The sequence below is a fragment of the Dipteris shenzhenensis genome, chromosome 25 (genome assembly GCF_047967505.1).
Source record: "Dipteris shenzhenensis isolate YYH24624 ecotype China chromosome 25, Dip_SZ_1.0, whole genome shotgun sequence".
NCBI lineage: Eukaryota > Viridiplantae > Streptophyta > Polypodiopsida > Gleicheniales > Dipteridaceae > Dipteris > Dipteris shenzhenensis.
This window is the reverse complement of record NC_141620.1, coordinates 36,134,676-36,278,854: the sequence shown is the minus strand read 5'-3', so window position 1 is coordinate 36,278,854 and position 144,179 is coordinate 36,134,676. Positions and strand designations below refer to the sequence as shown.

Here is a 144,179-nt window from a genome sequence, read left to right as displayed (position 1 = left end):
GAGGATCATTGCACAAGCAAATCCACCGCCAAGGTTGTGGTGCCATATTTGTGTAGTCAGCCGCAATGATGAAAATAGTTACATTTTCAACATGCACAACAACCCACCGTGACCTCAATAATACCAACCGGCACCCATGCCAGTGTACAGGCAACTGGCACTTGCACAAGCGTCCCTAGCTCTGAGGCTAAATCCTATTCTTGTTCAAACATAAGTCCCACAATTACTCAAGAATCTGAATCCATGACCATATCCAAGAGCGCCAAATCCAGCTCCTCAGGCAATTCCAATACAACAACTGCAAGCTGAGGAAGTAGACTCGCCATTCGAGTATGAAGCAGAGTACCCAGTATACTATGTAGAAGGTGCAAAGGGTCTAATACCAATCTACACAAATCAAGTTCTACCCAGTACATATCAAGCACCAATCAAGTGCTACGATTGTGGAGAAAATCAACGGATCACAGAGTGCCTTCATCGTGGTAGCACCGCCACTTTCCAACCACTCTGCAGAGATTGTGGCATAGGACATGTCTATATGGATTGTCCCATGAAAAATAAGGTGCCACAACAAACAAATATTAAGCATGGCGTCCCAATTGGCATCATTGAGGTGGACCATCAAAGTCTGGGGCCGGCAAGTGTAATATCACAACCTGTGCATGTAATTACATGCCAGCAAAAAGAGGCCACCAAGGACCCTAACATTCCAATCCAACCAAGACGGCTTCTTAAGAAGACTGCACAAGTGCCTCTACCTCCGCCAAGCATGCGCAACCAAGCTCATCCACATCAGCTCCCGAACCTCAAATAAAAGAAGCTCCATACCCAAATGCAGAGGTGGAGAAGGCTCGTTTTCAAGCACTTCAACAATGGGTACAAAAGGAACAAGCTCAATTTGAGGCTAAGAAACAAGCTCAATTTGAGGCTGATAAGCAAGCTCAAGATCCAATCCATGACTTGGCCCCACAAAGTATTGATACTATACTTGAGCCTCTATTCCAACAACAAACTCTGCAACATAATGTACCGCCACGTCAACTTGAAGGAGCCGCAATCTCTAGCATCCTAAGTTGCCCTGTGTCAATTCCCATTGGAATCCTACTACAGAATTGTCCCAATCTCTAGGAGAGTTTCAAAGGCTGGATTGAACTGGAAAATCCCCCTCCACCTATGGAAGACATCGAAGATATCCCTGTGCGGATGGGTGAGAGAGATGACATACGCAACATTACGGTGCCTTTGATCCACAAGGCATATAATGAAGTCCAAGCCATAGTGGATGGTTGAGTAGGTGTAAATGTCCTATCAAAGGAGCTCTACAATGAATGGGGTCTCCCACCAATGCAAAAGGCTAATTTTAACATATGCCTTGCCGATGATTCACAGGCTAAACCCTTGGGAAACCCTTGGGAATAGTGAATGGCATGTCAACAAAGGTCACAGGAGTCTGCTTTTCCCTTCAATTCACAATCTTGGTTCTCCCCAAATGTTAAACTAGCTTGACATGTGCTATGGGTACTGGGTGGCATAGTATCATTAACCAATTTGTTAGGCTCTTAGTGACTTTTTTTTTTGAAATCTCTTGATCGAGCTTCATCTGCACATGTGGCTTATACTTCCGAAACTTCTTACGTTGAATTGTGGGGTAACTTTTTCACTCGTTTTCCCAAGTAAGGGTTCATTTGCTGCGCATACTCCTTCTAGTCCCTCAGGGGACCATTTAAGAGGAGGTGGCTCAGATTTTGAGGGAGATGGCTTTGCAAGATACAATTCGATGATCCTTGTTTGGACTTGTTCGAATTCATTGAAGTGTTCGGCCTTGTCTTTTCAGCGATTTTCTCCTTCAGCTTTCTTGTAGAATCTTTTGCTATTATTCAACTTTGGAGGTTCAACTTTTGGAAGCTCGACTGCCATAAGGGCATGCAGAATGGCTAAGTCATTGTCAAAGATTTGATCTTCAATTTTAGCATTCTCAGCCTCGGTTTCAAGGTTCCAAGGAAAATCTGAGTCATCATTGGTATGGGTACCTTCTTCAGGTTCATTATCCCACTCGAGGTCAGCCATAAAAAATGGAACCTCTAGATTGATTGGTTCTTCATGTGTGAGTTGGGGATCTACCTATAGCACCTTAGCATCTATCTACAAGAAGATGGGGTGTAATGAATGGCAGTTGTCGATGGTTGCCAGTGTTTGTATCCAGTTATTGACATTTCTTTGTGTATCGCCCACTATGGCATGCTATTGCAGGGGAGCTGATTTGCATGAGATCATCGTTGAAGAGGTTTCATCCAACGCTTTAGGCACAATTGGTTTTATAGCTCCTGTCCCCACATTCTCCCTGACTGCAGTGTTGTGGTTTTGGATGGTCATTCCCAAAACAACTCTGTGGGTGACCATGAACTGGCATTTTTTTGGATTTAGGGAGATGTCATACTCCCTACATTTGATTAGTACCGCTTCAAGACATTTGAAGGGGTCTTTTTTCTCCGAGTGGATGCACAAATCATCCAAGAACACTTGTAAAAACTTATTCAGAAATGACTTGAAGGTTGTGAACATGAGAGGCATTACAAAGGCCGAATGGCATGACTCTATATGCAAAAATACCCCATTCTATAGCAAATGTTGTTTTTTATTGGTCTTTAAGAGCAATTTTCACTTGGTTATAGCCACTGAAGCCATCCAAGAAGCTATATATTTTGGAGCCTGCCACCTTTTCCAACATTGTTTCTATTAAGGGTAGGGGATAGTGATCTCTAATTGTGGCAGCATTCACATTCTTTAAGTTTACGCATATTCTGAGCTTCTTGTTGCATTTAGGCATGATGATGATGGGTGAAACCCAATCAATGTGCTCAATCTCATAGATGAATCTCACATCTAAGAGTTTTTTCAGCTCATCATAAACCATGGTGCCATACTTAGGATTTGTGCGAGAAGGTCCACGTACCTTAGGATGAGCACCTTTCCTTATAGGTATCGTGTGTATTGCCACATCTCGTGAAATTCCTTTCATCTCTTTGTATGACCATGCTAGGCAGTCACGGTATTCCATTAGGAGTGCTTTGAGTTTGGTTTCATCTTCCTGTCAAAGTTGTTTCCCAATGAAAGCCAGTTTTTCTTCCTCCCCTTTAACGGCGAGGTTTATTGTGTGAGTTTTTGCTGGTCCCTCATAGATTGGACTTTCTCCAATGCTATCGGTTTCTTGAACTTCAGATTCTCTTAGTCGTCTTGGCATTACGATGAGGACACTACCACTTGTGTAATTCTTGAAGTATTCCAATAGTTCTCGAGGATCGTTTCTCAACATGGGATTGCAACTGACATGGACAAAATCAAAATCATAATGGAATTGCCTCCTCCTACAAATTCCAAAGGTGTATAGGTCTTTATGGGACATGCCGGCTATTATAGAAGATTTATCTTGTGGTATGCCACGATAGCCAGACCACTTTACAAATTATTAGTGAAATTCTTATGGACAAAAGAATGCGACCAAGCTTTTGAGCTTTTAAAGTGGTGCCTAATCACAGCACTCATCCTTATATCTCCCAATTGGGATATTGATTTTCAGGTTCATACTAATGGATCCAAGTATGCGATTGGGACCGTGCTTTGTCAACCTGGTGAACATAAGAAAGAATACCCATTATACTTCTCCAGTTGACAACTCAATGATGGGGAGATCAACTATACCACCACAGAAAGAGAAACCCTAGCAATTGTGTATAGTGTTAAGAAATTTCGGCACTATCTACTGGCAAATGATTTTGTCTTCTACACCGACCATCAAGCATTGCTTTATCTTGTGAAGTGTTCGTGTACAACGAGAAGAATAACTAGATGGCTCCTCTTGCTTCAAGACTTCAACTTCAAAATAGTGGTCCACAAAGGTGCCCAACACTACATTGCCGATCACATGTTTTGTGTCAATTCGGGAGAAGAAGCCACTAGAGTAGAAGATGACTTGCTAGATGCCACACTATTTTAGATCAATGTTGTTCCATATTGGTGTGGAGATATCATTGGGTACTTAATCTCACAAGATGAGCACCCCCTAAAATGAAAGCAGTGGATGCCAGAAAACTAATTTTAAAAGCTGCACCTCATTGCATGACAACTATACAAGATGGGCAAGGACAACATTTTAAGAAGATTTGTAATGCCTTATGAGATCATGCCAATCCTGAGTGAAGATTATGAAGGCATTGCAGGAGGACACTTCCAAGGGGAAACCACAGCTAGAAAAGTCCTCCTCGCAGGCTACTTGTGGCCAACACTTTAGATAGATGCCTATGAATATGTCAAAGGTTGTGATGTATGCCAACGGACTACTAAACCACAACACAAGGACTTCAATCCCCTAACAACATTTGTTGCACAAAAACCATTTGAAAAATGGGGGATTGACTATGTGGGTCCCATCCATCCAGTAGCAGCAAAGGGAACACAGGAACGCTACATCATTGTGGCCACCAATTACTTTACCAAATGGGCTGAAGCTAAAGTAGTCAGGAAGGCAGATGCCAAAAGCACAACAAGATTCTTATACGAGAATGTGATCACCTGATTCGGATGCTCCATTGAAATTGTGTCGGATAGAGGCACACATTTTGTCAATGAGGTAATCCAATAACTTTTGTCTGGCTTTATGGTAATCATAGAAAAAGCACACCCTACTACCCCCAAGGGAATGGATAGGCCGAACCTACCAACAAAATATTATGCATTATCCTCACCAAGGTAGTAGAACCATAGCATTCTGATTGGGCAGAGAAATTAAATGTAGCCTTATTGGCATACTATGTATATGTTTGGATGATGAGCTTCATTGACAACAATCATGTAGCCTATTTGATGCTTGAATGTGACTCAGTGGATGATTGAAGTTTCTATCATGATAGTTGAAGTGTATTTACATTTGGATGATTGCATTATGCCATACATTCATGAGCTTCTATGTACAAGAGTAGACACTGCCCTTGTTTTACTAACAAGTGGTAAGACCCTCTTCATATTTGATTTATGTGAAGGCATATGGGATGCAAGAAAGGTCAAAGGGCAAAGGAGTTACAAGAAGGGCTACACCAAGAACCTCTCCAATGACAATGTACCTCACACTATGGTAGGTTGGAAGAGAAGGAGAAAAAGGACAAGATATGCCATCAAAGGGGGGAATTTCCTCACAGCTCCAATTTAGAATTTTTGTGTGTGTGGTCAATAAGGGTTCTCTTCCTTGGGATGTCCCCCTCAAATGATTGTTAGTCTTATGTTTTACCTTGTTAGACCTATGGGGAGTTCCCATGCATAGTCATTGTCCAGTCTTCCAATTTGTAAACCAGTAGACCAAAGTCAGAGTGAGATCATGTTGGGGTGAGGATGCCCAAATGAGTCTACTCCTGATGCAACTAGAGTGAGTACCAGATTGTGGATCATGTGTGTTGCCACTAGAGGTGGGCAAGCCATGAAGTTTCCACTGCTAGGGTTGAGGTCATCAATTTGTGGGGGGGTATGAAGGACAAATTGATGTAATGGATCATACCAAGGTCTATGGTTGTGAGTAATCATGTGAGTGAGTGTGTGAACACATGTGTGTGTGTAGGTGTGCCTGAGTTAGGTGTGACTGATGATGTGTTAGTCACTAGGTGTGATTGAGTGAATATAGGAGTGTGGTGTGTGATTGAGAGATTCTAGGAGACATTGGTGGTCTTCCTGATTGAGATGATTGTGGATCTAGATTTCACCTACTCACGCCTAGTTGCCTATATGTACTCCATTCTATGAACAAATCAATTGCTCATTGCCTTCATACTTGTGCCATTGTCTCTATCTCTTGTCTACCTCCATCATGCTTCCATGCTTGCACCAACATTCTTCACCACCATGAAGGTTTTTGAAGCTTTTCTTCCCCTTCTTCCCATGAAATTTCCAAGTTCTTGTTCTCCTTCATCTCTCAATAATTGCTCCTACCCTTTCATCTGTAGTTTCCCCTAGCTAGGGCACACTTCCACCTAGGAGGAATTGAAGAAATAAAGCTTCTACAGCCCGTTCTACTTCATGCTTCATCCCATGCCATTTCTTCAAATTGAGCCTGCTGGAGCCACCATTGCTCAAATCCTTTGAGCTGCTACTGGGCAACCTTCTTAGGAAGCTGTTGATGAATTTTGAAGGCTAACGGTCCACTATTTGAGGCGTATCGATAGAAAAACTAGTCAGGATTGAAGCTATTGGCTATGGCAACCTGACGCATTTCTTTACCCAAGTTTCTCACCAAATTCCCTCAAAGAGCTGCTCTCTATCACCTCCTTTTTGGCCTCCGAGATCTCTGTATGAAGCTTGACTATTTTTGGCAAATTTGACTAAGTTTGACTATATGTGTTGACCGAATCTCAGTCAAACTATCTTTGACTGTCAACATTGGAAGGTTGAATGCATTTTTCATCTTTTATATTGAGGATTGAGGTTACGGTACTTTGAAGTGGATTTCAAGATACTTCTATTCAAAACTTGATAAGTTTGAGAGGGACACTTGTAGATTGGCAAACTAGAATCAAGTTTGTCCTCATGGTCAACTGTTTGACTATCTTTGATGAATGTTTGTTTTGATCATCTTCCATTGTTCCTTGAAATAAATGTCATATATTTGGATGACATAATCATGGCTTTGTGCCACTTGTAAAGGGAGTAGACACTACCTACAGAGGTAAGACCTTCCCTATGACTGCTGGAGGTAATCCATTACTAGTGTCAGATTGTCCATCTCAGTGTGTCTATCACAAAGAAAGCATTAGTATGGTTGTTGGTATGGGCGTCAATTGTAATACATTGATGATACTCAATTGACACTCCATCACCTTTTGCTAATCGATTCTATATCCTCATTCCTCCATCTCCTTAAACCAAGTCTTGGCTCCAATGTTGGACGCCCTTCTCTACTTTGCATTATCCGGAGGCCTACCAATCATAGATTCCTATGGATCCAAATTCAAGGAGTTCGATGTAAATGGAAAAGAAGATAATATACATTTACCACCCATGCCTTGTTGGCTAGTCTGCCACCACTCCCAAGGTGCAAAGCACCTATGGTCTCTAGGCATCTCCTTGTCACCTCCGCTAAGTCATGAACGCATCTAGATTCTCCTTGAAGTCCATCACTTTCTTCCAACCTTTAGGGTTCACCCACCCTTGTTCTTACCTTTCTTAATAGCTTCCCTCAACTTGTATCTATGAGACCTTAGGAGCTCTCCCATGTGTGTAAGCATGGCACCTCGCTCAAGCTCATACTTGGGAGGGTTGGAAAATTGTCACTATATGGCATATATGATGGCATCCTTGGCTGTTTCATCCTATTGATTCCAAGGTTTCAAGATATCCTTGGGGAATTACATGCTCATCAACCTACTCATGTACTTTATGACCCACCTCCCATCATTATCCTCTACAACTTCCCCAATGTTGTTCACGAGGTAGAAGAGGTCCTCGAGGAAACATAGTCTGAAGGATGCGCGGTGGAGGGAGTAGCGGAGCTAGACTGCAGAGTGGGAGTAGTGGAGCTAGAGCAAGGGGTGGAGCGAGGGGTAGTGGAGTGAGGGGTGCAAGGGCTGCAAGGGCCTATGAGAGCGATGGGCAAGGGACCAAACTGGAACTATGTCTCATGAATAGGGGGAGATCTAGAGTACTGGGAGTGTGCAGACTTGTCTATATCTTCGTGCCACTACAGTAGCCTTGATCCTTACTACTCTTTCTAGACCTATGGCAGGTGACACCCTAATGATGATCCCTCAAAAGGAGCAAGAGGGGACGGATGTCTCATAGGAAAAGCCATTGATGTCCCCGCTCTACCCCTAGGGGTTGTAGGAGAGGGGACAATGGAGGTCCTCCGAGAGGAGAGAAGAGAAAAGAATCTATATGCCTCTATGTCACTCATGGCTATGACAAATGCATCAAGACTCTCGATGAAGCCATGGACTCCTAACAAAAGAGTCCCCCAAGGGGTAGGCCCTTAAGGATTTGGCCCCTAAGGAGTCGGCCTCTTCTTAGGAGGATCGAAGTCCTATGGACCGTAGAGTTCATGATCTCTCCTCGTACAATGAGTCCCCTAATCACTAGGATTCTACCCTCCGGATGTGAGACTGACAACATGGCTAATTTGATGGGATTGGACAAATAGAAACACACAAACACAAAATCAAATAAGAAGTGGAAAAAATAATAAATACTTACATTTTATTCTTCTACATTTTGAGAAGAGACTACCATCATATCTAAGGATGGAAAAATGCAAAGACAATTTACTACTTAAAACTCAAGTTTAATTTATAGTCAAAAGCCAAGTTCTGAGCTAGAAAATTTGCTACAACTCTCTCATCATGTATTACAAAATATATTGCTTACAACTATCCTATATTATACATGCCATCCGGCTCAACAATAGAAAATAGTGATAAAAGTAGAAACTATCGGTGTTAAACAAAAATCGTACTGATAAACAAAATTGGTCTCCATAAAAGATATTATCATGGATCTAGATTTGTAAACAAAATTGTTCTCCAAAAGAGAAATTGTCATGTATATGTTAAAGAAAAAATTTTACTATTGCTCTGTGTTACTATCACTCGTATTGTCACTCTCCTTCTCATGGCTAGAAGGGTCACTTGGGATCTTGAGCATCTTAGACATCTTGTTTTATATACTAGTACTCTACCTGGATGATGTACCCATAGTCCAACAAGATCTCAACACAATACATTATCTCCTTCATGGTATCCAATCTATCAATTTTGCGCTCAAATCGATTCCTCCAAAGCTTGCAGAGGGTCCTCATGCTGGATCTTGTAATCCACAAGAAATGTTTCTCCCTTGAAGATCCATCTCTATCCCACCCACGCACATGCACTTCCACATTAAGCTTCACCCATTGTTCATCGTGTTTAATCTTCTCTACGACCTGGGATAGCAGAGAATCCAAATGCCATATGGTGGTAACATGAGGGAGATGGTTTGGGTTTAGGGAAGGCTGCCCAAGATTTGGGCAGTCCATTAATCTGGTGGAAAACAACAAGCAAGTAGGGGCATATAAACACATTACAAACCAAGAATGTAAAAAATAAATCATTCATCGCATATAATGTAAAAAGAGAGCAAAAGAGAAAGAAAGAGAGAAAAAGATAGGGAAAGAGAGGAAAAGGTAGGCAAAGAGAAAGAAAGAGAGGAAAGAGAGAACAAGGGGACGAGAGGAAAAGAGAAAGAGAAAAAGAGAGAAAAGAGAAAGAAAAGGAACATATAAAAAGAGTAAGGAAAGATTCATAACTTTATTAACGTTATAATATTTTGTGTAATCTTCATTTCACCATTGTCTCGTGCCATCGACTACCGAAGAAAGTGTGCTAGGAAAGATTTTATAACTTTATTAATGGTAAAAGTCCTTGGCAGAAAGATGGAAACATGGAAATATGAAAATGTGGAAATGTGGAAAAGTGGAAAGACGGAAACGCAGAAGAGAGTGGAAAAAGAAGAGGTTGGAGAGAAAGAGAGAAAAAGGTAAAGAGAGGAAGAGAGGAAAGAAGATAGGAGGGAAAGAAAGAAAAGAAAGAGGGAAAGAATGAAATAAGAGAGCCAAAAGAAGAGAGAAAGAGAGAAAGAGAGGAAGAAGAGTGGAGAGAAAGAAAGGAGAGAAAGAGAGGAAACAAGAGAGGAGGGAAAGAAAGAAGGAGAGAAAGAGAGAAAGCATGAAAGAAGAGAGCCGAAAGAAGAGAGGAGGGAAAGAAAGGAGAAGAGAGTGGAAGAAGAAGAGGGAAAGATATATATATATATCCCTTTGTAAGACTAGAATATGTCCAATCATACAAAGAAAGGAAAAAAGTGGACAGAAAGGTCCCCGAGGTGCTTGTGGGTGGATGTGCAAGGATTTAGGGCCGAAAGAGAGGAAAGAAGAGAGGAGGGAAAGAAAGAAGGAGAGAAAGAGTATACATATACATATATATATATATATCCCTTTGTAAGACTAGAATATGTCCAATCATACAAAGAAAAGAAAAAAGTGGACAAAAAGGTCCCCGGGGGTACTTGTGGGGGGGATGTGCAACGATTTAGGGCCGAAAGAGAGGAAAGAACAGCGAAGGGAAAGAAAGAAGGAGAGAAAGAGAGAAAGAATGAGAGAGAGATAATTAATGAAAGAAGAGAGCCAAAAGAAGAGGAAGCAAAGAAAGAAGGAGAAGAGAGTGGAAGAAGAAGAGGGAAAGAGTGTAAAAGAGTGTAAAAGACTGGAGAGAAAGAATGAGAGAAAGAGAGAAAATGAGAGGAAATGAGAGGAAAAGAGTAGATAGAAAGAGAGAAAGAATGAAAAAAGAGAGCCGAAAGAAGAGAGGAGGGAAAGAAAGGAGAAGAGAGGGGAAGAAGAAGAGGGAAAGAGAGTAAAAGAGTGGAAAGAAAGACGGAGAGAAAGAGAGGAGGGAAAGAAAGACAGAGAGAAAGAGAGAAAGAATGAGAGAAAGAGAGAAAGAATGAGAAGAAAAGAGTGGAGAGAAAGAGAGCAAGAGAGGAGGGAAAGAAAGAAACAGAGGAAAGAAGAGAGGAGGGAAAGAAAGAAAGAGAGAAAGAATGAAAGAAGAGAGCCAAAAGAAGAGACTAGGGGAAAGAAAGAAGGAGAAGAGAGTGGAAGAAGAAGAGGTAAAGAGAGTAAAAGAGTGGAGAGAAAGAGAGAAAAGAAGAGAGATGCAAAAGAAAGAAGGAGAGAAAGAGAGAAAGAATGAGAGAAAGAGAGAGAAAATGAAAGAAGAGAGCTGAAACAAGAGGTGGGAAAGAAAGAAGGAGAAGAGCCAAAAAAAAGGGGTAATCCTATGTCTATCACTGTAGCTAGCACTTAAAGCACTAGCTGCAGGCCAATGTATGCATGAAAAATACAAAATCGCTCAAACAAGCCAAGAGACAAAAGCATATACATGCCGAAGATATACAACCTTGTTTGTTACAAAATTTCCCTTTCGAAAAGAGTAATACAAAATCGCTCAAACGAGCCGACATACACAAGCATATATATGCCAAAGTATATACAAACTACTACTACTACTACTACTGCTCATCCGAATCATCATCATCATGGTTGCACTGGCCTGATCCCTAGCCATCGTGAGCTATGCCTAATCCTTGGACCTCGTCGAAGCCATGTAAGCCAAATCCCTCGAGACTTGCCTCCGTCGCTCACCTCCACTGATGGGATGTTCGAGCTTGCACCCTAAGAGCGAAACCATATTAATTGGAAATTAGATTGGAACTTAAAGAATAAAACAATTTAAAAAGTGAGATTACAAGTAGTAGTAGACTTATACCATGCGAGCAGCCACCTCAGCCCAATTGACTGTCGCTCCCATGGCCTCCTGCTCAATAAACCACGGCTTCGTTCCTATGCGGAATGTGCATCTTGCCTATTTGTCTGTGGAAATGCGACCGATCACAGCTTCCTGTGGGCCCAATTTACAAAAGTTAGATAAAGTGCATGAAATATGTAATAAAACAAATAGAACAATTAAATAAATGAGAAGAAGTAGACTTACCACCCATGCCTTGAATGCCAACCGTCCGCCTGCACCAAAATGCGAAGTACCTATGGAGTCCAGCCGCCTCCTTGCAGCCCTCCTACGACTCTCAAACTTTTTGGGATGGTTCCTATACTCCTTCAAATACTTCCAGTCAGCTTTGTCTACCCAGCTGGGTTTAGCCTTCCCCTTTGTGATGGAAGTTTGCAAGGTTGACCTATGATGCTTCAAGACAGAACACATGCGCTCTTGCATGTAATTGTCACTGAACTCCCAATTTGGGGGGTTAGGGTATTGTCTTTTCAATTCATCAATGACTACCTTCTTCTTTTTTCCATCCTGGTACCTCCAGTCAGTAGCTATGCCGCTCTTGAAGTAGTGGCTCATCAACCGCCTCATGGTGGCCAGCACTTCTGAGCCCTTTTTATTTTCTATTATCTCTTCACCCGTAGTGATTTCATAGTACAAGTCCTCGGGTGAGAAAGGAGGAGTCATGGGAGTGGTAGAGCTAGAGCGAGGGGTGTTACTGTAAGCGCTTATGGAGAAAGAAGTAGTAGAGGGAGCGAGAGAGGGCAAGGGACTTGACTAGTATTGGGTCTCATGACCAAGTGAAGACCTATAGGGATGTGAGTGTGCTGACTTGTCTACATCTCCCAAGTCAGCATAGCAGCCTCGACCCTTCCTACTCTTCCTTCCCTTATGATGGGTATGCCCACATGATGACCCCTCGGTCGAAGGGGCTAGAGGGGATGGCTCTCGAGTAGGTCCAGTCGTTGGTGTAGGAGAGGGAAGAGCTGAGGTCCTCTGGGATAGTAGAGAGAAGAATCTCGATGCCTCCACATCGCTCCTCTATGCGACAAACTCGTTGGGACTCCTGGCAAATCCATAGGCTGCTAGGAAAGGAGCTCCCCAAGGGGTAGTCGTAGTGCTAGGCTTGAGAGGAGTTGGGACAGGGGTAGTTGCAAGGGTAGGCCCCTGAGGAGTTGGTTGAGTGGAATCAAAGTCATCTGGAGAGTAGAGATCATGATGTCTCCTCCTACGAGGGTTTTCATACTCATCAGACATGCGACATGATCCCATGTCTATTTTGGGGGGATTCGACAAACTCAGACACAAACACAAAAACAAAAACGAGCACAAGAGCAAGTAAGAATGGAAAGACAATTAATTACCAATTATGAAATTCAAACTCAAGAAATTATGAAAAGATAATTAATCACTTAAGAAAATTATGAAATGACATCAACGCACAAAGGACAATTATTTACTTAAGACAATTATGAAAAGCCACTTTTGAAAGGATAAATATTTATGAAAGACAAGTAGAATCCAAGAAGGTTTTCACATATAAAAAATATCATGAAAAATACTATTGTTAAACAAGAGTTCTCATGTACAAAAAGAGAGCACAAAATCTATCTCCAAAAGTATGCTTAAGCAAAATCTATCTCCAAAAGAGACATTCTCCAAAAATGCCAAAATAGTGGAGGAGGTCTACTACTCTGCATTACTGTCTGAGGTACTTTCCTCCTCTGAGCCGCTAGGCGGGTCACTCAGGACCTCATCCTTCACTTCTTCTAATATGAGGTCATGCTCTTCAGGGATTATGTACTGGCTCTCCATGAAGGCCTTCACACAAACCATTATGTCCTTTATACATTGATCTTTAGTGCTCCAACGGTCATGGCAGTCTGTCCAAAACCTATGGAGATCTCATAGGTTGTGTCGTGCATTCCTCAGTCACCCTTGCTCCACTACCCTTCGGCTTGGACCCCACCCAAGCGCACCCACTTGGATGTTGTACTTCACCCAGTCACTATCGTGCGTAATCTTCTCTTTTACGTGAGCTAGCAGAGAAGAGATGTTTCGAATCACCCCAACGTGAGGAACCGGGTTGGGATTTTGGGAGGACAGCCATGGGTGAGGGCATGGTTGTTGCATTTAGAATCTGTTTAAAAAAAAAGAACCAAATATGGCTAAGGAGCAAAAGAAAAAAGAACCAAATGTAGCTAAGGAGAAAAGAGAGAAACGAGAGGGGGAAATAAGAAAAGAGTGGAAAAAAGAGAGGGGAAAATAAGAAAAGAGAGGAAAAAAGAGAGGGGAAAAAGAGAGAAAGCACATGCTTATGCTTATGCATGAGCACATGAGCATATGCTCATGTATAAACATAAGCATCTACTTTAGCATATGCTTATGAAAAGAGGGAAAAGAGGATGAAAGAGAGAAGAAAAGAGAGGAAAAAAGAAGAGAAGGAAGAAGGGAAAAGAGAGGGCCAAAAGAGAGGGGACAAAGAAGAAAAGAGAGGAAAAAAGAGAGGGGAAATATGCTCATGCATGAGCGTAAACATATGAGCATATGCTCATGCATCTACTTTAGCATATGAGCATAAGCATACACAAATGCATATATGCTTATGAAAATTGAGAAAAGAGAATTAAAGAGAGGGAAAAAGAGAGGGAAAGAAAGGGGAGGAAGAAGAGGAAATAATAGAGGAAGGAAAAGAGGGGGGAAAGAGGGAGGAAAAGAGGGAAAGAGGGGAAGAAGAGGGAAGAAAAGAAGAGAGGGGAAGAGAGGGTTCCTACACCCATCATTACAACTAGCACTTAATGTGCTAGCTGCAGGCCAATGCAAATCACGAAAATAAAAATAGGAAAAGAGAGAAAGCACTTTCGTACCATTTTTCAGATAACTAGATAGAGAAAGGAGGACTTTAGAGAAGCAAATTTCCAAAGGGATTGGATTGAGGGGACAAGCATAAGTCTACAAACAAGCAGAAAGCACGAAAGGAAGGGAAAGAGGAGGAAGAGAAATACCAAAAAGAGAAGAGGTGAGTCTTCTTTCTTTCACCAAATCTCGTTTTTTGTCCTTAACCTCTGAAAATCAAGCATGAAAATTAGCACATAGGCTTAGCAATGTAAGAAGAAACATGCTTCAACAGTCACAAAACGAAATCTCACAAAAAATAAAGCTACATTACTTAAAGAGATAACACCTTCTTGAAAAACTTCCTTTCACACGAGCATAGAGGGAGAAGGGTGGAGAGGGAGCACAAGTGTTGGGAGAGGGGCTGGGTAGGAGTGAGGAGTGTGGGAAAGAGGTTGGAGGAAAGCAAGGTCACCGAATATAAGGTTGGAGGAGAGATTTTTGCTTTTTTCGCAATAGATTTGTGAAAGACAACGTCACACAAGGTTTCAGGTTTTAGCCCCTAGCGTCACTATATAGTGACACTTATAACCTAAAAGCATTTCTATATAGTGATGGAATAGGGCATAACATCGCTATATAGCGACAGCTCAGGGCACTTAATTTAAGGAGAGAGGAAGGAGCTCATGGGTATTTTTTGGATCTTAATGGATTTCCTTGCATTTTGTGTTGTAATTTTGGAGGTGTGCAGATGGAAGGGATGAGTGGAAGCTCGTCAGATGATGCACCAACGTCCAGGAGTGCAGAGTGGCTTACGAAGATATTGTATTGTCATTGCACTCATTGCAAGCGAGAAGTATGACATCAATGCCGTATTGTCATGTGCCACTTGTGGATGTATGGGGAGGAGCCTACACCAAGTCCCACCATTGGTGCTACACATGGTGATGGATTCAATGCTATTTGAGTTTGTGGTGATTAATATTGCATGCATACACGACACGAAACCTTAAGATAAGATCTTCTCAAGATCTTATATTTACACAGAGGGTGGCAAGGGTGTGCGTATACCTTCACACTTTGAGCAAGAGGATAGTCTCCTAGATGTGCCAGATGATGATGAGGCCAGTATGGTGGACAAGTGACTGGATTCAGGCTTGGAGGGCGAATGGAGAGGGACCTCCTCGTGGTATGAAGAGTCTATCAATCTTTCACGAGCTTCCTTATTGGGGTCAGTTACAAATCAATCATCTCTTGGATCCCATGCATATCTTCAAGAATGTGGGGGCTACTATTTGGGCACACTTGGTTGGTTCCAAAGACTCGAGAGGAGTGCGGGAAGACTTGTGTGCTATGAATAGGATGTCTCGTTTGTGGCCCCAAGTGCATGCTTTTGGAAACGTTATCCTCTCGAAAGCAACATGGATCCTCCACGAGAGAGGAGGCAGCAGTCAAGGCGGACATTGGCTCTTTTCAAACACCCACAGGGTACATGCATTGCTTGAAAAAAGCATTTTCAAAGGACAATAAGCTTAGTGGGCTCAAGTCCCATGATTGGAACAAGGTCTTACTGGTATTCTGAGCTGTAGAATTAGTGTATCGACAATCGTGATGCGTTAGAGTAATTATGATTATGTTATATTATTGACATGACTTCTTTGTTGCTTTGATAGTTCATCCTCCCAATTACAATAAAAGGGTGCTTACAAGAATATGTTAGAAATGCTATATTTAAGATCAGTGGTATTATGAGGTATGCTTACTCAAATCGCATTGATTGCATTTTCTTCAATTTAATCTAAATAATCTGTAGACTGATTATCAATATATCTTACATGGGCATGTGAAATAGGTGGATATCTCAAAAAGAGATCTCCATATCGAGCATCGAGAAGGCTAAGGTGGAATCCATCGAAGCCATATGCTTGCTTGAGAAGCACTTTCCCTTGAACATTATGACTCAAGTGCACTTGCTTGTGCACATAATTGATGAGGTGGCCATTGCAGGTACCGGTGGATGTTTTTTCTCGAGCGGTTTATGAAAACTTTGAAGGGATTTGTAAGACAAAGAGTAAGACCAAAAGCAAGCATGGTAGAGGGATGGCTTGTGCAAGAGTCATTAGTAGACATCACAGAGTTTCTTGCATCCGCAGATCACGATATGCCGCAAGCTTGACATAACAAGGATGATGATCGCATCATTGGTGATGTTCCCCAAAGAAAAGGGATTGAAAGAAAGATAAGCGAAGAGCAAATGAAGAAATTCAATAAGTTTTGTATCCTCAATAGCAAGGAGATGCAAAAGTGGATTGAGAGATATGAAGCGGCCAAAGCAGAAAGAATAAATGCAAGGATGAGATTCAAAGTAATGTATAGGCGATCGCAACCATATCCATGGGATCTCGCCCCTCTCCCTACTCACATGTCACTTGATTAGCTACAACTGGCTCTACGTAAAGCCGAACTCGATGGAGAGAAAATAAATGAACGCGAGCGAGAGTTATCATATGGATGTATGATGCATGTAAGTTTCTTACCTCTTGATGTAATTAAGTGACTATTTGTGGCAATATACGCTATAAAATAGATGCATCTTCATTATTTCAATGATGCTCTTTTGCAGTACAAAAAGTTCAGTGCATCATGGTCATATGGACGACATTTTCACGTGGAATGCATTGATTCAAGGAGTCATGGCTGACTTCACACAAGATAGCCGAGCAAGTGCTTCGGATACCAGTTGGATTATTAAGGGACATACACGAAATCTATGAAATTGATTTTAGACGAAGTAGTATTTTCATTTTTGATGTAAAATGGTTTAGAACTATTTACAATGGTCCCCATGCGACAGTGAGAAAAGACAGTAGCGGTTTCTTTGCAATAGACTCCACCAAAATTTGGACCGATGAAAGTGATACTTTTGTTCTTCCCAAGCATTGTGAGTAGGTGCATACTAATTATTTAATTAATCGAAGCTTTCATTTTTAAAGATCCATTGATATATGTACTTAAGCATAATTTCATATATATAATTGATGGCATTTGGCACCCATCTTCAATATAGGTGGTTTTTCATCCGAATCGTTATGATCCAAGATGGTGGTATGTGATCCAAGTTGCACCACGAAGTAAGCAAATTTTTGAAGATAGAGATGTGGATATGGAGATGCCACTACCAATGCCAGATCCAATTGATCCAAATGGATCTAGCGAAGAAGATGAAGATCACAATATGAGCCAAGAGGAAGATGCACATAATGACATTGTACGGGAGGAAGATGGAGATCACGATATTGAGAAAGAAGATGACGCTGATCAAGAATCACCACACTTTATTGAAGAAGATGATCAAGTACTCTTAGGTGAACATACGATGCTAGAGTACGATGATGATATAGGAGATCAACTCTGTATAGAGTTAGACATAGACCTGTTTGGTGCATTGAACTTGGCTTAGGATGAAGGCGCCATTGATGTAAATGCTCTTCATTGATTTTTTTCATCTCAAACTTGGACATGAATATATGAGCTTCAAAGAGTTGATGTACATGCTCTTGTACTTTTATTCTCTCAAAGGCTCAAGCATGTATGAAAAGGAAAAAAAATTTATCATTAGGAAAAACTATCTTTTAAGGTCGGTATGGGAAAAAACACTCTGTAAAACGTCGCTATAGAAAACTGTCTCAGTGTCGCTATATAGCGACCATTCACAAGTCTAATAAGTGTCGCTATATAGTGACCATTTACAAGTCTAATAAGTGTCGCTATATAGCAATGCTCTTTAAACGTCACTATATAGCGACGTTTGCCTAAAGTCGCTAAATAGTGACACTTAACGTTGGTTACCGACGATGATTAGTGCCCCGCGCTCACTAAACGTCGATGCTTAAGTGTTGAAATAGGGCTCATGTAGTAGTGATAATGGATTCTATTTTTAGGGGCACTACATCACATGTATGCATGATGCTCGAGTCTGAGGCCAATATGCAAGAGTTGCAATCAACACAATTGTACGAGGGTGCTGGGATGTCAAAACTATGAGCTTGCCTCTCAATCTTGAATCTGCAAGCAAAGTATGGGTGGTCGAATACAAGTGTCTTGAACTTAATGAGGTTAGCTCCTGCATTAATTTGTCTCATTATTTGGATATTGTTTGTTTTAAGAATCATCATAGTTTCTCATTATTCGAAGCCTATGTATAAACGTTTGAATTGGGATAGGTTGCTCTAGAAGATGTTGCCTGTACCAAATACCATGCCCGCATCAAGAAATGAAGCGAAGAAGATGCTAACAATGGTGGGAACGGATTATGATAACATCCATGCTTGCAATTTGTCCTGGGCCCTAGTGTTTGTCCAGAGAGAGAGAGAGCTTTGGAGAAGGGAGAGCTGTGAACAGTTTTTAATTCAGTTTCGGTTGTATCGGAGCATGGAGATTTGGCTAGTTGTCTGGAGTGTGGGGAACAACGATATAGAGATGACTTACAGGGTGAGCAAATCCCGGTAAAGGTCTTGAGACACTTTTCCATCATTGCTAGAATGCAACACATGTTTCGATGCAAATCCGTAGCGGAGTTGATGACTTGGCATGCTACACATCGGTCCACTGATGACACATTGAGGATTTGTGCAGCTTGAAAGCACATACACAATCAGTGGCCAGACTTTTTTTTATGCTCGACATCTTCCAATTGATCTAAATGGATCTAGCGAAGAAGATGAAGATCACAATGTGAGCCAAGAGGAAGATGTGCATAATGACATCGTATGGGAGGAAGATGGAGATGACGATATTGAGGAAGAAGATGACGATCATCAAGAATCACCCGACTTTATAAAAGAAGATGATCAAGTCTTAGGTGAACGTACGATGCCAGAGTATGAGGATGATATACGAGATCACCTCGGTATAGAGTTGGAGATAGACTTGTTTGGCATGCTAGACTTGGCTCAAGATGAAGCCATTGATGTAAATGCTCTTCATTGATTTTTTTCATCTCAAACTTGGACATGAATATATGAGCTTCAAACTTGATGTATATGCTCTTGTACTTTTATTCTTTCAAAGAATCAAACATGTATGAAAAGAAAAATTTTTTGTCATTGGAAAAAACTATCTTTAAAGGTCAGTATGGGAGAAAACACTCTCTGTAAAATGTCACTATAGGAAAGTGTCTTAGAGTCGCTATTTAACGACCGTTTACAAGTCTGGCAAATGTCGCTGTATAGCGACGTTTTATAAACGTCGCTACATAGCGACACTTTTTTAAGCTTACCGACGATTAGCACCCCACGCACACTAAAAATTGGCACTTAATCATCAAAATAAGACCCGTGTGTAGTAGTGAATGGAAAAAGTGGAAGTTTTCATACATAAGGGATCCTATTATCATCTCAAAATCGATAAAAGGGATTTATACAGGTTATTAAAATCCATAGGTAGGGGGTTTTTTTTAATACCCCTTGATCGCATGTGCTATATGGCCCAGTTTAACATAATGACCCCCCAAGAAATTCTTGACAATAGTATATACACCAGGCATACACCATAGCATGTAGTTTTTTTTTAATCATAGTTGCCAAATCTTAAGAAGTCATCTTCATCATCTTATAATGCCTATTTCATTGCGTAGCTGATGTTCAAGTTAAATTGATTTAAAATGGATGTCCTTAATTTAAAACATTTTTAAAAATTCTCAAAGCCAATCTTAATCTCTTGGAAGTCTTTTCATCATCTTGGGCTAATATTTAATGTAAATTGTTGTAAATGTGGCTAATATTTGATGTAAATTGTTGTAAATGTACTTTTTTTTTAAAAACGTTGTGAAAGAATTTGAGAGCCAAACTTAATCTTCTTCGAAGTGTTCTTACATCCTTGCTCATTGTGGCTTATTGTGGAGTTGATGTTCGATTTAAATTGGTTTAGTCTTTTAATGTTTTTTAAAAATTCGAGAGCCAATTTTAATCTCCTTCCATGTCTTCTTAATCACTTTGTAATGCCTCACTCATTGTGTAGCTCATGTTTAATCTTCTGCTTCATCTTCCTCTCTTTTTTTGGCCTGCCCTCGGGGTAGCCTTAGCAACATTTTAAGCAGAAATTAGGCATCTCTAGAATTTGTAGACAATATGTTAATACTTGGCTTCTCTTCATTAGCTCCAATATGTACTTGAATGCAGACTTTAATGTGGTTGACTCTCTCTTTCTCTCTCTCTCTCTCTCTCTCTCTCTCTCTCTCTTCCTACACACCAACTCCACCTTTTCTCTCTCCCTCCCTCACCCCACCCCCCCCCTAGTCTCTCTCTCTCTCTCTCTCTCTCTCTCCCCTTTATCTCATGCGGTCTTTCTCCACACCATCTCAAGTGGATTCTTTTTTGTTTGCTTTTCTAATCTTGGAGAGGCCTTCTGAATGATTAAATATCATTCACCTTGTTTCCCCTTTTGTTCCCACCTAGGGTCCCATCAAGGAGCACACCTACCCAAGACCTACCCTCTCTGAGCAAGATTCAAACAAGGGTAGTTGCTTAGATAGGCCGACTATAGGCTCACTCCCTTCCAGCTAAGCCACCGCTACTCCTCAGCTGCTTCTTCCCAATGTAATGCATGCTTGTGGAGCTAATGCGAAGCGATCACGATGATGGCGGAGTACCATATGGGAGACCTTCCTCCAACAGGACTATTTCTCGTGCCTCTCCTGTAGCTCCTGCTGATGATGAACTTGTTCCGGCAGTGATGATCAATGGGAGCTCACCATCCTTATTTTGTTGCTGCTCAGGCTCGGTGTTGGTAGGAAACACTCTTCCCGCATGCCCTACTGCACCACCATCAAGAGGAGCAACAAGGGGAGCAACCATGTCGAGATTCTTATAAGTGTACCACCGTGAGCAAGGCACAAAATAGAGTAGATTAAGAACGATCAATGCAGCCACAAGATACTAATATCGATCGAGATGGCCCTTGTTGAGATTATCATCCACCCAGCTTACTCTCCCTCCCCTCGCCGTTACAGTTTGGACTATAGTTAGCACCACCGCACTCAGATAATATCCGACTCCCTCCATGCATGAGTTCAGTGACAATCCTGTGCTTCTCATCCCCTCAGGTACCTGATCGTAGAAGAATTCTCTCATCCCCACTACGTTGAATGCTTGCCCCAAGCCCATCAAGCTCGTTGCTGGAATTAGCCAAAACACCGACATCGGTACCACCTCTTGAGGCTTGTCCGTCAACCCGTTCTCTCGAGCTATGCTTCTTCGCTTGCCCTCCACCATCCCCGCCAATAGCATCCCTAAAACTCCTATCACGTACCCCACGCCTGTCCTTTGTAGGAATGTGATGCCCCTCTCGTTTCCTGTTAGCCGCCTTGCAATCGGCAGCACCACCTTGTCGTATATCGGCAGGGCTATCATAGTTGAGGCCATGCCAAAAATTACAATGGAACCAGCGGGGATCTGGAAGGAGCCGAACATGTGCCTGTTCATTGTGTTTGCCTGCAATACAGTGAAGCTGGTTCGCTGCGCTATCGCCAGCATGTTCAGCATGCAAGAGATCATCATCGGTGCCGTTCTGAATACGAGTTTCAGCTTCTCCACCTGGTGCACTGTGCAGAGTCTCCAGGGTCTTAGTACCTTGGCATCGTGCTGATCAAGGTCCCCATCGGTGACTATGGAAGCTTTGTCAAGAAATCTGCAGCAACAACACAAGCCAGTCAATAATCACTCGGTAATAAACAGGAAGATCTCGAGGTGACACGAGGAAGAAGAAGGAAGAACTCACCGAAATTGATTAGTATGATCAATCTTCTCCCCCTTGATGAGCTCATCCCTTGGAGGATCAAACAAGCTCTTGGAATCCCGCGGCAGTGTCAGCTTCCTCTTGCAAAATGCAGCAGTGCACACTCTGGCCATCTCCTTGAGCGGGCTGCCTGCTGGAATCTCGAATTTGTAGAAAGGTGTACCAAGAATGTAAAGAATGATCGAAATTGCCATTATCACGGTGGGTATGCCAAAACCCAAGGCCCAGCTCACGCTCTGTCGGACATACACAACGAGGGTGCCTGCGAGAACAATCGAGAGATAGCTACCGAAGTAGTACCAGTTGTCCCGGTCGAATTGGTCCGCACCAAAAGGATAAGCGCAGGGATTTATGCCGCCGCTAGAGATTGTTATGAATATAAAGGCTGAGTAAAGGAAAAGCAGCTGGACTGCCTTTGGCTGGGCGCAATCCGTGAAAGTTTGGTTTGAGGTTGCACACGGGGTCGGCCTGAGGGAAGAGATCCCCGCAGAAAGAACTAAGAACAGCATTCCCTTCGTGCCGAAAGAATTCCTCAGTGAAGATGAAGCAAAATCGAGCATAATTTGCGAATTGGAGAAAAAGAGCGCTGTTATTCACAGAACTCACCACCAAGTTGAAGCAGGAGGCGATGATGAGCGTCCGGAAACGCCCGAGGTATGCGTCCGCCAAGTAGCCTCCGATCACAGGAGCAATGTAGCCTGTTCCGCCCTGAATGCTCAAGATGTTGTAGGCCGTCACCAGTTGAAGATGGTATTGCTCGGTGAGGAAGAGGATCATGCTAAAGAACAGGCCGATAGTCGCCAACTGATCACAAATCTCATTGCCTGCATCGAGAGAAAATCAATCAATCACCATTAGGATGAATTGAACTTCACGTAATCTCACAGGCAATCGACTTGATCATTCTTGTCACTTCGATACATCATCGCTATAAATTCTGTAACTAATCATCGTGGAACACGCAAGACCAGTCCAATCCATCACTCCCAAATCTGAACAGAATTAGCCGCTGGAATAAAAAAGAAGAGCCTAAATGCAATCTTTTCTGCTCGGAGTTATCAGCAGGCAATCAAAAAGATTCAAAATCATCAAAAGGTGTTGCAATAAAAGGATTACTCAGATCTAGTCTCCTGTGACTGTGAGCTCCAGGAAGATAAATTAGGCTATACATCTAGGCTCTAGCTGCATCAAAATTTCACGTCACCTATAACGAACGGCAGAGTCTTCCAGCCTCCGCGTTCCACAGCTTGCCCACGATCTCTGAAAGTACAAATTCCTCCACGCAGTCTCCATTTCCAACATTTTGCGACTCTTCCATCTGAGTCGGGGACCGGGATACTAACATCCATACTTCTGTGGTCAGCTGGATCCGGCATTTCCTCCAGGAAAACAAACAAGGCGTGCTGACCGTCGATGATTCTTATAATCCTCGCTGATTTATCTTCACGCTTTTATAATCCTCGCTGATTTATCTTCACGCAAGCTAGCCAGTGGAAGCTCGCGATAGATCACATAGCTCGACGAGGATCTAGGTGCAGATTTAAGATGGCTATTGGATCACGAAAGCAATACAAGGCTTCTGCGAATCCAATGAAGAGCCACTTAATATGATTCCCTTGTATGCTTGTATCGCACCTCTATTTGAATCAATGGAAGACATAATTGTCCTATCACATCCATGTCCATGTATATCATAATCAAAAGACAAGCTATAAACTTGTATTTCTATATGTTGCATGCATTGAAATAGACTCGATTGTCATATCAATGCTAGATTCCATGACCAAAAACAAAACAACAGGAAAGCCGCCTCATCCAGATTCCAATATACTATAATAGTTTTTTGTTTCCTCCAAAGCCTTTGAGAATCTAATAAAGAGCCATTTAATATAATTCCCTTGTGTGTTTCTATAGCATCTCTATTTGAATCAATGGAAGATATAATTGTAGCATGACATCCATGTACACGGTAATGAAAAGACAATTGAGACACAATCTATAGAAATGTATTTCTACATATTACATACAATTCCTATTCGGAAGAGACTTGATCAACATATCAATACTAGATTCCATGACCCAAAAACAGCAAGGAAGAAGGTTGATCTTATACACTATGATCCATAACTTCCTTCATAACACATAGCTCAACCAAGAATAAAGGATTATACTTGCTCTCTCACAAAAGACATGTCTAGTGGTTTCCCATACAAAGATTAAACAGAATGAAACATAGCAATATAATCAAGACATGTTTGACACTATGGCCAGAATGACATGAATTATGTATGTCTAGTGAAAAATACCAATATCAGCAACATACCAACATCAACAGTCATGAAGGAAAAAGAATCTCAACTATCTATCTATTCGTAAGCACTGTGGAAGTTAAGTTGTAAAAGGGAAGGATATAATTAGCTTCTTGGACTATTTGAACTTGACTTTGAGAACTTTCTTTACAATGTATTTGAAGGATATTCATTATCCTTGAAAATTTTTATGCTTTGCATACTTTATAAATGCTAGCTATCTCATGTCGTAGTAGATTCTGAAATAGAAAAAGAGGTAGATTTTGGTATTATTAGTTTCAAATGTTGGCTATTTCATGTCTTTTTTTATTCTGAAATAGAAAAGAGAGGGAGCTTTTTATATTATTAGTTTCTAACATATGTGGGACCAATGAAAGTTTTTAAAATGCTCTATAATATTTTGCCAAAATTTTAAAGAAAAATAATAATAAGAGTTGAAATTCGCCAATGGTTTGAAACTTTTAAAAATAATATATGAAAAATTTTGCCAATATATTATAATACTATATTACTACAACAACTGCAAAGTTATCCCCCTCTTCCAGACAATCATAGAAGTCATCAAAACTCTCCCCAAACTGTGGCAAGTCATTTGTCTCTCCATTGTTTGTCACTTCATCTGAACATAGAGGGAAAACTTGAACTCGCTCCAATGTCTTCACAGTTGCAATGTTCTCACAATCATCATGATCCCCTATGATGCACACACTGTAGAAAACAAGAAAGTTTTCTCGTTTTATTCAGTTGGTTGTTTGAAAAGCCCCATATGTTGTGCAGACCACGAACTCCTTTAACTTTCTTGCAATCGTGTCGGCTTCTCCTTTGCACTTCATCCACTTTCACTTCATGGAACACTCTGCATACTACAATATTCTTAAGGCTTTTTTTACTGTATGTTGAATGCGCGCCTGTGGAGAGGTTGGCTATAAGCCATGTCATAGCATCATGGGTATCATTGAGTTTTTCTTGAGGACATGCTAATTGGTCTTTAAACAGAGCTTGCTTAATAACAGGATCGCATCCATCCTGTTCACCCTTGCCATGGCTAGACCCAAAGAAATTCCACATCATGTCTAGACCGGTCAAGGATTTGAACCTTGAGAGGAAGTAGAATCCACACGCTACTTTAAATTGAGAGGCAGCACCATCTGACCACACCCAATATTGTCTTGTATTTTCTACATGGGGATTTTCCTTTTTCAGCCATTCCCAATGCAGTAGAAAAGCATGCTGCACAAATAGGGTGTCATGTTCCCTATCATCTAAAATGTAGAAATGGTAAGGTCGTTGCACTGACCTGGACTCCTGTGAGTCAGCAACAGAGTGAGCACTTTGTATCTCATCTTGTTCTTGAAAAGAATAATTTCATATAAAATTTATGATAGATGCAATAATGTCATGGGAAAAATTGGCAAGGCACATCCTGAACTGCTCATCCTGCCAGCAGCTAGTCGTGAAATTGTGAAGCACATATTTTAGGATGGATTAAACCACGTGACCTACAAGCTCCCTTGGCTGGGTGCTCTTACATGACCGTAGCCATCTCTTTTGATCGGATCCTTTAACGTCGACATTTTCAAATCTCCTCCATTTTAGAGCAACGTGGTTGTCTTCCCTCATTTCATTTGGACAGACATTGAATATCTTCTTCTTCAGCTTCAAACTGCAATGCTTGCATGTGTCGCGAATGCATTCAATCGTGTGCCACTCACGGTCTCCCTTTGGACAAACCACTGAGTCCCACAGAGATCTCAAGCTACAAAACCTGCCCTCCCTTGCAACACATGATGAGGATCCAGGTGACCTACAGAATGCGCATTCATTAGGGAGGCATGGGCATCGATCCCCATGGAGCAATGGTCCAACACGACCAGATCTCAAGTCATTCATAGCTTGCCAGGTCAGGTCGAAGTCTATGTGTGTTTTGCAACAATAAACATTCCTGTCTTTGAGTTTCCTGACGTACCAGGGCTTACAATGCTCAAAGCTCCTCTGCCCAATTGAAATGTCTGGATTCTGATCCACAAACTTGAGATAAAACTCCGTCTGCTGACCCAACATGTGGGAACAACAAAACAATGAGCCCCCTTTTTGCTACTACTAAAAGAATACAAAACACAGTCTAATTAAAGTATATAATGAAGCAAAACAATTTTCAACCACCGCGCAAGTTTAGGATAGTCACAATTTCAATCACCGGGCTGGTTTAGGACACGTTTAGGACAGTCACAATTTCAACCACCGAGAGTTTAGGACACTATCATTTTCAACCACCAGGATGGTTTAGCCTGACGGTCTCAACTACACATATTAGACAATAACAAGTATATTGCTTTTCATTTCTGAATTTTACCATTAGAAAATAACAATATATTGCTTTTCATTTCTGAATTCCACAATTTAACAGTGGTATATGACCCAAATAGCAAGAAATTAAATTTGAAGAATTTAAGTACTAAGAAACATAATAATTTCAACCGCCGGGCTGGTCAATAACTAATGTCTGTTCAACCATGCTGGTTCAGGACGATCGCATAGTTGGTGATTGAGCTGAAGTAGCCACGGTTGCATGATGTTCCAACCATCGGGCTAGTTTAGTAAAATAACAATATATTGCGAAATATATTGCTATTAATTTTTGCTCAACCATGCTACCGCTGGACAACAACTAATGTTTGTTCAACCACGCTGGTTCAAGACAATCACATAACTATCGATTGAGCTGAACCAACCTACGGTTGCATGATGTTCCAGCCACTGTGCTGGTTTAAGACAATCACATTTAGTCCTTGAGCCTGGTTTAAGAAATGAAACAAGTAAACTATCCCAAAGCTCAATCACAAACAACCACCGGGCTAGTTTAGGCACCACTGACTTGCATTGTATCTAGCATGTGTATGATGTGCTCCTCAAACACCTTGCGTCCTGTCCACTTCTTATAGATGTTCTTTCTATTTGGAGAAACTCTCATATTTTTGTGCCAAAACATCATCACTATAGCAATGACTTCCAGACTTAGGCTATCTCTCCTTTTCTTGTGTTCTATTGAAGCCCACAGACTTCTCGGATCGAGATGATCGTGCATTGCTTCTGCTCTACGTCCAACCGCTAGAGCCACGTTGGTCCTTTTGATTGACAACATCTTCAACATTGTGCGCCCAAGCCGTTTCTCCTTTGTTTCAGGGGACACCAACATAGCTAATGTCACCCTCTTTGCAACTAGTTGATCTAAACTGTGCACCCCTTTCACTTTCTGTAGGCCATTTCTTAGGTTGGAGAGCATCGCCTCTTGGGCGTGCATCTCCTGAGGTGTTGGTAGGGTTGTTACTCTACGAACTTTAGGGTGCAGGCTAAAGCTTGTGAAGACTTGAGAGTGGTAATCACCTGAATGGCCTGATGTTGCTGCCTCAAATGCTCCCACCAATCATTACACCACAGTGTGTTCTTTGCTCCGATGGCACTGATCGAATGCATGCATCTGGAATCACATCTTGCTACTGCTCTGCAAGGAGTCTTCTTCCTTCTCGTTGTTTCTCCCTTCACAGATGTTGCAAAAGTGTATTCCGTTGCTGAGTCGATACCGTGCCGATGGTTTCCTAGACCCGCACTCTGTTCCTTGTGCCTTGACCTGACTTTTCAACTTTCCTATATCGTAGCCTTTGTCTGCTTCTCTTGCAAGCCATGGCGAGCTACATGTTGCCATTGATGCCATGGCCACGATCAGTCCAGAATAGACCCAAAGAAGCTAGCTGGTGAGGCAAGCAAAGAATAGAAGACAACTTACCCGAAAGAAAACAATGGCAAACCAAAGTCTGTGCAAGGTCACATCGAGGTGCATGTGGGTTGTAGGGCAGGCGAGGTTCTAGGTACTTAATCTTCCAAGATTTGATGGGCGAGAGGTGTGAAAATTCAAAATTTACGGGAGTAAGCCGCTAAATTTTTCCCCCTCCGATGATACACGTCAGCACTTGGATATCCCAAACAAGTGTAATGTGGCCTAAAATGCTTCAAAACACAAATAGGCCAAAGGGCACGCTGTTGTGTATTATTAAATGCAATGACCTTTGGCATGCTTATGAGCCATATGGCAAGCAAGGGCATCGAAAAAGAAACAATTCAAAATTGTAAATAGTGTTGGATTTATTAAAATATCTTTGCACATGCCCAAATTGCACTTTTCCAACTTCTTCCATTTTAGGGTGAATCTAGTCTAAGATACCAATACCAACAACTATCAATGTTTTAAGACCAACATGCACTATTCCCAATAGTTTGCATTCCAAATTTTCAATCCGTTTTGGTTTTCAACAAATCAAAAGAAAGTTATGAAGCGTGCCCTCAAATGGGTATGCATCACTTTAGCACAACATTGGAGTCCCATTAACCCATGCATAATGATCTCATTTAGGTGTGTCCTTGGGTTGAGGAGAAGTCACGTAGTGTACTTTGGAATGATTAATTGGTTGCATGTATGTATAGAGCAAAATTTTGATGTTTTTGAATAAATTGATGTATCCTATAGTCTTTAGGATGCATGCTCATGCAATATAGCACTTGTAATGCTTTAATGGTCTCGTTCCTAATCCTTATTCCATAATTTTTTACTCTCATGTTCAATTTGGAATGTGTACTACAACTTGAAGATAAAGTTTGCCGAATTCCGTTGAGCAATGCATAAGTTATGGGTCATGAAAGATACCCATATACCAAAAAGTCCCTGAACCTCACCAAAAATAGCTACACCCAAGCAAACAATGACCCATGCAAATGATATCTCTTCGGCATGGACTAGCTCACTGCCACCATCCACTCAATGGGGTGCGAAGCTATGAAAAGAGGGGCTTGGTCGAGGCTAATCAGAGAGTAATCAGAGCTAGAGGAACAAGCCATGAGAAATAAGATAAGCAAGATGGAGGCTTAAGATGTAGTATAAGGACTCAAGGGACGTATACCAGCTCCAAGAAAATGAAAATCAAGGATGCAAAGGCAATTGGACAAGAAGAACTTGTTGCATGAGAGAACCCCTTCTATGGACTAGAGCACTGTCACTACGGATAGTGCATGGGGTGTCTCAAATTGAATTAGCTGCATTGTGTGGATGATGACACCTAGTAATTGCCTGAATTAGAGAAATTGGCTTGTGTGAAGGCATCTGATGTTGAGTGGGTCTTGAAGCTGAGACAAGACAAGTAACCACATGGTAGGGTTTCCCTCGACTACCATTAGAGAGCACCTTGAAGCTGAGACAAGACAAGTAACCACATGGTAGGATGATATGGCACTATCCCAAGGGGGCCACAACTTCTAGCCTATAAGCCATCTCAAAAGGGGTTGGGTTTGTTGTGACCTTGTAAGCTATCTTGTATTCCCACAATGCTAGGAGTAGCTTGGTGTCCCAAGATCGACAATGTATACTGATCATCTTAGTTAGAATGGACTTGACAACACTATTGGTGGACTTGTCTTGGCCATTTCATGTAGCTAGTAGGTGGTCATCAATTGGTGGATGATTATGAACTCAATCGTGAGTGAAATGAATACCTCGTTCATAAAATTCAAGCCTTGGTACTCACAAACTCGATCGGACAACCATACATGGAAATTATATGCTCGCAAACAGATCTAGTCAAGTTGTCTCACAATGTGCTCACTTGGTGGCATAACCCATTTCAACAATAGGTGCTAGAGCATATCCTCATAGCCTGCCAAGTGAGCATAGCCCCAGCCATGATACGAGGATATGAAACCTGTGGTAGATCCTCATACTCGATTTTAGAAATGTCCACTACAATAGCTGAGCATCTAAGAGCTTGGTGTCGACTCCTTGTGCTTGCTCTAGTATGGCTAGGTGCGAGACAGAGTCTGTACCCATATGGGACTTTATAGATTTATGGACGATACCAACAACATGGATTTACATGAGTTGGATGTTGTTGTTACATTGGACTTAACCCATGGAACTTTAAAGTCCCATGTAACAACAACATCCAACTCATCACGCACCCATATGGGACTTTCTCGATTTATGGATTCACATGGGTACTCATGTAACAATAACATCCAATGCACCCATACCCTTAGAAGATTTTTTTCTTAATCAAATACAATAATGCTCGGTGGTCAACATAGAAAAAAATGATTGCCAAGCAAACAGTGTCAAATTTTATTATTATTGTAAACCATTACATGGGTCTCACGCTTGATGGTACAGTAGTTGCACTTGAGGGTGATCATGCGACAACTGGCAACGTATACTGTGTAGTCTAATCTACCAGTCATATGTGCCAAAATGATTCCAATTGCATAGGTTGAAGCATCAACATGAACATGAAAGAATATACCGCACCTTTGCTATGTAGAAGAATGCCTAGAATGCTATTGATAGTCCTCATTCTAGTGAACTTGGTGTCCTTCTTGGTAAGCTCATAAAGTGGTGCAACAATTTTGGCAAAGTTTTTCATGACCATTGGACCCGTGAATGATCATAGCTATGTCAAGTTCTTAGGTTTTGACATTTGCTCGATTCCTTGGATCTTGGATGGCTCGGCTTGGATGCTATCTTTGGGAATGATTTGTCCAAGTAGAATACCTACTGTAATGCAAAAGACACACCTGGACCATATTTAGAGAGATTCCAACCTCTACCTACATTTAATAAACATTTATTTGAGGCAAGCAAGATGATTGATTGCTACCAAGTAAACAAAAAAATCATCCAAGTATATAGCAATTCGAATTAGGTTTGATACAACCTGAAGGATTTCACCATAAACTATTGAAGGTGGACCATACATTTTTCAAACCCGAAGGAATGACTTTGCACACATACGCACCCTACTCATCAGTAATGAACGTGGTCTTATGATGGTCCTCAGATACCAAAGAGATCTAGTCGTAGCCACTATACCCATTCATGAATGAGTACATCTCGTGGCCCACCACTTGGTCTACTATAGTGGAGGGATTGGAAATGGATCTAGTATCCTTTGAGCATTGAGCTTTCTATAGTTGCCACACAGCCGAAGCTTCTTATTCTTCTTGGACACCACCATGATCAGGAATAGCCAATTTCTTTGATCAATTGCCTCTCAATTGCATATATGAATCTTGCTCTTGATTAGTTGGCTAAGCTTGGATTTGTCCTACTTGGCATAATTGGGGTTCTTGTGTTAGTGGACGAGCTTGGTATTGGGTATCAAGGGAATCCAATTTTGACAATTCTCAAGTGGAACACCTACAAATCGGTGTAGCTCCAAGAAAATGCATCCTTCAATTGTACACACAAAATTTGATTTCTTACAATTGAGAAGTAGACATATTCTTGCTTACTTGCATGTGTGTGGCTCCTTGTTTGTACCCAATTCAAGTGGCTAGGTTGGTTTAAAAAAAACCTTTTGAGCACCAAACCAAGTGATAGCCATCTTGGGATCTCCTAGCTCGCGTTCTCCTATGATATCACAAAAATGCTTCGGGTAAAGATGTCTATTCTTCAAGCTTGTCTTCCTACATCTTGTGCTTGAGTTCTATTGCCACCTATAAAATATCCATCTCATCCATAGGCAAGATGTGTATCTCCATAATCCGAGATCCAACATCTTGATGCATGGTACAAAGCAGGGAAATATGCATTCCAAACAACTCAAATGATATCTGATGGGTATGAAACTCTCCACAAGCCTTAAAATAAGAAAATATAAGGCCTCTACAAAGTATCATATACATAAGAGAATCTAAGGTAGAATAGCTAAAAGTTCATGGATGCATTTCTTTTAACACATAGCTTATAAATTCATCCACTAATTTCTGAAGTAGTATTGATTTTGTACATACCCCTCATGATGATTTTCACCTCGGTGTCTTTAGTCTTGATTGTCATAATTTATGAGCCCCACTCATGAAGCTTTTGCACTATACTGAGCCAAGGTTTGCCAAGGGTTTGCCCAATAGTGTAGTGGGTAAGCATTCTCTTCCATGGAAATAACCATCAAACTCATTATGTAGTGTACCCCTGTGATGGTGGGCACCACTTCTGACAACATACCCTTGCGGGCTATGGGCATCTACTCTACCATGCATAACCATAATGGAGATGGACGTGGACCCTAAAACAAGGCTCCTAGGTTTCAAAATTTCACAATCCATTACATGGTATCATCTTCTAAACTCTATCAAGAAGTAGAACACAGAGAAGCATTAAATTTTGAGTAAGCAATGATATTGTCAACACTAATTTTGACACTGTTGGATCTAAAACCCAAACCCCAAATCATGCCACTTCCATTCCTCTCTCTCAAGCTTTCAAACCATCTCTAGACCTTGCAACTAGCTCTAGACTTTGCAACCACCTCTCACACACTTCCTAGGCTAGAGAGACATCCATTTGAGTGAGGAGACACAAACAAGGCCATGGTGATTTTGTGTTCTCTTTTCAAGTTATTCTTTCAAGTTCCCTTTTCCTTTATCCCCATGGCTCCAAAATGCTACGCCCAGCATTTTCCGTGGCATTGGACCGCTGGCTTGGCTTTGTGGCTTTTGCTAATTCTAGCCCAACATTCCAATGCCCAAGCCCTGCGATTGGTGCACAGGTTGAAACAATCTCCAACAATCTTGTGAGGTCCTTATCACTCACAAGCTGGAATGACAAGGCCTTCCTGGGGACGTGCTTTTCACAATGCGAGCTTAGGTAGGATTCACAAACGGGTGCGGACATTCCAGCAAAAATGATATCCGCAAATAGCATGCTGCCATTTCAATTGTTCGTCCTCAAATGGTTTCACAAATGGACGCAAACAAAGCTTATGTGACAACCCAATAAAGTTTGGGCAGGGGATTTTTCTTGGGAGGCAGTGCAAGGCGGGCCCAAAAAAAAACAATTTGCCATGATAACCACGTGGCCACTTCTCAGTTGCTGAATGATATGTTTGTGCGAAGCCCGTGTGTGAAAGTGTTTAAGCGCAAGATCCGGGGTAGCGGAGGGAGGAAATGCAAGGCCCATGGTGGAGAGTGGGGGGAGAGCTTCCTTAGCCAAGAAGCCTAGAGTTGGAGCTTTAGCATAGGGGAGGTGAATATAAGGTGAGGAACAAAAGAGAGAGGAGGAAGGTGGCAGAGCAGCATGAGCTCCACAAGTGCTTGTGCTTCTTCTTCAATAGCTTCCCTTTTGCCTCCTCCTCTTCCAATTCTAACCTCCTCTCGCTTCCCACCATCGCCTTCCCTTGTTCCTGCTTCCTCTCCTTCTGTTTCCTCTCATACCAGTAGCTCATTCATCTCTTTTGTCCCCGACCACCCTCCCACACCTTATGACGACCCTTCCCGTAAGCTTCTGCAACCGGATATGGTCTCGGAGCACAGCTTGCTTTCCCCTGCTCGGGACACCTGGTGCAAACCGGGCTCCCGTCTTCTTATGACGGGTAGCGTGCCACGACGACGGACACCGGATTCCCGGACTGACCATCTCGTGAATATAGAGGAGATCAAGGATGCTCTGGAGCAGACGTTCAGTCCAGAGGAGCTCGATGAAGCGATGGCACCGTGGAAAGGGAAATTATCGTTTCGGCTTATGATTACTATCCTCAGTCAGGAGAGAGATTGGCAACGAGCGCTGGCTCTCCACGATTGGATGGTTGAGAAGGGGGGCTACAGGCCATCTACTTTTGGTTATAACATCACCTTGAGAAACGTTTTAAGAGCTCAAAAGTGGATTCTTGCTGAGGGGCTTTATAAAGAAATGCTCAGCTTTAAGGTTCCACCCGACAAGTATACTTATGCTACCTTGATAAGTCAGTTCGGGAAAGCTGGCAAATTAGAGGCAGCTCTTTCGTGGCTGGAGAAAATGGAGAACGCTGGTATCACCCCTGACCTCATTTCGTATAGCACGCTTATCGATCTTGCCGGGAAATTGGGGAATTTCTCAAAAGCGACGGCCCTTTTCAGTAGAATGAAGGCAGCTGGAATTCTCCCTGATCGCATAGTCTACAATTCTATGATCAATTTTTTTGGCAAGGCTAAATTATTCAGAGAAGCTCGGAGTCTCTTCTCAGAGATGAGGGCAAATGGGGTTGCTCCAGACACTGTAGGCTACAGTACTCTCATAAATGTGTATGCGGAAGCAGAAAAGTATAGGGAGGCCAAAGATGTCTTTTTGGAAATGAAGGCCGAGAACTGTGCCATGGACCTCACAACTTGCAATATGATGATCAAGGTGTATGGAAAGTTAGAAATGGTCGTGCAGGCTGAGAACCTCTTTGGGAGCATGGAAAAGATGGGTGTTTTTCCGAGCGTTGTGACATACAATACCCTCATAAATGTTTATGGAGAGGCAGGAATGAGAGGCCAAGCAGCTTATTTGTTCCGCATTATGCTGCAGCAGAGGGAGGTGCGTCCAAATGTAATTACATACAATACAATGATAGATATAGTTGGGCAAGCTCTTGACTATGAGGATGCGTCAAAGCTTGCTCGGAAAATGCAAGAACAAGGGATTGAGCCAAATGCGGTCACATATGCAACCCTTCTTTCGGCATATGCAAAGGCAGGAAAGTTTGAAAAGGCCGCTGTTCTTTTTCAGAATCTGCGTTCCTCTGGCTTTCAAATGGATGAAATTCTCTACCAAACAATGATACTTATATATGAGAGGTCTGGTTTGATTGCACATGCGCAGCGGCTCCTTGAAGAGCTGAAGCAGTCACAGTACGTTCCTCCAAATACAGCTATAAATATCTTGGCAAAGGCAGGGAAGGTGGAAGAGGCATCCAAGCTTTTCAATCAAAGCCTTAGAGCTGGAAAAGTGTTAGATATTTCCGTCTTCAAGAGCATGATTGAGGTCTATCGGCTCAACAAGATGGCCACACATGCATTGGAAGTGTATGAGATCATGAGAGGGAAAGGTCTTCTACCTGATTCGGAGACGTGTTTGGCGCTCTTGTCAGCATTTGGGCAGCTGAAGCTTCTTCATGAAGCTGAGACATTTTACAGGGACCTGCAGGCTCAGGGGTGTGTTCTTGATGACAAAGTTCATTTGCAGATGATGACAATGTACGGTAACTTAGGGAAGCCACAAGCTGCTGAGTCTCTTCTTGAGGAGCTAAAAGAGCAGGGAGTGATTGCAGAGTGTGATCTTTATCAGCATATGGCTATAGTATATGAAAAGGCCAGCAAATTGGATTTCGCTGCCAGGTTTGTCAAGTTGGCAAAAGAGAGAGGATACTCATGAGCTAGTAGGTTGCTCACAGTCTATGACTGTACCATGGTGGGGAGAATGAAGGTACACATCCACTGATAGCGGCTGCTGCTGCTATTATGATAGACAACAAGAAAACACTTACGACTATAAGGAGGGCTGCAAGAACGGGCAAGGTATTTGACTGAAATGGGTGATTCATGTTCTCAACTAACTTCTTCTGTAAATAAATGCTGTAAGTCTGATTTAACTGTTAACATGTTCAATGGTATGCACATGCATGTGTGTGCATGTTGCTGAATTGCACATAAGAGAGAGAGAGTTTATTTAACGTATATGAAACACACCGAGGGGTCTGTGAGACTTAAAAAAACCCAGATACAATGAAAGCCGAGGGGTGGGGCCACTCAAAACGGGCATCCATAGCCCAAGGCTGGTGACTGAAACAAGAAAATAGATACATAGCCCTGTTACTGCAAGTAGGAGAACCCAAAAAGAGCAGCTGTGGAAGCCACTGGTCAGCCGCCAAATCAGCTGTCCATCGTGGTGGCTGGGCATGTAAATATTGTCTGTGAGACCAACTCCACTGGTTGGCTGAGGATGGACAAGATGACCTCGTGTGACAATGGATCTGGATCTGGTGAAGGCTGGAATCGTCGAGGGAGAAATCAATGATGGACTGCTGTTGCTGATCAACATGCCCAGACTATCCGAGTCCCTCCCTCCTCCTCTGTAGCCTTTGAGAGGAAGCTCGTCGTCTGACAAGAGCCACTATCACTCCCGCTGTCTTTCTCATGAGGTCAAAGAGTAGAGAGGATATATCAGTGTCCTCATGTGAGTGTCCATCAAGGGTCAGGTTTGTTGAGTCGTGCACTCTTGCTCTTTGCCACATCTGGTCCCCTGCTGCTCTTGGCTTGTGTTGCTGGAGAAAAAATCTGTGATTTCCTATGATTGGGATCTGTAGGTCCCTCTTGTGCCCTCCTCTCTGCTCATGTAAGCTGATCTCTCTGTTTTTGGCCCTCGAGGACTCGAGGAGGAAAACAACCACATGTCGCTGATCATGATCATCATCGTGTTAATGTCCACAGGAGGGCAAGTACACCTATGGATAAAAAACAGCATTACAATGGGTAGGAATGCAACCTGCCATGGAGCAATCCTAGTGGATGGTGATAATCATGTATCACGTGTCAGCTCAACGAGATGTCATTCGTGTCCATGGCGTTTGGATGACCTTATTGAGAAATGATATCAGCAATGGTATCATGCCCTTTGGGACGTGATGAAATCTCTGTCAGAGACATGGTATGCTGTAAACTCCACTTGATCTGATGGGGGCACCTGAACACCCTCCTTCTAGAACTGCAAGGTTCCCCGACATTGTCATCCTCGAGGATTTGACCCAGAAAACTGGATCCAAGTATGGTTTTTGGGAAGATCTGCAATCCATGAAGATTAATACAACTGTAGCTCAACTGTTGGGAGCCGAACCTGCTGTAACTCTGACTAAAAAATTAGAACCTCTGCGGGAAGCAAGTGTGAAGGAGGGAGAAAACAAAAAAACTCCTATGTGTGCCCAGCAAAAACCGTAGCTTTTTATTTGTCAAACCCTGAAAAGTACTCCCAAGTTAAAATAACAATCTGTACATACCGCTATTTGTTCCTCTCGTTCCCCCCTCCCGACTACCTGGAAATCGCCCGTATAGAAAGCCCGTCCACTCCAACTCTTCCCCATCCCGTATTTACACCAAACCTTACCCTTTTTTAAAGCTAACCACTCTGCCACCCCCCAACCCCCGCCCCCCCTTCTCCATGGGAGCATGACTATACACAAACAAAGCTAATTGCATATCTTGGGCTCCAATGACCCAATCGGCATGAAACATCACATCTAGATTCCTGCAAGATACCGTAGCTCCCTCTAGACTCCATAGCGGAGGTGGGTTTACAGAACATATTCTCCCCAGTTGCTGAGTATGCAACGCATAATCAGCAGCTGTTCAACCTGTAAAAGCTTCCCCCATGTAGAAGCTAGCATTTTGCATATACTCCTTTCAGCTCGACCCATTCAAATTTCAAAGACTCCACCCCTTGGTTTTTCTGCTTGAACGTAGCTAGGTCCAAGTAAGGCCCACATGGTATAGTGAAGCCCATCATCCAACAGAAATCCTCAATCAATCTGTGTAGCCTCTGTTGCACACAAGAACGAGGTACAGCATGAGTAGGTGTGACTTCCCTGCTGTCTACTAATGTTTCTTCCTCTATTTCAGAGGCTGCATCCAATGCATGTAACGTTTGAAGAGATTCCTTTAATTCTTTCTGAGAATATACATTCAAGCCCTCATTCTCAAGTAGTGTTTCCAGGCAAGACCAAGCTCTATGAGCGCTCACAACACATTCTTGTCCATTGGGACTTTGCTTGTTAAACAACAGGATAACTACCAACCACATCATTGTGCATGCCTTGTCTGTCTGGACGAGCGTAGCAAGTGTCTGTTTCCAAGATAATTGAGAATTCCTTCATGCAGGTCTTTTGGCATTAGAATGTGCGTGTTATGTTTCTCTTTCATGTTGTACTGTTGTATTTGGAGAACCTTTTTTCCGTTTCTTTTTTTTCTTTATCTTTTTTTTGGGGGAGAGGGGGAGGGGGGAAGAAAGGGGGGGGGGTGGGGCTGGCCAAGCCTCCTCAGGAAAATTTCCATGTTTTTGGGGCCCTATACTGAAAACAAAGTGCTCAAATTTCTATTCGAAAATGAATTTTATTCAGTCGATTGCTTGCATCTTTTTGCCAAAAAGTGCATGGTGTTTTACTGTTCTCGGGAGAAGTATATGCATAAATGTAAAAATTTGCATCATACATTTGCCTAAAGTTACATCAGCTGCTGTGAACGAGGGGAATCTTTCGGACTTTCTGCCGTTTGGTGATTTCTACTTGAATATGAACCCAACAGGTGAAATATTGGCCAAGCTAGCATGGGGGTTAGGACTATAAGCATTAAAGGGTGTTTCTGTTAGAATTCTGGGCATCTCCTGTCTGTACTAGAGGGAGTGACGGCTGTTATGTGGGTGTGCCCGCCTGAGGATAGTTGTAGTTTTCTCTTCATCTCTCCCTGGAATGGTGTTGGTAGTTGGGGGCTATGCCAGGGCATGTTGCCACAGTATCTAGGCTAGATGAAGGGCTGAATGTAGGGCCTTGTTAGGGGCTCATTATAGGCTGGCAAGGGCTATTTATAGCCAGCCTTGGCAGGACTGGTTGGGTTGGGTCAGCCAACCAGTAGGTTGGGTTGAACTGACCAGCCAACCAGCATACAGTTGGGCCAGTCGGCCTGACTAAACAGACCCATCATTCCCTCCTATAAATAGGGTACACTATTGCCCCTCTATTGTGTCGTGCAGAAGTGGTTTTCTCAGCAGTAAAGCAGAGTTTTTCCAGCAACTCTCTTCTGTATTCACTTGCAGTTTATTGCACATTTCTAATTTCTCTCTATCCGCAGTTCTGCTCTCTCTCCTTTCGCATACTTCTGCTGATCTCTGAAATGGTATTAGAGCACAAGGTAAAGCCTTGGACACAGAGAGAGTGATCGTGACAGAGGGTGTTTGCTGCTGATTGGATCAGGCGTGGACTATTCGGGACAAGATGAAGTGTCCAGAAGGAGCCGTTGCTGAGAGACAGCCACGTTGCAAAGCAACAGCAGCCTCTTCCCTTTTTTTGGTACCCACCCTCCCTTCACAAGAGCAAGATCCCCCCTCCATGGCAGGTTTGCTTGAGATGGCTAAGAAGCTGGTGAAGATCCCAATCGTCCTACTCTCCTGGTGGACCGTTAGTTGGATGGAAACAACTACGGTATATGGAAGGTTATAACGGAGCAGTGTGGCAGTCTGCGCCAGATTGGGAGGAGCACCTTGGCAAACTAGTCCAGGAGGAGCAGGAAACCTTGGCACACTTGTGGGATCGTGTCAATGCCCATGTATCTCCTTCATCTTCCTCAACTGCAGGTGATCAATCATGTGAAGCACATGACACTGGCCAAAGGAATTTGGGAGCACTTGGCCTCTCTATATGATAGGGTATCACCCACAAAGCATGTCTCTTTGGAAGTGCAGATGTGTGTGCTGAATCCTACGAACTCCTTAACGATGCAGGGGCACCTCAACAAGTGCAAGCTCTTGAGCGAGAGGTCCTTCAAACAAAGAAGAGAGATTATCTGAGGACAACGCTATCACTTTACTTTCCCATCTTTCCTCTCAGTACTCAACATTCTGGTCGTCTTTGATTACCAATGGGAGACTCGGCACTCAACACTCTCTTGGATCAAGAGGAGTGCTTCCAAAACCCTCCCCTTGGCCACTCCGCAGTCGAAAGGGCAGAACAACAATAACAACAAGGGTATGTGGAAATCGTCTCAGTCAAAGTCTTCAGAGAAAAGTCCAACTCGGACCACGATGCCTTGAAGCCGAGGGGACCTGCAACCATTGTGGCCAGACGGGTCACTACTAGAGGAAGTGCCATCAGCGGAGCCGCGAGAAGGGTACCGGTTCCTTGGTTGCTTTAGTTGCAAGACTCCAACTTTTGTCCATTGGACATCATGGACACCGGAGCTCCATCTTCAAGAGCAGGGAGGCGAGCAGGGAAGCACATGACACTGGCCAAAGGAATTTGGGAGCACTTGGCCTCTCTATATGACAGGGTATCACCCACAAAGCATGTCTCCTTGGAAGTGCAGATGCGTGTGCTGTCACCACAACGTAAATATCGTAAGTCAAAGTACAGTGGACCATTTATTTGATCATAATTAAAGAGTTTTCCATCTAAAAGAGTTTTCTATTGGTCAAAGAATTGACTACAGTTAAAGATACTTGACTTCGGTCAAGTAAGCCTGATTTCGGTCAAGAAGACTTCGTTTATACCAAGAAGGTTAATTGCAATTAACCAAGAAGCGCCAACTTTGGTTGGAGAGACTTGACTATTATTAAGGCACCTTGACCCTTGGTCAAAGCCCCTTAATTATGATCAAGAGTGCTAACTCCGGTCAACCAAAGAATAAATATGGGACTTTGCTCCTATTACAGGAGATTCATAAGGCATTTTGTTGATATCGCAGCTCCACTACATGACCTTACTAAGAAAAATGCAGCCGTCACATGGGGAATGTCACAGAAGAAAGCATTCAATACACTCAAGGAGAAGTTGACTATAGAGCCTATCCTTGTAGTCCCGGATCTTTATCAACTTTTTGATGTTGATTGCGATGCTTGTGGAGAGTGTGTTGGGGCTTCATTACATTAGAATGGACATGTAGTAGCATACGAAAGCCGAAGATTGCGTGATGCTGAAAGATATCTGGGAATCTATGAAAAAGAATTGTTGGTTGTAGTTCATGGTGTGAACACATGGAAGCATTATCTTTTGGGAGCATATTTTACTGTTAAAACAGATCACCAAAGTCTGAGATATTTTCTAACTCAGACAAAACTCTCTGAGAAGCATATGAAATGGGCAAATATGTTGTCAATGTATCATTTTCAGATTGTCCATACTCCAGCAAGAATTCAGAACAGAGTGGCAGATGCTTTGTCCCGAAGATCCCAGGTCAACAATGTGACCATTGCTTATCATCAGGACCTGGAATGCATGAGGGAGCAATATGCTAATGATGCAGATTTTTGTGAGATTTTACAGCAAATGCAAGAGGGGCAGTCTACCAATCACTATTCCTTGAAAGATGGTATCTAATGAAAGATGACTGCCTATGCATCACTCAGGAGATGAGGAAAAAGATTTTGGAAGAATGCCATGCACCTCCCTATGCTAGACATAGAGGAATTACAGCAACAATTCTAGCACTAGAGAGGTATTTTGTCACGATCTGTGACGTATTCCTTTCTCTATATCTTATGGATGGTTTGATGAATGGACACTTGTGAAAGGGTATGCCCTTTCGACGGGACACTTCCTATGAGGCACAATCCTTCACAAGAGACATTCTATTGAAGAGACACTCCCATCGTAATGTACCCTCTCATCAAGGGTCACACCCTTCACAAGGGGTACACACCTCTTCATGCACATACACTTTGGAGTACACACCTTTTCATGTGTGACTCTTCACTCTCTATATAAGAGAGGCCCAACTGTATGGATGACACACTACGGACACTCAAGCAATACAAATATTCCTTGTTCTCTGCTATTTCAGTCTCCTTTCTGTTCCTTAGCACATTTCTAAATATAGTGAATCTAGGATTTCTTACAGTGGTATCAGAGCAAATTTCGCTCCTGCCTGTAGGAAATGCCCCCCACCTTCTAGTGCCTATCCAATACATCTCTTTCCGCTAGAAGGATATCCGCGCACATTGTGCATGGAAGAGATGGAGAGAATGAGTGTAAAAATTTTTAGCGCCAACCCCACCTAAAGTCATCAATGACCTCTCCATCTCTCTCACATCACGAGTTGATGTGAATGGACAGGACAAAATCGTGTCTTTTGATGTGCTTGGGCTGTCCCAAAACCAAGGGACGTACCTTTTCCACCATCGGACATACCTTTTAATGAAGAGTTTTGCCCCAAAACCAAGGGACGTACCTTTTCCACTATCGGACATACCTTTTGATGAAGAGTTTTGACCCCTCATCCAAGGGCACCCCATCGTGGAAAAAAGGAGACATCTTTTTGTGTGGGGACACCCCTTTTTAAAACAGGGTTAGACCCCTTCCTGAAAAGGTACACCTATTCCAAGGGTCACACCCCTTAGAATAGGCACACCTTTTGGCACCAAGCACCCTACAAAAGGGTACCTAGAGGGCCTAAAAAGGGGAACCAGCCTATACCCAAGATCTAACCCTATACTACCCAAGGGTTCTCCAAACCCACGTTTTAATTTTTGGCAACCACCAACCAGCAAGAAGAAAAAAAAGCAAAATCCAATCTTGATTTCACATCTGCTTTCTTTGCTCCAAAACAGCCGTACGTGTTTGCACCATATCTTTGCAGCAAGCCGTGCCCTTCGTCAGGCCTCCATCTTGCGTAGTTCTCGATGGCCTGCATCAGCTGCCTCTTTTGCATACCTGCCTACAAGACCTTGTGATCGAACAGATCCCCTTTGCAGCCTCTATCGTCATCTTGCTGCCCCAATTTCTGCAAACAGCGTAGGTGCCAGAAATTCGCCAAGGTCCCAGAAATTCGCCATCTTCTTCTACTGCAAATCAGCCTTGGAAGCAAGCAACAAGCAGCGCCAGATGCAAGCAGGCTGCGCCCTTTGTCAGGCTTCCATCCTACAATCTATTGGATCGTTTTTAGCAGCCGGCCCTTGCTAGAGCTCATTTTTAGCAGCCGGCCCTTGCTAGAGCATCGCCACCATACCTACCTGTGACCAGCAGCCCTTGCTGCCCCTCTATCACGATTCAGACCAGCCTGGTTCTTGCTGGCTCATCTCGCCACCTTAGCCTATGAACAGCGGCTTTTTGCTGCCTTCCAATTCTGACCAGCCAGGCCCAGTCTTGCTCCTTGCACCCCACAGGTACTTGCCACTGAATTAAACGCAGGAAAAGCGTGTCTGGTTCCACGCAATCTGCCCTTTTCTGCACCATGCCTCGAAAGTCTCGCCAGGCACCTTTTTCTTGCTCACACTTCAACGTGAACTTGCAAAAATAGTAAATGGACCTCTGGACAGAGATTTTCAGGCCATTCTATGCAACTAATTGGCAGATCTAATCTATGCCAGGTGGATTCTTTCCATTCTGTTTCTAAGGATTTTCTTTCATATTGTTATTTGACACTCATTATCAAATTACAGCAAATGAAAGCCTCCTCCTTAAAGCATGGAAACCCCTGATAATTCCCCAATCCCTTCAAGGACACCTCAGGCATCATCTACCACACAATATCATGTTCAGATTGCACAACCAGCCCATTTCGGAGCTTTTGCATCGTGGGTCTTCTGTGTCACGTGCCCTTCCAGTGACTTGGACCACATCCTATACCTTCTGCGTGAGGCACCTCAATTATATTACTTGCTCAGCACAGTCCAGGTTGTGTTCCACGAGACACGTAGATACCCAGAACGCGATATTCCTCACGAGTTTGCTGTCCATCTTTGGAGAGACTTTTACCTCTTAGCTTCAGCATCTCCAGGGTACTCTCCACCTCTTTCAACTCCCAGATATCCTCCTGCACAGGTTGTACCTTCCCCATGACAGTATTTACACTCTGAAGGCACTCCTTCTCCTGGATATCCTCCACTCCCAACAGCAGCTCCTTATCCCTTCTCAGATCCGTGGACTCTGTAACCTACCCTTGTACTCTCACGAGCAGTAACACCCACTTCGGCATCACCAGTGTTACCTCAGACAGGACCTCCTTTACCAGATTTCCACGGGTGGTTCCATCCTGCCTCGCTTGCCCCCTCCAATATGAGCAACCTTAGGAAGCAGCCCGGATTTTCTTCCAAGAATGGTACAAACTAGAGCGCAGGTTCGTGCTCTTCTCATAGGGACCTCAGATATGTCGCAACGCTTGTGTGCAACCTCTCCAGAGATTAGCGACTCAAGTCCAAAAAAGACCCTTAAAGTCAACTTACAAGGCGAAGCACTACTTCAACTTCAAATTTCTCAACTTCAAGACAGCATCGCCGACTTGGTCCAGAAAGTCCAACAACTTTGAGATTCTCGCAGTACCACACATACAAAGGATGACGTGACACCATCGGACGACTATGTGGACTCGTTTCCACCTGAGGTAGAAAACACTGAACTCCGTACCCTCTACCGCTTACTCCAAGCTTTCAAAACTAAAAGACTTGACATTAAACTTCGGAAGCCTACACTGGTCAACGAAATCGCCGAACAGTTGACCAATGGCTCGCAAAACTGCGCATGTACTTTGATAGTATTGACCTCACTGAAGGCAAAAAGATTTCCTCCTCAAGGATACATCTTTCCTATGGTGGCAACGACGCTTAAAGGACGGCAAAAGTGTGTTAACGTAGGAACGCTTTGAACACGTGCTCCGTAAGTAGTTCATACCTGCCAATGCAAACTTCCAAGCATGTTCAAAACTCAGACAGTTGGAGCAAACAGGCTCCCTGTCTTCCTACATCTCTCAGTTCACCACATTGGTGCTGGAGATTGATGGTTTAACTGATGATGATTGCCTTCATGCTTTCATCTCAGGCCTAAACCCCTCGTTACGCATTGATGTCCTCAAAGCAAACATCACCACCACGGCTGGCGCTATTGCTTACGCAAAGCGCATTATAGATTTTCAAAACACAGGGAAGCAGAGTGCTAATCAAACATAGAACTCTACTATGGCCAAAGGTGCTCGTCCTCAAGATAACCCCAAGTTTAGAAAAAACTCAGGTAATCAAGGTCAGCGACAGTCTCAAGATCCCCATAAGTCTCAGAAATCGTATGCTGGATCCCAACAGAAGCACTCCTCCAAGGATCGCGCCTCTTCTTCCTCCCAAAGTCATCACAGTCATCCCCAACATAAAGGTGCGGCTAGTGACAAGAAGAACAACTCCAGCACAAAAAGACTTTGTACCATCTGTACAGGCGACCATAGATGGTTCGATGGTCCCAAGCGACCAAAGCAAAATTCCAATATGGAACCTAGCACTTCTCAAACAGAAGATGCTACCCTAGCACAAGACAAGAAAGGCAAAGCTTTTCGAATGGCAAATACCATCCACATGAGCCTTGCCAGCAACCCCGAACCTTTCGTGGCCACTCAAGTACTTTGTGTCCAAGGATCAATTCGTGGAACAACGGTCACTATCCTCATCGACAGTGGCTGCTCTCATAACTTCCTAGCTAGTTCTATCGTCAATAAACTTCGGTTGTCCACCAGTCCTAGTCCGATGGACTATCAGATTGAACTCACAAATGGAACTACCTTCTTGTGCGACGCCAGGATCAAAAACTTGTCTTTTTGCATCCAACATTATACGGACAAGTTGAACTTCAACATCATGCCTCTTTCTCGGTACAATGTCATACTTGGATAACAGTGGCTCTACGACTATGATCCATCAATCAGTTTTCGCAGCCATACTATCCAGTTTGTCCACGAGGGAAAACTTATTGAGCTAACTGGTTCTAGGGACTCTCCTTCAACCCCAATTGCCTCTGCCCTACAAGTAAAGAAGTGGGTTCGTAAACGTCAAGTAAATACTTCACTTCTTTTGGTTACGGTAGTAGAGGAGACACCAACAAAGGATTCTCCTGAATACCTCAACCAACCTTTTTTCCAGCCCTACTGACACGTCCCCGCACTCCTGAAACCTCTGATTTGCAAGCAAACCACACACAACGTGAGAAATTGAGCAAGCTGCTCACCACCCAACCATGACATCTACGGGATGTGATCCCGAATCATGAGATGTCCCCTCCGAGCCACGAGCCTGAGCTACTGGCACGAACTCCCAATCAGATCCAAACCAGCCTGGTGTCCCATACCACCAAGTGGCGCTATGAAGCCCTGGATCTGCCACTGGGCCTTGGGCTACGCTAAGATGCAGGCGCGCATCCGCGACTCAATCCAGGAACAGACCTGGCACCTGGGAACGAAACTTGCTCCCAACTGCACACTGAGAACTGAACCCCCTGGGCCCCTTTTATAGACTCGGGCCCCAAGTGCCAAAAATAGCGAAGACCTATAAATAGTTCGTACCCTTGCCACTCAACCCGAGAATCAAGCCTGCCTAGCTCTAAGCCTCCCCAGGCTAACCTGAGCTAGTCCTGTGTACGTAGTACACGTCAGATACCAATCCGTGCACATGACATACTCCCCCTCCTCTAAGAACTCACTCTTGAGTTCGCTAAAAAACCCGGAAATGTTCTCTGGAGGTTTTGTAATGTCTCCCATGTTGCATCCTTCTCAACACGATCCTTCCACTTGATCTTGTATTCCGTGATAGAACGATTACGAATCTGTCTGTCACGAAATTCAAGAATACACTCAGGTTCGTGAGGAATAAAAGTCAAATCTGTAACTTCTATTATCTCATGAGGAGAAACAAGTTGATCATCCGCACCCAAAACTTCTTTCAGTCTACTGACATGAAAGACTGGATGTACTTTAACATCAGGAGGCAATTCTAGTCGATATGCAACTGGTCCAATTCTTTTAATGACCTTGAATGGGCCACAGTATCTGGGGGATAATTACGGAACCAAACCAGTACTTAGGCTCTTGGATTCCTTCGGAATTCGCAAATATACCATCGTTCCTTCAGAGAATTCTCTAGGTGAACGATGTCTATTAGCATAAAATCTGTCCCGATCTTGGGCACTTCTAATAGACTCCTTGGCAAACTGTAACATTTCCTGCATATCTAGCAAGAAGTTCTTAGCAGCATCATTTTGAATCCCTTTTAATCCAACCATAACTGGTGACTTAGGTTGAAACCCGTACATAAGCATAAAAGGACTGTAACCAGTACTAGAATGCTTTGCACTGTTGTAAGCAAATTCTATCATAGGTAGATAATCTTCCCATGAAGACTGTCTCTTAGATACATATGCCCGAAGCATGTCTTCAACCAAGTGGTTGACCTTCTCTGTACTGCCATCGGATTGTGCATGATCCGAGGAACTCATACTTAGAGTAGTTTCTAACTTCTAAAAAACAAGTGTCCAAAAGTTACTTGTAAACTTTGAGTCCCTGTCACTGACTATGTCAGATGGCAAACCATACAGTTTAAACAAGTGGTCCACAAACTCGTGAGCCAACTAAACAGCTGATATAGTTGTTCTAGTAGGTAAGAATCTAGCCATTTTTGTCAAACGGTCAACTATGACCCAAATGGAGTCATGACCCTTGCGCGTACGAGGCAAACCAGTAATAAAATCCATGGAAATGCTTTCCCATTTATTACGTGGAATCTGTAATGGCTGTAATAAGCCTGCGCTTCTAAGGCGTTCTGCCTTAGTAACTTGACAAACCCGGCAACCTACTACATAGTTCTCAATAAATGCACGCATATTAGGCCAATAAAAGGTATGCTTCACAAGAGACAGAGTCCTATGTATACCCGGATGTCCAGCACTAGGAGCATCATGACACTCCCAGAGAATCTTGGATTTAAGGTCCGGAACATCTGGCACACAAATCTTTTCATTCCGGAACAGCAAGCCGTTCCTAATCATCCACTGACCTCTCGCCGCCTGTACCATAGGTAGCACAATCCCTGAGTCCTGGTCAACCATGGAGCTCCCATCCTGGACTCTGCCAATAAGAACTGCAATAACTATCAGTTGCGTATAGCCCTCTCAAGGATTGAAAAAGGTCTGAGGATATTTTTGTAAATGACAGAGCATTTACAAACTTAACTCGACTTAAGGCATCCGCCACAGTATTCAACGAACCCTTACGATAACGTATTTCGAAATCAAAATCTTGCATTAATTCTGCCCATCTAGCTTTCCTTCCCCTCAATTCTGATCCATCACACACATACTTAATTGACTGATGATCAGTCAATACAAGGAACTTTGAACCATACAAGTAGTGTCTCCAAACCTTAAGAGCATACACTACAGCATAAAGTTCCTTCTCAAGTGTGGGCCAACGATATTGAGTGTCGTCTAGCTTCTTACTCTCGAAAGCTACAGGTCTGCCCTCTTGGAATAGAGCTGCCCCAATCGCATAATCACTCGCATCGGCCTCTAAAACATAAGGCCGGGTAGGATCGGGTAATGCAAGAACGGGTGCTTCCTTGATAGAAAACTTCAAGGTTTCAAAAGCCTTGTTCATTGCATCATTCCAAGGGATCGGCTGAGTAGACCTGCGTCCACGACCTTTCAATATGTTTGTCAAGGGTGCCGTGATATGTGAATAATCACGCACAGACTTGCGAAGAAATACCGTAAATCCTACGAAAGAACGAAGTTGTTTCACAGTCTGAGGGATAGGCCATTCCAAAACCTTCTGAATACGATCCAGATCAATGCTAATACCTTCAAAAGAAATCTTGTGTCCTAAGTAAATGATCTCCTTCATAAAGAAGTCACATTTACTCATCTTGGCATAGAGCTTATGCTGTCTTAGAACAACTAAGACAACCCGGAGGTGTCCTATGTGATCCTCAAGCGTTCGACTATATACCAAGATGTCATCTAAGAACAGTACAACAAATTTGCCCAGAAAATCCCTGAACAAATCGTTCATCATCTGCTGAAAAGTAGCAGGAGCATTGGTCAAACCAAAAGGTAATACGAGAAACTCGTAATGACCATACCTAGTTCGGAATGCGGTCCTATCTATGTGTTTAGCATAGATACGGACTTGATGATAACCGGTACGCAAATCAATCTTAGTGAAATACTTCGCTCCGGCCAAACGGTCTATCAAATCATCGGAACGAGGGAGAGGGTATCGATTCTTAATTGTCACTTTATTTAATCGTTTATAATCTATACACATTCTCCGGGAAGAATCTTTCTTCTTTCTTAGGAGGACAGGTGCACCCCAAGATGATTTACTTGGGCGGATATAGCCCATATTCAGGTAATCCTGAAGCTGTAAAGCTAACTCATCCTCCTCTACCTGGCTCATCCTATAAGGTGGTACACTGATAGGTTGAGCCCCTGGGACTAAGTCTATGCGATGATCTACTGCCCGTTCTGGAGGTAAACCTTCCGGCAGTTGAGCTGGGAATACATCCTTAAAACTATCTAACAATATTCTCAATTCACGGTGTTCAAACACACTTAATTCATTCTTGTTAATTACAGAAACAACAAATGAAGAAAGCGGAATCAAAACACACTGATAGACATCATAATGAGAATTGTTTAATATATTCCGAAGCTGCATCGCAGATACAATAGGCCCATGAGAAGAGTGAATTTTATCACACTGAATACAAAATTGGATGTCCTTATCTACAAAAGAAAGCGTATGCTCCGTCCATCCGATCTGAATATTGTGGGTTTTAAACCACTCTATTCCGAACAACAAGTCTACATGCTCCAGATGCATAACATAACATGTAAGAGCCCCTGTGTAGGCTTGAATCCGGATAGGAAGCGCTTCAACCTCGCGACCCCAAAACTGCTTCCCAGCTGGAAGCTGCACCTCATAGGTGTGGTCGCTAGGTACTGTGGACAGCCCCATCTTTTGCACAAATTTGTAATTAACAAAATTGTGAGAGCTGCCCGGATCAAAGAGAATGTGAACCTGTTGGTCCATAACTTCTTCATAAACTCGGAAAAGATCATGGGAACCAAACAACGAAGTATTGAAAGTACAATTACAAGAGAGTGGGCAGGTAATGACATTTACAGAAATACCTGTCATCGAGACTTGGTTTGCTCCCTTGGCTGCGGTATGTGGACCCGCCTGGAGCTTCGGTCCAAGCACCAACTTTTGGTTCTTGCGCTTTGGACACTCATTCTTGGTGTGGCCCCGCTCCTCGCAATAGAAGCACCGTCCTTCTTTCTTGAGCCTCAAAGTACGAAGGAAACGGGCTTTACCATTCTTAGCTGGAGTCAAGTTTTTCTTGGAGGCGTTGTCCGTAGACTTCGTCTCCCCAGTACTAGTCGTATGCTGAAAGAACTTACGTTTGTTCTTTCCACTCGTGTCGAAAACTGTAGTTGCTTTGGCACCGGCCATGGTATCATCATATATGCGCGCATAATTCATGGCCTCCTGCAACGTTGTGCATTTGTTGTTCTTTATCTGCAACTTGTATGAATCTGGCAAACCATCCACCAAGAAACCTAAGAAGGTCACTGGATCCATCTTAGTGGCCCTGGTTTGCAGATCCCGAAATCTTTGAAGATAAACTTCAAAGGTCAAGTTTAACTTTGACATATCGAGGGCTTTAAGCTTGCCAACGATATCATAATCATCCTCCTTTTTCAGGAACTCCTTCTTGAAGGCCCCTTCAAAATCTGTCCATGTATCGGGCTTAGGCTGGAGTTTCTTCCACCATAGCAACGCTTTACCTGACATGAAACCCGCTGCAAGCTGGATCTTCTTCTCATCTGGGTATGGGTGGAACTGAAAGTGTACCTGCCACTTGTGTAACCAAGTGTCAACTACCTCCTTCGTTCTAGACTTTTGATCTCCTGGAAAAGGGTCTGGAGTTATATTTGGGCCTAGCACTGAAGCCATGGCATCCACATGCGTGAGTGCCTGCATAGTGCTAGCCAGAAGAGTGAGAGTCGCTTGAATCCCCTGGAGTTGCTGTGTCAACCCCGTTTGATTTGCATTAACCTGCTCGAATTTTCCATCTAGAGCAGTTGTAAATTCACTGAAGGCCTTTTTGTTATCAGGTCATCATAGAGACCCTGATCCTCCTCTCCCACAGGAGTGTAATCCAAATCCTGCTCTCCCATGGTGAACTCGGGATTTGCAGAATGAGACATAACTGAAATCTGATTTGAATACATACTGAGAGAAATAACTGACTGAACCGAAGCGAAAAGGAGAATGGAGCAGAGGAAAACCGTCCCAAGAGATGCTGACGGAAGGAGATGCTGGAAACTGGCAAACCGGAAGCCCACGAATCTCGAAATCTGGCTGAACCCGCTGCCGGATGCAGCGTACGGAATCCTGCAGTGTACGGACTGCTGACGTGGCTGTACGGTCTGCTGACGTGGCTGTACGGCTGCTGACGTGGTCCGTACGGTCTGCTGATGTGGCTGTACGGCTGCTGACGCAGGCCGTACAGTAGCTGACGGAGGCCGTACAGCAGCTGACGTGGCTGTATGGCGACTGTACGGATGGCTGGCGATGCAGGTACAGCTGACGCAAGGATGGCGCAGGTGTACGGCAGGCTGACGCAGGGCTGACGCAGGCACCGTACGGATGGCTGGCGCAGGGCTGGCACGCTGCTCGATGGCGCAGCTAGGCTCTTTGCAAGGCTATGGGTGGGCTGGTACCCTGCCCCATCTATATAGGGAGCAGGGCAGCCTAATTAGGAAGCCCTGCTTCCAGAAAAGGCCGACCCTCCCAGCTTTGGAGGGGGTGCTTTTTTTTCGAAAAAAGCATCCCTCAATGCAGGCTGGCCGCACCCTGTTCCTGCGCATCTCGCCTCTCCCTGCCTTGGCCGGATTTCCGTACAGCTTTAGCGTCCCATCTCCGCCTCCCTTGCAGCCCTTGTCAGGTCCTTCGCCTCTCCTCCCTTCTTCTCTGCTCTCACTCCTGCTTACAGCCTTCTCTCTCAGCCCCCTTCAGGAATTTTGAAACTCTCCCTCCTTTCTTCTACCTTTTCCCTACATCCTGACCACCCCTGTTAACCCAGGAACCCAGGAGAAATCGCAGCAACAAATTTCGAATTTTAGGGCATACCTGGAGGAAAAATTCGTCAAAAATTCCCGCATCAGAAGTTCCTACCTCAGGAGGTGGCTTTGATACCAACTGACACGTCCCCGCACTCCTGAAACCTCTGATCTGCAAGCAAACCACACACAACGTGAGAAACTGAGCAGGCTGCTCACCACCCAACCATGACATCTACGGGATGTGATCCCGAATCATGAGATGTCCCCTCCGAGCCACGAGCTGAGCTACTGGCACGAACTCCCAATCAGATCCAAACCAGCCTGGTGTCCCATACCACCAGGTGGTGCTGTGAAGCCCTGGATCTGCCACTGGGCCTTGGGCTACGCTAAGATGCAGGCGCGTGTCCGCGACTCAATCCAGGAACAGACCTGGCACCTGGGAACGAAACTTGCTCCCAGCTGCACACTGAGAACTGAACCCCCTGGGCCCCTTTTATAGACTCGGGCCCCAAGCGCCAAAAATAGCGAAGACCTATAAATAGTTCGTACCCTTGCCACTCAATCCGAGAATCAAGCCTGCCTAGCTCTAAGCCTCCCCAGGCTAACCTGAGCTAGTCCTGTGTACCTAGTACACGTCAGATATCAATCCGTGCACATGACACCTACCTGGATATTTTTCCATAGGAATTGCTAAAGCAGTTACCACCTCGACGACCAGTGGATCACCCAATTGAAATTATTCCCGGCAGTAATCCACCGTCGAAACCTCCTTATCGGGTTTCTTACACTCAAAATGAAGAAATCCGAAGACTGGTGACCGAACTACTCGACAAAGGTCACATTGGGCCCAGTCCCAGCCCTTTCAAATCTCTTGTACTACTTGTGGAAAAAAAGAATAAGTCAATGCGCCTTTGCATCGACTACGGAGCCCTCAATAAGCTCACTATAAAAAACAAGTATCCATTGCCTCGCATCGATGAGCTCTTCGATCAACTTCTACACGCAACACAATTTTCAAAGATTGATCTTCGTTCAGGTTATCATCAAATTCACATACGAGAAGGCGATGAGTACAAGACAGCTTTTCGAATAAAGTATGGACACTACGAATGTTTGGTCATGCCTTGTGGGTTAAACAATGCCCTGGCCACATTCATGACACTAATGAACGACATCTTTAGGCCTTTCCTCGATAAGTTCGTCATCGTTTACCTCGATGACATCCTCGTTTTCAGCAGATCCCTACATGAGCACAAACAACATCTTCACCAAGTTTTTGAAGTTCTCCGTGCAAATTCTCTCTACATCAACATTGAGAAGAGTGAGTTCTTCAAGACCCAACTTGAATATTTGGGACATGTTATTTCAGCTCAAGGCATCTCTGTGGATCCCAAGAAGGTCAAGGTAATCCGAAATTGGCTGACTGTTCATGATGTCCGCTCTTTTCTCGGTTTGGCAAACTTCTACCATACAAAGGTCTATCAGTTTTCCAAAATCGCAGCTCCTATGTCCGAATTATCGAAAAGCACAGCAGTTTTTCAATGGCTTCCCAAAACAGAGTATAGTTTCCAACAACTCAAGCAAGCACTCACTACCACACCAGTTATGGCTATTGCTGACCCAAACCTTCCATTTGAGGTCATGACCGACGCTTCCGACATCGCTACAAGAGCAGTCTTGATGCAAGAAGGCAGAGTTATTGCTTTTGACAGCCATAAACATTCCGATATCCAAACTCAATACCCGGTTTATGATAAGGAGTTTCTTGCTGTTGTACATGCTTATCGCTCTTGGAAACATTATCTTATGGGAGCCGACTTGGTGGTCAAGACAGACCATCACTCTATAAAGTAATCTTTACTCAGCCAGTCATGATTGCTCGACAAGTACGTTGGGTTGAGTTTCTGGCCAACTTTCACATGGCCATTGAGTACATTCCAGGACTACGCAATGTAGTTGCAGAGGTTCTCAGCAGGTCAACTCTAGCATCAGCTATGGTAATCTCTACATTATCTGTGGATGTTCCGAATTCATTCAAAGGGAAGTATTTCAATGATAAAGACTTCGGCACAGCAGTACAAGTTTTTTCAAAAGATCAACCTTCGACTTCCGAACAGAAGATTTTTTGTTAAAAGAGCATCATGTAGTTTCTTATGCTACCCATCCAGGCATCAACAAGACTTATATGTTACTCAGTGCAACATACTACTGGCCTCAGATGAAAAGCGACGTCATCAAAATGGTTACATCTTGCTTATCTTGTCAACAAATGAAAGCAAGCCGACGACTTCCAGCAGGTCTTCTTCAGCCTCTTCCAGTTCCAATTGAAAGGTGGGAAAGTATTTCCATGGATTTCATTACCACACTACCACGATCCTCCCGAGGTAACACTCAAATTATGGTAATTGTTGATCGATTGTCCAAAATGGCACACTTTGTTGCTTGCAAAAGAAGTGCATAGGCTCCGAACATTCATACAACACATCTTCCGACACCATGGATTGCCTAAGAATATCGTATTCGACAGAGATCCTAAGTTTATCAGTCACTTTTGGATTTCACTGTTCGAAACTTTGGGTACAACTCTACTGTTCAGTTCAGCCTACCACCCAAAATCAGATGGCCAGACTGAAAGAGTCAACCAAGTTCTGGAAGAAATGCTTCGACAGTATTTCTAGTCATGCCTAGCAGCTTGGGAAGAGTATCTACCACTCCTTGAGTTTGCTTATAATAACTCTTTCCATAGTGCCATCAGCATGACTCCATTCCAAGCAGCTTATGGACATATTCCGATTGTACCAACGAATTTTGTACTTCAACATCGAGTGGCCCTAGCTGATCAATTGGTTCAAGAAATGCAAGACATTCTACTCCAAGTTAGGGATCATATGCGAATAGCGTAAGAGCGGTATCAACGGTCTGCCCACCAACATAGACGTCACCTGGAATTTGACACTGGTGACATGGTGCTATTATTTGTAGCCCCACATCGCTATAAGATGGTTAAGTCTGTGTTTCCTAAGTTGCGAACAAGATACTATGGACTTTTCCGGATCGTCAAGAAAAATTCACCTTTAAGTTACAAATTGGAATTACCACCATCATGGGGTAAAATCCATTTGACATTTCATATTTCTTGGCTAAAGACGTACATTCCAGGCGATGAAGCAGTTCCTCCTGCAGATGATTATGTCCCAGAAATCGAAGATGATTATGTTCTCCTTATTCCTGAGCGTATTTTGGACCATTGACAGCGAGAGACTTGACATCGACTTATCACGGAATTCCTTGTTCTTTGGCGAGATCTGGACGGCTCCGACGCTACTTGGCAATCTGATGAAGACTTACAGCAGTACCCTGACATTTTACAGCAGTATTTTTAGAATTTACCGTGATATTTTCTACATCAGTTCATTATCTCCACTAGGGTCTTATTTTGAGTGGGAGAGGATGTCACGATGTGTGACGTATTCCTTTCTCTATATCTTAGACTTATGTGGATGGTTTGATGACTGGACACTTGTGAAAGGGTATGCCCTTTCGACGGGACACTTCCTATGAGGCACAACCCTTCACAAGAGACATTCTATTGAAGAGACACTCCCATTGTAATGTACCCTCTCATCAAGGGTCACACCCTTCACAAGGGGTACACACCTCTTCATGCACATACACTTTGGGGTACACACCTTTTCATGTGTGATTCTTCACTCTCTATATAAGAGAGGCCCAACTGTATGGATGACACACTACAAACACTCAAGCAATACAAATATTCCTTGTTCTCTGCTATTTCAGTCTTCTTTTTGTTCCTTAGCACATTTCTAAATATAGTAAATCTAGGATTTCTTACATATTTCTTTTGGCCAGGGATGCGGAAAGATATACATCAGTTTGTTAGTGAATGCCTTACGTATCAGAAAGTGAAGTATGATAGACGGAAGGCACCTAGCCTACTTATGCCTCTTCCCATGCCTCATGCACCGTGGGAAAGCATTACAGTGACTTCATTTTTGATTTGCCAAGATCAAAGTCAGGGAATGATGGGATTTGGACTATCATTGATAAATTCAGCAAGCAAGCTCATTTCATTCCAGTTCGTAAAACCATAAAGGCAGATCATATGGCTAAGCTTTTCATGGCTCAGATCTTTAAGCATCATGGTATGCCTAAGTGCATTGTCAGTGATTGAGATCCTAGAATGACCAGTCTATTCTGGAGAGCTTTATTTGATAATATGGGGACAAATCTGAATTTTTCTTCTTCTTTCCATCCTTAGATAGATGGTCAAAGTGAAGTAGCAATTCCACAGCATTGGATATGCTGAAATGCTATGTGGGTGACCAAGGTTCACACTAGGAAAAGTACCTACCATTGGTAGAGTTTGCTTACAATAATACAGTACATAGTTTGCTTACAATAATACAGTACACAACTCTATAAGGAAAGCCCCCTTTGAGGTCATCTATGGGAAGGTGATTCGGCCACCTATTCTGAGGACCAAGGACAAAATATTTGCAGCTGATCAGTTTGTGAGAGACCTCCAGACAGCTTATAGCCAAGTCCGGACAACAATTGAAAGGTCTCAAGAGAAGCATAAAAGAGCTGCAGATAAGCATAGGAGACAGTTGAATCTCAAGGAAGGGGATTGGGTACTTTTAAAGTTCGAGAAATCTAGGCTCCGTAAGTTTAAAGGCAAACAGAAAGTGTATGCAAAGTTATCTCCCATGTACTATGGCCCTTTCAGGGTTACAAAAAGAATAAATGAGGTTGCATACAATTTAGCATTGCCAGAGCATTCTTGAATAAAGAAATTTCAGGGGCCAGAGCCTATAGAGGCAATATTAGAGGATCCACCAGAAGTGGATGAGCCAGAGGAGGTCCTTCAGCTAGAGCAGATACTGTACACAAAGGCCCTCAGGGCAAGGAATTTTACAAGTACCTTGTAAAATTCAAGAATAATATGGCATTGGATGCCAAGTGGATGGATGAAGACATGTTCTCCGATCATCCACAGCTTTTGGATGTTTACAAGGAAGCTTTTCAGTTGAGGTCAATTGAATAGAAGCCGAGGGGATGTGACCACAATGTAAATATCCTAAGTCAAAGTATAGTTTACTATTTATTTGATCATAATTAAAGAGTTTTCCATCTGGGTTAATTATGGTCAAATGAGTTTTCTATTGATCAAAGAATTGACTATGGTCAAAGATACTTGACTTCGGTCAAGTAAGCTTGATTTCGGTCAGGAAGACTTGGTTTATACCAAGAAGGTTAATTGCGATTAACCAAGATGTGCCAACTTCGGTTGGAGAGTTGTGTCAACTTCGGTTGGAGAGACTTGACTAAAATTAAGGCGCCTCGACCCTTGCTCAAAGCCCCTTAATTATGATCAAGAGCGCTGACTCCAGAGAATAAATATATTTATATATATTTGTTATGTGTCCACATGTGTTCAGTGGAGACGCCCACCGTGACTTAGATTAGTCCATAGTTTATTATTTGCATGCACAGCGCTAGCAATTAATGGGTGCCATGGTGGTGCGCTTTAATTAATTGTTGCAGGTACTAGGAAGGGTTATTTTCCTAAGCGCTACGGAGCCTAACAAGCATCTAGGAGATGGTTCGCGTGACTAAGTGCTTCGAAGACTCCAAAGTTGCCCTTAGTGGCATGTAATTAGGAAAGTAATGTAGAATTCGACAAGTGGCTTGTTGCCAAGAAAGAGAGCCTAAGAGCTCATGTATAATTATTCACGTTTTAAATTTTTAGAGAAGCAGCTTCACGCTGAACTCTTGTACTCACTTTCTCCTTAATGAATAAAAACCTTCAGGGGGGGGGTCCAGCCCAACGTTTGTCTTGGGCCCTAGTGTACTTGTATAGAGAGGGACTGAAGGAGAGCAAGAGAGAGTGTTTGTATTGAAAAGAAAGAGCAGGAGGTTTTGCCTTCGAGGTTTCATTGGTATCAGAGTGTGCTGAATCCTACGAAGTCCTTGACGATGCGGGAGCACCTCAACATGTTGCAAGCTCTTCAGTGAGAGGTCTTTCAAACCAAGAAGATATATTTTCTGAGGACAAGGCTATTACTTTACTTTCCCATCTTTCCTCTCAGTACTCAACATTCTGTAGGATCGATAGGCAAAGAGAGAATACAAAGAGTTGATGATAATCAGCCATCACGTCAACTAGGATGATGAAAAAAGGGAGTACAAGGTACAAGTACCTAGACCTAGGACTAAGTGTCCTAGGTGTCACCTAGGACTAAGTGTCCTAGGTGGCCTAAAAGGCACTAACACTACAAGTGCCTATATTTATGCCTACAAGGCACATACCATGGCCTATAGGGCATCACTAGAACCACCAGGAGATGGCCTACAAACCCCCCTCCATGGGATGGGCTGAAGTATTCTAGAAACGTCTCAGAATACCTGGTATTTTCTGGTCATGGTGGCACATGTTCATCCAAAAGGATATAGCTACCTATGAATGTACAAGGGATGTCAGATCATGTAACAAAGGGAACCAAGTGTAAAGCCTGTCGGAAGACTTCGAACTTGGGACGAGGAAGTGCCTTTGTAAACATATCTGCTATGTTGTCCTTTGTGGGAAGATAGGACAACTCTATGTCTCTTGCTGACAACTGCTCCCGAACATAATGATAGTGAACTTCAATATGCTTGGTACGCGCATGAAACACTGGGTTACGCGCAATGGCCAAAGCACTCTGGCTGTCAGTGTAGACAATAGTGGAGGATGTCTGGCGAATACCAAGACATGTCAGTGTAAGTAACTGTCGAAGCCAAACACACTCTACTGTAGCGGTGAAAGCTGCCGTGTACTCAGCCTCATAGCTAGATGTGGCAAATGTTGGTTGCTTCTTGCTGAGCCAAGAGATATATGAATTGACAAGCAAAAAACAATTGCCAGTATGTGACACTCTGGTGTCGGAACATCGTGCCCAGTCACTATCCGTGTAAGCATGCATGGTAAGTGAGCCCTGATCACCATAGAAGAGGGCTAAATCCTGAGTGCCTTTGAGATATCTGAAGACTCTCTTCACTGCTTGCCAATGCTGTGAACTGGGCATGTGCATGAATCTGCTGAGCTGAGATAGTGCATACTATAAGTCAGGTCTGGTGTGACATAAATAAATAAGGCATCCAACAGCTTGCTGATAAAGAGTGATATCACATGGTGGGCTCCCATCATGAGCTGAGAATTTGAAGCCAGGGTCCACTAGAGTAGAGATTGGCTTGCAATCCTCGAACTGAAAATGATCAAGGAGCTGTCCAATATACTTGGACTGAGACATCATGATACCCCCCTCAACATGAGCATACTGAATGCCCAAATAATAGTGGAACTGTCCCATGTCTGACATTTCAAAAACCTGCTGCAAATCAGCCTTGAAAGCTGCAATTTGCTGAGTATCTAGGCCCGTGATGAGCATATCATCCACATATAAAATCAGCACTAAAAAATCAGATCCACTCCCGCGGACATAAAGAGTGGGTTCTGTGGGGCTATTTTGAAAACCAAGGGATAGTAAATGTGCGTGAATTTTGGCATACCATGCCCTGAGTGCCTGCTTCAAACCATAAAGGGCTTTTCTAGGCCGGCATACCTCATTTTCAGAATTAACAACCTCAAAGCCAAGAGGTTGTGTGACATATACTTCTTCCTGCAGATCCCCATGAAGAAAAGTAGTCTTGATGTCAAGTGGTGCACTTGCCAATGATGATGGGCTGCAATGGCAATGACACATCTAATGGTAGTAATCCTGGATGTGGGAGAAAATGTCTCCTCAAAGTCAATGCCTTGTTGTTGGGCATACCCTTTTGCAACAAGACGGGCTTTGTATCGATCTATGCTGCCATCAGATTTCCTTTTTAATTTGTAGACCCACTGGGTTCCAATGGCATGCTTGCCGGGAGGGAGATCTACTAATTCCCATGTGTCATTTTTAGCAATGGAATGTAACTCAGCCCTCATTGAATCCATCCACTCTTTGCTGTTAAAAGCATCTTGATGGCACAGAGGCTCTTCATTGCAAGCTGTAGCAAGGAGTGCAAACTCAAGAAAGTGACCATGCTGTCTATTCCCTGATCTTGTCTGGGCAGCAAAAGGCTGATCTTGTTTGCTGTCCCTCAATGTATCAAGAAGCCATCTGGGAACTTGCCTTTGCTGTCTATTGACAGCTCTTTCTTCAATGACTACATCATGAATAGTGGGATCATTTTGTGCCGGAAGAGAAACCTGCAAATCAGCATGAGGTAGTGGCTGATTATTGCTTGGTGGAGGGCTTGCAGGAGGCTCATGTTGCTGGTCAAAGTCCTCTTCTGAGGATGGCAGAGGTAACCAAGATTCAAAGGCATCAAACATGTCAACATATCTGGCTTAGCTTTGCAGTCCACAAGAGGAGAAGCTGAATGTTCAGCAAAGATTACATCTCTACTGACAATAATCTTCCCAGTATTTGGTTGGTATAACCGATACCCTTTGCTCTCCTGGCTGTAACCAATAAATACACATTTGATTGCCTTGTCATCAAGCTTATGTCTCAGCTGAGATGGTACATGAACATATGCAAGAGACCCAAAAACTCTCATGTGTGAAAGTGAAGGCTTCCTGCCTTTCCATGCTTCATAAGGTGTAACAGTCTACAATGCCCGTGTAGGTGATCTATTCAGCACATAGTTGGCACACATCACTGCATCAAGTCAAAATTTATTGGGCAAAGACTTGGCCTTAAGCATGCATCTGGCCATCTCCATTGTGGACCTGTTTACCTTTCAGAAACAGGATTCTGCTGAGGAGTGTAAGTAGTACATGAGTGAATAATGCCCCGTGAAGACAGAAATGTCCCTATCTGTGTTGAGGGTGACAAGCTTGCATCCTGATTCATTCTCAACCATATTCAGCCACCTTTGAAAGCATGAGAAAACTTCAGGTTTGGCTTTTAAAGAATATATCCAGCAATATCTTGTGAAATCATCAATGAGAGTCATGAAATACTTGTATCCCCCAATGGCATTTGTCCTCATTGGGCCACAAACATCACTATGCACTAGCTGCAATTTCCTTTGTGAGAGTTTTCGACAATCTTTTGAAAAGGAAATCGATGCATCTTATCCAAAAGACAACCCTCACACACATGTTTGGAAACTGTGTGAGTTTGAGGTACATCATTTGCCATTTGTTGTGAATGTAGCTTTGCAAGAGCTCTATAATTGAGATGGCCCATTCTCTCATGCCAAAGATGAGTTTCAGCAAGCTGTGAATTTGAAATAGCCAATGCTTCAATAGAAAGTGCAGCTGAGTGATGATCAAGGTGATAAAGCCCTTTTTGCAAAGTGCCAGTGAGAACTATGGCATTGTCATCACGAAGATCATAAACTAGGCATCTGTAGCCATAAAAAATAACTCTGAAACCTGAAGTGGCAATTGCTGAAATTGAAATCAAGTTGACTTCAATTCCAGGCACAAAAAGAACATTTGTCAGAGTGATAGGATGGCTTGAAATGGATGTGAGCTGCACATCTCCTATTCCTTTTACATCATATGAAGCATTATTAGCACATGTGATAGTCCCCCCTCGGGGTGCATCAGCTAAAGAATGAAACAACTGTCTGCAAGTTGTGACATGCTTGGAAGCACCACTATCAAAGTACTAGGACTGAGCATCATTAGCAGTTAAGAATGCATCAGCTTTGGAGGGATCAAATGAGCAATGGACAGCCCATGCCCAATCATCCTGAAGAGCATGTGCATGTGAAGCATCTTCTGGTTCATGGGATTCAATAGCATGAGAGGCATTAACTGTCAATCCTACTTTCTTTTTCTCCGAAGCAATGTGCTGCCTACATTCTGAAATGTCATGTCCAGGCTTGCGACAATAGTTGCATCTTTTCTTCTTTGACTTATCTGCTGTATTTTTAGATGCATGGGAGGAATTGCAGCTGCTATGCACAGATTTTGGCTTGCCCATAGGCTTGGAAGCCTTGCCTCTTTCTGTCTGCTGTGAAGCAAATGCATGATAAAAAACAATGGCTTGTCTATTAGCTCTACTTTGCTCTTCCTGCAAAAGCAAAGTAACTAGCTGATCAAAAGAATAGTGGTCTGGATTACCCATGGCCACTAATCGAAGGGTTGTAGCAAACCCTTGATATGTATTTGGCAGTCCATTCAAGGTGGTACTGACAAGCTGTGAATTTGGCACACCTCATCAATGTTGGCAAGTTGTTCCATGAGGTCTTTGACCTTTGTCAGGTATGCATCCATAGAGTCACCTTCATTTATGCTGACTTCTTGTAATTGCCTTCTCAAATATGCAACACGTGCCTCATTGCGAATTTGATAGAGAGAAGCCAATTTATCCCAAGCATCCTTTGTTGTCCTGCAAGACCGGATGTATGGAATAATGATTCTCTTGCATGATAAAGCAATACATGAATGTGCATTTGCATCTCTTGCATCCCATCTTGTCTGTTCCTGAGTTGGAAGAGTAGTAGCGGGAGTGCTAGAAGATGAGGCATCAGGATGAGTACCCCTTGCTACATCCGTACATTGTAACTGCATCCGTACAGTTGTACTTGTTTTGGGATCTCCGTACAGGTTTTGCACGTGCGAAGTAATATTCAAAACATTCTCAAAATTTGGGGCTTTTGAGGGCTTTTGCTGTCCTTACCTTCCTTTTACTGTTTGAAATCTTCTCAAGCCATTTCAACAGTTTGGAAAGCCTACCCCTTGAGGTCTATACTTTGGGACAGTTGCACTTTTGCAGTCAATTTGTGGACAGCAAGTCCTAATTTTGCAATTGCAAGCTTTGAGGCTGTCTTTTGGGATTTGGTCTGCAATTTCTTATTTGATTGCAGTACGTTTGGGTCAAATTGCAAGACATTAACTCACATTTGCAGGACATTGAGTCAAATTCGCATACATTGGGTCACATTTGCAAAAATTTCAGCAAAATTTGGGGCTTCTCTACCCTCTTTTTGGCCTATTTGCCCTCATTAAATTTGGGGCTTTTGCCAAATTTGCTGTTTTTGCAGTGAACATTGCCTGCCATAGTCACATTTGGGTTAGATCTGCATTTGCCCTTTTGTTTTGGGTTGGAAATTTGCAGATATTTGCTGTCATTTTTGGATAGCCAGCTTTTTGCAGTGATAGCCTTGAGGCTTTTAGGTTTTCAGGTCTCTTTCAAGGTACCACATTTGCTATGGCTGGGAACCTATTTGGCGTTCTTCATGAAGATGATAAGTTGGATGGTACCAACTATCCGATGTGGTCTTATCTCATGAAACATATTCTTGTTGCAAAGCATTTGTGGAATATTGTTTCTGGGGTTGATCTGAGGCCAGCCAATGCTACAGTAGTTGCCTCTACTGCTGGTCCCTCTTGTAGCATGTCCAATATACTGTGTACGTACAATCGTATGGAACTGGTACAATGTACAGATGCAGGGTGTACGGTTGTACAGAAGCAAGTACTAAGTTGTATGGTGTACAGAACGCAATACCAAGCAGGTACGGAGAGTAGTATGGAGCGCAGTACAGAATGGGTACAGAGCATGTATGGAGCCTTTTGTACGGTTGTACGGCGGCGTAGGTACGACGTAAGTACGATGGCTTGGGTACGAAATGCAGGTACGATGGCTCAAGCACGAAACACTACGGTTGCTGTACGGAACGCATGCAGGATGTATGGCGCAGGTACGTACGGACTGTACAAAAAGGAGAGACAGAAAGCAATGAAGGTCGGGGGTCACGGAGCAGGTCCTAGCTCTGATACCACTATAGGATCGATAGGCAAAGAGAGAATAGAAAGAGTCGATGATAATCAGCCGTCATGTCAACTAGGATGATGAAAAAAGGGAGTACAAGGTACAAGTACCTAGACATAGGACTAAATATCCTAGGTGTCACATAGGACTAAGTGTCCTATGTGGCCTAAAAGGCACTAACACTACGAGTGCCTATATTTATGCCTACAAGGCACATACCGTGGCCTATAGGGCATCACTAGAACCACCAGGATATGGCCTACACATTCTAGTCACCTTTGATTACCAATGGGAGACTCGTCACTACACTGTCTTGGATCAAGAGGAGCGCTTCCAAAACCCTCCCCTTGGCCACCCGTAGTCGAAAGGGCAGAACAACAATAACAACAAGGGTACATGAAAATCGTCTCAGTCAAAGTCTTCAGAGAAAAGTCAAAGTTGGACCCTGATGCCTTGAAGCCGAGGGGACTTGCAACCACCATGGCCAGACGGGTCACGGCTAGAGGAAGTGCCATCTACGGAGCCACAAGAAGGGTATAGGTTCCTTGGTTGCTGTAGTTGCGAGACTACAGCTTTTGTCGATTGGACATCATGGACACTGGAGCTCCATCTTCAAGAGAAGGGAGGTGGTTAGTTTCACTGTTGGTGATTCACACCAATGGATTCTCAACAGTGGTGCTTCTAGGCGCATGAATCCTTCCCGAGAGTTGTTCCAGTACCTTTGGTTGCAATCCATTAACATCTTCATTGGTGGCAAGTCTATTATCTTGGTTCGAGGTGAGGGCATATGTTGGAGATCGTCCCTGACGGTAGAGGGGGGAAACATTTCTCCCGTGTTGTGTATATTCCGTTTGTTGGTTTCCATTTTGTTGTCTACACACGAGGTTTGCAAGATTGGCAAGTTGGTGGAGTTTGAGGAGGATTCAGTTTCTGTCCTGGACAAAGCAACCAGCCAGCTTGTTTGGGAAGGAACGGTCGACAACGGGGTCTATGAACTCTCTACACTTTTTTGTCTTAAATCCGATACTCATCTTGGTGGTTTATGGCATTTTCGCTATGGTCCTTGAATGTAGATGCGCTGCAGTAGGGGTTCCGAGACCACATGGTGGATGGCTTGCCAGATGTCGGCAATAAGCAGGGATGATGCAGTTCTTGTATTCGTGGCAAGTGGCATAGAGAGATCATTCCGAAGTAGGCTTCCAGGCAGGCTTCACAACCCCTAGAGTTGGTTCGCACTGATCTTTGTGGACTTATGTAGATCCCTACCTTGGGTCAAGCTCTTTATTTTATGCTGCTAGTAGATGATTACGGAAGATTTACATGGGTGTAGTTTTTGCCCCATAAGGATCTCACCTTTTCTTGTTATAGAGATTGGTGTGCTTTGGTTGAAAAGGAATCTAGATTGTCAAGGAAGACACTTCAGGATGACAAAGGTGGAGACTCTGCTCCAATGCTTTTGAGAGAAGGGCATCCATAGGGACTCCCTTTGAAAATGTAGTAGTAGCAAGGAGGATACTAGAGCATAGTGACCTTCCGCGTTCACTCAAAGATCGCACAGAGTTCATGACAAAGCCCTAGTGGAGGAACTTCTAATAGATAAACTATGCATTGATGTCTCGGATCCTTCGAGACAAGGAACCTACCTCGGTAAAGGAAGCTCTCTCGTAGGAGATTTGGAGGAAATCCATTCAAGTGGAGATTAAATCCATTGAGAAGAATGGGGCTTGGGAGTTGAGGCTGTTGCGATGGTCGGTGATTGGTGTCAAGTGAGTTTTCAAGACCAAGTACACGTCCGATGGGTCCGTTGACAAGCACAAGGCTAGACTTGTGACTAAGGGCTACGCACAGTGGTCAGCATTGACTATGAAGACACTTTCCCTCTGATTGTGAGGATGGCCACGACTAGGACAGTTCTTGCCCTTGCCTCTCATCAACAATGGTGTTGGAAAAGTCACCTCCCCATCTGTAAGCCCCTATATGAGGAGAGCGTAGGGGAGGTGTACTTAGGGTTAGGGCTGCCACATGGGCAGCATATTGGCTGCCATGTGGGTAGAAAACTGAGAGGGAAAAGTAGAGAGAGGGGCTTGCCACATGGGCAGTACACAGGCTGCCATGTGGGCTGGCAGTATGGGGTTGTCAAGGAGACCCAGGAGGGTACAGATCTGCCTGGCGGCAGGTTGGAGGCCTGCAGTAACAGTACGGAGCAGGGAAGCCTGTGGTACGGGCCTAGGACAAGTGTCTAAAGACGGAGCAGGTTCTGGGACAGAAGGTGCACAGGTGGTGGACTCTTTTTAGCAGATCAGGGCAAGAGAGAGCCCTGGATCAGGCCGCAGCCAGAAGGGGACAGATGCATCATGCAACGCAATCTGTGGACCAGATACAGCAGGGAAATGGGTTGCAATGGCAGTCCCCTTGCCTTTATATAGGGACCAACCAAGGCTGTTTGGCTGGCCAACCAGGTCAGCTAGTCAGTAGACCCAAGTCGGGTCCCCACAGTCCCATAAAAAGGGGCTGGCGGGTTGGTTTTTTCGACCAGGGTGGGTCAACCATTTTAAGGCTGCTGGGTTGGCCAGTTTGGGGCCCTTCAGGGCCTTTAAAAGGAGCTCCTCAAGGGGGCATTACTCATCCATTATGGCAGCCTTCAAGGAGCAGACTGGAGCAGCAGACCAGCAGGTTTTGGGCCTACGTCCAAGAGGGCCAAGAGGGAGCTGGGTATTGCAGACAGAGCTCAAGGGTTGCAGCCTTGGCTGTCTTCATGGCAGCAAGGCACAGGGATCAAGGGATCCACTAGAGCAGCAATTGAGGAGCAGATTGGAGCAGGACACAGCCAGCCTGAAGGGCTTCCACAAGACGGAGGAAGGTGGCAAGGACCTACAGACAAAGATCTCACAGGAGGCTGCACACCTAGGCTGACATTCAGGGTAGTAAGGTGCAGGGATCAAGGCTCTGATCCAAATATGGACCCAAATACCAGGCTTACCAAACATAATCCTTGTAAGTGGGCTGATGCCTCGTTGTATTGGAAGCTTATCGGTTCATTGATCTGGCTGTTGGCTTTGTTGGATTACAGTTTGTCACCTATCTACTTTTGAGCCCCCAAATGAGGAGTGCATCAGGGGGGGGTGGGGGGTGGACCAGAGGACAATAGCATTAGGTTTGGGGCTGACAAATGGACAGCACAGGGGCTGCCATGTGGGCAGCACAACAGAGAGGATACCTAGCAAGAAGGAAGTCCTTTGGAGGCAGACGGGTGTACGGATTTGTCATGCAGGAGCCTGCAAGTGTACGGCGAAGTACAAGGCAGATCTGGGAGCCTGGATCAGCACCATTGGATCACGGGACCCTGCAGCATGTGTACGGGCTGTCAGAGTCTGTGTACGGACTGGTATCAAAGACCTGAGAGGATGGTACAGAGCATGGGCACGTGTCTCTAGGGATGGAAGGAGGCTGAACAGAGGCGGAAGCAGCAGGAGGCACATGATATGGGCAGGATAGGGGAATAGTAGACCATGGTAGGGGGTAATACCTGAAGGGGTACTGATTGCGCCCTGTCTGGAGAAGTATGCAGAGGCTCCTGAGCTGCATGGCAGTATCTTCTGGCTCCTGGAGACGACTGCCAGGGCCTATTTAGATGCCAGCAGCACAGTTTTATAGACTGCAGGCAGTGAAATACCCCAGCAGCACAGTCAAGTGGATTTTGCAGGGTTCCATCCACTCCCCTCTGCCTATAAATAGGGCACCCACTCTTGCACACTTACTACAGCCACTGAGGTCCCTCAAGGCCCAGCAGACGGAAGGAGTGTGACAACAATTTCCTCTTCTGTAGTTCTCAGCAGTGAGCTCTCTCCCTGGACTGCTAGTTTCCCAGCATCTTTTGGTGAGCTCATTCCTGAGATGGAGAATATACTCTGAGTTCTTCTTCTTTCTATGCTGTATTTTATGTGTGAGATTTCAGTGAATGAGTGCATCTATCTTGAGAGAGATCAGTGAGCAGTTTTCTCATGCTTATGGATGAATAGACTCTGAATTCTTCTTCTTTCTATGCTGTATTTTCTGTGTTGAGATTGCAGTGAAGTGCATCTATCGTGAGAGAGATCATTCGGCTGTGTTAGGGTTCCTGTTAAGCAGTCCATTCTAACAGGCAGCCCCTCCTGGCGAAGTATTAGGTCTACTGTACTGAACCTTAAACTGGGCTGAAAGTACAATACATGGAGTCATGGGCTCAAGATCATCCATTGCAAGGTCAAAATGCTGTTGACTGGTGACGCCTCTTCTAAGCACTTCTCCTATTCCCACTTGTAAAAAAATATGGAAGAGTTGTGGGAGCTCATATGAAGCTCTTGTGGATGCCGGTCAGCTGAAATCATGTTATGGAGGGCTCTCCGCCCCACCTGTGGCCTAGTAATACATTTTTCTCGGCTCGGTGTCCTAGGTATATAAATGTAAATGCACAATGTGGGTGCGATGGTGTGGCCTGACTGTATGATGACCAAGAGATGAGTGCCATTGTCTCTTGTGTTTAGAGACGACTTCAGTGCTAAGTCTTGTGCTCACAATATGGGCCGAAAATCTATAAACTTGATTTCTTGGTGATACAATATACAGCTAGAAACAAGTCAATGCATCTAGCAGTCTAGCAATGCAGGCATATCTCTTTGGCCTATCTTTGCTACGCCAAAGAGAGTTTTGTCTGCCGCCACACTGAGCATGCCAAGATCATCTAGATGCGGGCGGGTATGATCCGAAGTCATTTAGACTTGGGCTTCCAATAGACTTAATGCAAAGTATTACTAATGCTTGGACAACAATTTATGGATAATGTTTGGACTCCAACAATGCTAGTTAATTCCCTTGGAGGTGCAATTTTCCTTTTTATGAACTTTAGTGATTTGCTTTTGAGAGTCAACTTTGGTCTAATGATTTCCATCAATCACATTGACAATGACTTAACTCTTTCTGCTCAAAGTAAACTAGGTTGAGGGGAATCAGAGCAAAGGGTTGACCTGCTATCAATTATTCTTATTGCAACAGAATAACTTGTCTGGTTAACACACCTTTTATCCTTTTGTGATTTCCCAGAGGTTGCAGGTTTGAATGAGCACATACACTTTCTGCATTATGCTGGTGTATATTGGCGATGATTTTGTAACTGAGAGCATTGGTTATTGCACTGGAAAGTGCGCTTTGGTGAAAGTGGCTGAGATTTCCAGCATTAAAGACATAAAGCATGGTCCTTCAAACAGAGATTTGAGTGTTGTGGGCTGCACAGCCAAGGCCAACACTGCAGCTTTGGATCCATAATTGGGTTGAAGATAAAATCGACGGAGATGTTACAAAGGTCAAAGTTCTCTTTTATCTCCACACAAATTTGTCTAAAGAAGTTAATGCACAGAATTGTAATGCTGCAGACGACTTGTTGATGCTACAGGACCATTGTTACATGACTTGCAGTGGCACAAATGAGAAACTTGGAAAGATATTACCTCTTGGGCAGGTTACAGGCGTGCTACACAGCACACTTCTTCCGAAAGGTCTTGTTGAAGAGTTTGCTGCACTGGTGGCAATTGGTGTCAATCAGACTATGGATTGTTATTGGTCCACTGTCTATTTGTATGGTTATCTGATTGTTAACAAGAAAAAAATGAATATAGATTCTCTTTCTCCTAATGGTCTGCTGAGCTCAGCCTGGATTTTTTTTTCTAGAGGGCTTAGTAGGTTGTGCCCATCAAGAGCCTGATCTGTGTGCGCTCTCATGTGCATGTGTCTGCGCGCGCAGCGGGAGTGAGAGAGAGAGAGAGAGAGAGAGAGGGAAATTTCTCAATAGAAAGTTTTAAGAAAGATAGGGACATGCTATTCATTAATTTGGAGTGTCATGTCTTTTGTACGGATTTAAAACTCTTCAATATCATATTTGACGCAACAGCATTTGTCTTCCTATGCAAAGAAGGTACATTTCTACATTTTGCATGTGACATGAAATTTATGTTCAGTCAAATTTCCATTACTTTCTTTTTTTTTTTTTGGGTGGGGGGGGGGGGGGGGGCTTCAAAAACAGCAGTCCCCAAGTAGGAGACATGTACCTACAACATCAAAAGATCTCATTATACAAACAAGAAAGTAGGATACTCAAGATCTTGAGTGAACAGTTGCAGTAAAGATGCTCAAAAAAAGTGATCCTTGGCAAGGGAGGACACCAAAGACCCTATGGTTCCATCTCTCCATAGATGTCCATAGTGCCCAATAGTGAACCCATGTAAATAAAAGATCATTCCTTTGCTTGATAGGGTGAATACCAAACAGCCAAAATAGCTTGCCAAAGCAAGCACCAAAAAGATGTGCTTGAAGACTTTTCAATAGAAAAAAACAAGAAGTCATGAGATTCAACACAATGCCAAAAAGGATGAGGCATTGACTCTCGTAGGTAGAGGCAACTGTAACAAGTAGAAGGAGCAACATGTTGATGTGCCAAGATCTATTCAAATGGAAGCAGTCGAAGCAAAACTTGCGTAAGAAAATCTACTGATGAACAGGGAGTTTGCAAGCCCAAATTTGTTTCGACCTTTTTCTCCAACATCGAGAAGTACGAGTCATAAGCCAAATGCGATTTGCATGCGTAGTCATAGACCAGATATGATTTGCATGCGTCAAACCCAAGCAGGAGGCAGTGAAACCTTGTACAACTTGGCAACCGTGACATCAACCAAACAACAAATGACAAGTAGAATCATTCAAGAGAAGCATCCAGTCCTTGAGTCTATCTATAGTCTCAAGATGAGATATTGGTTCAAAGTCATGAATCATTTGTGATAGTATATGCCATAGGGATCTAAAATGCTTTCCAAACCACACTGTTCGATTGGTGCAAGAATATAGGACAATATCAGCATCATCAAGCACATCACCCACTAGGTGTATTCCTTTTGACCAAATAAAATAAGAGCAGCACGGCTCCTGCAAGGCCAATGGTTGTACAAACACCCTTAACCAATGAAGGCACTTAGCACGCAAAGAGTTTCCAACAAGGGCATCCCTTCCTTTCCATTTAAGATGACAACGTATATGCTTCCACCTAGAAAGCATGCGAGTGACAAAAGCACATCTTTTAACCTTGCCATCAATGTGTCCTTGGAGAAATGCCAATGAGTGGGTTGCTAGTGAGCAAATGTAGCAATAGACAAAATGCAAAAGCAACTGACGCATCATGTACACCCGCATAAAAATGAAGTATCATTTTCCCCGTATGTGCCAAAATGTGCATATGAATATTTAGAATATTCAATCTCCTATGTATTTGTGGCAAGCAAAGATAATCCATAGAAAGTCGCCTAAGGACTTTAGTGCTATGATGTGTCTACCATAAAAGCTCCATGGTAGCAAACATGAAACACAAAATATCTTGCTTTACAACCATCATCAAGGGCAAATAAAACTGTATATAGGCAACCAAGATTGATTGAACTATGCGAGAACAAACATGTAAAGGAGATGTAGCCAACTTCTAGTATTCCAATTTCTTTTTCAGCTTGGTGAGCACCCAGTCCATTTGTTGGCAATGGGTAACTATCCACCCCAAAGGGTAACCCACATGACCTACAAGCTCAGAAAGCAAGACTATTTCCCTATGCCATAAAATATGATGCCAATATTTCACATGCAGTGGAAGAAGGTTTGACTTTTGGAAATTCATTTCCAAGCCAACTGCCAAACCGTATAAAGATAAGGCACGCATGAGGCACGAAAGATCCCTCTTAGTATTCTTGCGAGTGGAGGAGTCATTAGCATAGCCATAGCAATCAAAACCTTCTTTCATGTATCTGCAACCCATGCAATGCACCTGTAGTAGCTACTAAGTGATCCATGTATTGAAGCATTGGACGACTAGGTTTCACATATAACAATGCACTAAGAGGGTAGCCTGGGTGTACCAAACAAGAAAGAGTCCAATTAGGATGCCAGCAGCTTTACTATTTTGCTAAAGCCAATAAATCATATGCTATACATTTTTCCCAAATCCCAGTCTGGCATGGTTTCGAAGATGAAATCCCATTGCATAGTATTAAAAGATTTAGCAATATCCAATTGCGGTAAGAGAGCATTTTGCTCTGTGTACTTTGCATATTCAAATCCCCACATAGGCTTGGCAATATTATCTATAATATGTCTACGGGGAATGAGCCCATACTAGGTAGGGTGTAAACTCTCATATGAAAGAAACCTTCGATATGGCCCAATATCATCTTAGCAACTACCTTGTATATGAGAGGCCTCAAATTTGCAAATCATTCACATAATTGCTTCCTAGGGAATAATTTAACCAAGCTTTTTTTCCAACTAGCTAGTAGATGTTGAGTTTCCCAAGCTTGATTTAGTATATATAATAGTGCAAGTGAGATGTCATCCCAATATTGCAAGAAGAATGCCACAGCAAGACCATCCCAACCCGAAGATTTCCAATATGCCACATCATTTAATGGCATCTTTCAATTGTTTATCTTTGAGTTCTAATGCCTGATTAGGTGCCTGATTAGGAGGTAGAATTGGACTAGTATATTGAAGAAGTTCATGTCATGTGGACATTACATCATGTGGATGAAACAATGTGCCCAAATAGTTTGGTTTAATGTTTGACACATGCTTCAGCTGGTTGTGCCTGTGAATTAGTCTAGCTACCATCGGCATCTTAACCAGCAAATATTGTGCCTTTTCTTGTTATAGTGCAACCCCTTATAAAAAATCCTTGGAGGAGCAACCGTTAATAGTGAAAGCCCTCTACCTTGACATGGTTTCGCACTTTTCAACCTTTCCTATGGTTATTACATTGTAAAAAACATCTAGCTTTTGACATAGATAGATAACCTTAGCATGAGATAAATCTTGAATGTGACCGATTTTCGTCAAGTCCTAATAGATGCTTTTAGCCTTGGCAACATTCTCCCTCATAGTATGCATGTAATTCTTGGCATACTCTTGGATGACATACTGCATACAGGTAACAAAGGTAGCCCATACATAGTCAACATCAATGTGGTAGTGTGCCCAAAGAGGAGCAACAACATCATGCACCATGTCTTTGTATGCCTCATGCTACAAGCAACTATTATTTATAATAGGTAGTCTTTTATCAGTAGCTTGTCATTGTATACCTCATGAAAAGGCAACTTTAACCAAAGTGGAGCATGATTCGAATGTAGAAATGTATAATCAGCCCACATAAAGCAAGTAAATGCATCATATTGGTGCACATTAAGCATATATCAAGATCCAAATGGACCCTCTAAGATGATTGCGCATTATGCTAAAAAGTATAGGCGAGAAGCATAGCCCATGTGGCTTTCCAAAGGGCAAAAAGAGCAAATTGAAGAGCGTTTGAGTCCATTGCACACACTCAGAGGCTAGCATGTACGTATGACCAGATGTATTATCTCTTGGCTGCGGAGCATTATTGAAATATCCATTAAAAAATGCATTATGCCTCCAAGGATACTGTTGCATAGCCTACCATGTTAATGCTCTATGTTGTAGTGATTGTGGGGCATAGACTAAGTCAAACTCAATTATCTATCCTTGTAGAAGAATTGATGACAATCCATCGACCTCCTCCGCCATTAAGGGCCACAACAAGCTGAAGCACTGGTTTCACAAGAGCTATCGTTGGATGTACTTCAGCCCTCGAGTCTCCTTCACCTTGGCTACTTACTTGCCCATCCCTTGCGATCCTCATTCTTACGGCTTGGTTTCAAGTTTTTAGCTCTTGGTGCTCTAAAGCTTTCCAACCCTTCCTCATTATTAGTGACACTCATACCTTTTATGTACTCCACTCTTCATTTTGCCAGCCATTATGAGCATAGCTACTCACTCCTTACGAGCACAGGCCATGGTGTAAGCTCTCTGGAGGGTGGACTCTATTACATCCTTGTCTTATCCTCTATAGTTGTGCAAGCTCCTTTATCCTCTGTTCATCATGGCCTTCTAACTCTCCCTTACAGCCTCAACTTTCGCCTCCTACATCTCACATGGCCACCTTCTTATATCATGTGCTCCTTCCTCATTTATGTTGACCTCCTGAATTTCACCTTTGCTCTTGTCCCAAGCCACATTAGCTCATTTTCCTTCTTGCCAACAATTACGTACTTAGTTGCCAACGTCACTTTGTTTGTCTTGTTGGTTGTGCTTATTTTTAATGTGCCTTCCCTTGATTCCCCCATGACTTCTCTACTCCTCTTCATATCTCCTTCCATGAATTCTCTACTCGCCTTCGTACCTCCTTCATATCTCCTTCCATGACTTCTCTACTCCCCTTCATATCTCCTTCCTCTTGTAATAGCTCCTCTTAGCACTCAAGTAATTATCTTCTACATCTTGGCACCTCCTAGCTACCTCCTTCTTCACTTTCTGGCACATTCTCTTCTTGGTATGATTGCTTCTTGAAACCTTATCGTCTTCACGCTTCCTAGCATACACCATCTTCAACTTTCATACTTACTTTGATTCATTGTTGGTGTCTTTCTCCACGAAATCTTCCTTCTATTTTTTCTTTTCCTTGAGTGGGCCCTCTTTCCTTCTGGTATGCCTGGCCCATTTTTTATCGGCTTTGTGTTTACTTCCTTGCTTGTTGCTTTCATTAGGAAAAAAGGAAGCTCATTTTGGGGCCTTGAGAGAAATTCACAAAATTTTCATTTTTCTTTCTCCTAAAATAGTAAAATATGACATAACCCCATTGACGTACGATGCAGAATTTGGTATTTCTAACATCACCAGCACGTCTGGAGTGGTCCAAAAATAGAAAGACTTTTGAAATGCTGAAAACACGGCCCTGGAGGCCCAGAAAAGGTCAAGAAGGCCTGGAAACAGTTTTTGGCATTTCAAAAGTCTTTTTGGGGGTTTGGGCCCCCCCTCCAGACACACCGGTGATGTCAAAAATACCAAATTTTGCACCCTATGTTAGATATAATAAAGTAGCTCAAATATTCTCATTGAATGCAAACTCGGCTTTTTCTTTTCTTTTTTTGATTTTTTCAACATAACATTGGCCCTCCTTTGATTGGTGGAGGGCTATTTTCCTTTTGGGCTAAAAGGCCCCAAAATGAGCTCCCTTTTTTCCTAATGACTACCCCCGTCTATAAAGGTATGTATACCTCTTTATATAATTACATGCAATTGTTGTTACCCTTCAATGTCCTTCTTCCTTTTATGTACACACACACACACAATGTATCACCCAATATCATTGAAGAAGATGAATTAGAGGATCAAGTCTTAGGTAGATGTAAAATAGATGATGATGACATAGGTGATCAATTGACTATATAGTTAGAGATAAAATTATTTGGCATGCTGGACTCAGCTCAAGATGAAGCCATTTATGTAAATCCTACTAATTGATTCTTTTGCCATCGACAAGGCTTTTTATCCTTGCCCCTTTCACTTTTATAGTGGCACTACGTACATTTGTATATTGAATTCATCATGAATACATGAGTATTTTGATCTCAAACTTGATGTACATACTCTTATATTTTTTAGCTTTCAAATGATAAAACTTGTAGCAAAAATTTATTTCAGGTATTATTGCAACCAAAGTTTTGCAATTCCATCGGTATGGAAAATTTTTACCAGTGTCGGAATATACCAACACTGGTAAAACAACTTTTGTTAGTGTCAATATATACCAACACTGTCTTAATGTCGGTATATATCAACACTAATTAGTGTCAGTATATATCAACACCAAAACTGACATAAAACCCATTTACATGCTAAACCGACAATTTTTGTTCCCATGCACACTAAACGTTAGTAGGAAAACATTGAAAAAGGACGAAGACGTAGTAGTGAGGCAGTTAAAATTTGTAGCTAGTATTTAGGACTGCCTTGGCATCAACCACTATTTCCTTATAACTTAATCTTACGTGGCTTGCCACATATTTAACACTAGTACATTATAATGTATGCATGTTTCTCCCTCATTTGCCTAAGAGATACTATCTCTGATGAGGTGATATCAAAATATAGTAATATTCTCAATAATCCCTTGTGAGAGGCCCTACTTTTCTCCTCTCAATATTTGGCAAAAGAAAGTTCTTTTCTAATTTATCATATTGCTAGATCTCTTGGTTCACTACCGATGTATATTCTTGATTGTGATAGTAAGTCGTCAGGGTATATGACACTAGCAGTCCTAAGTTTGACATTGTGTTTGTTCTAACAGAACCTTCTCTTGAATGGATGTAGATAGCAGTCCCCGACATTAGAATATGCTTCAATGCAACCACCAATAAGATTGATTATTCATTGATCTATTGGCTCATCATCATGCCACATTAGGGAGTGTAATTCCTAATGCCTTTTTACCTTATTGTATTTCTCATGTGTCATTTTAAATGTAATATTAAGAATTGCAAGAATTTTTTCACCCATGATACCAGGTCGCAAACCTCTACATGTTCCCAGGGCACACTCCTATAGGCCTAATACACACACACACACACGCGCGCGCGCGCGCGCATGCACACATGCACACACACTCATGCATTACACACATGCAAATTTAACCTTTGATTTTTTATTCCTTAAACAATGGCCTTTTATTTACACATGTTCATGTTAACCTTACAATATGATTCTACTATACTATGTCTTAATTAATTGTTACATTACACTTATATATATGTGGATTGCATTCCCCCCCCCCCCAATTCCCCAACAAACCTGTGACTTGTCTAGTTAACTTGCACTCACCTACGAAAAACTTAACCAACCCCCTACCTAACTAACCACCTCCCTCTTTTACCGAACCTTTTCTTAACCTAACCTGTTACCCCTCTTTCTACCTAATTGCTCCCTAACCTCACCCCCTAATCCCAACCCCACTCCAAACTACACCCTCTATCCCTCACCACCCCACCCTCCCCCTTCTCTCTTCCCTCCTTCCCATTATGCACCCTACCAGCCTCCCATGCACCTTTTTCTTGCATTCTTTTCGTGGTGGTAGGTTTTCTTCATCACCTCATAGTTCTTATATCCACCTTTCCAGTACTCACCTTCTTCCTCCTCTTGCTCCCCTCTGGGCTATCATCTTACTCCCCATTCATCCCTCCTTTGCTTGCCTAGTTGCACTTCTACTTCGGGATCTTAGGTCTCGAGCACATCCCTTACTGGTTGTCCTCTAATAATTCATGACATGAGCTCCTATTACCCAAGTTCTACTGACAATCTTCTGTGTTTCTCTAAATAGTTGACCTCTATTCTAACTCGCTACCTTGTTTTCTTTCCTTGCTTCCCTTCTCATTCAAGTGCACACAAACTCATTTTGTTTCTTAATTCGTACACTAAAGTGCTCCTTTTATAGTGCCGGCTACCTATATTGCCCCCTATTGTGTATATATTCTCTAAAGTTTTTTGAGGCCTTCCTTCATGGCAACGCTCATGCCTTTTATGGCATTGCCATGTTGATCTCTTTCCTTACAATTGTCTTCTCTATTTTCCTTTAGTCCCTTGCTATGACGTGTTGCCTCCAATTCTCAAGCTCAATGCTTAGGCTCTCGAACTCTTTCTCTCATGCACAAATGACAAGATCCTTGCCAGCATAGGATCTTTTTGTTCGAACTCAGAATTGGTTCTTCCTTCTACAGTGTTACAACTCCCTCGCTTTCATCAACCCTTTACTTTCCCTCCCGCAAGTGTGTTGCTTTGGCCTACGTTCAGGCTATGGTGCTCCAATTCCTTTCTACTACTTCATCGAATCACTATCTCCAAAATTCAGCCAGCCTGTCACCCACTAAAATTGCCTTACTTCTTCTTGCCATGCTTTTTGTCTCTTTTATATATATATATATATATATATATATATTACATCGTTATAGGTTTCTTGACAATTCTCCCCTTATAGAGCTATAGATTCTCACTCCTTATAGAGCATTATATTCTCCTTACATGTATATGTATTCAGGTAGATCACGTCCAAAATAGGACATAGTGCAATACCTTATTATGGTTATACATAGGAACTCTTATAATTATTTTATTGGTATAAATTATGTTGTATTATTATGGCAATTTTTTAAAATCCTAACTTTTTTGGTTTAATTTTTAAATGTTTTATAGTATTTATTTCTTCCAATGTGTTTTATGTTTTTCCAAATATAGAGTTGCCTTTGTATTTTTGTGTGTGACTCCATTGCTTACTTATATCATGGACAACGACTTAGTAAAGTTTTCTTGGGAAAATTTTGAACTTAAAAGCTTTCTTAGGATGGGTAATGCTTACTTTATTTTTAAAATCTAGGCATATCTATCCTTTTAATTATGTCTTTAATTAATTTTTGCTTTTATGTCTCTGACTACTACTACCCTTCTAACTTTTGCCCCTAAGTCTTTTGTATTTTACTTGTCTATTTGGCTTCTTTACTATTACTTGACTTCTATAGGCTCATTTACACAATTTCTTAATTATTTTCATATAACGTTGAATGTTTCCACCCCCTTTTGTTTTAACACCGTTTACTCCTATGTTATGTAGTCTCCAAAGTTTCTGTTTATTTCTCATTATTTTTAAATTATGCCATAAATATTTTTAGAATCTTAAGGTTATGTTCAAAGTTCTTAGGTAATGTGATTGCCTTCCCAAATACAATCACATTGTTTAAACAATCGGTTGGTTTGGATGGTGACAAGTAAGTGGATCCCAACCTAAAATATTGGACTACCTGATTGGATTCGACATGTTTTTACCAATCTTGAGGTTTTTTCAGTATTAGTAATCTCAATTTTGCCAGAATTTTTTGCAAACTCTATATTAGGAAAAACTCTCAATTTTGTTACAATTTTGTCAAAATATTCAATTTACTTGTGTAAAATTTTTTTTCTCGTATCTTATATATAACTTTTTACCCAACTGATGGAATTAATTGTATTGTTGGGATAAGTACATCTAAACACACTCTTTCATTTCCCAACTAGCCCGTTTGTGTTCGGCAAGTACTACCCCTTATTTATAGTGCTTCACACTATTCATGGGCTTATATCGATTTGGTTAGACGAATTGGTCTATTTGATAAAAATGGATTCAACCCTAACTTGATTACCAAATAGATCCCTAACTTTTTGGAAAAAAACACACTCCCTTGATTACGGTTTGATATTATTTCTCTCACTAATCTCTTTGTTGGGGGGTAAGTTCCACTACCCACATGGTGGGCTTACCCCTCACCATGTGGTCTTAGCCTCTAGGATGGGAGTGCCCCCACCCTGCACACACACACACACATACACACACACACACACGCGCGCGCACACACATGCACACATTTGATTAGTAGATGTATCTCACACACACAAACACTTCTTCCTTTACACACACACACACACACACACACACACACACATGTATACTTCCCGAACTATGAATTATTCTTTCATTTACCCTCATGAAATCTCCCCTTTAGACTCTCTTTTTAACCACCCCACATACCAAGCCCAATAATCATCCCATACCTCCTCTAATTCTGTCTCAACCCATGCACTCATTCGCTCCTCAACTTGTGACTTAAACTTCACTTGTGGCTTTTTTTTTTAAATTATCTAAGAATCCATATGGTTGTCTATATTCCTAGGTAAAGCGATAACAAGCCGGGGAAAACAGACATTACCTATCTACCCAAAGGTCACTATGATATTCTAACACCTAGCTTGTTTGGATGGTGACACGTAAGTGGATCCTGACCTTGGAACCTGGACTTCTTGAGGATTCCACATATTTTTTCAACATTAAGTTGATCAAATTTTCTTAATTTTGATCGAAATATTTGCAAACTCTAACTGTTGCATTTTTCAACTTAGATGTCTCAAACTTTTTTTCCTTATATGTTTCCCTTTTTTTTCTTTTTATCTAATTGATGGAATTAATTCTATGGCTCAATTATTCATGGGACTTTTTAATCTAAACACATGCTTTGATTTCCCAACTAGTGCCATACAGTTAATTCACTTTGGTTAGGCTAGTGCCATACAGTTAATTCACATCCACTGGATAATTCTTTAGCATGGATAATCCCTAGTCATTTTGTGATCTGCCTTATTTTTTACTAACTTTTATATCTAGTTTGCAGAAGTGGTTTACACATTTACTATTGGCATCATTTTTCCATTTTGACACTTATCATACAGATTCACTTTTATTCACTTATAGTCAGTAGGTGGGGAGTAAGTTCCACATGGTGGGCTTACTTCCCACCATGTGGTCTTACCCTTTGGGTTGGGAGTGGGCCACACACACACACACACACATACACACACATTTGATTAGTAGATGTATCTCACACACACAAACACTTATTTCTTTACACACACACACACCCACATATGTATACTTCCCCAACTATGAATTATTCTTTCATTTACCCCCATGGAATCTCCCCTTTACGCTCTCTTTTTAACCACCCCACACACCAAGCCCACTAATCATCCCATACCTCCTCTAATTCCATCTCAAACCATGCACTCAGTTGCTCCTTCTCAACTTGTGACTTAAACTTCACTTGTGGCTTAAATTTCTTTTAATTATCTAAGAATCCATATGGTTGTCTATATTCCTTGGTAAAGCGATAACAAGCCGGGGAAAACAGGCATTACTTGTCTACCCAAATGTAACTATGATGTTCTAACACCTAGTTTGTTTGGATGGTGGTAGGTAAGTGAACCCCGACCTTGGAACCTGGACTGCTTGAAGATTCAATCTCTTTTTTTAGCATTAAGTTGATCAAACTCAATATTATTAAAAATTCTTAATTTTGATCGAAATATTTGCAAATTGTAGCTATTGCATTTTTCAACTTAGACGTCTCAAACTTTTTTTCCTTATATGTTTCCCTTTTTTTACTTTTTATCCAATTGATGGAATTAATTGTATGGCTCAATTATTGATGGCACTTTTTAATCTACACACACACACACACACACATATGCATGCATGTATGCATTCATGCATGACACACACATGCAGCTCACCCCCCCTCCCCCCTTTTTTCCCCCTATTTAGATTATCCCAAAATTTCACCTTGATTTTTGGCCTTAAACAATGGATTTTTTCCCCCTATTCACAGTAATATTACAATATTATTTCACTATAGTATGTCTTAATTAATTGTTACACTACACTTTTGTGTGTGTGGGTGTGTGTGTGTGTATTGCATTTTCTTCCCCCCAATGAAACCCTCTACCTAACTCGCACATTTGCCTATGAAAACCTTAACTGCTAACTTAACCACCTCCTCTTTTACTAAACCTTTCCCTAACCTTACCCCATAAACCCAATCACACTTTAAACTACACTCTAGTTCTCTATCCCTAACCACCCCACCCCCTTTTCGCTCTTCCCTCGTTGTTGTTAGGCACCACCAACCTCCCGCATACCTTTCCCTTGCATTCTTTTCGTGGCAATTTTTCTTCATCACTCAATAGTTCCTCTCGCCACCCTTTCAGTACTTGCCTTCTTCCTCCCCTTGCTCCCCTCCCACCAACCATCTTACTCCCTGCTCGTCCCTCTTGCTTGGCCTACTTGTGCTACTTTAGGTGCTCAGGTCTTGTGCTTCCCCCTTAATGGTAGTCCTTTAATAATTTGTGACACAAGCTTTTATTTCCCATCATCCATAGACAACCTGTTGACTTGCTCTAAGCAGTTGAGCTATATTTCAACCCAGTTGCCTTGTCTCCTCTCCTTGCTTCCCTTCTTATTCAAGTGCACAATGCAAACTCATTTTGTTGTTTAGTTCATACACTCAACTGCTCCTTTTTATAGTGCCAGCTGCCTGCATTGCCCCCATGTTGTGTAAATACCCTCTAAGGTTTTTCGTAGCCAAACTTCATGGCAACCCTTGTGCCTTTCATGTCATCACTTGTCCATCTCTTTCTTTATGGTATTCTCCTCTATTTTCCTTTAGTCCCTTCCTTTGATGTGTTGTCTCCAATTCAATAGGCTCACTGCTTAGGCTCTCCAACACTTTCTCTCATGCACAAATGATAGAGCCTTGCCAAAATAGGATCTTTTTATTCAAACTCAACGTTGGTTCCTCCTTCTACAATGTTTATGACTCCCTCTCTTGCATCAACCCTCTACTTTCCCTCCTGCAAATGCGCCCCTTTGGCCTATGTTTAGGCTCAAGTACACCGGCTCCTTTCTACTACCTTAATGAATCATTGTCTTCAGAATTTAGCCCACCAGTCACCCACTGCAACCACCTCACTTCCCCCAAGTGTAGGTTATGAGGATGTTGAAGTGATTAGGGAGGACCTAGCTGCCAACCACAACATGAGTTCTAATAAGGAGTATAGCTTATGACATGAAGCAAACAATGAATACTTTCATTACATGTACTTTATGTTAGATATCAATGCTCCACTCTCGTGTAACTACGTGAGAACTAGCTAACTCTACTTGTAAGACCCCATATGAGGAGAAGGCATTTGAGTAGCTCAGTTATCCGGTAGGTCCTAGTTTGGACACCAGATGGGGGCCATGTGTGGCCTGATGGCTGGACGGCTTTAGATAGAGTTGGCACACTGCCAACTAGGCTACATGCAAGTGCGGGAAGGCATCCCATGATTGACCGCATTGAGGGTAGATAGAGCATTTATTGGGGCAGCCCACTTTCGAGTTACGGGGCCCGTTTGGAGCCCCAGATGATCCCGGATGGCTCTGGCCCCGAATGGAGCCCGTAGGTTAGTTGCTCTATTCTGTGCCACGGTTCTATCATGTGGTTGGTGGCCTACCTCTAGTTAGCCGTTTTGGGCAAACTAGGTCGGTCACACAATTGGGTCTAACTGACTACAACTGGTGGCTATATAAGAGCAAGCCCGTGAAGCCCATTATCATCACTGGCTACAGCAACCTGATTCCTTAGCATCCAGCCTCCATCCTCTATTGTTTCCAGCATGCCATCGAAGCTTCTCACATAGGAGCGCACGGCTGGGAGGCAATGCCATCTATTGTATCAGTTTTACAGTAATTAAATTTTTTATTCTCCATACTATCTACTTTTCTCTCTTGCATACGAGATCCTGTTATCTATTGAGCCAGATGTTGTATTGTTTTCTTACATGGCATCAGAGCTTGGGCTCTAGTAAGAAGATTTGGTAGTGTGTTTCTGTTTGCAAGCAGATTGTGAGAGATGGCCCAGCCCGCAAGACTGCGAATCCCACCGTTCAGCAAAAGCAAAAAGTTGGATGGCACTAACTATCCACTCTGGAAGTTCAAGATGAAGACCATCCTAAGTACATACGAGCTTTGGGATACTGCTACCGGGGTGGACGTCAAGCCGGTTGTGAGACCAAATCTAGCCAATGTAGGACAACAGATAGTACCAACTACGGATGAGATTCTCACGTGGACAAGAAGAAATGCAGATGCGTTGTGTTCTATTGTCTGCAGTGTAAGTAACTTTGTCATGGCATTAATTTAACATGTCACCACAGCGGAGGAGGCATGGACGGTCTTGAAAAATCAGTACGAGACCACGAATCAGACATGGATTCAGAATCTGGAGACTCAACTCGCGAACGAGAAACTGAAATGGCAGAGAAGTTCATCACTAGGGTGAAGAATCTGCGCGATCAGATGACTGTGATTGGCATCAGCATCATCAGCGAGAATCTCGCATGAAGGTGCATATGGATTCTCCCACCAAAGTACGACGGTCTTGTTACGGCACTGAATACGCAAAACAAAAATCTGCCCCTCAACTTTGAGGATTTCAGCGCAATGCTTCTGGAGGAGGAGATGCGTTAAAAGACGAGGAATGGAGAAGATTCGGTTTTCTCGGCTAGATCAAAGAAAGGTAAGGGTAAGGACTCTGGTAACCCATCTTCTTTGGATGATAAAAAAAGAAAGAAGATCAAGTGCTTCTATTGCAACAAGGCAGGGCACAAGTAGAATGAGTGTCGGAAGAAGATTGCAGATGAGAAGAATGGAGTAAAGAAAGAGTCCAGCAATGTGCTGGCAGTACTAGTAGAGCTGTTTGTAGCAATTGAGGAGATTTGCACGGAGGCAGTTCATGTACCTGCGGAAGAACCTTGGATTATTGACAGTGGTGCATCGCGCCACATGACCAGTCATAAGGATTGATACACCTCTCTACATAGTCAGATGGAGTTGTAAAGCAGTTGTTCGATGTTCTTTATGTTCCAGATATCAAGAGGAACTTGTTGTCCGTTTCTGCAATCACAGATTGGGACCTCAAAGTTCACTTCGATAAGAATGGTGCATAAATTTTGGATCTTCAAGGGAAGGTCATTGGTAAAGGTACACGGCACAACAACATCTATGAACTCTCAACTTTCAGTGCTCGAGCCGATGTGAGCAACACTAAGCTGTGGCATGAGAGGTTTGGTCATCTAAACCTTAGTTCTTTAAAGGAGATGCATAAAAGTGGAATGATTGCAGACCTACCATAAATTACAGATCTACTCGATGTATGTGAAGCTTGCATGATGGGCAAGCAACATCGGCAGCCCTTTCCTAAAGAGGCCAATAGGGCAAAGGCTCTTCTAGAGCTCGTTCACACGGACCTCTGCGGAAAGATGGAGACAAAATCTTTGGGTCGTTCTTACTACTTCATGACACTGATCGATGACTATAGTAGAAGGATATGGATATACTTCCTGAAGACTAAAGATGAGGCTTTTAGTAAGTTCAAAGAATGGCATGTAATGGTCGAGAAAGAAACAGGGAGGAAGGTGAAGAAGTTGAGATCAGATAGAAGTGGAGAGTCCACATCAAGTGAATTCGAAAGTTACTGCAAAAGTCACAGGATCAAGAGGCGGAAACCCCCGCCACATACACCATAACAAAATGGAGTAGCAGAGCACAAGATGTGCATCATCTACAAAATGAGCAGGAGTATGATGAAAGGGAAAGATTTGCCAAAGACTTTTTGGGTTGAAGAATGTAACACGACAGTTTACATTTTGAATTGTAGCTACACGAAGGCTGTGAATGGGATGACTCCACTGCAGGGCTTTTCTGGTAAGAAACCTTCAGCTGCACATTTCAAAGTTTTTGGATGTGACTGTTTTGTGCATGTCCCTGATGCTAACAGGACCAAATGCTGGAAGTGTATTTTCTTGGGCTATAGTGAAGAGGTGAAGGGTTACCGTCTCTATAATCCTGTTACCAAGAAGGTAATAGTAAGTCGTGATGTGGTCTTCTCAGAATAGCCGCATCAATTGGAGGAGGATGTTTCCTTCCCAGACAACCAAGACCAGGTTATCCATCCAGTACAACCACCAATACCAGACTGAACTCCCCCAACAGTGCTTGGGAGGATTCAAGATAAAGAAGAGGAAGAAGAGCCTACAGAACCACAATGGCAACGGCCATTCCTGAATTGGGTAAAGTAGCTTTTGCACGGCAAAGAACCTCTAGCCATTGAGGAGGAACCATCCGAACACTGCCGGTCCAAGAGATTAGAGGAGCAAAGAAGGGTGCAGAAACACTTGGTCAACTATGCTTTGATGAAAGAGGTGATCTGTGCTGAAGAATCCAAGTGTCTTGAAGAGGCACAGGGTGATGATAGGTGGATGGAGGCTATGCAGTCGGAGTATGGCTACATAATGAAGAACAACACTTGGGACCTTGTGGATTGACCACCAAAACGCAATGTCATCAGCACCAAGTGGGTGTACAAGACAAGTACAAGTCCGACGCCACGTTGGATAAGTACAAGGCTCGACTCATGGCAAAAGGATTTGCACAAGTACATGGTTTTGATTATTAGGGTACTTTTGCTCCCACAGCTCGACTAACCACAATTTGCAGTGTTTTGGCTTTAGCAGCACAGGAAAGTTGGCTCGTCTTTCAGATGGATGTAAAAGCTGCCTTTTTGACTGGAGATCTCAAGGAGGAGGTATACGTGGAACAACCACCAGGTTTTGTGATCCTCGGTCTAGAAGGTAAAGTCTGTAAACTAAAGAAGGCACTTTACGAGCTGAAACAGGCCCCATGAACGTGGTACTAGCGGATTGATGCCTACTTTCTGTAAAACGGGTTCAGGAGGAGCCCATCTGATGCAAATTTGTATATCTATAGAGAAGAGGCAGGTGTATGATCGTGGTCTTTTATGTGGACGACCTTGTCATAACAAGCAACCATGAAGTTTTAAAAGATCTTGCAGACAAAGTAGTTGCTAGGAAGAGAGTTTGAAATGACAGACGTCGGATTGATGCATTTCTGTTTGGAGATTGAAGTTTGGCAAGAACCAAAACAAATCTTCATCTCATAGCTGAAGTATGCTGGAGAGATATTGAAGGCATTTGGCATGGTTGAGTGCAAGACAGTTAGCACCCCTATGGAGGTTGACGTGAAGCTCTCAAATGAGGATTCATCACCACTGGTGGATGAAGAAAAGTACAGAAGGCTTGTGGGCAATATGATTTACTTGTGCAACATGCGGTCGGGTATCAATTTTGCGACTGGTGTACTAAGCAGGTTTTCCAATAAGGGAGAATCATTGGAGGGCAGGGATGTAGGTGCTAAAATACATCAAAGGCACACTTGATTATGGCATCACCTATACCAAGGGCAACATTTTGATTGGATTCTGTGACTCGGATTGGGCAGGAGACATGGACAGTAGGAGATCAGTGACAGGTTACTGTTTCTCACTTGGATCTACAGCTGTGTCATGGGTCAACAAGAAGCAACCTACAGTTGCTCTTTCTTCTACCGAGGCTGAGTACAAATCAGCATGTTTTGCTTCTTGTGAGGTAGTGTGGTTGAGGAGGACTTTAGGGGACATGAGTGTAGTGCAGAATAAACCTACGCAGTTATCATGTGACAATCGGAGTTGCATGGCAATTGCAAAGAACCCTGTGTTCCATGCTCGCACAAAACACATTGAGATTCAATATCACTTTATACGCGAGCTCATTATGGATGGAGATGTCGACTTAGTGTACTGTCCGACTACAAAGAATGCTACAGACATCTTCACGAATGCTCTTGGAAGAGACTTGCTGGAGAGGCATCTTCATCGACTTGGCATTGGGCCAAAAAAGTGAGTTCACTTGCAGGTGGACATTGAGGGGGGGTGTTAGATATCAATGCTCCACTCTCATGTCACTATGCGGGAACCAGCTAACTCTACTTGTAAGCCCCCCATATGAGGAGAAGGCATTTGAGTAGCTCGATTATTCAGTAGGTCCTGGTTTGGACACCAGATGGGGGCCATGTGTGGCCTGATGGCTAAACGGCTTCAGATAGAGTTGGCACACTACCAACTAGGCTACATGCAAGTGCAAAAAGGCATCCCATGACTGACCGCACTGAGGGTAGATGGAGCATTTTTCAGGGCAGCCCACTCTCAGGTTGCGGGGCCCATTCTGCGTGTGGTCGGTGGCCTATTTCAGGACCGACGGTTGGCTGTTTTGGGCAGACTGGGTCAGTCACCCAATTGGGTCTAACCGACTACAACTGGTGGCTATATAAGAGCAATCCTGTGAAGCCCATTATCATCATTGGCTATAGCAACCCTGATTCCTTAGCATCCAGCCTCCGTCCTCTACTATTTCTAGCATGCCTAAAGCTTCTCACACAGGAGCGCACGGCTGGGAGGCAGCGCCATCTATTGTATTAGTTTTATAGTAATCAAATTTTTTATTCTCCATACTATCTGCTTTTCTCTCTTGCATACGAGATCCTGTTATCTGTTGATCATAGAGGTTGTATTGTTTTCTTACACTTTGAACTTGTTGATGCTTTAAATATATCGAATGGATTAATGTCTCAGTTGGTTCCACTCACGCCTCAGTTACTTGGTGCCAGGTTGAAAGATGGCCTCTCTTGCACTCCACATGTAGCTTGTTGCAAGCATTCCTACTTGGTGCTTGGTGGTAGAACGGGCTTCGTGAGCTAATGGGGTCTACTTGTGTGGGAAAAAACCACATGAAGATGGGTGGAATGAGTAAATAACACAAATATGCCAAGACAACAACTATAATGCAAAGAAACTTGTATCAATTGAGGGCCGCAATCGGTACAAATAGCAAGGGGCTACACAGACACTCGCCTCGGTTCAATGAAAACCACCGACTCAATAGGATTCAAGGCTCACTTGGACTTACCACTCATATAAGACACGTAGCATGAACCAAAAGGTCTAGCTTTCTAATACTTTATTGTTCTTATAGGTTGGTTTACATTCCAACAAGCATGCTAGCAACCAACTTACTAAGATCCTAACAGGGAATCTACCTAGACTGCTAACTCTAATTGGACCATAATATTGGTGACTTGCTGCCTGTCCTTGCTATTTGGAGACCCGTCGCTTGGCGTTTGGCTACTCAATCAATCGGCAAACCAAGGTGCATGATTTCCTTGCTCTTAGTTCTAGTTTTATGTTAACCAAGGGTCAACATTTTTCCTTGGCTCAGCTTCATCCATGCCCTGTCAATGTTGCTTTCTTTAAGGATTGGCGTTGACAAGATATTCTTCAAAATTTGATGATATACGAGACTTTGGATATCATCAAAGATGCTTCTTGCATTTTTGAGGCACCGAGTTTGGCAAAGTCAGTGAGAGTGGCCATCGAGTAAATATTCTAAGGGAATTGCCCGTGTTTGGCAAAGTCATCGAGAGTGGCAGTCGAGTATATATTCTAAGGGAATGACCTAGGCTAGCAATTGATACAAAACTTGGGAATGAAAAGGGGTATCAATAGCCACATCTAAGGTCCAATAAGTGACTTGTAAATCTTCTCTACCAGGAATGGCCCACAAAATATCCGATGGTATATACATGGATGTGGGCAAAACTTCCACTGTAGGAGACAGAGGCCAAATGGGTGACGGGACTCTGAGATACCTAGAGATGATGAAACTATTGGTGATCGGGATATCTCTAGCTCATCCAGCACCAATAAGGTGCACACAATTGATGCATCCAAAGAATGTTGAACAAAATGTGTCCGGTTGGTGCCTAGATTTGGGGTTGGTTGGGAGCCCATCATTTTAGATTTTGGGGTACATGCAATCCTGGCAAGGGTATGCACTAAAGAAGGGGTACTTGAGGACAAACATTTTGTAAAAATTTTAATAACCCTTTACTAAAAAGTGGTGAAACCCACAAAATTGCCAAAGTTGAGTAAGATTCATGGGCTCAAAAATTTTCTCAATGGCTTTGATTTTACCTAGCTTGATGCAAATACCTTCTTTGATTTTACTTGGTTTGGTGTGAATAACTTCTTCACATGGCTAAGAAATATACCAAGACACATAGAGAAAACACTTCTAGCCGTGCTGAGAGATATGCTTGCTTGTCTGCATTTGTCAAAGAATTTGCCCAAGTACATGAGATGCTTGGTGGCTTTCATGTACACACACAAATAATAATCCAAGGAAATGGCAATGAACTCGATGAGATAACCTCAAAAAGTATCAACCATAAACCTCTCAAATGTGGAAGGTGCATTTCGCAACCCAAAAGGCATGACTTTTATGGCATAAGCACCCCATTCTATAATGAATGCTATTTTTTATTTATCTTTAAGGGCAATGGATATCTGATTATAACCATTGTAGTCATCCATGAATGAATACATCTCATGTCCTGCAACTTGGTCCGGGATCCCATCTACAAATGGAACTAAAAATGGATCCGACACTGTTTGGGCATAATAAGATTTAGATAATTAACACAAACATAGAGCTTGCCATTTTTCTTTGGTACCACAACTATCAAGAATTGCCAATCACTCCAATCAATGGCGTAAATAAGCCCTACCTGAATCAACTTGTCAAGTTCAACTTTGATTTGTTTGGCATAGTTTGGATTTATCAGGTACCATTTTTACTTGGCATCTAGAAACCAGGTGTAGTTGATGCTGACACACTGCCAATGGCACTCCATGTAGGTATGTATAACTCCATCCAAGACATCCTTATATTGCGGGACCACTAACTTCAATTTTCATTCTGGTTACTCGAGAGGATCTTCATCTTCCGCGTACTATTGATGAGGTGAACCTTCGTGTTGACAGTGGTAACTGTGAACATGCCCATTGACTAATGGAAACAATCTTTAGGATGAACTCGCCTTCCATCTACTGGTATTCTATGTGCGACTGGACTTGGTCCTTATGGTGGTTTTTCAGCTCGATCACGCACTTGAGAAGGTGCAAGGGTTGGTGCTAGTTGCTAAAATTCAAGTACAACAAGACTTAAATTCCTTTGCTTGGGTACCGCACCCTTGGATGGTTCTCAGCTTACCTTGTCATGACCATGGCCTGTTTCTTGATCGAAATCCCTCCTATCACCATGGTTACATTCCTGTTCTACCTCTTACACTACAAGTAGAATTCTTTTTTCATTCTCAGCTCAAGGCCAGCCCTACCTCTATCCTAGATGCTTCATTTTGATACCCAAACCTAGGCCTTCGGCGGTTTGAGTATTGGCTCCCTGAGTTCTTCAATATGGAGACTTTCTGTGTGGATCACTACTTAGAATATTCCATCCACCATGTGAAGGTTGCTTCTTGATTGAAAAATTTAGGTTGTCTCGGCTAGCTCCACCATAGCCAGCTCAGTTTCTAGTGTTGGTGTAGTAATCAAAACCTGTTCCTCTTAGTCCACGACTGGTACTTCATCTAAATAGACCAGACCATTTTCGAGGTGTTGCAACTAGACCCCGCAGCTTTGCCTGCTCATCCATGCCTATTTCAAAATCCATTGTAGCCTCTCTGTCTCCTAAATCTTGCCACCAAAACCCATCCCTCTAGGGCCACGATCGGTACTTCATCTAGATAGGCCAGACCATTATCGAGGGGTTGCAACTAGGCCACGTGGGTTTGCTTGCTCATCTATGCCCATTTCAAAATTCATTTTGCAGCCTCTCTGTCTCCTAATTCTTACCACCCTTTATGGCCTTTGTGCAAGTGTTCCTCTCTCCTAGCCATGTATCATTTTCTTCTCTCTACACGTGTATCATACATCTTCAAATGCCTGGACGATATCAAGTGTCACCTAGAAACTCTCCTCGGTCCAAACACCAATCTCATCAAATAGGTGCATAGGATTCTGAGATCAATGGCTGACACACTAAGATATCTTCTCAAATACTGTGCTTACAACCATAGCTCATCACATGTCCACATGAACTATGGCTTGGGAGTTTTTCCTCTGCTCTCAAAACTAACATCACTCAATAGTGGTGCATCTAGCCCTACACTAGACAAAAATCTCAAAATAACCATCAAAATACTTTTTGGAAAAAACAAAAGAAACCCTATAAAAATACTATTATAAGGAATGATTTCTTGTACCAGGGCATGGGCCAAAATGCGAAGGAAGCAGACAGTGAAGAGGGCGAATTGAGACAGAGAAAACCATGAGAAAGAGGGGAGAAATGGTGGAGAAACAAGGGGAGAAGGGGACATTTAAAAGGGGGAGGGGGGAAATTTAGAAGGGGATGGGGGAGAAAAGGGAAATTTAGAAGGAATCGGATAGGGGAGAGGGCGAATTGAGATAGAGAAAACCATGAGAAAGGGGGGGAAGAAAGGATGGAAAAAAGAGCGGTTAACGGAGGAGAAGGGGATGGGGGAGAAAAGGGAAAGTAGGAGGAGGATGGGAAATTTTGAAGGGGATGAGGAAGATGGTAAATTTAAAATGGGAAATTTAGAAAGGGATGGGAAAGGCATGCGAAACAGGGAGAAAGGTGGAAAAAAGAGGGGAGAACAAAGAAGGGGAGAAAGGAGGAAGAAAAAAGGGGAGGAAAGGGTATATATCGATAAAGGATTATGCTTGTGGCACCTAAAGGGATGTAAATAGCATGGGATCTTTATTAAAGACATGAATCATAGGGACAAACAAACCCTATGCATGCTTTGAGATACTTTCCTAAAGGTATGTAGATCTCCCCTTCCCCTTCTTCTCATCTCTTCTCCCCATCCCTCCTTCCCCCGCTTTCCCATCCCTCCATACCCATTCCCCTCAAGCATGTTCTCTCATCTCCCTTCTCCCTCTTTGTTTTAGAATCTCTTTTTCTCATTGGTACTATGCCTTTGTTTTGTTGCACATATATTCTACATTGCGGAGTTGTTCCAAATGGCCTACAACTAGTGGTCATTCAAAAAGTTCTCAGTTTCTAATACATTGTGCGTCTTTGCAATCCCAATCCCCATGAGGAAGAAAAAATCACTCAGAAGATGTAGCAAGAGCACATGAGGTTTGACAGCATGCACTCTCGGTCTCAAGCCCCATCACAAGCATCAGAGGCGTAGGCACTAGTTGCCATCACTCCCATTGTACGACTAGATCTCATTCACATGGTTCAAATACCAGCTAGCATTCATGTGATGATGATTTCCCACATGATGATGTCCCTATTCACTATGCTATTCATGGTGAGATAGGGTCCTCATTATGGATGGAAATGGGAACGTTGTACTCTCACAAATGTGGCAACTATGCTATATTGCATTCAAAGAAGTCATGATGGACTTCAGGTCACAACCAAAAGAAAATAAGAACGATGTCCTGAAGAGTTTTTTATGCTTGAGCATCTCACCTTTGCCTCGAGATGTGGATGCTAAACAAAATTGCAGATTGTTTGAAGTATTGAAAGGACGGAATTCAAAAGGTCGCAAGAGAGTTGCATTCAATCTGTTGTCATAAGAGCATGACTAGAAGAAGGCAAGGGAAAGAAATACTTTGACAAGCACCAACAACATGGCAAAGATGCAAAAGCTTGTATAGAAAAAGTGAGGCAAGGGAAAGAAATCCTTCGACAAGCACCAGCAACATCGCGAAGATGCAAAAGCTCATATAGAAAAAGTGGGGCAATCACGTTTCAAGTTGGGGTTCAAAGCTAGATTTATGGCATACATTGTAAGTTGTATCTTTTCTTCTTTTCTCCTACATCTTTCTCTACTTCCTTTTCCTTACATATCCATCTCGTGTGTCTTACCATGTAATCTTTCAAACATATAGAAGCATGCTATACGTCAAGGCTATGACTCTACTGAATATAAGTATGCTGATACGATTGCTCTCCTCCAAAGGTTGGAGGATAAATTTCAAAAAATCTTCTTTGATGTAAGAAATTCTCGAGCCTTAAACCCAAAAATTTAATATATGCAAGCATGAACGTTAAGAGAGTTTCTAAATATGTACCTTTTGTGTCTTTGACATGTAGACTAATGAGGCCAACCTTCACATCCGCGAGCAATGGTTGGAAGACAAGGAGAGCAATCATGCAAGTGGTGAGCACTCAGAAGAAGGAGGAGATGATAGCCACTCCAATGATGAGTAGCAAAAAGCCATCTACTGAATGGAGCCTTTTTGGGGTTAGCCAGAGTTTAGCTACTGTGGTAGGGGAGGCCGACTTGTCCTTAAATGTCATTTTTGGAATGAATGTTTAACAATGAAATACTTGTATACACAAATTTTACCTATTGAAAATTTTAAGGAAGATTGGGACTATTTTAGCCCTTCTCTTCCCTTAAAAAATATTTACAATTTGCTACCTTCAATATAATCACATCGAAAACATTTTGGGTTTAGTAGTAATAGTGTCTATACAATCATCGATATGTATTGACACTTATATGGATAATTTTTTAATGCTTCCATAGCAATAAGTATATCCATAATTATTTTGACAGTTTTACTCTCTTTTTTAAAAAATCATAATTATTCCATTGATATAATGATGCAAATAGTTGTAGTGGCCACTTTCCTACCCCTACATTTGCCTCATATACATACAAATTTACTTCACGCGTGACCTCACTTGCATGCACGAATCACGACTACATGCAACAAATCATCAGTAAAAGGAAAGGTGCATCACATGCGCTTGTAAGCACTATGCTATTTTTAATGCATGCAAACTTAGAACCTTCATCTTTTTTCCAGAAGCTCTCTGGCTGGTAATATAGACCAGAACGATAGCAAACTACTTTGCTAATCACCACACCTTCCTTGATCTACAAAGTTGTACCTTTGTGATCCTATAATTAACGCTAAAGGACTCGAGGAGTAGTCTATAGATGAAGAAACTACAAATTTGCACCTTCTTCAATCTATTCAAGATCACAAATCAACCTTTCAACATAGCCAATGAATCCAATTCACGATGAAAAATTAGCACAAATAGGTGCATATACCCACAAATTGATTGCGGCTCAATTCACATTGCTTCAAGCTTTGATTATCGTTATGAGAGCCTCCACATGACACAATCATAACCAACTCATGACCTATCAACCAATTCACAAATTTTCCTTCTCGCCAGCAAGCCCCTGTCAAAAAACCCAAATCACAATTCTCATTCTATATATATATATCTGTAATTCATCAACTCCTTCACTAGCCTTTGTACAAACATATATCAAATTGAAACCTCTACAGCTTGCTTCAAAATGCTCTATCTGTTATGGAAATGATTTTCCACAAATATTTTCTTACTAGGGAGGATTATGAAAATCGGAGAGTGCCAGGGTATCAATTGTGGTGTCACATGGATAGACATTACAAGGATATGGATTGAGGTGTTGTATGGAGAGACAATACAAGGGCACCGATTGAGGTATTACATAAATGAATTTTGTCAAGCTAGATGGTTGTATTGTGAGGGATTCCATGGTAATACGAATGTCACTAATGTGAGTAGTTTTATTATAACTACATGTATTTGATGGTTGCGTATTTTGATCTTTGTATATCAAGCATAATCATGTTAGGACTAGTTGGTGTGACAATTCATCAATTGATTGTTACTAATAATTGGAAACTTGAGTATAGATGATGAATTTCATATCAAGGAATGCAGATAGTGAAAATATGAAGTATTGAATTTGATAAAGGCCATGGGCCAACGTTGTAAATTAATGTATGTTAAGCCATGGGCTAATTTTTATTTTTTGGGGGGGATGTCATAGTAAGCTGTGAAATTGTGAGCAAGGGATGCTTTTTGATGCACTAATAATGGCTATTTTAACTCTTGATAAATCCTCTAGATGGAAAGCTAGAGCCACCATCTAGAGAGGGCAAATTGGACCCCATGCTGTGTCATTTTATTTCTCTCTTCCTAGTTTCTTTTGATTCCTTTGTACAATTAGAGCGAGGCCACTCTCTAGTGGGAGAGATGATAAAACTCTTTCTTCCTAGTTTCTTTCGATTCCTTTGTACAATTAGAGCGAGGCCACTCTCTAGTGGGAGAGATGAAGACTTTGTACACACGTGGGGCCAATGATCTTCACATCTCTGCTTATATTCTTTCACTCGTAACGCCAAATACACAACTGAGGTCTATTGCAACCTAAAGCAAGAGGAATGTTACAAAATCTCGCTAGGGATGATTATGAAAATTGGATACCATGTGAGTGTACCAATTGACGTGTCGCACAAAGAAATCAATGCATCCGTATTTTGCCATGCTAGACGGTTAGTATTGTGGGTGATTCCATGTTAACACTAATGTCACTAGTGTGACTGGGTTATTGTGTGTAGTCGTATTTAATGGTTGTGTATTTTGATGTATTAGGTGTTGGGATTAGTTAGTGTGATGATTCATCAATTCATTGTTACTAACACAATTGGTGGTTTGAGTACACATGATGAGTTGGATAACGAGGAACAGAGATGGTGAAGATAATTCCGATTGAGCGAAGTATCAAATGGTTGACAAAAGCCATGGGTCAATATTTTACTATCATAAAATAATGTATATTAAATGGGATGAGGAGCTCATGGAGCTATATTGAGCAATCCCTCCCCTTGTTTGCAAAGGATATATTCTTAGTGGCCCTTTTTTCATTTTCAATGAAATATTATAAATACTCTAGTGAAATATTATAAATACTCTAGATGAGAAGCTAGAGCCAGAATCTATAGAAGGTAGATTAAACCCCATGATGCATCGCTTTAGTTCTCTCTCTTTCCTCCTTTGATTCCTTTATTCTATGTTAATGTTATTCATAAATTTGTGGGCATGGTTAATTCTTTCATGACACAATCCAAGAGGACAAACCTCCACCAAACAAGCTCAAAATCTCATAGAGACAAGTCCTCGTGCAAATGAGGATTTGCACGCTTTTGTAATGGCAATAGCGTGCCTCTGATACCAATTGAGATAGGCACTAGCCCCAATCTTGGGTGTGAGCTATGTTCTACTTTGACACTAAGGCGTGCAAAACCACCACATATTAGAAAGACCATATAGGGGGAGTTGGCAAGCTCACCTTCCATCCATTGATAAGTGTAAAGGACAACCCTCCAAGCGTGAGGTTAGCCAAGAATTACGCCCCATCCATGACCACAACCCCGTGTCACATGCCATGGGAGTCCACCAATCCAAATGTTTGATCAAACTAGGCATAGGCATGTTCAAGGTCTTAGTATCCCAAGTTCATCCCAAGGGATTCCTTTAAATGAGCTCGTGACTCATATATTTGGACTTACCCAAGGGTGTCCCTATCTTAAGGGCTCATGCTATGACGTTGGGGTCATAACACTGTTGGTGGAAAGCCAACCTTAGTATTTAGAAGTAATATTAAATGATAACAACTAAGTGCCAACCTTGCAAATAGGGGCTAAGATGAATAGTACAAAGCTCTTGGTGGCACCAAATCTTTGCAAGAGGACATAAAGCAACCTTGAGAAAGTACAAAGAATGCTCTAAATACTTAGTGATGAGCTCTTGGGCAAATAGCTTAATTTGAAAACAATTGATAAGCTAACATTCTATAGAACAATAGCTTTGTTGTTTGCTCTTTGGAGTTTGGGCTTGGGGCCTTGAGCCTAGCAAAGCTACTAGATTACTAGTTCTTTTTTTTAAAACCAACAATGCTTGCATGAACCCTGTTGTATGTAAAACCACATGAGGGTCCAAGGCAGTAGCATTAAGGAAAGGGGTGCAATACTCCATCAACAGGCTGCTTGAACAACAAATTCAACCAAATGGCATCTCGAACAACCCAATGAATGAGAACATACTCATGGACTCCAATGCATAAATTCTAGCAAAATTCACATGTGATGTCTATCTATTAGTGCATGGGTCTTTGTGTGCTTGTGTGCCCTTATCGATTCTTTAGTGCTTCAAAAAATTCAACCCTACATTATTGTATACTCTACAGCATCAATGTAATGAGGCCTTTTGAGGTGACCACATGGTTCATGCTTGTCAAACCCTCCTCAAACATCATGGACAACCTAGCTACCAATCTTGACATGCCATGACTCATTTTTGAACATTTTATGAGGTTTTAATTTTGGGTATTTATGTTTTGCATACATCCCTTAGGGTTGGTACACACCGCCCATCCAATGCGCACATTGCACACAGGGCTGCTCACAACTAGGACATAGGCCTCTGCGTTAAACTGCCCTTGTGGAGCAGCATGTGTTGACTATCGCACCATTGATTGCCCAACATTGGGCACCCAAGAGCCCTTGCCCAGTCTCATGTCCATCAACTGTGTAAAGGGACACCTCAATTAAGCATACTCATCGGCTCCACGCACCAACGCTTCTCGATGTGTACAAGCCCTTGGGTTATCCACAATACAATACGAGGGTGGAGTCTCGGGTGATGTGCGGCGGGTGGACGGCAAAAGTAAGGAGCATATCCACGTGAGCAAGTTCCAAGGGGGTGGTAGCGACATGTAACACACAAGAGGGGGCAATGATGGAGGGGAAGGATTAGGGGGGTTCTAATGAGAGTGGATTAAGGGACCTAATCTGGGATTAGAAGCAATTAGCAATGGCGCGAATTGATATTGTTAAATGAAGAAAAAGAACCTGTTCTTCGAGTTGATCATCTTCTTCATTCCTCCAAACAATTTCAGGAAATCAATCTCCGACATCATCTTTTCAGCTCACAATCTTCCAGCTGATCACCATTTTCGAGCTGGAAATCAATCTCTCCGGCATCTTTCCCTTCCCGTAATCCATCAACTGTTTCAAAGAATCACCATTTCGCTTGCAGGAAATCAATCTCTCCGGCATCATCGCCTTCAGGTAATCCATCTTTTCCATCCACATTTCGTGCATTTCCATAATCTACTTGCTCGAAACGGGTAAGCTGAAGCTTCCTTTCGACCATTTTCCACTCAATGTAGCCAACCTGCCTTTACCTCCCATGACAAGTAGCTTTCGCGCAAGCGCTGTCGCATCATACGCTTCACGTTTGCATCCCCTTCGGTTTAGATTTCTCGCTTCTTCTTCTTTATTTTTTTTTCCTCGCATTTTGAGTGCTTCAGCTGCAATAGGCTACGTCAGATCGACCAGCTTTGCTTTTCTTCACATCAGAAGTACCATTTTCCTACATATGAGCGCTTGGGCTGCACGACCTACCTCAAGTTCATAAAATGCTACAGACACCAAAACGCTTGCCTGCGGTAATATTTGTGAACAAGGGAAAACGTATATGCGCTGTGCGATGAGAAAAATCTGAAATGTGCGCTGTAAAATGCTGCTTGCCTGCGGGATATTGTTATTAGCGCTTTGCTTTCACAATTGGCGAAAGGTGAGATATAATCGAACGAAGACGCATGACAGATCTCAAGGAATACAAGATGTATTCGAAATAGATGATGCTGCTGTCAAGCGATGCGCGAGGAATCTGAAAATAGTTGATTTCTTGGACATCAATTACCCCATCGTATCGCAGTTCTCAAATGTATCAAAATTATCGCGCATTATGATTTTCAATGAAGAAGAGGTATCAATACCTCGCATGAGTAATATGAATTTTTACCAATGAGGAGATTCTAGTTTCGTGACTTGTTTTTAAGCTTTTGACTGCATGACAGTTGCATTGAGCAATGGAATCCATTCTAATTCTTGCCGATCATGGCTTGGCACAAATTCATCGGACGGATGCACCTTTCCAGGCGTTCAAAATCCTCATGTCCAATTTATCCATCTTAACTGGTGTCATTCACTCTACATTGGAACAGTTTTTCACGGTGCAGCTCGATGTACCTTCACAGAGCCCGACAGGCTTTGATCTCCTTGCTCAATTGTCCTCGGTTCAAAAGTTTCAGCTCAGTATCGTACGTGTAGATTTTGCTGTCGAGAACAATCGCTACTTGCAAACGGGGGAATAAATACTTTAACATAGGAAGATTCTCGGCACGTTATCTCCTGCCGCTTCTTCCTAATTTCAATCTAGGAGTTTACACCACGGGTTGTGTATACGTCGTCTAAGGATTAAGCGACCAATCCCTGCAATTCAACACGCGCATAAACGTGGACGAGTTCAAGACGTAGAGCAACGGGGAGGTTTCGCAAGAATAAGTATTATGCTTTCCTACGATACGTCAATAGCGTTCCAGAAATAGATCACAAAACTCACGGATGTACGATATCGACTTACATTTTAGCCGCGCATAAAGTGAGCCAAACGACGCTTCATATATCTTTGCCCGTGTAGGATGTTGCAATCTCAAATACGAAAATTTAAAAGAGGAGGTACTAACATGCATTAAAGATACCTTTTGTTTTGTTTACAGTGGTATTGTCGGCATCTAATTGCCGAGAAGAAAAGAAAATCCGTGGTTTTTTAACAAACAAAGGACATGTTCTACTCGAATCAGCTCTTATCTAGAAAAGGACCCCTTGGTCAAATCTGGTTAGTTGCAACTATTTTAAATTACAAAAGCAAGAACCGTTTCTCACGCAGTTTAATAGTGTCTACATTTTTAGCGAGTCTTAAATCGACTGAAATGTCCGTACCATTGCCTTTCAAGTTAAGGTTTTAGACCACAAAAAAAATAGAATCGTGGAATATACATATATATTAGTCCTACGCATTTGGCTCTTCCGTTGTCTGTTGTCTTCCGATAAAGAAAGAACAAAACCTCTGATTGACTTTGTCTTTCTGCAGGATTGCAGCAACTATGCATGCAAAAATAAACAGAAAAAAGGCCGAACAGATAGACATAGCGGAAATATGGTAAGCGGTGATGTTACCTACTTTCTGCAAGAATAGTGTATCTAGTCTCACTCTTCGTGTCAACCGTAGTTCGCAAATGCTAATTGTAAATTTACATGACCAGTACATCTTTGTAATATCTGCTTCATTACTTCAGTGAACAGATTTTGAATCCTGTGGTACCATTAGCACTGCGACTCTCCGGGATTCTCATGGGTGCAATTTTTTTTCCATCTTTTACCACCTGTTGGAAGCAATCACAGATGTCTCCTTGTTTATAAAATGCTTAACAACCTGCTTCTTCCTTGTTGTAGTTCTTTGACCATCCAAAGAGCTATAAAGGTTTACAAATAGCCAGCTGTAATTGATACACAACAAAGTTTGGGAAGAAACAAACATTGTTGCTTCAGAATTTGGATTCTAGATCTCACTCCATTCCAACGTTATTGATCCTGTGCAGGAGGTGTCGTGCTTATTTATGATCGTAAAGTGAGGTTTTTTTCAGGTTATCAGAATAAACCAGAAAATCTAATGATCGTGTGAAGCTTTTAACGATTTAGCTATATGCTAAAGTTTCTGATAACGTTCATTTTTGGGTGTTCTGCAGAGGATGTGAACAACCTTCTGGTTAGAGATTTCCCATGCTGGGGGTCATTTCAAGTCTAAGGAAGCAACTCTTCACTATCCCATCGTGTCCTTCTTGTTAAACATGATTGCCTAATCAAATACTATGCAATGCAGATCCAGATTAAAACAGTCACGGCTATTAAAGACCTGGACACAACATCACTCCCAAAGGAAAAGTCTCAAGCAAGGTACAGTCTTTACTTGCCTGTATTCAGAAAATGAGTGCCAAACAAAGGAAAAAAATGACTCTACAAAAGTTTACAAGCTTTCAGGCCCTGATCATTTCAGGTTTGAGGCTATAACCATCGAATATGGGTTCGATGACGGGTACGACGAAATTGAGAGAGTAATGTTGCAGCCACGCACACCAGATCACAAAGACACAGCACACGTAAGTTTTCCATTAGATTAAATATTTTGTTTTCCAAGGTAACAACATCTACTATGTTTTTTGTTTGTAGTCTGCCACTTTAAAGTTATTATGTGAAGGTTTCTACACCAAAATACCTGAGAGGCAAGCAAAAGAAATGCAAACTGGGCATTGACATTTTCAAGACTACATGACATCAAACATACTTTTGCATCTTCTGTAAATTTAAAATTTCATCTTTTGAATAAACAAATTGTAAAATCCAATGCTGTTTTCCTTCAACTCAAAGCAGAGACAAAGATCCATACTATCAGGAAGTTGTCAAATGATTCCAAAGCAACTGCATTCAACTATTATTTTCAAATATGAGTGACTCAGTTAAATCAGCACGCAGAAGGCACACCTACATATTCCAGAATTTGTGACCTTGTCCCAAATTGGATTCTCTAGTATGGCATTGAATGTCAATAATGCAACCTTTTTCTCATCAAGGGAGTTCCCCCTTAGTGTTGCTTTGCCAGCAGTTATAAGTGATATGCAATCCTGCGTCTCTCTTACAGGATGCCTCCTTGCTAGATGGTTAGGTCTCAAGGTTATTTGGCACCGGCTATGACAACTTGGTCTTTCAGCCTATGGTTGACCAATAGGACCATCAATTAATGAGAAATAGACATGGAATATCGCATGCAAGTCTAAGGCTTCCATGGCAGTCCAAGGAGCCTAATGGCTCAAGATTTATAAAAAACTTGCTAACAGCTCTTATACATGCTCATGGCAGAGTGCACATAAGGTCTGACTCCTGTAGTTAAGCAGCTTGTTGGTCAGATTTGGTCTCAGCTCCTGCAGATCAAGTAGAAGTAGCTGGCTGGCTGGGTGTGAAGTCATTCAATTGGTTTAGCTGAGCAGCGTGCTCAATTTTATTATGGTTACAACATTAGACCATCAATCAAATAAGGGATGGCCATGCAAGTCCAGATGCCCAATGGCCTGATGACCACTTCAAGACATGCTCATGGCTGAGTGCAACTTAATGTTGGAATTATAGCCATAATTCATGGCAGTGACCAATGTATGACTAATAAGTGGGTTAGGGGCATTTTTCCCTCATTTAGAGGTATTTCCCCCTAACCATGTTGCTCTCTTGCTCTCTCACCCTTGCTCTCCTACTCTCACCTCTTCCTCTCTCCATTCTCACATTTTGTATCAGAGCTTGACAATCCTCTAGCTGCTCGTCATCCTGCTCGTCAACTGTACAGCCTACTACGCAGCCTGCAGTACATCTTTACAGCAGTCCCGTACTGCACATCTCTACATTGTCGTCCGTACTACAAGTCTTCGTCGGTACAGCTTTCACTTTCCGTGCAGGACCTTCAGGCCGTACAAATCCAGCCTGCCCCATACAGGTAGTCCTGTACTGCTTCTGCCAGCCCAGTCCATCCCCCCGTACAGTTCCTGCATCGTACATCCCCCCATACAGCCCCTGCATCGTACATCCGCACTGCTACTGCACCATACGACCAGTCGTCCGTACAGCCCGTACACCAATTTGGCAGCCGCCGATCTGCCATACAGAGCCGTGCATTCGCCCGTACAGCGATGTACATCTGTCCGTACAGCAGCCGTACTGCTCCGTCAGCAGCATTCAGTACATTACGACAGCCCATCCGTACACGTACCTGCACGCGAGTCCGTACACTGTATGGATTCTGCACTGATTCCGTACATTTGATTACATAGCAGGTGGAGCAGATCTCTTTGCAACCAGATTTGGGGCTTTTGGTTCTGCTTGGAAGGTTTGGGGCAGATATTTCTTTGCAGTTTGCTTCTATATCCTGGAAGGGATTTGTGTTGTGTATCTCTACTCCCAGGAAGGGAAGTTAATTGTCAGTATTTGCTGCTATTTTTTTGGCATTCATGGCCCAAAATTATCCCAATGATGCTTTTGGTGTTCTCACACAGGAAGATAAGTTGGATGTTACCAATTACTCTTCATGGAGTTAATGGTACGCAATCTTTTAGTTGGCAAACATTTGTGGGATTATGTCACTGGGGATGAGACAAGACTAGAGAATGTGCTTGCACCTGCCACTCCTCCTCAACAATGTGGAGAAAGAGGTAGAGGACAAGCACTAGGTGCAATTGCTGCAGTTGTTGCTCCCACACAAGAGTACAAGAGATGTGATTCTCATGATGCACAAGCACTATCTGTGATTTCTCTTTCTGTTAAGAGGTTTATTATTCCGCATATTCGCTTATGCAGGACCTCCAAGGCAGCTTGGGATGTTCTTGAGAGGATGTTTGCAGCCCGCAATGATGCAAGAGTTTCATTCCTGAAGAGAAAGTTGACTCATACTCATATGGATGAGGGTGACTCTATAACTGAGCACCTCACCAAACTTCAGTATTTGCGAGAGTAATTGTTGAATATTGATGAGACCATTCCAGATTCAGAGATGGTTACTACCACTTTGAATTCTCTTCATGAGTGTTATCTTGGTTTTCACACCTCATTGAACTTGTCTTTGAGGGGGACGTACTCAACCAGCTTGGTGTCCCATACCACCAGGTGGCACCTAAAGATCTTGGATCTACTACTAGACCTTGGGCTACGCTAGGATGCAGGCGTGCGTCCACGACAAGATCCAGGATCAAATCTTGCACTAGGGAACTAGACTTGCTCCCATCGTCTCTCTGAAGACTGAACCTCTAGGCTCCCTTTATAGACTCGGGCCCAATGCGCCAAAAATAGCAGAGACCTCTATCTGGTTCGTACTCTTGCCACTCAACCCGAGAATCAAGCCTGCCTAGCCCTAAGCCTCCCCAGGCTACCTAAGCCAGTCTTGTGTACCCCAATACACATCACATACCAATCCGTGCACATGACAAACTAATGGATTTGGACTTCACTAGAACCTACAAAATGCCGTTTTTTCAATGCACAATCAAGATTGGCTATAGGATTTTCACCGAGAGCTCATCAAAATCAGCCTAGCAACCTTGCTTTGGATTGAAAAGGGACTTTCTTAAGATCATCCTTGCACTTATTGGTGTTTCCATTGGCCCATAGTCAAAGTAAAGATCATCACCTTCTTTCCCTGGCTTGCACAACACCGTGGCTTAGCAGTTGGCACTGAGCGTCGAAAGATATTTGGAGGGATGCTTTTCGCCACGCTCTGACCTTGAACTAGGAAGGAGTGCTATGGGAAGTCCAAGTAGGAAAACATTTGTGGGATTATGTCACTGGGGATGAGACAAGACCAGAGAATGTGCTTGCACCTGCCACTCCTCCTCAACAATGTGGAGAAAGAGGTAGAGGACAAGCACTAGGTGCAATTGCTGCAGTTGTTGCTCCCACACAAGAGTACAAGAGATGCGATTCTCATGATGCACAAGCACTATCTGTGATTTCTCTTTCTGTTAAGAGTTCCGCATATTCGCTTATGCAGGACCTCCAAGGCAGCTTGGGATGTTCTTGAGAGGATGTTTGCAGCCCGCAATGATGCAAGAGTTTCATTCCTGAAGAGAAAGTTGACTCATACTCATATGGATGAGGGTGACTCTATAACTGAGCACCTCACCAAACTTCAGTATTTGCGAGAGTAATTGTTGAATATTGATGAGACCATTCCAGATTCAGAGATGGTTACTACCACTTTGAATTCTCTTCATGAGTGTTATCTTGGTTTTCACACCTCATTGAACTTGTCTTTGAGGGGGACGTACTCAACCAGCTTGGTGTCCCATACCACCAGGTGGCACCTAAAGATCTTGGATCTACTACTAGGCCTTGGGCTACGCTAGGATGCAGGCGTGCGTCCACGACAAGATCCAGGATCAAATCTTGCACTAGGGAACTAGACTTGCTCCCATCGTCTCTCTGAAGACTGAACCTCTAGGCTCCCTTTATAGACTCGGGCCCAATGCGCCAAAAATAGCAGAGACCTCTATCTGGTTCGTACTCTTGCCACTCAACCCGAGAATCAAGCCTGCCTAGCCCTAAGCCTCCCCAGGCTACCTAAGCCAGTCTTGTGTACCCCAATACACATCACATACCAATCCGTGCACATGACAAACTAATGGATTTGGACTTCACTAGAACCTACAAAATGCCGTTTTTTCAATGCACAATCAAGATTGGCTATAGGATTTTCACCGAGAGCTCATCAAAATCAGCCTAGCAACCTTGCTTTGGATTGAAAAGGGACTTTCTTAAGATCATCCTTGCACTTATTGGTGTTTCCATTGGCCCATAGTCAAAGTAAAGATCATCACCTTCTTTCCCTGGCTTGCACAACACCGTGGCTTAGCAATTGGCACTGAGCGTCGAAAGATATTTGGAGGGATGCTTTTCGCCACGCTCTGACCTTGAACTAGGAAGGAGTGCTATGGGAAGTCCAAGTAGGAAAACATTTAATGTCTCAAGTAATACAATTTAAGTAGATAATCTCCACCTCACGTCCTTAGAGAACTTCAGCCAAAATCTCTCTTTAGTGACTTCATTCACACCCTCAGTTAATGGTAACCTTTGGAAGATTATCTCTAGCATCTTACTTTGTAGATAGGTCTTGGAAGGTGATTTACTATATGACGTAGAGGTCTTATCTCAATTGGTCAAAGACCATCCGCAATTTGAGGAACATGAGGGAGGGGTTTCAAGGTTCCCAGAGCAGCTAGGCTTGGAAGCAAACACGTTCCTCAAAGTCAAGGACTGTGACAATTTTTAAGATCATTGTGCACCTCCTCATTGGCTCTTTTTGAACTGCTCAGGATGGGGTTCCACTTGTGATTTTACGTTCTACTTTTGTGATTTCACATGTTGAGGATAGGAGCTTCTCTTTTTGCTAAAATAGTTAGTTCTATTCAGGTCTACAAGTTCATTGGAGACCATTGGAAAGACAAACTTCAAAATCTTAAGTTTACATCGTCTTAGAAAATGCTTCTCTCTCTTCAGCTTTGTTAGGGGCATATCAATTTTGAATCTCAACCTCACGACCACCATTCGACCTATCCCTAACTTCGGGGAGACGAGAAATCTGGATGGGACCAATTATCCCATCTAAAAGGTTGGGCTCTAGAGCCACTTTGTGGCAAGGAAGCTCTAGAAGGTGACAGTGAGAATAGAGATCAAGTTCGTGGATGTTGTGGATGCCTTGGAAAAAGTGACGATAGCAACCAATCTAGATTAAGTCAAAGAATGGGAAGACAAAATCGTTGAAGCCTTATCTACGATCATAGGGTAATAATTTCCTCTGAGCTCTAACTAATCCATCCTTAGGAAAATCATTTGCTCAAAATGCATCCCTCACATACATGTCTAGGTAGTAGGATGTGATTCCAGCAAAGGCATTTTCAGTACCATTTTTTGTTTGTGCAATAGCTGCAAACTTGATACTTTACATGCCCAAACCTAGCATGCCATGGCTTTGGCTCTTTCATGGTAGGAGTAGAGATGGTTGCCAAACAAGCATCAAGCTTGTTGCTGTCGAACCTGTCCAGCTGGTATAACCCCTGATAAAACTTTTCACAGTCCCTGATGATACAATTGTCTCCTCAAAAGCAAGAACATACCCTATTTTCTCAAAAGAGGAAACTGAATGAAGATTCTTCTCCTCTAGAACATGAAGTACATCTAGAAGACACAAATCCATTCCATCAACTGATAACATTACCTTCCCCATTCCTCTAATAGGATAAGAAGAATTGTTGGCACAAGACACCTCTAAGAGGTAACTCTCCCTTCTTCTCCTTTGCAATTGTTTCCATTCACTATTTGCCCTAGCTTTTGTTGCAGTGATGGCATTTTCCATTCTTGGGGTTGCTTGCATCAACCTTTGCTTTACTTGACTTTTGTCTTAAAACATCCTTGATTGCAAAGCACTTGAATTTCTAGCTTTGCCCTTGTTTGCTTGATCATTGCCATGCATTGAGGAAGTTTATTCATCCTTGTTTCTCCTACAACAACAAACTCCTCAAACTTAAGGGTGATCGTTACCCCTCAAAGACAAAGTAAGAGAACTGTGAAAAGTCAAGCCAGTCTTTGGCAATGACAACAAAGTCCTACAAATCAGATCCTTCTTAGGAGCGACTTCATCAACATTTAGGAGCTGCTCTCAAAGATCCTCAATCTTTGTAAGATGATCAGCTCAAAATTTTCAAGCTCCTTGAGAAAAGCAACTCTTGCCTCATTTACACGCTGCCAAGAATGATGAATCTGTTAATTGACATAGAAATCACCTAAGCATCAGGTAAATCCCACCTCCTTTGATGCGTGTGGGTGCTGTACTTGTTGTCCAACAGCTTGTTGTCCACCTCTAATAGAGGTGGCAGGTGCATATTCACATATCCCCATAAATTCTTTGCAACCAGTAGATTTGTGTACTCCACAAGGAGTAAACCATCTAACTTGTCTTACTTGCCAAAACCCCGAATGCATTTTCACCTTGCTGTCCCATTATTTTTATAAGAAAAAGTTCAAAAAATGCTTGTAATTTGCCCAAAAAATGTGACTCGACTGAGTCTAGATATCTGTAAAAATTGCCTCCTAGCCTATACTCAAAAAGCTGCAAAAGTAGCTTAACCCCCAAAAAGTCTGCAAAGGAACCTGCAAAGCTTTGAATATCTATACTTTCTTGTAGATGTCAACTTGTTTTGTCTCTAAAAAGTAGATTTAAGGAAAAAGAAACAAAATTTATAAATAAATATACCTAAAACTGACAAAAGCCCAAAATTTCACACTCAATCCACAAACCCATTTGAAATCTGCGTAAGTCACAATTTACAAAAACGCCAAGAAGACAATATACTACAAATGCCCCAATGTATTGACTAAAATACAGGAGTAGACAGCAACCACATACAATGAAAGGGTTGTCAACTGAAATGTAAGGCAAATTCGAATGGCATATTTGTACAATGGTGACGAATGTGCGAATGGGCTGCAGTGTGGAATCATACAGCTGTAAGAACAGGCTGTACAAAAGTATGGCATTGAAGTAGGCTGGCACATATTAAGGAAACGGTGCGTTGTGAGGATTAATGGAGTGATAGAAAGCCCATCGCGTATAGTATTGAGGCAGCAATGCATCGCAAGCATGAACGGACTGACTAAAAGCAAATCATGCACATACTGAAGCAACGGTTGTACAGAGCAGACATGGCATGAATTGTGAGGATGAATGAAGCACTCGAAAGCGGCTGTCACACGACAAACATAGCAAGCACACTCCTTCGTGGGTTGTGGCAGCTCCTAAATTATGTATTTTCCCACTGTCCAATACTGAGGCGACCAGGTCACGAAGTTGAACGAAGCGATAGGGAACACATTGGTCACAATATTGAGGTGGCGACAAGTCACGAGAATTAACTAAGCGACAAAAAGCAGGTCGTGCAAAGTATTGAGGCAGCGGTTGTACGAAGCAGGTGGCACGAGGACGAACAGGGCGCAAAAGTGTCTCTCAAACGACGATTAGAGCAAGACGCACTCCTCGGTGTGCTATTGCCGCTCCTAGATTATGTATAGGTAGCCAAAGATACACTCTATGGGTTTCGGCTGACAGACGAGGTCCGGTCACATCTTATGGGCAAGCCCTTTTGGATCTCGGCAAGATGCATGATCTCATTATCTATAATGGTCTTATGAGGGGCTATGCACTGAGTTCATTGCATACGGGATTAATCTCCTAGCCCCGATCTTAGCAAAGCTCTTTAATGAAGCGGTTTGCTTGGGGTTTCCATGCACCTAGACCATTAACACTATTTCACCCATCCAAAGGCAGGGGATCCCATGAGCCTAGAAAACTACATGACCATTATGATTGGACATATCATGTCCAAGATTTATGCATCAGTGCTTGATTCCGAGGTCAGTCCACTCGCAAAGTGTCGAGGACTTAAAGAAGCAGTACAGTCGGCAAGATCATTGGACCATGGATCCCATTCTCACGCATTAAGGAGGCGAGGGCACGAAAGCAAAGGGTTTATTGTTGCTTTGTGGACTTCCGCAAAGCATTTGACACAGTCTCGAGAGCCCGCCTCCTCTGGTGCTTGCAAGAGTTGGGTTATGACCAGGAGATCATTTGGGTTGTCGTGGCACTTTACAAGAGAGTCTCAGGCAAAGTCCGGGCAGGGTCAGGGTGGGCAAACGAGATCATGAGCACCATTGGGGTCAAACAAGAGTGTCCTTTATCACCTACCTTATTTGGCCTCTACATTCACGAGATCGAGACAGTGATGTAGATATAGGGGAGGGATGGATGCTCTTATTAGCACTTTGATCCAGATATTGCTGTATGCAAATGATGTGGCACTTTGTCTCCCTCAGCAGAGGGGCTCCAAAGACACCTTGATGCACTACAGTCTTTTTGTGAGTCGCATAATTAGAAGATCAACCTTGGTAAAACCAAGGTTATGATCTTCAATACATCTCGAGCCGTCATGCACCAAGAGCAGTTCACGTTTGATGGGTCACCTGTTGAGATAGTTTCATCATACACGTATCTGGGGGTTGTCTTCTCCGGACCCTTCTTCACTATGAGACCTACAATGCAGGCCGACTTGGGTAGGGGATACGCTTCACTGGCCAAACTAGAGAGACAGTGCTTTCACTTGCACTTTCAAGGGGCTGCTATTTGACTCCTTGGTCCACCCAGCGGGGATGTATGGGATGGGCTCGTGTGGAGTGGCTACAGGTTCTCATTCTATCGCGGATGATTCACAGTAAGCTGTCCGTTCCTCACCAAATCATTCACGCTGAGTTTGGGACATCCCCATTACAGCTAGATGTTGTATTTCAGGTCATCGCGTATCTACACCAAGTCAAGGAGTACGGGGATTACACTTCTGGGCGTAGCAGGCTACCTTGACGAGCTTTGTCCTCCTTTATGGCACTTCAGCAGGGGGGACCAGAGATGCTAGTATGCATGCACTAAGAGATGGTTTGAGTGACCAGGGCTCCACATGGATAGACTCCCTCCCTTCCAACACAGTATGGATGCTCCGTTTTCTCCCATCCTGTCACACGAGGTCAACCAAGTAATCCATAAGGATCTCTTGCAGCTACACACATTCCATATCTGGTTGGGATCGAGCGAGCTCCTAGTGAAACTCAGCTTCTACGGAGATCACTGCTTGCACATCACATCGGAGGGTTTCATCGACCCACCAGGATATACACAGATCCACCTGCCCCACTCATTGAAAATCTCTATTTGGCAGTTCCGGGTCTCTCCACATAGACTTTGTATTGAGAGCGGCACAGCAGAGAGCATACCCAGGGAGAGGTGCATATGCACATTATGTGCCATGCAAGAGGTTGAGACGGAGGAGCACTTCATCTTCAAGTGCCCTGTTTACTATGAGATCCGAGGGTGTTTCTACTACCTCTTCAGAGATAGTTTTGGAGTCTTGTCCCGATTCCTCTCCTACCCAGACCAGAGATGTTTGGCGGGCTTCATCCATGAGGTAGTGAAGCACCACGAGAGTATACTTCGATCACGAAGACAGGAGAAGACTTCTTCCTTAGACCCTTCTCAGAGCTCTATCACGGAGTTCTTCTTGCCAGATCACATGGGCACCCACAAGACGAGGCTTCGACATGATCACGATCCAAAGCCAATGACCCGACAACTCAGACAGAGGGTTGACACGCATATTACACTTGGAGACATCCCCTCTCTGTTCAGAGTTGGAGCCCAACCGATAGGATTACTGTGGCCCTTGTTAGACGCAGAGCTATGACTAGGAGATGTCACAAAGCCACACCTGTGAGCAGCAGACAACACTCTATCGCCGATTTCGTGCCTCCATTGCCTCATCCACCTTGATGTCCTGATGATGATGATGATGATGATGATGATGGTGGTGGTGTTGATTTATAGTCGACCACTGGCATGACTATGTTGTACTTAGTACTATCATTTTGCATTTTTGCATTCTGCATTCTGCATTGGTGTGGATGCTCGTTTAGTAGCTCCACCCCCACAGCTTGTTTGTACCGAGTTTCTCACAGTCTCATAGACCAATCAGTCTTCCGAAGACTTTAATAAACTTTCTTTCTTTCTTTCTCTGCCTCTCCCGCTTGGGCAAAACCACAAAACTGCCTTTCCGGGCGAGTAAACCCATAAACATGGCCCTCACTCTCCTCACATGGGCAGGCAGACCCACAAGCACAGCCCTCACTCAGTGAACTAGGAGATGACACCTCTAACACCCCCTCTCAGCTCTTGATCATTAAGTGAGCTGGAATGATCGCCAAGCAACTGTTGTGCGCTAGGGGCTTGGTAACGAGGTCCGCCTTGTTGTCCTCCATCTTGCAGTACGTAAGTTGGATCACGTCATCGAGCACCTTCTCTCGGACATAGTGGTACTAGATCTCAATATGCTTTGTACGAGCATGGAACATGGGGTTTCGAGCAAGTGCAATACAACTCTCATTGTTACTATGGATGCATTCGGGGATCTCTGTGGGAACCGACCTTCCCGAGTAACCAGCGGAGCCAAACTGCCTCACAAGTAGCAGAACACCAAGCACAATACTCAGCATCGATCGAAGACAAGGCTACCGTGGGTTGCCTTTTATTGCTCCAAGTGATGACTGCTGAGCCAAGAGTAAAACAGTAACCAGTGGTGGAACGATGAGTGTTTGACTCTCCTCCCCAATGGGAATCACTCTAGCCTAAAAGCTGCATTCTGGAATGCTGCCCTAACTGATATAACAACCCTTGAAGATAGCAAAGGATCCACATACCAGCATCCCAATGGGTCTTCTTAGGCATCTGCATGAAGGAGCTCGTTAGACCAACAGAGTAACATAGGTCCAATCTAGTAGTGAGTAGCCAAATCAAGAAGCCGATCAACTAGCGATATCTGCTTGCATCCATTGGATCACTAGGGTCATCCTTGGACAATTTGGTACTGAGGTCCACGGGTGATGAAAGGGCACGACACTCGGTCATATGAAAAGCCTCCGGTAGCTCCCGAGTATAACGTTTCTAGGACACAAAATATCCTTCTGGACCCTGTGAGATCTCCAAACTCAGAAAGAAGTGCAAGAGACCGAGATCAGTCATCGCAAAGGCCTAGGAAAGAGCCACCTTGGTCTCAGAAATATGAGAGCAGCATGACTCCCTATAATGAATAGATCATCAACATACAAAATGATAAGGGAAAGAAGACCCCCTTAATGGAAGATGTATAAACACGTGACCTGCGGAAATGCTTCCGACAAAAAACTCCTCAATTTTTTGATTCCATGCTTGAGGAGATTGAGATCAGCACATGACTCGCAGAAACGCTTCCGTACAAAAAACTCATCAACTTTCTAATTCCACGCTCGAGGAGCTTGCTTAAGCCCATATAAAGCTTTCCGTAACTTGTAGACCATGCTTCTGACTTGGTAAATCCACGAGCTTGCTCCACATGAATCTCTTCCTTTAAACCACCATTGAGAAATGCAAATTTAGCATCCATCTCGTAAACGGGCTAGTGCTCATGAGCTGCAACTGCGAACACTGTCCGAAGAGTGGCCATCCAAGAAGTAGGAGCAAACGTGTCATCATAGTCAATCCCCGGTCACTGTGAGTATCCCTTAGCCGCAAGTCGGGCTTCGTGCTTATCCACAATACCGTCCAAGGCATACAACCCATTGACACCAATGACTGAACGGCACTTGGGGCGAGGTACTAACTCACAGGTCCCATTTCTCTCAATAGAATCCAACTCCAATTCCATGGCCTACTTCCAGTGTGTCTTAGAGAGTGCTTCCTGAACATTCTAAGGCTCCTTGTCCTTAGATGCTAGACATCAAAGAATAATTGACCTGGAGTGGAACTAACTCCCCCTTATTTTGGTGGGATCTACGGGGTCCGTCCTCTCAAAGCCATGAAGAAGGGATGTCGGTGATACCTGAGTCACGGAGGGTTTCAATCAACCAACAGGGTACTTTCTGAGAGCCTAACCCAAAACTTTCCCTTAATGCTTGGGGAGGTGAGGAATCATCTTGATCACTGTTGGAGTCACTCTCGGGTGGAAGAACAGCTGTCGGAGCTCGGGGAGCGCAGGAACAAAATCATCACTAATGTTATCATCCATGGTCTCTGGGATAAGACATGGGTCGACATCAACCATCGAAGAAAGAATCTGTTCATCAAATATGACATCCTTGCTACGGATAATCTCCCTCTTCGAAGGGTCATACAGCCGATACCCCATAGATTGAGAATCATACCCGACAAAGATCGTCTGGGTTGACTTCACACCCTCTGCTTCTTTGGAATGTGGACAAAGGCATCGCACCCAAACACATGGAAATAGGATACATCTCGCTTTTTTCCAAATAGGCCTCAAAAGGAGTTGCTTTAGGAATGGCAAACGTCGAAGATATGTACTGCTGTGGCAATGGCCCCAGCCCAAAGAAACCAAGGAGCCTCTCAATGAGCAAGCATGGTTCGAGATATTTCTACCATGTTGCAATTCTTCCACTCAACCACACCTGCTTCAGAGGCAGTGCCGGTATTGGCAAACTCCTGCCAAATTCCCTTTGTCACACAAAACTCTTCAATGGGATGGGAACTGAATTCACCACCTTTGTCAAACCGAAGGATTTTCAAATGAAAGTTAGATTCATTTTCACCTAGGGCACACCATTCTCGTTAATGAGAATACACCAGAGACTTGTGGGCCAGAAAGTAGACCCACATGGACCTGCTGAGGTCATCAACCAACAACATGAAGTAGAGAGGCCCGCCAAGGCTAGCAACAGTCATAGGTCCACAGAGATCAATATGGACCACCTCCAAATCTAATGAAGCCTGTCGTGAGGCCTGCTTCGGAAACGCATCCTGGTGTTGCTTCCCTTGAATACATGATTGGCACTGACCATGCTTACTGCCCACATTAGGTAAGCCGAGGATATTTTGTTTATGGGCAGCACGTCAGAGTGCATCAACATTCAAGTGACCAAAACAAAAGTGCCAAAAGTCATCTTGAATAGAAGAAGTGGTCGAGGAAAGCAGGATAGAGTGTAGATGCCATGACTTACAATACCAGTCTGAACCACCTGACTGGTAGCTTTATCCCAGACCTCCACAAAGTGTTCATCAAACAATACTGTGGTACCAAGGTGGCAAGTCTCATAAACAGACAACAAATTGAATCTGAGAGAGGGAACAATAGTACTTGAGAAGAGTGCATTCCTCCTTTGCCATTTGGAATGATGTCAAGGTTGCCTTCACCACGAACTTTGATGATAGAGCTATCGCCAATACAGACATCCCCCCAGAGATTACAAAATCCTTTAGCACAATTGGAGAAGGACTCGTATGACGAGATGCCCCACCGTCACGATCCAGGTCCGAAAATCTTTGGCTTGAATAGACAGAACCCCCTCTCCAACACAGAAAGCGAGAGAGTCAATCATTTCAATGTGCACACAAGCAGGAGTTATAGCAGCAAAGGAAGAACCTCTACCCTTGGAAGAGCCGGTACCCTTGTTGTTGACCCAATAAGGGCACTTCTTTCAATAATGGCCTTTCTTACCACAGTGATTACAAGATCGCCCCACCTTAAGTGCCTCCTTCTCTGCTTCGGTCCTCGTATCAGGAGTTCGAGGACCTTGATTCTTTCTCGACTGCAGAGCTGCCAAAGCATCGGAGCCACTGCCATGGGAGGAACTCTGAAACCGCGCCTCTTGATCCAACACCATAGGCACCAATTCTTCCCGAGTGAGAGTACTCATCCTACCACTAGTGATCGGCGAAGAATAAAAAGCAAAGTACAGGGAAGTGAGATGAGAAAGCAGAGTAATGCCATATCTTCAAACGATATTTCCTTCCCGGCTTGAAGTATCTCTTGTTGAAATTCCTGGAGCTTATTAATATGTTCCCGCTTAGAGGAAGACTTAGCAGAATCCCAATATCCTCATCTGAACCTCAAGAGAAACCCTCTTCATAGGGGAGGTCATGTTATATAGGGAGGCCAGATGCTCCCAAATACTCTTGGATGCCATCATGTGCTTTACATGATTAATAATCGGAGATGTACAGTTAAAGAAGATGAAAGAACGTAATCCTAGATCTGAGCCAGATTCTCGGGTTTCCTTCTCATCCAGAATACCTTAACTTTCTTCAAGGGGATCTGGCCTTTTGACATCTACCAGAATGAAGTCTCGCAAGTCGTAGGACTGTAATACCAACTCCATCATGACACACCAAACGCCATAATTGTTTCCGCCCAGTATGGTCGACATGGAACGTGGGCAAAACAGGATCCTTCACCTTGTTTTTTGCCAGTTCCTGCAGAGAAGCCATTGGGGCAGAAGTGGAAAGAACGGGGAAGATCGAGGAGGAGGTTAGGAGAAGGGGTATGAAGGAAGAAAAGGAGGAGGAAAGATGGAAGACAAGGCTGAGAGGATTGAAGAGGATTCTTCCTTCAACCTCCAAGAAACTGGCCTTCACACAATCCACTCCTTCGATCTGAAAACACCCTTCAAAGTAAATGCCCTTCTTTGTACTCCAAAAAACAGCTCATACATTCTCAACCTCCACATCGAACAGCTCCCAAAAAGCCTTTGTAGCTTGCTGGTTGCAGGTCCTCTCCACACACAGGTCTTCTTAGCCAACCTTCGGTTCTGATACCATGTGAGAAGTGCAGTGGTGCTGAGCAACAATGGAGAGAAGACAGCAAACACTCACAGAGCAGTACTGAAAACAAGAGAAACCAAGAGAGACTTGTACAAGGATCTCATGGAAAACTCCTCAACTGCTGGAGAAAACTCTACTAAAATGAGGGAACTGCTCACTGCTGAGATGGAAAGAATGCAGGGAGAGGAGCCCTTTATATAGGCTCCCCCCCCCCAGCCCTAGACAACTGACTGGCAGGGTAGGGGGCAGCCAGCTGAGCTGGTATGTATAGCCGACCCAGGAGGGCCACCTGACTCGGGGCTAGGGGCTATAAAAGGCCCCCAACCAGGGTGCCATGAAGGCAGCACTAGGTAGGCCCCCAGAACAGTCCCAGAACACCCCCAAACCTGCCCCTTATCTCCTCCATGTCGTCGTGGACTGGGAAGCATCCATCTCTCTCTCTCTCTCTCTCTCTCTCTCTCTCTCTCTCTCTCTTCCTCTCCCGGGCGACAAACCCACAAAACTGCCTCTCGGGGGCGGGTAAACCCACAAACATGCCCCTCACTCTCCTCACATGGGCGGGCAGACCCACGAGCACGGCCCTCACTCAGTGAACCAGGAGATAACACCTCTAACGGGCAAACCCACAAACATGCCCCTCATTTCCTCACATGGGCGGACAGACCCACAAGCATGGCCCTCACTCAATGAAGCAAGAGATGACACCTCTAACATTAACACGGGTTGATTGCACAATCATTTGGTACTCTCTTGGTCAAATATAATCTCACACTTAGCACCATCCAAATGGGTCTATCATCTTACTTCCAACTACAGCATACAGTTCTTTCTCATATGCTAAGTATTTTTTCTCAAATGGGTCTATCATCTTACTTCCAAAAGCAACCGGTCGTCATCTCAAATGGGTCTATCATCTTACTTCCAAAACCAACTTGGATCAACACGCTTCTACCACTTGCATCAATTTCAAGATTCAAAGATTAATTAGGGTCAACTACTTTCAAAACTAGGGCATTTAATAACCTGAAAACTTCTTTCAGCTTCCTCAGTCCAAATAAAGATACTTCCTTTTCCCATAAGCTAATCCGTCATAGGCACTGCAACCTCAGTATATTCCTTGACAAATCTTCGGTAGAAACAGGAAAGACCAAGGAATATTTGAAGCTCTTTCATAGTCGAACTTGCGGCCATGGACACAGCGCAGTTTTTGGCTAACCTCAACCTTGGAGGGTGTTGCTTATAGTGAATCTATTGATAGGATGTATTTGGTCTTCCTAATCTATGGTTGTTTTGCAGGACTTGGCTTCATAGTAGACCCTCGATTACACCTAAACTTGGGGCTTGGCCACTCTAGAACAGCTTAACCTTTATCTGGATACATACGCATCCCTTCCTTCGAGATAATATGACCCAAGTACTTGAATTCTTTATAAAAGAAGTCACACTTGGATTGTTTGGCATATAGCTTATGTTACCTGAGCAACTCGAAAACTACTTCGAGTGCTCCAAACAATCGTGCTCAATCTTACTAAAGATAAGAATATCATCCACAAAGACAACTACAAATTTGCTAGATAGAGTCTAAGCACGAGCAACTCGAAAACTACTTCGAGTGCTCCAAACAATCGTGCTCAATCTTACTAAAGATAAGAATATCATCCACAAAGACAACTACAAATCTGCTTGATAGAGTCTAAGCACACTCTCATTAAAGTCATGAACGTAGCAAGAGCATTGATTAACCCAAAATACATTACCTCTAAATTGGAAATAACCTTATGGGTGCTAAAAGGAGTATTGGAAACATCATCAGGATGAATACTTACTTGATGGTATCCAAAGGTAAATCAATAATACTAGCATACATAGCTCCTTGAAACTAATCAAAAGTTATCAATGCAAGGCATTGGTTACTTATTTTTTACGGTCGCCTTACTAAGGACACAATAATTTTTGCATAAATGCAGTGATCCATCTTTCTGTGAAGAACTCTTGGGCCTTCCTATGGAACTCTGGCAACTCCCACACTACTCCCTCCTCTTCTGTTTTACTGAAAAGGTAAGGTACTTTGAATAGTCCTGGAACTAACTCTATCATATGATCTACTGCCCATTCAGGAGGTAAACCATCAAGAAGATCTCTAAAATAAACATCAATTACCTCACATAACAAATTTTGAACCTTTTTATTTCTCTTTTGAAATAAATGCAAAGATCTTTAAGCAACAAGAAAAACATCACAAAGAAATGCCTTGGCATTACCATGTTCGACAAAGTGCTCCCAACTGCATACAACTAAGGAGAGCAGCATGTTTAGGGGTGTTATTTAATCCTCTATAGAGTATGGCCCAATCCATAGAACCATTCCCTACCCTAAGACCACATCAGTCTTGTCAAGATGCATAAACTGAAAATTAAGAGTACTTCATACCCTTGAATTTTCAAATTTACATTATTAATCATCGTGTTCCACGCTTCGCAGCAGAAGCAGTAGTGAAGCAAGGCTGTGACTGAAACAGCAGCAACAGCAGCAAGCGCAGATACTGTACAGCAGATCAGGAGCAGCAGGAGCAGGTACCTGGTCCACAGCAGCAGAAGCAGCAGGTTCCAAGGCCCGTCTCAGCAACAGGGAATTGTGAAAGGGCTAGCAGAGTAGGCAGCAGGTGCAACACCAGAAGCAGCAAACATTGGCTGCTAGGGTATAAGCCCCACAAGCCGTCGGCTGACTGCAGACATGGTTGGCTGACAGACTTCTCGGCCAGTCTGTCAGTTCTGGTTGGCTGGTCTGTAAAAGGCCAGTCGGCCCATTTTGCTGGAGATTTTCCCCTATATAAAGGAGCCCAGGCAGGGGGGCCAATTCATTCCAGGACTAAGCACTTTAGGTTGCATTCCAGGGCAGCAAATCAGTCAGGAAATAGTTCATGTTGGAGCAGACACCCAGCAGATCCAAAGCAGACCTTGGTGCAGCCCTACATCGAGGAGGAGGAGAGCAAAAGGATCTGCAGAACAGAACAACATAGCAGAACTTTGCAGGAATGCTCAGCCTTGAGAAGCTACTGCAGCCTACCACGGGTGTGTGTGGCAGAGAGGAGGAGATCTACAGAAGGTGCAGCAAAACAGAGCCTTGTTTTGGTACCCCACCTCAGTACAAATGTGGCCAAGTTTTGTACTCGAGATTCATATATGTATCTTTCTGTTTTGGCTGAGGAGTCTTTCAGATCTGAATTGCCCTCTTACATTTTCAGTAAAGCACAATTATATGAGTTGGGTCCCACATTAGTATCTTGTGATCTCAGGGTGAGAATCTTCTGCCTGCGGAATAGTATTAGCCTGAAGCAAGCAACCTAACTATACTTTTCCAACATCCTAAGTATATGGAAGATGAATGAAGTTTTGAGCGAGAAGCCAGCCTTTGAAACACACACACCGCTAGAGTAGAAATGCACTCGAGCAGAATTACATTTGCCTAGAGAAGTTGGTTGCTTGTGCATTTGCTGGGCTAGTGTTCTCCCGGTCATGTTACTATTGGGTTGAGCCTAGGTTGACGAAACGTGGGCTGGAGCAAAAGTAACGTGGCACGGGGCAGACAATGCATTCATGCAACTGCTGGTTGCTTGAATGGTTGAGCATCACCACTAGAAGCTATTCTGTGTGGATGAATGTGCAAGCAGCCAGAAGATAGAAAAGAGTTGGAATTGAAGAGTGCCCAAGGAAGGGCTCTAATACCAATATAAGGAATAGACGAAATAGGAGGGCAAAATGAGAGAGTAGAGAGAGCGGGGATGTTGAGGCTGAAACAGGAGCTTGAAGTAGAATGAAGACGTGTGGAGCTGGAAGGACAGGACAACCAATGATATTATAGCTTGCAGCTAAGTCCCTAGTTAAGGGTGTTTTCAAAATTCGGGCACTTGACCTTGGAGTACAGGGACTAGGCTCAGAGGTGGGGAGAGGAATATAGCCTGCAATTTAAAGCTTGAAAGTCACACAACAAGAAGAGCACACGATAATGGCCAAAACAGTTGTTACATGTCGAAGGCACAAAGTTTAGCTGCCATACAAAGTGGAAATGACTTTATGTTAAATTACTGTTTGGATACATCATCTGTTAGGAAGAAAGTCCAGTCTTTGTCTGATCACCAAAGTGTGAAATGGATCCTTACCAGGCTGACTTAAATTCTAGACAAAGGAGGTGGAGTGCCTTGATCCAAGAAATTGATTTTGATATTCACCACAAGCCTAGCCTAGGCAAGAGAATGTTGTAGCTGATCCGTTAGTCAAAATCCACGGTTCTATTTTTTTTTTGTCTTAGAAAATCCATATGTCTAATTGATTAAGGAAAATTTAGAGTTTGACCCATTCTTCAGTATTAACCTAAGGGAAGAGCATCAATGTGCCTGGAATAGATCTGTCACATTACCAGGAAAGAGATGTTATGCTCTTATGCAAGAATCGGGTATGTATACCTGATTTTGCCCAAATCAAAATGCATGAATGGCATGATTTGCCCAAAGGTCCACATCCTGATTTCAACAAGACGTACTGCAGTAGATTCATGTTCTTTGTGCATGGAGTACCAGAGAACGACTTTTGTGGTTGGTACCACCTGTAGAATCCAAATTTATTTGTTTGATTCGCACATTTCGTTGTTTCCTAGCTCAGGACTTTTAACTGCTATATGCTGTGTCTTGTCTTACCCTGTATTTTCCTCTCTTTTTTCAGTCTTATCTGAATACTCATAAATGTATGCATATTATGTCCACATACCATTTTCAATTGTTTGACACAAATCGTGTAAGACTTGTGCAGTGGATAAAATTACCTGCCTCATCTTAGTATTCCTCAAAATGATACATTTTTTGAGAGCCTAAACTCACCTTTGCTTGTTCCCAATTACTCATAGAAAACTAGGACTTCTCAAATCTATGCTACTACACCTTTGCAGGATGAGGAATTCTTTTTTATTACAGGAGCAGCAGCTCCTGAAGAGGGAAGGGATCCTGAACATAAATTCCAAGGTATCGTGTACTGCACCAACTCCTCTCTTAGTGCATTACCAGGAAAGCTACTGACTTGTATACATTGGTTTCACAGCTGAGCAAGAAAATATTACAATCCAAGAAGATTATTTGCAACCCGAGGTCATGGCCATGTAAGTATGACTTTTTTGATGCTTCCTGCTCAACCATCCAAAGTCAGGAATCCTATCAACAGGCACAAAAATTCTGATGACTTGAAAGCTCACATGCAGGGGCGACAATGATGATCGCATTCCACCACCAGATGATATCGTCATGGACGATCTGTGGCCTGAGTTTGAGCTTCAAGGTGCTTCCTTATTTAAAGCACACATACCACATAAATGAATGCATGCCTTGTATATTTCAGCTCCAAAAACTGGCAAATACAAGCAATTATATAAACATTCAAAAAGTGTTTTGATCAAGAAGTTTGTCCACAGCTTCTAGTTGATTGCTAGCTTGTAAATATTTTCAGCTTCTTGCACTTTTTGGTAATGCCAGCTGAGATCCCTCCAGTATTTACTGATGTCAACTTAATGCTTGAGGAAGTACAACAAAGCATTGTGCAAGGATTAGCACCTGAAGCTAAAGCTGAGGCTCCCAAATCTGTAAGTACCTAGTACCACAGGAACAATCAAAGAAATTCCCATCTTTTTTTTACAAACTTGGAGGGATTTGTCTTGCCCTGTATAGCAAGCAAACAAAAAAGGGTGCTCAAGCAATTATGTCCCTAAAAGCTATCCTTCTTGATTGGCAGTTTTCCAAACACAACTATTAACTTTATAAAAGGAAGATTTGCACCTTTCATAAGAGTTGCAACAATGCGTGACCGTCAAATTTAAAAAGACAATTGTTAGGCTCTACAACCTACAACAAAAACCTTATGTTTCCTTCTGCAGCCTGAGATACCACCTCAGCAAGGGAAGACAAGAACACAGAGACGAGCTAGAAAAAAAACAATCCTGGATGAAGACTACACTGAAATTCCAGCTCAAATATTCACTTCCTGGCTTAAAGACCCCTCAGACATCATAAAAGATACCGAGGGCAAAACAAAGGTTTCATCCCCTTAGCCATACATGCACAAATATCATTTGATCAGCTAGCTGCATCATCCTCCATTCAAACGTTGAAACATCTTCATATCTTCTAAATCTTGGCCCCTTTGTTTGAACAGCGTCAAAAGGTGCCGTATGGCATCATTGTTGATAAGCATTTCTCTTTCCCATCATCTTCATTGTGTCGGAGTGCTAAGTCTGGTGTGGAATCAACGTGGGCACCTTCACTTCTGAAGGTATGGAATCTAGGCATAACAGGCAGAAAGAGAACTCCATCTGCAGAGACCGACTCCTCTGGTAAGAAAACAAAATTTGAGGCCAAAACAACATGTTTGAAAATTCTGGAACCAGTAGCCAGAGCTGAATCAGACTTTGACCATCCATACAGAAGTGCCCGTGCCCAGACAGACAAGAAGACGGACATCTGAACAAGCAGAGAAGCATGCAGAAAACGGGAACTCGCAAGCAGCTAATCTGCATGAACCAGACATTTCCCTAATTGAAGCTGCAGAAACTGTAAGAATATATATTGAGCAAACACACTTCGTAAGCAGTTATCATTTTCCAAAGCTATCAGGATTCAGGATTTAACAGATCAAAACTGAGGAAATGCTTTCTACAATCATCCTAGCTTCAAGGTATTCAAAATGGAGTAAAAGCCCCAGACTATGCAGAGTACGGGTCTGTTGAGAGACTTCGATCCGCAATGCACACCCCCAATCCAGAGAACGCCAATCAACTTCTGGTAAACCAGTTGGGCCTTACACCTATGCTTTCAGGTATGGCAAATTCAACTCTCCTTGGCCAGGTTCATTGTGAAAAGTCGAGCTCAAATTCTCTTCAGCCCCAGGGAAAGCGAAGTTGACAAAGATGATCAACAGGTCAAAGCGGAAAGTCAAGGACAGCCATAAGAATAACAACGCCCGGTTCAGGGCAGCTCTCCCTGGACCAAGACGTGGAATTTCCTATAGAGACAAGGTAATATATGCCCGCAATTCATATCCAGAGGACTGACGCAGCAGATTTGCAATAAAATTTCCGCTTTTGCACAGGTCGACTAGGTCCCGCATATCTGAGGGCTTGGTAAGGAACACGTCACCCGGGCTGGAGCTCCTGCCAGATGACTACCTCAAGGAGGCAATAACTCCAAATTACACAACGGCAGGGTTCCCGGATTTCGTAGCAGTCAATCTAAGCCAATTCGGTAAGATAATTCAATCTAAACCAATTCGGTAAGATAATTCGATAATAGCAAAAAGTCAATCTGAGTTAAAACCTGGAATTAGCCAGCCTTTAGAATGGCTGTCTCCGGCGTACTTGCAGAGCTAGAGGAAACGGGGCCATCACAGGAACCTCTTCATCCGCAGATGCAATCAATTGACAAGATTTCATCTTCCATGCTCCAGTACGCATTTTTTCATCCCACCCCAGTCCTTCCTTAGGCTTTTGCCCTTCATTTCTTTGATCCTCGTCCACGTTTTCTCAGATCCCTGCGTGAGCAATTCAATCGGCAGCCAGCACACCACATTTCCTCCAATAATCTCACCAGAGGGCTGAACAAGTCGCAAGCAGCAAAACTGTTCTACCACATATGCGGTAGTGCCAAAGCCAACCCTTGTTTCCTTTGCATTGCCTGCCGACGGCAAAATAATTGATTCGATATTCTTGTGGTTGCCATGCAGTCCTCGCTTCAAACCGGTTTATCTCAGTAGATCAGACAGAACCATACGGAGAGATTCTGCTGGATAGAGGAGCCTACTTCTGATTTTCCAGCATCTGTATAGTTGATCTTATCGTTTTGCAAAACTCTCATACCGATATCACATATTCATCATCGAATTCCAGGTATTAGGAAAAGCGAAAAATGGCCATTTTCTATTTTTTTTAAATCATGATTATTGACGTTTTCTATTAGGAAAAGCGAAAAATGGCCATTTTCTATTTTTTGGCCTTAAGAAGCTAAAACTCACTAATTTTCAAACAAGGTGAATGATATATCTATCATTCATTAGGCCTGCCTGTGTGTGAGTGAAATGCCAAGAGAGAGCATAAAATTGAAGGCCCCAGGGTGAAAAGGAAGGAGGAGATTAAGACTGTGCAAAGAGGACCAAATGTGAATGACCCAAAAGACATAAAGGGGACCCCAAATCATCAATACTCTACAAGTGCACCAACCACAAATTAACACCTAAGAGAGCATGAATAATAAGAATAATTTTATTTTTCACATCTCAAAACCACAACCTTCACTAAGGCCTACCCATGGCAGGCCAAAAATAGAAAGCGGATCAATAAATATTTTTTGAAAACAAACAAGTGAATGCATTCAAGAGGCCTGCCTTGGTAAACTAAAAGCTGAGAGAGAGAGAGAGAGAGAGAGAGAGAGAGAGAGAGAGAGAGAGAAGAAGAAGAAGAAGCTTAGAGAGAGAGAAGAAAAAGAAGAAAGAAGAAGCTTAGAGAGACAAGAAAAAGAAGAAAAAGGCTATAGTGATCGGTTGGTTTTGGTGGAGATGATAAAATGCTATTTTTGGTGTTGTAATTTTGTCCTCATCTAATTGGCGCTTGCTATTTTTGTCCCCATTTTTTTCTCCCCCTTTCTCTCTCTTCTTCTTCTTCTTCTTCTTCCAGGGCAGCTATTTTTGTCCTCATCCAATCAGTGCTTGCTATTTTTATCCTTTTTTTTTCTCCCCCTTTCTCTCTCTCTTCTTCTTCTTCTTCTCTCTCTCTCTCTCTCTCTCTCTCTCTCTCTCTCTCAACTTCCAAGACAGGCCTTGTGATTTTTCTCCTTCTTTTCTTCTTCACGGCAGGCCACTTGAACGTGGTTCAACTTGTTTTATGATCCATTTGCTATTTTCTTCTCTACAAATCCTCCATATTTTTAGCTCTCTCTCTCTCTCTCTCTTTCAATTCATCATCTCTACACCCTCTTTTTTGGTTTTTTAGATTTTGGGCAGGCCTTATGAATGATTTATTATCATTCACCTTGTTAAAAGGAGCATATTTGAATGCTCAAGTAAAAGAGAAGAAGATTATAAGCACTAGTTCTTACCTTCTACTTAAACCTATGCAACATAAATTAGTTCTTACTTTCTTCTTTGCAAAAAAAAAACTAGCTCCTGCTTTGTGTGTGCGCCCCTCCCTCTCCCCTAAAGGAGAGGTGGGAATATAACAACAAATAAACTTTAAAGCAATGCAATAGCTTGAAAAGCAAAGCTAAGAACAGATCAAAGCTTTGAATAAAGCAATGCAGTACCTCAAAAAGAAAAGCTAACAATAGATAGCCTATTTGCCTCTCTTCTCCCCTTTCTTATTGAGTCAAATTTATTTATGGAACATTTGGGTGCCCATTTTTATCACCCTCATTCAAAAAGATTTGTTCGGGGGAGTTGGAAGGACATTCTTGGAGCAATAGAAGGAAAGGAGGGGAGTACAGATCGGGAAGGCTTGATAGGGTGTATGCATATGGAGAGGGTTAGTGGATGCAAGCCCCTATGAGGGGGGGATACATAACTTCCACTTGCCTATCAGATCACTTACCTCTGTTCTAGAGTTTTTGCGTTCCAGGGAGGTGGCCGTGAGCATCTTCAATGAGCGGGTCAGTAGCAAAGGCTAGGCGTGTCCCTGAACATGTACCTTCATGATATAAAATGGGTGTAGCTCTAGCAACCAATAAAATAGTTAAAGAACACACAAGGGAGATCGACTTCATGTTGTGACGTGATCACCAAATGTTGATGGTGGCTGTTTTCACCCACAAACGACAGAGAGAGAGAGAGAGAGAGAGAGAGAGAGAGAGAGAGAGTTTTGAGCATTGTAAGCCCTAGTATGTCAGGAAATTCAAAGACAAGAATGTTTGTTACAGTTGCAAAACATGCATAGACTTTGACCTGGCCTGGCAAGCAATAAATGACTTGAGATCTGGTCGTGTTGGAGCATTGCTCCATGGAGATTAATGACCATGTCTCCCCAATGAATGCACAGTCTGTAGGCCACCTGGATCCTCATCAGGTGTTGCAAGGGAGAGTAGGTTTTTTTAGCCTGAGGTCTCTGTGGGAGCTAGTGTTTTGTCCAAAGGGAGACCAACAAACAACATTAGGGTTTAGACACATTCTCAAAGGACCAAAGAGAGATCAAGAAGATGAATGAAAAATCAATTATAACCACATTGCGTTCATAAAGTTTTGTACAATCCTCTGAGCTTTGGGAGCTAGAGAGATGAGACGATGGGGATTGGATCTAGGGTGAGGGGGGGAGAGTGGAGCAAGAGTTGAGCACGAGGGGCAGAGAGGTGAGGGGAGGGAAAGTGGATGGACATGGGGGGTGAGGGAAGGGTGATGGGGACGGGGCGATGGAATACTAACCTTATTAGTATGTAGATAATATGAGCTTGATGGGTGACAACGTGTTAGCTTGATGGGTTGAGCTAGAGCTGTAGTGGGTTTGGGTGATGGAGCTGGAGCTGGGGAGCTGTAGTGGGTCAGTGTGATAGAGTTGGCTAGGTTGTCGGTAACAGTTTGATGGGTTGAGCTAGAATTGTAGTGGGTCTAGGTATGGAGCTGGAGCTGTATTGGGTCAGTGTGATAGAGCTAGTGAGGCTGGATAGCACAAGCCTGTAGGGAGGAAGATGAAACTCGAGATGGAGATGAACAATGAACAAACATATATAAAACATCTCTTCACCCTCTCTATTCAGCACCAAAAAGGAAATCACCGAAGAAAGAGCCATCCCCGCTTCACCGTCTGAAGCACATGGCGTTGCATCGGTGGTCTATAGAGAAAATACACAAGGAGGAGCCCATGCAAACAAACACTCCCCCTAAGAAAGCGCCCATGCACTCAAGGAGTGGATCTCACCGCCGGAAGGAAGGGCTTGCTGATTGAGAACAAGCAAAGCAGGGCAGCAAACCATGAATCCGCCCCGATTTCAGGTCCAATCTCATCTTTTTGACCTTCATTCTGTCCATCATGCTCCCGTTCTACCGGGATCTCTTGGAGTAGTTCCTTCCTAGTACAACTTGTTGCTAGGTCCTCATAGGCACGTCGCTGCTACATCCCATTAGTTTCCAACTGCCTCCCCAACTTGTAGCACTCAATCCTCCCATGATTGCCATCCCACCGATCGACGGATATGACAAGGAGCATGCGGCAACATCATATTACACATCATACATAACTAAAATAGACAAAGAGACAAGCAATGCTGTCCAACATGCAATTAGAAAAAGCATTGAAATAGGAGCCCTGCCATAAGTCACATAAGAAATGTTGGGAATGCAATATTGAACACCCAACATATAAGTTCACAACAAGTTGTGTATCTAACACTATCGCTTCCGCTAAACAGCACAAGCAGAGAATACATTAAATAAAGACCACTCAAGAGACGCAATCAATTGGAGAAGATGGAACCAATGAACAACGATATCTTCTTTGATGACATCATATGCAAGTCAAAAAGAGAGAAATAGAGCTCAGAGTGGGCATCAAGAATAAAAGCAAAATAGTTTATAGTTGCAAAACATGAAGACGCAAAGGGGTCAAGAATAGAGAAAAAAAAGTTTGAGTTATAAAATATGAAGAATCAAAGATGTCACTTACAATCGGTTCTATATTGTGGAAGATAGTTTGGATAATCCTGCAACACTAGTACTCTTAATGCATGTACACATGTAGAACCAATATTTCCTTTATGGCTTTCTTTCCATCCATCGTTCTTAAATCTTTCACCCTACCCTTCCAAGATGCCAAAAAAGTATTGCTTAATCATGGTCTCTTCCTTCTCCTATGTTGCATTAGCACGTAGCTTCCTTTTGATACAACTAATCTTTGCCAACGACCTTCTATTAAAGATACAGAAGAAATAGGTTGATGAGGTAAAGACGTTACATCGATATCTTGGTCCCTCCCTCTCTCTCTCTCTCTCTCTCTCTCTCTCTCTCTCTCTCTCTCTCTGTGAAAATGTGGTTTAGGTTTAGAATGCACTCTCTCACCCCCCCCTCTCTCTCTCTCTCGCAAAGAACCTTCAAAATTCCCTGTCTCTCTCCCATCCCTCTCATTCCCACTTTTCCCCATCTTATCCCTTGCCATTTCCCCTTTCCCTAGTCCCCCTCCCATTTCCTCTTTGCCCTAATCCCCTACATCCCCTTTGTGAGGCCCTCCCATTTTTCATTTCCTCCATCCAATCCCCTCTTATTTTCCCTTTGGCCCATTCTCTTCCATGCCCCCTCTTATTTCTCCTTTTGCCCATTCATTTTTGTGTCCCTTTCCCTTGTTCCCTGTCCTTACCAAGCATCCCCCGCATCCCCTTCCCCTCATCCCCTGCCATCCCCTCCCCTTTTCCCCAGCCCATTTCCACTTTTGCTTCATCCCCTCCTATTTCCACTTTTCCATCCCCTTCCATTTCTCCCTTTTGCTCATTGTCCCCTAGATATCATTTCCCTTTTCCCCATCCCCTCCCACTTCCTCCTTTTTCCCTCATCTCATGCCATCCCTCTATAATTTCCACGTGGCCCCATTTGATGCCTTCCCATTCCTCTCTTCTTGTTCCTTCTTGTCCCCTCACATCCCATGTCCCATTTTCCCTTTCCCCTTTTTCTTGATTCCCTCACCTCCTACCCTCTCCCATTTCCACTTTTCCCCATCCTATCCCCTTAAATTTCCACTTTTCTTTCATTCCCTCTGCATTTTCTCCCTTTTCCACATCCCCTTCCCTTTTTCACATTCCCTTCCATTTTCCCTTCTAAAATTTCCTCTCTTCCCCATCCCCTCCCCCTTCTAAATTTTCTCTCTCCCCCATCCCTTCCCATTTTCCCTTCTAGATTTCCGTTTGCCATGCCCTTCTAAATTCTTTGTCTCTCCCATCCCATCACCTTTCTAAATTTCTCCCCTCCCCCATACCCTCTCATCCCCCTTACAAATTCCATCTCTCCCCATCTCCTCTCCCTTATGAACCCCCCACATCCTCTCTCCCATTTCCCCTTCCACATCCCCTCTCCTATTCCTACTTTGTCTTTTCCCCCCATTCCCTCCCTTGTCCCCTCCTATTCATTCTCGCCTTTTACTTTCCCATTTCCCCTTCCTTTTTTAGTGTCTTTACATGTTATTACAAGTAATGCACATGACGGTGTCAGACAACCCATGCTGCATAAATTTATCTTAGAATTCAATACAACTCTCAAAAGTAGATGTATAGCTATCTAGATTGTTATGATCTATAATCATAAATAATATTGCATGGAAAATAACTCATCAAAAGGCTTATGGTTTCCTATTTTAAAAATTGTAAAAGGGCCTTACATATCATTAAGACTTCAATTTAATTTCTAAAGTAGGTTTGCAAATTATCATAATGGGTGCTTGTCAAATCATTTGTTGAATCTGTAGTCAATTTAGTTGAATCTCATCAAGAATATTATTAGTACAATTGTCAATGTTCATCAACAAAGTGAGGCATCTCTTGCTTTTGGCTTTTATAATATGTACATGTTTGCTTTGTTTTGAATTTGAACATGCATAGTAGTGTTAAGATCATTATGTATGGTTGAAGCATTTTTTTCCAAAATATGGATGTAAGATAGTGTGACTACTCAAAATGTTCTAGAGATGCATAGATGAAAATTTGAGTTTATTTTCTTCACAAACTTCTTACACTAACTTATTTGGCTTTTACGTTATTGTTATATATATTTGATCTCTCCTCATAATAAAATATCATAGTCAACCTCATAAAAACAAAAGTTTTCTTTTTTATATAAATAATATAAAAGGTTTCTAAGAGCCAATAAAATGTTTAATAACTAAGGGTAGAAGTCCAAATAGGGGTGATTTTAACAAGCGCGTAGTCCATTTCCAAATATGAAGAATGGCATTTGGCTTTGAATTGAATTGTGAAGAAGACCCCAAAAATATAATTATACTTTACTTTTATAAAATGGAATGCAAAGGTGTGATTGCATATAAAAAGGGATGACTTTGAAAATAGCACATGTGCAAAATGTCACACTTTAAATTGAGGGCTGTACCATGAAAGATATCACATGGAAACATGAGGTTGGAGATTTGGACATAATAATAATTAAATTATTGCAAAGTCTAGGGCTTAAGCTTACAATGAGGTGTGTTAAGCAAATTGGACATGCAAAAATGTATTATGTGGCCTTAGAAATTACAGTGAGAAAAATAAGTATATTGGGCTCTTGCTAGACCCAAATGCAAAAGTAGTTCTAGGGTGATTTTATTTTTAAAAGACCCATGAAAATCAAGTTAAGCTTGGATTTAAAATGGAGGTAAGTTTAGTACATTCATGATAATGATAATTTTTTTAAAACCAAAAAGAGAATACGGTTGGTCAAGACCCTGAACAGACCTACAGGATGGCCAACAAAATTATTACTCCATTAATTGGGTTGAGATTTCATGAATTAAAAGCTTTCCTTTCCTTGTCTACTTTGGCATTCTCTCTAAAAGCAAAAACATTTCGGTTTTATGTTACATTCATTGTCCCTCTTAAAAGTAGAAATGCTGGTTATGGGAGTGAGTCTCGTTGTTAGATGTGTTGAGTTCCATCCCCAAGATCGGCATCTGTTGACCTCGTGAGAGCTTGCATTGTGGCTTGATGTTAAAAAAATAATTCTTCTCTCTCTCTCCCCCCTTAAATTTGTTGTGAAGTCTTAAGCTAAGTACTAGGGTAGGCCTAGGCTTAATAGTGAAGCTTTCTCAAAATAATTGGGACTAGTCTTATGTTCAGCTTAAAATGTTAATGAAGCCCAATGTGCGCAAAAAATTTAAGCACTCGTCTCTCTCTCTCTCTCTCTTGATATTGAAATTTATCCCACACACATATTGATTTTAATTTTCCAAACTTTGGTATTCCCCCATATTGATTTTAATTTTCGAGACTTTGGAGCATTGAACAATTTTTTGCATTGATGCAATCTTTACATTCGTCGGGTATACGATGGTATGTACAACGATAGATTCGGCAGCAGGGAGTGTAAGCTCGAAGCCTCGATCGAGCCATTGGAAATTGAGACTAGGCGCTTGTGCAAATCAAGATCGGCAGCTTTTAAACGAGCTAATGGGCAACCAATTGCTGGACCATTGATGCAATATATATGTACAATGCTAGATTGGCTGCATCAATTTGATTGGAGCCTGGAGGGTAAGCTCCAAGCCTCGATCCGAGCTGCAGGTGGATCGACGCATTGGAGATGGAGACAGCTCACAGATTAAGTCCCATGCAAATTAAGATCGAAAGCTTGAAACGAGTTAATGTCAAGCGATTGCGCAGCAAGTCTCAAGGTAGAGACGATGATTGCTGAAATGGCTCCGGCAGTTTTGCCCTTTGCTGCAGATCGTCGCTGGCGTGCGTTTCGTATGGACATGGGTGAGCTACAAAAGTGGGAATATGATCCCCCGGCATCGCTACTGCACAGTATACGCTCTCGAACTGGAACACTCAGTCAAAGAGAAACGTATTAGTCCCAGGCGATAGGTGAAGCAGAGACGCGCATCGTCCTCTCAGAGAATCGCGATGCTCTCACCCCGGTTTCAGCCACGACAAACTTCGGATACCTACAACTTTCAAGCATAAGAACATTTGTGATCGCGAGTTTACCTTGATCGGCTTCTCGGGAAAAACAAAGGTGAGCAAATGAGGGCGCACATCTTCCGGCTGAGAGGGTACTGGACCCTGCCCCGTAGAACCATCGCGAGCGTTTGATGCAAGGGAAGGAGATGGGCCTCTTCCCTTCAATCTCAAGTGGTAGCAGCAGGAGACAATGACGGTAACAATGATGACAACGAGCAAAACAAGCGATGCTCCCAGTCCGAAACTGAGGCCAGGAAGGGAGTACCCGGAAACGGAGTCAGCCAAGCTCCTGATACTACGACGCGGAGCTATAGCTCCATGTAACAATTTCAATCCTTCCATAGCTCTTTCTCTGAATTCTTCCACCTCTTGTTACGCTATCAATTACTCCCTCTAGTCCTCCACACGGATGATTTTTCATGCGCGAAATTCACCTCTCAGATTTGGGCACCCTTTTCATTCACTTGAGCTGCGCTTTCCCATATTTCCCTGTACTGCTGCACGCGAGGATAGGGCGTAACTACTCCTTCTCCTCTCTCACCGAACAACGCCGTGAAGCTACAGATGAGAACGGCTCAATGGACGGCACCTTCAAAGCGATATTAGAGCTCCCGCTGAGGCGCGATTGGAAGCCAAGCCGGTGTAATTAGTACTCCGTCTCGTCTCTCAACGCCGTGAAACTACAGATGAGAGGAAGAAAGAGTGGAAGCTAAGGATAATGAGAGATCGTTGCATTGATCCAATGCTTGATGAGGAAGCAGGAGAGGGAAGTGGCGATCTGCTCGCCGACTGGAGACACTTTTATAGACAGAAATTCGAACAGTGCCACTCAATCATTTTTCTTATAACTTACAAAATTTCAATTTTCCCATAAAATTTGCAAACTATATAGCATGAAACTTCAATATTTTCTGTAAAACATTCTCTCACTTTTGTAAAATCTTAAAAGCTTATCCAATTTAGTTGTATTTTAGCTTTAAAATCTGCAATTTCTCAAGAAAAAACTTCTTAGAAAAATGTTTTCTCTGAATCTTGAAGGCTTTGAGCAAAAAAATATGCCTCAAATCCCTTAAAACTTGCAGGTTTTAAAACCTTTTATTTTAAAATTCTAACATCAGTTTCCAAAATTTGCCATTCAACTAACCTCGGTTTTTGGTGAACGCTAATCAAAACCATTATCTTTAATGTGTCTAGATTCTGGATTCTGGAAGCTTTGAGGGATATCCAAGGATCCAAACTATTCAAAAGATTTTATCGTCTCTTCAAAATTTAAAATTACAACTTTTAATAAAAAAGAATTGTCCATAAGAACTATCTTAAGGTTTAAATTGAACATTGAAAATTATAATTAAAAATGAAAAAAGAAGTATCCAAAGGATTTGATCATCTCTCAAAAAAATAAAATAAAAACCAAGAAGATTTTGTCATCTCTCTCATTTTCCTAAGGTTTAATGTCCACATTCCCCACTCATGCCATCTCCACACCCCTTATTCCCCTTTCATGTCTTCAAACACCCCTTTATTGTCTTGACGTAGACCATTCCATGTGATCTGTACCAAAAGTTAATCCTCTCAAACACATGTACCCTACGACCATATCTTAGTGCTCCATCATCTCTCTCTTTCCTATTAGTATCCAAAAGTGATTTCTTCCTTCAAGAATGGAGCAACATGGACCTCTACAAATCATTTTCTTGCAAGTACCCACACATGAGTGGCCCCTCCACCTCAGCTTTAGAAATTACTAGAGTAAAGGTACCTACATATGAATGGCCCCACCTTATCTTAATCATTTAATAAAGCATGATATCGAAGTCCGCGCATACGCACGGAGACACACTCACTTCGTGAATGTGTTTATCACCATTCTCCAAAAATTACGTGTTTTATCATGCAACTTAATATCCCTCACATTGAAGGTAATGAAATACAAACAAAAGCTTGATATCTTTTATTTTTATAATAAAAATTACTTTGTGTACTATGAGCACGTGTCATATTTCAATTTTACTAAGTGATCTTGACTTAGATTTGTACTATATCTCCCTCAATAATTTAAAGATTAGTACTATACATCTTTTCACATAATCTTACTATAATATACACTGGTACAAGGGGAGGGGTACGGAGTCTATTATTTAATATGATAAACAATTTATAAATGCTTTCATATAATAACATGAATAACATATGCTTGATAGTGTTGGCTATGGGCGGTAGCCCTGAATTCGGCCAATCCCTTTCTTTGTAAGGTCCTGTTTTTTTGGAGTGTGACCAACCCTCATAACATAGATGGCAGTAATATTTTTTTAAATGTCTAATATCGACATAGCTTTTACTCATTCCAATGTTGTTGGTGTTCTTTTCTTACACCTTCCTTGAATATGCCAACATATCTTTCAAGTGTCAAGTTTGATCACAATAAATACATATTTAATTAGAAATATCTGGTAAGGAAAAGAAATATATATCTCATACTCACCGTACTAAAAGAAATCTTTTTGTTTTAAAACTCAAATTATCTTCTTTTGTCATCCATTATGTAGGTACTAAGGAAACTTGATGGAACGTAAAGTATAAGAAAAGGTAAGTGAGATGAATAATCATGATCTAACCATGATCAATACATGAGAGTGCTATTCGCAATAAGAGTTTCCCTTTATGCAAGTGATGTTGAATTCAAGGCTTACTTTTTATGTCAAAGTTACACATGCACTTCCATGCAAGGAGACTCTTACACAAAAATCAAGTCTTTTAAGGACCCAATGAATGGAAGACATATATCCTAACAAGGAAAATAAAATAACAAAAAAATTAAGGTGGAAGCTAATGACCATGAAAATCTTTGAAAGTAATAGAAGTGTAAGGAATGACATAGTTACACGGGGGGAGATGTTGTCTCTTTACTATCATACTACCATCACACAATTAGACCTTGGATCCAAAACTCAACAATATAAGGTATGGGGTTTGATTTAGAAGTTCATTTTATAGAGAGTTCTTTGTAATTGTACTCCCACCTAATTCAAACTGATCTCAAGGTTTCCTATAAAGATCATGGGATCCGATCTAATTTTTGGCTTAGTAAGAGCTTGGAAAAATTGTGTCTCCAATCTCAATTGGAACAGTCATAAGGGCATTAGAGATGATGTAAGTCTAGCCAAGAATATATGGTGGAGAGAAGCCTTCAAGGGTGTTGGGGAGGTATTCACCCTACACGACATCTCCCGAGCTAGGATCCAAAGAAAGGGGTCCGAGTTTGGGCCAATATTTGAGATAAGGGATTAGCTTAATGAATCCCATTGGATCAGTTAGCCACTCAATTATCTCTAAACTAGGGTAAGACAGACCTCTTGAGAGCTGTAATCAAAAGAATTCTTGCACATTGGACGACCAACACAATCCTACTGGTGAATTGGAGGGTGAATCAATGGGCTGTGGGAGAAACATGTCTCAAAGAAGACCACATCATGATCAGCCTACCATTGCATCCTATCCCCTATGAGTCTCAAACAAAACCTCAACAAGAAGTGGGCACTGAGGCATGCCCCAATCTAGTGGAAGAACTGCTTCCAAGACCTTTGGAAGAACTACAAAGCAGCCAAGGCCTCCTTCCTCCATTGGAAGGTGATTCATGAAAAAAAACATAACACAACACTAGGTGGGAAAAGTCACGTAGCTTCATAGTTGCAATGAAGGACGATAGACAATAAATTAGATTCTACATCTTTATTCCACTTTTAATTTTCATTTAACTATGTCACAAGGCTAAATCATGGGGTGCAACCATTTTTAAGTGCACGCTCTAAAACCAAGGGAACAAAATATGATTTGTTAGCTTAAATAGTCCATGTATCACCTCAATCTTTATGCTAGTACATGTAATCCATAACTTAAGGAGATTATTTTTGTTGAATTTTATGATAGAGCTTGCCTTTTTTGTATTTAGTCCTAGGATTGCTACATCTAATTATGCTTTCACCCCATAAGCCTTTTTGATGTATTGACAGACCCTCTATAGTTTACAAAATCGTAATAGTTGGTGCCTTGAAGTATTATGGAAGTAACAAAATTAATCCTTCAGATTAATTCTGCTATTGAGACTTCAAGTATATTCTCCTATGAGTTGGCAAAAAAAATACCCATATTATAATTTTCTAGGATTATACTCTATTTTGAGTAAGGATGTGGGACATACTTTTTCTTCACACTAGAGTGTCAAGGATTTAAAAGTCTTATTAATTTATGTGTTATTAAATCCAAACAACTTTTATCTAAACAATAATTGTTCTTTTGACCAAATAGTTTAAGTGATGAGCGTCCTCCTCCATTTTCTTCTTCTTCTACTACTTTAACACATTCTCATATATTTTTCTCATGTGAATTAAGTATGTGAAAGATAAGGCTTAGTATTTAAAGAATCAAGTAGGTGAAGGATAAGGCTTTGTATTTTTCTAGTCAAAAGAAGCATGGATGCATCTTTCAAAGTCTCTGTTGTCATGTATGATGCTAATACCAACATTGTGGGAATGACCGGAATAATGTCATGATTTCTCAAGTTTTTAATCTTTAGAATTGATTAATTGGGTTGCCTTTAATGTGCAAGAAACATGCTAAATGTAATCAAGTGTAAAAATAATAATATAAGCTGCCATGTCAAAGATGCTGCACAAATACTAATATAGTTGTATAATAATCATAATATCAATTGTTTCCATGATTCATATAAATAACCCAAACACTATCAGATAACCCGTTACTTGATTCTATTTAAAATATAAAAACATATTATTTTATTTTTTTGTTGGTTTAACTTCAAAAAGACATTACACATGGTTTTACTCCTTACATCTAAATTTGCAATTCTACAAGTATTTTTCTCTGAGGAAAAATCTCCACATCACTTTTAGAACTAAGAAAGACTTACATGGTGAATAGTAGGTGGGATTTATTATGGATAACACCTACTTTTGTATAAAAAGACATTGGTTTTGGAGCTATGTCAAGTAACCACAAATGTATAAACTTATATAAATAATCGTAACACAATATTTGTAATAATCAGAATGATGGGTCACAACTTACTATATCTTACTTCTCTTCACTCCCATCAAGACTCAATCATACGTCTCTTCAACAATGAATCACAATACTCTCCTTTATCCTATCAAGACTCAACATTTGGAGTTGCTTTTGGCATTAGCATTTAAGAATCATCTCACCATTTAAGTTGCTTCCATAGTCATTGACATTATTACATTATCATTGTAAAATTAAAACCAAAATTTGTAATGTTCACTTTTGAGATAATACTTTCTACATATTTAAAAATTTCATTTTGTATCTCCTGATGTTTCTCAAGATCTTATGTGCCAATCACAAGGGGATGCAAGAGTAGATATTATTTTTAGTGGTGGCATTCCATATATCAACAAAGTGGGAAAGAACTTTTGGTGAACGATGTGATACTTTATTGATCCATTTTCCTAGAAACTAAGTCAAATTTTCATTGGTAATATCACTTATCTTTTATATTACAAATTTAACTCATTACATAGGAGCTTTTAGAAGTACAATATTGACTTATGTATGATTCTAGTTTCAATTCTAGGTTACAAGATCATCAAATATCCTCTTGCAATTTTAAAAGGAGTACTAGAACTAGTATTAAAGAAGAGTTCCATGATCTTAAAAAATCCATGAGATAAGACAAGGAATGACAACTTGTTTTTATCTCATCTTATTTTGGTTCAATGTAAATATATGTTCACAAACACATAGCAATGCTTTAAAGTTTTTGATATAATTATAGAATATTTAGATGTCACATACTACATATTTAGATACAATATTACATAAACAAATAGAAATGGTTATGCACAGTGACCCTTTTCAATGCCTGATACTCATAATAGGTGGGCCCACTCTTGCCTTGAGGCCATGGAAAAGGGGATCTTGAGAGATTCCTACAAGTTTTTGATACATTTTGCTAAGTATATGGAGACCATACAAATGAAACCCAAATAGCATGGTTTTCGATGGCCCTAATAGCTGAAGCTTCCAATTGTTGCCAAGACCTATTAAAGGAAGAAAGCCACAGCAAGAATGGACTCAATTTAAAAGAAGAATCCAAAGCAAAATCTACTCCAATACTATCTTTTGTAAAACTATTACCAAGCCACTCCCCAAGGCCTGAGAATATACGAGGAATATACTTGATGTGTGTTCACCATATACTCTACGTATATTCAACATATACTCTACACATACATCATATGCTGTAGATATACTTTTCATTCACAACACATATCACAACGTATACTGTCATTACATGTGAAGTATAATCAATAATTACCTTGGGATAACCTTTACAAAAGGTACTAAGAGGAAGAAATACCATGATGAGGGCATAAACTCTCAGCGGCTCACCATGGCCATGTATCTTCAAGATCAAAATTGAGAATGAAGACAAGGTTTTCCAAAGACTAAGCAAGGGGGGAAAGGTTGCATATAGAGAAAGGGTTGAAAAAAACAGTTTAGGAGACTATCATTGTGGGGTTTGGGAAAATTTAGAGAATATAAGATGGTAGATCCAAGATAGTGCTTGTGGACGCATACGTGTGGGGTTGGGTCTATTGCTATGCCTACGTGTTTGCCACTCCACCCCCCTTCACTCTCCTCTTCCCTTCTCCTTCTCTCCCTCCCTTCTCCCCTCTCTTTTGCCCTCTCCCCCTTCCCTCTTTCTCTGGTGGAAACACATTACAACAATTTGGAGGCCGCTTAAGTGACACTTGCGAACGGCTCATTCTTTGCATTGCTCTCACATGGAGTAGCTTGGAGTGGAGGCTCCATCGGCATCTCTTTAACGTCCCCACGACACGTGAGTCACCACCAAGACCCACACATTTTTTTGCACTGCTACCGGGGAATAAAGGTATGCTTTTTGATTGCACTTGTCTTCCTTCGTTATCTACCCATTGCACAAGGCTTCAAGCTTAACTTGGAGCTTTGTTAGTGGAGTTGTAGGAGAGGAAAGGGTGAAGAAGTGAGAGTTTTTGACTAAAGAGTTAGGAAAGCCGTCATTTTTTGTTGGAAAGTCATTTTGGATCATTTGAAGCTCGTTTTTTTATGCTTTTTAGTGTTTTGAGTTGATAGGAACCTAGTTTGTAAGATTGCTAAGGAGTTTATGATGTCCAAACACACAAAAAACAACAAAAAATGATGATTCTTGGCTAAATTTCGAAGTGGTTTTGTGTGGTGAAATGCACCCCTCAAGAAATCTTGCATTTTGGCTATCAAAAGTTGTTTTTCTTTCAAGTTTTTTTCATTGAGTAGATTAGGTAGTGGAGGCTCCATCGGCATCTCTTTAACATTCCCACGACACGTGAGTCGCCATCGAGACCCACACATTTTTGGCACTGCTACCGGGGAATGAAGGTATGCTTTTTCATTGCACTTGTCTTCCTTCGTTATCTACCCATTGCACAAGGATTCAAGCTTAACTTGGAGCTTTGTTAGTGGAGTTGTAGGAGAGGAAAGGGTGAAGAAGTGAGAGTTTTTGACTAAAGAGTTAGGAAAGCCGTCATTTTTTGTCGGAAAGTCATTTTGGATCATTTGAAGCTTGTTTTTTTATGCTTTTTAGTGTTTTGAGTTGATAGGAACCTAGTCTGTAAGATTGCTAAGGAGTGTATGATGTCCAAACACACAAAAAACAACAAAAAATGATGATTCTTGGCTAAATTTCAAAGTGGTTTTGTGTGGTGAAACTCACCCCTCAAGAAATCTTGCATTTTGGCTATCAAAAGTTGTTTTTCTTTCAAGTTTTTTTCATTGAGCAAGTAGATTAGGTAGCTTAGCATCCCCCCATCACAAAAAAACATGAATAGAAACTTTTAAATCATCAAGAATCATCAAAAACCAGTTGGCAAAACTAAGTGTCTCTATCCCCATGGATTGGCACGATAGCACTATCCCACCAACCGTTGCCATAGCCGTATCCCATCGGTCAAACTTGTGTTGACCCATTGCCATAGCTCTATCTCGTCGATCAAACTTGCATTGACCCATTACCTTAGCGCTATCCTGCCAACTTGCTATCCCGTCGGCCGTTGCCTTAAATCTATCCCACTGACCTGACACATGTCAGTACCCAACCCATCGCCCTAATTAATTATTATCAGTTAGCTATCCTACCGGTCAAACTTGTGTTGACCCGATGCCATAAGGCTATCACACTGGTCATTGCCATAGCTCTATCTTGCCGACTTTAGCCCTATCCCCATGGGCCATCGCCATAGCTCTATCCCGCTGGCCGTTGCCTTAACTCTATCCCATCGACTTGCTATCCCCATGGGTTGTTGCCTTAGCCCTAACCCCAAGGGTCGTCACCGTACCTCTATCCCATGGGTCAAATAAGAGTTGACTCGTTGCCATAGCTCTATCCCACCGATCGTTGCTTTAACTCTATCCCGTTGACTTGCTATCCCACCAGTCGTTGCCATAGCTCTATCCCCATGATGGTAGGGATAGCTCTGGGAACAGAAAAAGCAAGAAAAAACACATGAAAATTATGACCTCGAGAATCAAAAAATGATGAAATTTTCAAGCAAATTGCATTGAAATAAACCCCATTTTGTAAAAAAATCGCTTGGGCGCTGCCCCCGCACCCCTGTGAAGATGTTGTCCCTGGACCTTGCCTTGCTGTGGCACATGGAAGCCACAAGGGGCTTCTGCCTCATGACTGTGCATCGAGATGGACTCAACCTAGAATTGAGGCCTTCACTGTGCTAATGACACATGATCTTGAGATCAAAGAGAGTTCTACAAGCTCATTCTTAGCCTAAAGATAGTGCCTCGAATACTATCTTGTCAACCTCCATACCTAGCTTGGCATCCTTAGGGTCAGTAAGCTTAAAAGTTGGTTCTCTCATTGCAAGAACCACTACTAGCTGAATTATCTAGCTCGGGAGAGTCCATGAGTCAAGATAGAGACATGGGTAAACCCTCTAATGTTAGAGCCTCAATGGCTCTGAACTCCATCCCCATTGATCTCCACTCTCCTACCCCATCTACTGTAGCAACCACGTTAAGGGAAACCTTTTTCAATATCATGGGAAGGTTTGGAATGATAGACCTAGTAGAGTGGCTAAACCCATTTGCTAGACATCAGCAGACTAGGGCAATGTCAGAGGCTCAAATGCCAACCCAACCGCCAATGTCAAAATCAATACTTAGGAAGCCAAGTCCCACAATACCTAATAATAATCAACCCCCGTCATACCAATTCTTTAATGATAGGAAATCCTATGGGAAGGGATTTGGAACCACATTCTCATAACGGTCCCAAAATCTAGAGCAAAGGGGGCAGAGGAGTAACCTTGAAGGTCCACAATTAATACCCTCCACCTCAGAAGCCCCTATGATACCCCCTTGGTAGAAAAACATGGGAGAGATTCCCTACCCAACAAGTGCCCCTTATAAGCCTATGCCTGCAAGGAACTTACCACTCCCTAGAGGACCTCCAGTCCAACCTGTTAGGCCCAACCTAACCCAAGTCACAATGCTAAGGCCTAGTGGGCCTGGATCCTCCCATCCCAACCTTGTGCCATCCAATCCATGGAACCCTTCATTAGGTCCGCCAATGTATGGGACAGGGCCTACCATTCCACAACCTTCTCCTATATCACAAACAATCCTTACAGACGAAGCTATGAGAATCCTAGTGCAAGCACTAGGAAGGGGGGCCACCACGCCACCTCTAACTTTTCTAGGAAGGGATACCAACCCCTCTAGGAGCAAGCCTATCACAATATGCAAGCTAATCACCAAGTTTGCAGGAGAAGGAGACCACTCTCCCATGTTGAGAGGTTCGAACAAATCTGTGACACCTTTGGTGATATCGGGGATCTAGACAAAGTCAATGCTTTTAGCTTGAGTCTTGATGGTAAGGCTGGACAATGGTTTAGATCCTCAAACCCTGAGGAGAAAATAAATTGGGACACATTGCATAGATCCTTCATTGTGGGGTTTGCCCCCAGTGGTCCCAAGTGGAGCCCACTTAACTAGATTTATGAGGTGAAGCAGAAGGACATTGAGTCCTTAAGAGACTAAACTCATGATGTGAACCCCACGAGAGGATGAGTGATGTGCAACTTCTACAAAGCTTCCTCATACGGCTACGAGATGCTAAGTTGCATGATCATCTATTTGCTATGAATCTCACATCATTTGAGCTAGGCAGCAAGACAGCGATACACCTAGGGGATAACACGAGGGAGACACCCCAAAAGGATAGATCCTTAGGTTCCTCTGATATGTCCCAAATAGCACAGGCTTCAACCACAGAAGCAACTAGGGATGCAGGCATTATGCCCAAGGTGCTCAACATGGAAGAGTTGGCCACGGATCTATTAAACAAGTTGAGCCAACAATGGAAGATAGAAGCACCAAAAGATGCCCCTAGTAACCCCAATCTATTTCCACAAAGAGATAACATATATTGTGGGGTATGCATTGGAAATCATCCCACTAAGGAATGCCCTCGTCTTAGAGCTAGGCCAACACTCTATTGTGCCCATTGTGTTCGTTGGGAAAATTATGACACATCCCAATGTCATTATCCTAGCGTGATTCCTCAACCCACGTATCAATAAAGGCCACATCTACCATTACCTATGTGGGGGTTAAAGGCCACTGTACCTTAACCCCTGTTATGTACAATACTCAAGTACGTATATATATGGATGAAATAGAAGATTAGGGTGTTCTAGACCCACAAAAACTTATGTCTCTCAAGCTTCCTCTCACCCTCTCAGCTTCTGTTGTGTCCTCACAACTGGTATCAAAGCTTGGCAATAGAGCCTGGTAGTAGCATGAGCAGCCTAGTGCGACCTCTAGTCCGGAGAGAGAGTGGTGCATCCCAAAGATCCTTGTTCAGCAGGAGGAGCTGTAGATTTTGGAGCTGCTATAGCAATTGGAGAGAAAGGGGTAAAATTCTCTTGGGCATTTGTTTTACTGGGTTGCAAAGTTGAAGGCGCAGGATATAAGCAAATCTTCTCAGACACACATATGTAGTGGCACAAATATCCGGAGTTAGATATAGAATTTTGGCTTGAATTCTTCAAGAAAGTTGTAGATCAGATTGAGAGCTACATTTTCACTTTTAACATCTTTGTCATCCGAGTTTTCAATGAAAAGTTACAGCACCTGCAAAAATTGATAGAATTCATTTCCTGCAAGGATTTTGTGTGTTGGATCTCCATATCCATGCCACCATTTGCAGTTCTGACACTCTTAGTGGATCCAGAGTGGTCCAATACTTCTACTTGAGAAGCTGCTTCTAGTTCCGTGAACTCTTGAAGTTGTGGTCAATCTCTGTCTACTCCGACGTCTTCATACAATACATGATAGGCTTCTTATATAGAGAGAGCCTTTAGGATAGTCAAACCATGTGGGATCCTCTCATCCACATTTCTCCCTATGGATATCCTTGATCCACATCTCCACATCATGTAGTCCACATCCTAGGGTGGCTACTTTGATTCTTTCCTATACCATACCTTAGCCTCTAACTCATGTGCTCATGGCACTATATCGCAACACCTCCCCTTGGTGCCATGATCCATTGGCTATTGCAAGGTGGTCAGATGTGAGTTTACATTCCATCACCTCCCCTTAGTTCATACATTTCTACTTAAGGTGGTCAAGTGTAGGTATTACAAGATCAAATCCTCCCTTGGATGCTTATATGGCTATTCTCAGGTGGTGAGGTTTGATTTACAAACATATGGGGTGAAGGTGGCAAGGATGCTGCTTCTCAATACATGTTGTTCTTATCATTCTGCTCATGGCTTGATGATGACTCCACGTAGTTGACCTGCTGGTTCTTCAATTTGCAATCTTCTTCCTTGTGTCCCAACTTCTTGCAATGGTTACACTTTGGTTTGTTCTTTAGTCTGCAGTCACTTCGATATAGTGACCCATTCTTTCGCAATGGTAGCACTTCGTTGATGTTTTACTGCAAAATTCAAACTGTGCTTAACAAGGGGTTATGTGCTTAGGTGGCATATTAACCAACCCTAACCATGGCTTAGTGGGTTGACCTGTTGACCAGGGGTTGGCTTGACCAACCCTATCCACTTGATGACCAAGGTTAATCCTACCCAAGTTAAGTTGACTAGCACTCAATGACCACACCAAGCTAACCAAGGTTCACTGTGGTTGGATTACCTTAATCACAATTAAGCCTTATCCTACCATGTGTCCCTTGTAGAGAGCCTTAGCAAGAAGAAAGAAAGAAAAGCTTCTCTGCTACGTCGGCCACTGCGGTGAAGAAGACGCGAAGATCATAGGAGATGGCATCACGCCGTTGCGCAGAGGCTGGTGGAGTGTAGCCCACGGGCTATGGAAAGAACTAAACCGAGACACAAAGGTCACAAGAGAGCTCGGTGAGGACGACAATTTGCAAGAGATGATCGTCGACGGTGGCTAGCTCGCTGCTACCATGATGGCAACTAGTCTATGCCGGTGCTGTGGGACTACCAAGGCTGTAGATAGGTGTAAGCTTGAGAAGGGTGTGGTGCTGGCATTGATGCTACTACTGCCCTGATGTGACCTAGCTGCTGGAGAAGAAGGCAGTGGTTGGTTGTTGTAAGTCTAAGGGTGAAGGTCATTGTTGGAAGTCTGAGGCGCTGTTGAAGTCACTGTAGCGACTTTACATGCTACTGCTAGCCCGTAGCTTTGGAGCCACGTTATGAGCCTTGCTCAGGTTTGAGGCTTGAGCTTTAAGCTACGAGAGCTCGAACTGTAGCAGCAATTAGGTGAGAAAGCAAAGGCAAAGGCAGAATGGGCTTCCACTTAATCTTTTAGCTTTTGAAATCCGTCAGCATCCATGGGTGTCAATGGACTAGAGTCTCTTATGAAATCCTCTTTGAATCCTCTCTTAATAGATGGATCTCTCTCTCTCTCTCTCTCTCTCTCTCTCTCTCTCTTTGTAAGAAAACATTTAGAATCTTTCTTTCTTAGTAGAGATGAACCTCTCTCAATTCTCTCATATGACAAAATATGAAAAGCCATTCACTCTCATGGAGAATGAATGGAAAACTCAAGAATCTCTCAAATGATGAACTCTTATGGATGGCACCTCAGTAGAAGGCACAACCATGCTCTGATACCATGAGAAAGTGAGGGATCAAGGAGGATCAAACCACCAAGAGAAAGACATAGGGTAGCAAACACTCAATCTATTCCAAAATGTGTACTCAACAATACATGATAGGCTTCTTATATAGAGAGAGCCTTTAGAATAGTCAAACCATGTGGGATCCTCTCATCCACATTTCTCCTTGTGAATATCCTCGATCCACATCTCCACATCATGTAGTCCACATCCTAGGGTGGCTACTTTGATTCTTTCCTATACCATACCTTAGTCTCAAATTCATGTGCTCATGGCACCATATCTCAACAACCACCCTCCTTGGAGACATTAA

At 42.6% G+C, this 144,179-nt stretch overlaps 4 protein-coding genes and 1 pseudogene across 4 annotated transcripts; 2 read left to right on the top strand and 3 right to left on the bottom strand.

The window, feature by feature from the left end:
• Positions 1-20,809: 20,809 nt before the first annotated feature.
• On the bottom strand, positions 20,810-23,350 carry LOC147885824 (protein NRT1/ PTR FAMILY 3.1-like; annotated as a pseudogene).
• A 10,045-nt stretch (positions 23,351-33,395) lies between these two features.
• LOC147885823 (uncharacterized) lies at positions 33,396-69,150 on the top strand. Its single transcript, XM_087396225.1, has 2 exons — positions 33,396-35,694; positions 68,550-69,150. Exon 1 carries the CDS (start codon positions 33,396-33,398, stop codon positions 35,490-35,492), a length of 2,097 nt encoding a protein of 698 aa, XP_087252351.1. The 3' UTR covers positions 35,493-35,694; positions 68,550-69,150.
• Positions 44,436-97,559, bottom strand: LOC147885822 (uncharacterized). Its single transcript, XM_087396224.1, has 4 exons — positions 97,429-97,559; positions 66,997-67,093; positions 50,148-50,680; positions 44,436-44,481 (listed from the first exon to the last, which is right to left on the bottom strand). Exons 1-4 carry the CDS (start codon positions 97,557-97,559, stop codon positions 44,436-44,438), a joined length of 807 nt encoding a protein of 268 aa, XP_087252350.1.
• Positions 97,560-99,183: 1,624 nt separating this feature from the next.
• SYN1 (Rad21/Rec8-like family protein) lies at positions 99,184-122,937 on the top strand. The gene is made up of 20 exons (XM_087396223.1): positions 99,184-99,212; positions 99,345-99,413; positions 99,550-99,608; positions 99,853-99,897; positions 100,000-100,019; positions 100,134-100,207; positions 100,308-100,410; positions 119,967-120,039; positions 120,116-120,173; positions 120,273-120,349; positions 120,544-120,650; positions 120,942-121,100; positions 121,220-121,397; positions 121,489-121,616; positions 121,732-121,879; positions 121,982-122,078; positions 122,153-122,304; positions 122,391-122,505; positions 122,587-122,696; positions 122,783-122,937. Exons 1-20 carry the CDS (start codon positions 99,184-99,186, stop codon positions 122,863-122,865), a joined length of 1,884 nt encoding a protein of 627 aa, XP_087252349.1. The 3' UTR covers positions 122,866-122,937.
• A 7,090-nt stretch (positions 122,938-130,027) lies between these two features.
• Positions 130,028-131,449, bottom strand: LOC147885820 (uncharacterized protein At5g65660-like). The gene is made up of 2 exons (XM_087396882.1): positions 130,717-131,449; positions 130,028-130,548 (listed from the first exon to the last, which is right to left on the bottom strand). Exons 1-2 carry the CDS (start codon positions 131,029-131,031, stop codon positions 130,396-130,398), a joined length of 468 nt encoding a protein of 155 aa, XP_087253008.1. The 5' UTR covers positions 131,032-131,449; the 3' UTR covers positions 130,028-130,395.
• Between the last annotated feature and the right edge of the window lie 12,730 nt (positions 131,450-144,179).

Bases quoted from the DNA above. Each gene is read 5' to 3' on its own strand.
- LOC147885823 (XM_087396225.1), top strand. From the start codon at position 33,396: ATGAGCTCCACAAGTGCTTGTGCTTCTTCTTCAATAGCTTCCCTTTTG.
- LOC147885822 (XM_087396224.1), bottom strand. From the start codon at position 97,559: ATGGTCGAAAGGAAGCTTCAGCTTACCCGTTTCGAGCAAGTAGATTAT. The intron at 50,681-66,996 runs GTATTACCCCCT...AAATTCGAGCAG, and splicing joins CGCAATCAGTACCCCTTCAG to GTTAATGCAAATCAAACGGG. The intron at 44,482-50,147 runs GTTGCAGATAAA...TTGCATTGGCAG, and splicing joins GGTTTGCCAGATTCATACAA to GTATGAACTACTTACGGAGC.
- SYN1 (XM_087396223.1), top strand. From the start codon at position 99,184: ATGTCCGTACCATTGCCTTTCAAGTTAAG. The intron at 121,398-121,488 runs GTAAGAAAACAA...CCATCCATACAG, and splicing joins TGCAGAGACCGACTCCTCTG to AAGTGCCCGTGCCCAGACAG. The intron at 122,079-122,152 runs GTAATATATGCC...GCTTTTGCACAG, and splicing joins GAATTTCCTATAGAGACAAG to GTCGACTAGGTCCCGCATAT.
- LOC147885820 (XM_087396882.1), bottom strand. From the start codon at position 131,031: ATGGAAGGATTGAAATTGTTACATGGAGCTATAGCTCCGCGTCGTAGT. The intron at 130,549-130,716 runs GTAAACTCGCGA...TGAGTGTTCCAG, and splicing joins TTCCCGAGAAGCCGATCAAG to TTCGAGAGCGTATACTGTGC.